Genomic DNA, 144179 nt, shown 5'->3' on the forward strand with positions numbered 1-144179 from the left:
TTTATTTATTTCAGTAAATCCACTGAGCACTTACCCTGGTTTTATTTCAAATTGAAAAAAAAAAAAAAGGCTGCAGACTTTAACCCATTCCTAAATGAAGGAATTTTATTTTGGATAAGAAATTTGGAGATAAGGAAATGTTGATTTTTCTAGCAAATCTGAATTATTGCTGTTCCAGTTCAGCCCAAATCAATCATTTTCCTGATTCTTTCCCACTTTTATTTTTTCCTCCAGAGGTAAATGAGTCTGCATTATAAGAATAGTTCTCAGCTTACATACTACACATGTAATTTTCCATTATGTTTACAAGTCAGTATTACTGATATCTTCTAATTTCAGCCTTTGTATTGGTTTACCAACAGAATAAGAGTCACAGTAAGTAAAACTGCATGTAAGCATTGACACAAGAACCATGAAAAAAATAAAAGTATTTACTTTAATTACACCTACTATCACTTTCCATGTGTTTAGACACCTTAAGCATTCATTTGTGAAGAATACAGTTTCATTTCAGTAAGAAAGCAATTAAAGACGATATTTCTGCTCCTGGATTTTTTGCTTGTTTTGCTCTTGTTGCTTGTTTTCCCCATGCCTTCAAAATAACCAAAGTTGTGTGTGGTTTCGTGAATGTGTCTTTGTGCAGGGCACAGCTGCAGAAGAAACAAAACACGTTCTGATGAAGGGTGATGGAGGTACTTTCAATGACTGGTGTGTTTAGCTTTGCCTTGTTGCCTGCCTGTTCAACAGCTAAGAGTTAGATAAAAGAAGGCAATGAAGGAAGAGTTTAAAAAGGGAGAATAAAAGGTAAAATAATACAACCCCCCCATGTCACGTCAAAGCTATAGAGACAAATGCTTATATACTGGGGTAAGAACCCTTGGGAGGTTCTGACATAACATAGTTAAGTCAGTAATCCTGGGATCAGGGGAAACCAAAAATCTCAAGAATCCCTCAAATAGGAAGTTTGAAAAAAAAGGAGAAGCTATCAAAATTGTGCCACTGATAAATATTCCAAACAACAAGGTGATTTTTTTATTTGTTTTCTTTTCAATGGCAGGATTTGCTCACAAAGAGGATTTATTTATTTCTTACTTTTCCTAAAGGCTTTTAACCTTGCAAAAAGTAATATAAATTACTCGCTTTCTAAAGCTGCCTGTCAGAGCAAACATGCCTTGACAAGTTCCCCCAAGGAAAGTCCTGTAGGGTCCAAATCCCAGCTGAAATTCCTGAGTGAGCCGCGCTGAATGTTTGAGACTGTTACCTGATTGCTGGTCTGAGTGACTGGATTGCAGAATCCTGACTTGAAAGGTACAAGAGCCTGAGGATCTGTACATCTGGCGGTACAGGTGGCTGCTCATCAAACCAAAGAGCATCACTGGTTTGGTTTTTTTTTCTGACTACTATCACTCCTTGGAAAAGTATGACGAAATTGCAAAAGTACTCATCATTGGTTAGCTTCTGCTAACTTTATAGTCAGTAATGTCTCTTCCTGGATTGCATTTAACTATCAATATAGTAGTCTATAACTGATCCTACAGATCAGCTACCCTGACTCACAGTGCACACTGACTTGCCTTCCCATTGGTGTTTCTTCTTCCAGTGGAAGCTGGAGTATAGGGAATAAGGAAAGAAGAAGAGGGAAAATGATATTCAACTGCAGCTGACCTCATCCAGCCATAGGATGCAGCCAGTGCCTGCACCCAAGCCTGGGGACAAACAGCACCTGCAGTTTGGTTGAACCATTAATTTCAACAGAAGCCCTTGCAAAGCAGCATGCTGCTCAGAGTAGATGAGGAGAGTTATCCAGGTCTCTTAAATTGGAGTGATTTCTGGGAATAAGATAGGCTGGATACTAGATAACCCACATGGAAGCCATAATTTTCTAGAAATTAATGTACTTTTTCTTCCTATATTACCATTGCAATAGTTTCAGTTACAAGAGAAGACAGGAATAGTGTCACCAGCTTGCTGTCCTGATTATTTTCTTAAACAACAAGCTTGAAATGGACTGATTTGTTTCCATCTGTGTGCCTCTGTGCATCTGTTAAGCTAAATAGACTGAAGGGATTGTGAAATGCTACCATACTAAACACTGTGATTTCTGTGCTTTTTATAGATGGAAATGACCTAGCTACTCAAAAATAATGTCTCGTTTCATACAATACATGAGTGAGTTAGAATACGGAGTACTGTTTAAAGCTTATTCTGTAAGTTATGTCATTCTTAATAAGTATTTCTGAAAATATGGAGTATCTCTTCTGTTTGGATACATGGAAATATGTCATCTATGTGAAAGAATGGGTCAAATATTACCAGTATTGGCTGTTCTTACATCAGATTTATACCAAGAAACTCCGTTAAATGCCTAATATTAATAATAGTAATTCAACTGCAAAAATGATATAATATTATTTCCTTTCTCTTCCCTGCAACACATTGTGGCTTAAACCAGAATCACTTGTTCATTTGTAGAAAATTCTGCTCTAAGTTTGCATATAGCTTATTGTTATAAATTGTTTTTCTGACTATATGTTAGGCACATGTATGTCTTTCTAGGATAATTTGATGGATATATGTATATATCTCATGCAGCTTGCACTGCTTAGGGACTGCTGTTGTAATAAGCTTGGGGAAGATCACAGTAAGTTGTTTTAGCCACCACAAGCCTCAGCTCTCAATAGCATCATCATGAAGTTTAATGTCATTGATCATGTCTGTGTGAAATTATGTTACGGTAGCAACTATTCAGCTGCTTATGGGAAGAGTGCACAGAGATACTGAAGGAACAAACTCAGCAAAGACAGAGCATCAGTAACCACAGCAGAAATAGAATGGCACAAACATACCTGAGATTATTGTACTGAATGTTATTTTCATCTAATAAAAGCAGTTCAGGTGACCCGCAGCCATGATTCTAAGGTAACCATATTTCCAGCCATCAGGAACTGTAACATTTTAGGCCAAAAATCCTATACTGGCAGTTTTCTTTATTCTGCTCTGCCTACAACAGAAAAATTTGAGATGAAAGGCAAAAAACTCACTGAGCTGTGTTTCTTCCATCTGTGTAGCTACAAAGGGAAGGAAAACAAGGGGAAAACACAGACAAGGTAGCTACCAGGTTCTGCCCTGATCAAGATAACTGCCTCATTGTGTCCATTATAAATGTTGTCATGACTTTAGTTCAAACTTTAGCCTTGAACAATGGAGATCACAAAATACATATTTGCTACATATTGAGAATGTTATGGGAATGACCTAAATATTTTATACAAGGGTAGCAACACATCTTGAACAAACATAATCTAGCCATAACATTCTGGAACATGGACTGCTGAAACAATTGTGGCTGGGGAGAGGTTCGTACAGGAAGACTAATATCCCAAAGTAAGTTTGTTTTCAGATCTCCATTTTTAGAAAGGGTTTCTTTTTTTCAGTTTGCTGCAGAAGGACTGCGTGGTGGGGGAGGTGGAGCTTTCCCTGTGTATGCCCTTCCCTGAGGGCTTCACAGAGGAAGAATTATTGTAAATTCACAAGATGCTCTGCGGAGCCAAAAGGCCACCAGAAGACTCTACAGGAACAAGCTGACGATTATTCCCATATCTTTCCCTTAATTTGTCCCTTTTTTGGATTGTCTGATTTTAGAACAAGGGCATAAAAGGCAACATCTACCTAGGAAATTAAGTGGAGTCTAGATGTTGGCAATGACCCAGATACTGCAGCTCGGACATACATACACTGTTAAATTTGTAGAATTCCTTATATGGCTCTCTGCCACTGTAATTACTGCCATGAAAAACTCTAAGAAATGTCTTTTTAATGTGACAACATATCGATCACTAGATCATACAGTGACTTTCCTAAATGAACTATTAGAAAATAATAGCTTCCGTGGTTCTATAACTACTAGTGGAACTCTGTGATTTCCTCTTTTGTCCCTTTTAATCAGATTTTTTTTTAATGTCTTCTTTTTGGTCACAAGTTTCTCCTTAGCCATTGCCCACTTTCTCTTCAATATCCATCTGTTTTGGCTTATTTCCAGATTTCTTTGTCTGCTGTGCTTATTCTCCTTCCTTTTCTCCAGTTTTATCTTCCTGTTCAATTCTGGTTGCATTTCTAGAAATGTACTGTTTGATTCACATTTTTAGAGAATAAGACTTCAAAAAGTCTGTGACTGCTAAAATGCCACAAGACTTCTTTGTTATTAAAAGTCTCAAGATTGTATAGAGATGCTTAATTACTTTTAGCAGATAGTGAATGCATAATTGCACCAAGAACAACATGATTATTTTATTACTTATCATGCACAAGACTATTTGCCAGATTTTCTGATCTGACAGTGTTAGGGAACTGGATGAAACATAGACTCAGTTTACTGCAAATTGTTATAACTACTTATATTTTTAGTATGGATAGTAGGAATATTTACTAGAAAACAGAAAAAAGAAAATGTTAGAGTCGTTGAATTTCATTCAATAAGATAACTTCAGTAACTGAAGTAACCTTCAGTTGTAACTCTTGATTCTTTTAGAATCGAGGTAGCAACAAGATCAGAAGTTATTTCTTCCACCTTTGGCAACATGCTTAAAACAAAGCACATCAGTCTTGGGCCATTATGCAGGCCACAGGCCACCTTAAGCTAAGCCTGAAGGTTCAGATAGACCAACTTGCAGCTGTTTGTTTCTTTCTTAACACAGATAAGGCCACCTCACCCAATTTCTGTGCTTATTGTATGATTTCTTTTCAAATCCCACTCTACTTCAAAATGTTGTCATGTGTTCCCCAAAAGGATTATCAACTACTTTTGAAAGACCATCTTCCATGCTGCCCATTACTAGAGCTATCTCACCCTTAATTTTGTAACCTGAAAAAGCCCAGATCCAAACTTACCAAGTGTAGAGTCAGGGAATTCTTAGAAGAGAGATCTTGGATGAAAAATTCTTGCTTGTTGGAGTCTTGCTGCCTCTAGGATATCTCTTTTACTAAGCCTTCCTTGCAAAAGAAGCTGTGAACCGGCTCCAGATACACGCCCTCAGAAATAAACCAGCAATATTTTATACCTCTGAAATGAGCAACTCTTAATCTCTGGCAGATAGACTAGATAGCAGCTTCATTGACTATGTAGAGGAAATTATAAACTTCTAAAGCTTTGTGGTATCTTGGTGATGCAATCTATTGTAGCTTTAAGGATGCGATAAGAATATTTGTGTGAAACACTGAAGAAACAGTTCTGAACACTATTGTGCTGAGATCACTGGAATTGCTAAGAGCACTGATGGTCATAAAAACTGGCACTGTGCAGGTTTTGAAACTGTTTTTATCTGCTGTTTTCTAGAAGATTAAAGACATAGACTAAAAACAAGCACTTCCTTTTAAAAGATCTTTTATTACAAAGAATGCCCATGGCAACTTTTTTCTACTTCAACATTTTATTTGTCAGGGACATGACAAAGTTACATATAGAATACAAATTATAAATGAGGCAACTTCCTTCAGAAGAAACAGAAGAACAGCTTTTTTTTTTCACCAGACAGACAGTTTTCTAATTCAGTATCTTCAATGATATCAATATAAACAGAAAAATATTTAAAGGACTCCAAAAGAAGACTGTAGACATGGGTCTGGGTTTTTTTTTTGTACATGTATAATATACAAACATTTAAGAGACAGCTTCTGCATAGCTGAGATTGTTAAAACCTCACTTTTCAGGCAGCACCTGAGGCTCTACATTGAAGCTGATGCTACGTAGCTAATTGTGAAAATTAACAGGTAAGTCACTGTAATTGAGGAGCTAAACATTTATCTTGCATGCAGGGCACATTGATTAGAAGGTTTGCAGTAAGTGTTAAATACAAGTTACTTTGCGGGCCAGGCTGAATTCAGAGAACCAGAGATAATGGGACTATAAAGATGATATGTAGCTAGCAACCGTTGTGGCTTGCTTAGGAATACATGTAAACACAGCCTGGTTAGGACACTTAGCAGGGTAAATGTGGAAGAAAAGAAAGGATAAAGCGAACAAAGTATTAAACAGTTTGTAGGCAATTTTCAGTGCATGTATGTTCTCCTGTAATGCTGAGAAGAAATAACATGCCATGATTACTATTTGTAGAATAAGAGTGTTCAAGTGTTTCCCATAGCAAAGGTATCTGCTCCTGTTACCCTTTCTCCACTGTTATTGTTTGCTCCATGTAATGTGGTAGCTCTGGATTCATGCTGGCTTTAATTCTGCAGAGACTGTTGTTTCCCTACTTTCCTGCCTTAACAGACTCACTGTCCTTTCTCCTCTCTTCATTTTCTCAGGTGTCTCAGTCACAGCTGATATCAAAGAAAATTTATTGTTGGAATGATGGAAAGTTGTAGTCCCTCTGGATGGGAAAACATGTTACAGGTTTAAATTAAAAAACCTGCAAAAATCACAGTTGCTCATTGAGAAAGTGTCTCTGGGAGTAAGCCCCAGACAGATTACCTGGGGAGGCTGTAGTCTCCTTGTCACAGAAGGCTGTAAACAATGGGTAGGGCAATTAGTCATCAGGCATCACACAGGGACAGCTCACTATGCTTTCGAGAACTATGGACTCAATTAGTGACTGCATTTTGTATCACATCAATGAAAACAGTATGAATGGAAATAACACATACTACACTTCTGTTCTCAAGCAGGCTATTTCCTGAGTAGGTATAAAATTCACTGCATCTGGGCTTTCTTGTTTGTTTGGTCTTGTTTATTATTAATGACACATTATCTTCATAGAAATCTCTCTGTGTAATGATACAGATTTTGTACTGGTTTTAGCCTTGGCCTTTGGCATTCAGGCTTCTATGTATCTATTTGCTATTTTATCATGTTCTTCTCTACATATACTTACTAGATTTGAGAGAAAGTCCCATTAAAAAGAGAGAGAATACAACTGCCATTAATACAATACCTGTAGCTTGTCTTACTCATGAAAAGCTTTTATAAGGCCACATTAAAATTCATGACAACTAGCTATATTAAAATTAGCTCAGGTTTGTTGGTACAGAAATTAAACTCTGGCATGGTAACTGCATTGTCACTTCTAATTTAGATAATTTTTTTTACTCATTAGTCTTACTTTGTGTATACCCTTTCCTCTTAATGAGAGCAGAAAGAGAATTTGCAGCCTACTGAGTTAGCCATCATAATTGTAAGCTTGTTTCAGGCCCTCTCAAACCACAGGTTTTGTTAATATTATAAGCCAATTTAGCAGCAAAGCCCTGTTAATAAATATAGTTCAGTAGTGTTTTTAAAGCAGAAGTCAAATTATCAGGTCTTTATGTATGTGTTCTGCATATAACAGCACAGAAGTTCTTGGTGCAGCAAGATCATATGTTGCTGCAGCTGCATCATGTGCTGCCCACATTTGCCGATTGTCATGGTGATTTACTGTTGTGACCAAAACTTTCCTGCTTCTGCACGCTAGTAATTGTAGGCTATTTGTAACATTTATGGCCAAAACATTGGAAAGACACTCTAAGGTTATATCTGTACTAGTAAATTTAACAAGTGCCATGGAACTTCCTGGACATTAAAACTCAATCATTGGTAGTTTTAAATGGTTAGAATCATCCTTTACACAGTTTGGGCATGTTCCCACATCAGTCCCTGGGGCAGTTCAGGGGTTAGCACGGGCCAATGGCCATTTGCACTTTGCATGCAGCCCACCTTAGTTTGGAAACTAAGAAAATATGATAGTACGGACCTCATTTATTGTGTGCCGGTGAACCTTGGTGGCAGGGAAGGATCCAGGGAACAGAAGGTATTTGATGATCCTGATAGTTTGACTGCCAGAAACATTGTACAATGTATGCAAAAACTATTTTTCTTTTAATGAGTTTGTAGTTGCAGACATGAGTCTTTGTATATTCATGTAACAAACATAAATTTACCCCTTGAACAAGGGAGGGGAGAAGGAAGGAGTGGCGGTTGGTCACACAGGTGTTTAACTGCTGGTGTCTTGGTTAGGAGGCTCTATCAGGTCCTCCTCAGTCGCCCTTGGGAAGGGTTGACTTCTTACCACTGATTACTTTATGGCTCTCAGTACTTGATTGGGAGTGTATTATGATGGATTAAAATAATGAGTGGCTCTACTTTTAAGGACAAAACCATGAAGCTCATTGGGAATGAGAACGTAAGACTATTTTAGCTATAGAATAAAATTTACTTTTAATGCTTGTGGGGAAGAGTGCTGAATGTTTTAGGCAGGCAAAGTTAATTTAAGTTGCTTGCTATAACTCTATAGCTCTTCAGAACTTTTTTTTTAGTTTAGATTAAAAAAAAAGAGAGTTCTTTTCAGCTGAGAGGTAGTTTCTGTATAAAGTTGTTCTCTTCTGTTCATTTGTGTATAGGAAAGAAAACCTGAGAATAGTAAGCAATGTACTGATTTTTATACTTACTCTATAATTATATTGTTCCTTTATTCCTGTACTTACAGGGGAAACATGCTTTTCATTTTACGTATCATAGGATCTGAGCAAAATCATGATCCTGCCTGACAGATGATGTTTGTTAATTTCTCAAATTTTCTCAAAGTGGAAGAACCTTGAACACTGTCTCTAAAAGCGTTTTTCATCTACTCAGGATTTTTTTTTCTGGTCCCTGTTGGAACAATTAAGACTATAGATTTCATTGGATTGGTGCAATTCAATGAATTAAAAATAATTAAAATACCATTATTAACAAAGACCTTTCAGCACTAACCATTATGTGAGGATCATAGTCTACTTGCCCAAATATTAATTATGTTTCATATTTTTCGTCCTTTATATGGCTACACAGATAACCAAACTAGATTTCTTCTGCGTTATTTGCACTGGCGACAGCTAGAACAAGTCAGCACACAGAATTAAGCTGAGGGAAGTAAAATTTTGGCCATGAAGAGAAAGAGTAGGATAAAGGCTAGAAATGAGTCAGAGATGACCCTAAGATAACAAGCAGTGTTTATAATTCTTATAAATTCCTCCCAAAAGGCAAGATTTTTGCTGGTCTCATGGTGATCCTGTGAAACTCCAGCCCACTCAGGAATTTCTATCTGTTTAGTAAAAGTCTTCTCTTCCAAACAGCTCCCACCTTGTCAAATGAGTGAGAGGCTGGGAGAGAGAGCTGAGGAGGGGACTGCGCAGGGCAGGAGAAGCAGAAATGGGGCAGAACAGATGCATGGAAAAAAAAAGAATAGCGTTCATTTTGGAGTCAGGGCAGCAGATGTGACCCCTGACAAGGGAGAGCTTTGGAAGCTTCAGAGGATCATAATCACAAAGCATATGGGGTACAGAAGAACGTGTTCGTTAACATGGCACCTCACATACGCCGGGGACAGGGAAGGGCACAGTTCACTAGATGCACAAACATATTTTTCTTAAAAATCTTATCATTGGATGGTATCATGATTCATGACTACAAGGGCAAAAATGCTGGATTTGAGGAGTGAGGAAAAAAGTAATCACAAATGATTTGAGAGAATGTATTAAGGGAAGGTGTGATCTTTAGACCAGACCTAGTAAGCCACTGGTAGTCACCTAGAGATAGAATGAAAAGAGTCTAGTCAGAGCTGTGCGATACACATAAAAGTGATATGCACATGAATTAAATCCTTTCAGTTGTCCACATGACATCAGCCACAGTCATCTTTTGCAAGACCAAACATGTTGTTAAACCTGACAAAATGTTACTTTAAAAAAGAATAATAATAATAAGAAGAAAAGCCCAACAAAAAAAAAAAACTTATGCTGTAAAGAAGGCTCTAAGATTGCTGAATCATGGTGGTATAGTTTTTGCTTGTTTTACACTGAATATGAGGCAAGATCTCCACTGTACCAAAATTAACGAATAGAAAAGAAAATACTGAGACAATGGATTAGGCAAAGAGATAGTAAGAACATAAGGTGAGGACAGATTTGCAAAAGCTGTGGATAATGTGATATAGAAATTCTTAGGTAACTGTGTCTAAAAGTCCCCAGTGACACATAAGGAAGTTCTTCATGCATTATGTGATTCTCTGTGTGCTGAATATCTGAAACCTCATATTTGTTGCTCAATAGGTAGCTGACCCATGACAGTGGATTTCCAATAGTGGGCAGTGGATTGCAAATGTCCAGATGTGCTTTCTGCCTAGCAGCGTGAGTTTTCCTTACTCTCAGTTTCCGAATTAGGGAGTTGCAGAGAAACCACAGTACCTCACTGGTGCCGTGCAAGTTCCCACAGCCTCAGAAGAGAACTGGGAGATGAAGTCCATTATGGGAGGCTAAAGCCTACTTCCTTCTTCATGTAGTCCCCAGTAGATTTGGAGCTGGCAGATGAGACAGCCTAAGTATGGGTATCTCTGACAGGGTCTAATCAGCACAAAAGGTCAAGGAAATGTTGAGATCTTGAGGTCCAGTGAGGAATAAGAAGTTGACAGACTTTGTTCAATCTCAGTGAGGAAGCAAAAGACAGACTGGAAGCAATTACATTAAAAAATAGAAGAAGAGGAGCCTTCAACAATGCCTGTAAGCTTTCAACACAAAGATAATGTAGCTGAAGAGAAGAATGAAAGCAGAGCAGCAATTTATGTTCTGTATGGAGTGATCACAGCACACTTGTGTTAACAGAGGAAGAAAGCAGTGAGCAGGGAGAGGCTAGGGTTGAGAAGAGTACTGAAAGGGACTGGGAAGTTTAGGCTGGAAGAAAGTGTGCTTGGACAGATGGATGGGTTTGGAGAGAAAAAAAAAGGGTTAATTTTCAATTTCAGCCCTAGAATCAGAAGAAGAAAGGGGCTGGAGAAGAGAAGGAAGTAAGATGTGGTGTACAGTATCACCCATCTATTTTCCAGGATGCTGGTAAGATCTTGAGAAGAGAGAGTGAAGAGGAAAGGGACTGAGGAGAGACAGAAGGTAGTGAATAGTTGATGTCCTCTGCAACGGTGTTTGGCCAGGAATGTGGCAGGAATGTGACTGCAAGGCACTGACCTTGTAAGACGTGGGGTTCTTTTACTGCATTTTTTTCAAAAATTTTGTTTGCTGAAGACATATTTTTCAAAACACCGTTCGATCAACGCCTGGCGTACTAGCAAGCACACTAGCATCGTTAAGGTTTAGTCAAATTAATTTTATCTCCGTATTGTGGCCTCAACGTACTTTGCATCTGGGATAGCTTCCCAGGCAATTAAACCCGAGCAATTAAGCTGGTAAACAAGCGCGCGTTGTGCTGCCTAATCCCAGCTGCCAGCGTCCGCCAGGGAGGCCCGGGAGGCGGGAGGGCCCCGTCCAGCGGGGCGGCAGCGGCTGCCGGTACCGGTGCCGGCCCCATCCCGCCGGTTGGCGGGGGTGGGGGGTGTGCTTTGCCGAATGGCAGGTTTCTGCCGTACGGTAACACCTGGGGCACAGCAAATCCCCTTCCGAGCAGTGCGGAGGAGAAACGCTTTGCGTAACCGGTGCTCCCGGGAAGGGGGAGAGCTGCCAGCCGCCGGTGCGAGGCCGAGAGCCCGGGCGGCTGCTGCGGGCAGGCGGGCGGGCAGACAGACACCAGCACCACGGACACGGGCGGGCCGGACTGCAGGGACTCGGAACGGCGGCGGGGCTCTTTTTGCACGGTTTTATTTGGCAGCACCTCTTACTTTTTTTTTTTTTTTTTTTTTTTTTTTTTTGCGATGCTGCCCCTTTCCTTGTGTTTAGCTTAAAACGCCGGTATAATAACCGGGGGATTTGTCCCCTAATGAGCTGTGAGCCACGTCCTCCTCCAGTAAGCCCCGTCTGCCCTCTCGGCGCTTAGCGAGCGGCAGCCTCGCCCCCGCGACTTTCTGTCCCTCCCCAGGTATCCTTGTCCTCGGAGGAGCCTGCTGCCCCTCCACGTCTCCCCCCGGGGCTCGCTCCTACCCCTGTTTTTGGCGGTCGCGTGTTATTACTGAACGCTGTGATATCCCCCCCCCCAACCCCCCGGTTATTGTTATCAGGGCGCTCGAAGCTGACCTTCCCTCTCACTTGCCGCGGCAGTCCCCCACGCACACCCCTCCCGGCCTCCCCAGGCTTGAGGGATTTTCCCCCTCCGACCCCAGCCTCACACCGCAGCCCTTCCGCCGCCCTCCCCCCGGGGCCACAGCCCCCTGCTGCCGCGCCCACCCGCCTGCCCTCTCCTCGCCTGACCTTCCCAACATGGCGGCGCGCCCGCCCCCGCCTCCCTCCGCCCCGCCGCCGCGAGGGGCCTCTTCGGCGAGGCGGGAGGCGGTGGCTGTCAGCCGGGCGGGGCGGGACCCGGCCGGGGGAGCGGGCGCGGGGCTGGGCCGGGCGGGGCGGTGCGGCCCGGCGCACTCTGACAGGCGCTCGGCAGGCAGGCGGCGGGCCGCGCACCCTCTCGCCGACCGCAGAGGGAGCCGGCCGGGAGATAGTGTCGCCTCGGCGGGGGAGACGCAGGGCGAGCGGCGCCGGAGAGCCCCGGCTGCCCCCACACCTGTGCCCTCCGGGGGCGGTGAGTGGGTGTAGCCGCCGCCGCTGCTGATCACCTGGGATCCCCGCCCTGTAGCGCCTCCGCCTCCCGTCCTCGCCCGCCCGGGGAAGGCGCCGTCGCTGAGAGCGACCGCGCTCCGGGCGGCCGCGGGCAGCAGGGCCGGGGCCCGCGGGTGAGGCGAGGCAAGAGCTGCGGCGCTGGTGGGGGCTTGTCCCCTCCTCGCAGCCGGGGCGAGGTGGGCAGGAGGGCGGCGGCGGCGGCGGCCCCCGGTTCGGAGGAACCTGCGGCGCGGGGCGCTGGAGCCGCGGCAGGATGAACCCCAATGTCACCTACGCCAGTCGCAAGCGGCGGAAACCTGTGCAGAAAATGTAAGGGGCCCCGCGGGGCGGGAGGGCAGGGAGAAGGGCAGGGAGCGAGGGACCGGCTTCCCGGCGGATCGCCGAGCTGCCGCGCACCGTGGAGGCCCGGCGGGGGCGGCGCGGTGCGGTGGTGCCTGGGGGTGCCGGCGAGAGTTTTATCAGGTTTAGTTTTTTTTTTTTTTATTTATTTTTTATTTCTTTTTTTTTTTTAGTAAAAAAGGGAGTGTCGTGGTGGTGGAAGGAGGGAGCGGTGCCGGCGGCGCGGCGCAGCTGGCTGACCTACATTGGGAGGCGGCTGAGGTGACGGCTCCCGAGCGGCGGCCGCGCTCGCCCCACCGGAGCGGGTGTCGCGGGTGGGTGCCGCTCAGGCCCCCGCGCCGTGGCTGCCGCGCTCCCTCCGGCGCGCAGGGCGCACCGCACCGCGGCCGCCGAGCGCTCAGGTGTCTCCGCAGGGAGCGCGGAGTGGGAGCCGGGAAAGGCTCGGGCGATTCCCACCGTTGAGGGCTATTTTTAGCAGCTCTTGGAGGGCTGAACCAGCTTTAACCCTCCGGTGTTACATTAAATGTTTTTATTTGTTCAGCTCCAAACCCAAGTGCTGTAGACCGGTCGGAAGAAGAAAAAAAAAAAAATCTGGCCGTATGGTTGCTTTTGGTTTTTAATTTATCTTTTTGAAACTCTGGAGACAGATTAGTACCTGAGTAATTTCATATTATGCACCTGCTGTAGGTTTGACTCCTTGGCTTTGCGTGCTCCACTGAAAGGCTGGTCTCATGAGAGTCGATTCTCAGGTTGGAAGAGATGCTTAACTTGCAGTTTCAACTGAAAGTCCAGAATCAGGTCATAAAAAGTAGCAAAGCTAAGCCACTGAGTTGCAAGAAAAATAAGCTAACCGTGACGCAAAGCTCAAAAAAAAAAAAAAATCCCCATGTATTTCTGCGGAGTACTTCTGTAGATGTACAGTAACTGCCACCACCACAGAAGCACTAAAGGAGAGGATGACAAATATTTAATGAAATTCTATTGTGAATGATATGTTTTTAGATTTATAGCAGGCAACTGTCTTGAGGGCAGGGGAAATTAGCTTGAGTGGTTGTTTCTTTATGGATGGAATTGTTAGAATGAATGTGTGTACATAGCTGGATTTTCACCCTACAAATTCATACAGAAAGTCTAAAAATGTGGGGTTTTTTTAAAAAGTTCCCTTGTTAGAGGATGGATTCTTTATGAAAATAAAATGAAATGACCATTCATTTCCAAACAAAAATGTAGAGGTACTGAGTTAAGTTAATACTGTAGATTGGGATTTCAAGAATGAAATGAGTGGGTTTTTTTTTTTTTTGTGAAGAAATAAAAATGTCTTGCTGATATTTGTAGACTATTAGTTGCTGAAGACAAATTCTAAGTTCTGATTGTGAAAGGGCAAGGTATTGTGCCTTACTGGCGAGATTGCTTAGTGTCTGGTTTAGGATTAAATTCTGGTTAGTCTCAGTTAGAGGATGTGAAACTTTTTCTCTTCTATGTTATTGTAGTGTCTACGTAAGAAATCCTTTTCCATGTATCTCCTTTTTATGTAAGTTGGCCGAGCTTCTCTGATTAGTTGAACTTGAAGCTTTTTTTTTTTTACTAATTGAAATAATTTATCTATTGAGGGACTTCATCCTATAGAACCAAAGGGAGAAGTAAGTGTATCTTATTAAAACAAAAATACTCATGTTAAAGTAGTTTGCCCACTCATAAATAGAAATGGAGACTGATTATTAACCCACCTTGCTTGGGTTACTAGAAGTTATTTTAATGCAATATTCATGTGTCTTTCATGTGTCACATATTTGTTTCTCTTCTCGTAATGGCTATTCTCTTTAGTTGTTTTTTCTATTAGATCAACCTTACAGAACATTGCTCGTGGGTTAGAGGGCTCCTATTTCTCACATAACTAATTACAGACCATACCTTTAGGCCAAAAAAAAAAAAACGTGAGAGAAGCAATAAGCTGTTGTAACTGATTAGAGGAGGGAGGGAAGATGTACTTGCTGCTGGTTAATAAAGATTTTAAACTTTATGAGCAGTTTCACTGTTGTGTTTTCTTGTCTTATGGTTTGGCACTACCGTGATTTTAATCCATTTGAACTTGGTATTTCCTCTGACCAGTAGGATTCACAGCTTTTAAAATTAAAAAAGAATGGAAGAGGTGATGATACATTGCTGAGACTAGTATCTTTTACAGAAGAGATTGTTTCTGTAGCTGGTGCTTCTCATGTTTTATTTGTCATATATGTAACTTTGAATGGAGCATGATAATTGGTAACCTGTGTCAATAGGCAGCTAGTTCATAGAAATGGAAGAAGCTATTCATATAATTGCACAGTTGCCATGGAAAAAAAAAATGAAGGAGAAGAAATACTTCTTGCTTCTGGTGCAAATAACTCATTAAAGCCATGGTGGTAACTCAAAACCAGTTTAGGAAACTTCCCCCTGCAACTCCCCATTTTTGTTATGTGCCATGTATAGGACTGAATTTGAGAGGGAATCTCAGGCTGTTGCCTGACAGCTGAGAGTGCCGAATGTTGAAATGTGTACTTTTTCTTTTTTTTTATTCCTTTTTTTTTTTTTTTTTTTTTTTTTTTTTGATTCAGTAAGGAGTTACAATATCAGAGCTGAAAAAGAAAAACAGTCATGGGGGAACTTAATAGGCAACTGTTCCTGCAGTTAATCTTGTTATCTTGTCATCTGCATTAAAAAAAAAAAAAAAGTCCTATTGCATGTAATATGCTGCAGAAATCACTTTCTTCAAACCTGGGAGCCCTTGAGTTTCCTCTCCGTTCGGTGGTTGAACCCTGCGGGTCCCCCTGGTGGTAGCGCCTCTGTGGGGTGCTCGCTCCCCACTGAGACCTGGGGAGCAATGGGTGGCCCCTGCTTTTTCTTTTTTAAGTCTTGAATTCCTTTTCTTTAGTGATTATTAACTGAACTGCTGAATTAATATACTAGTATTGTAGCAGGAAGGAGAAAACGCAAATTTTATTGAAGTGGGGGTAAAGGATATTCCATAAATGTAGCTCCACCTTGTAGTTTTTATGTTTTTCTGCCTACTAGCTTTAATTTGCATTGTTTTTCTTGTTTTTTTCAGTGTTTGGATAGGAATTGTTTTGCATAACTGGATAAATGTAATAGACAAGGAACGAGGAGGGGAGGTCTAAATGTTTCGTACTACGCAGGTGCGAAAGGAGTAATGGCATGTTTCTTTAGCAGACTAAGTAAGAAATTATGATATAGTTTTGTTCTATGTTAGCTTAAATGTATTTATCTTATTACGTACTCTAGAGAAAAATGTTTGACTGGTTGATCCTTAATTATGAGTAGACATAATAATTTCAGAAAGCAGTGCAGAGTTACAGAGATTTTTTTTTTTTAAATGAAACTGTTTATGTATTCTTTTAAGGCAAACAAACAAGAAGTGCCAGAACAAGCTTTTATAGTGGAAGTCTGTCAGAAAAGAAAAATAATCATTGAAAGATTCCTTTGTGTAAAGCAGTATCTGCTACAAACAGCACTTTGCACTTCTTATTTGAAACGGAGACAATAAAACTGTTACGTAGAATAAACATGTTGTATACAAAGAACAACTTTGCCAGTTTTGGGGTATCTGTATGTTACATGTAGACTGCTACTTAAAATTCAGTGTTTCTTTAAGGTTTGTTGGGTTTTTTTTCGTCAGTGCTTCTTGCAAAAAGTATACTTTTTAGAAAGAGAATCTGCAGCAAATGGAGATAGACAAATGTGGATAACATGGTCAGTAGATAGGATACTCTTTTGTTTTCTCTTCCCAAGTAGCCTTGGCTTGTCGTCTTAAACAACAATGAAATATGTTAAAACTGGGTGTGAAATTGCCATTATAGGTTCGTGTTTCTGGCTGTCTGCTGGAGTCCTTCATGCACCAAAACAACCTGAGCAAACTAAACCTCTGTTTACTACCAGAGGACAAACAGTTGCTCAGCATCAAACAAATAGCACGCTGCTGATTGAGATTTTTTTTTTTTTTTTTTTTTTTTTTTTTTTTTTTGGTAAAACAACTTTATCCCTTCAGTGGCCTAAATCTTTGCTGGTTCCGTTGCCTGCTTGAAGGAGCTACTGGAAAGGGTATCTTGCCTCTTCAAGATAGGTTAGCAACAACTTTTGATCCAAGAGGTCGATAGTCTATGTCATACCTGTTGCTTCCAAAGAAATTGTCAGCTGGATTTTCAGTAATCGTAAATTCAGTGTGGGAAATAAAAGAGTAAATGCTTAGAAGTATTTTTCAATTGTAAAGCAAATAGAGACTTTTGGAGGATGTCACCTATTGTTATACTTGCTTAGTGGTAACTGATGCATTTCATATACCTGATCTACATTGAATTAAGTAATATACGTAAGAATAATGTATGTTATTGCATGGACTATTAAATATGAGATAAAAAAATATACATAGCTGAAAAGATTAAACCCATTAGCTAGACAACATGTTTGTTCTTCCTTATGTCCTTCTTTTCTAAGCAATAAAAGAGTTCTGATGAACTTCTAATTAGTTTTTTTTAACAGAATTTGTTTTTTAACATTACTGTATCTTTAGTGCTCTTTTTGCATAGTTTTTGTTGTCGTATTACAAACAAAATAAATTTGTGCTTTATTTTAGTTTCCGTAATTGCTTCAATTTCCCTTTAGAAATACAAATTAGTATGTAAATATAAAACTTATTTTGGCCTTTTGATAATAATTAAGACTCGGGTACGTGTGGACTTTCCTTTTAATAATTTAGTGATGTTTAGTGTCTGTGAAGGCACACATGGCAAGCATGTGTAATGAAAACTTCTGATTAAGTAGTCTGTAGCAGACCTGTGAAAATAGTAGCTAGCTAATGTTATGATGGCAAATCCTTTAGAATTGTTAAAACAAGAATTAAGAGTGCTTCTTTATTTTGCAGCTGCTGGATGATAAGGATTGTAGCTCAGTTCAGAGGCACTGAGTGTATAGAGACCTCTGGCCTTTGATTAGGGAATTCGAATTTCCTGGGAAAGATAAAAGATCAAGAACTGAAAGATCAGCTTAAAATCCATTCTCTCCTTTAGTATTTTTTATTTTTTTTATTTTTTTTTTTTAATAAAACACGTATATGGATTTAATCTTGACATAGCACATAATTTTCCTTGAAGATAATTTTCTGCAACGCAGCTAGGGCTGTCTTTAGCATCAAGGGTTTACGTAAGTGGATGGAAAATGACTTAGCTTGCAGCTTATGCCCCTGGCATTTCTGCCCTTATTCCCTTTGTCACTGAAGGATCCATTTTTATATAACGGGTTTTAGTTGGGTGACAAAAGGGAAAATCAATGTTTGATTTGGAGGGAGAGAACATGCAAATTGCTGCAAATACTGATAACTTAATATCCAGAAATGTTGTGTGCTACATTTAGAAAACTGTTATGCTTTGAACTAGTTAGAAGTAAGAAACAGAAATAATTACAAAGTAAAGAAAAAAACAATTAGATCTAACTACAACTTGACAGGATAACTGCCCTGTTGCATATAGTTTCAACTGACTTGTCAAATTGTTTATAGAAGTTTAAAGCAAAGAGGAAGACAGTTGTGAAAATAGAAAAGTCTGGTATTTGGTGCTAATTTATTTGGAAATGATTTCGTGTTGTAAACAGTTTTCATGGGCACTGGCACTTCTCGGAAACAGACCTGTTTGATTTGGTAGCAGTGAGCTGTTCACTGATTGTTATACAACTGTTATCAGCCTAAAGTTTGGGATTTTTTATTCTCTCTCTACCTTTATGGCAGTTTAATACACACACAAAAAAAAAAAACTTATGAAGTAACTTTTACTGTTACTGGTAATGTTTGGTGGTTTTTAAATATAACCCTAACAAAATAAAGTTAAATTGTGTTAATCATATAGCTTGTACAGGTGAATATTATGCCAGAGTAAGACAATGTTAAGAAAGCTTTTCTGAATTATTTTAATATTCACTTGTGGATATGGTGAGCTGCAGGTCTTGAAGTTAGAGCTTGTGACTGAAGCACAGCTCTAACCAAATATTTTGTTTGTCATCCATTGCAGTCGATGATGAACTGATTGTTTTGTTTTTGTTTTTGTTTTTTTTTCAAGAGAGAGAATTTTCATATTTATTGATTCATCTGTTTTCCCCAATTTTTCTAATGTTTTTGGTATAAAGCTCCACTAGAACAGTGTCCTAAACAGTCTTTACCCTGCAGCAAGCTTAACTTTATCCGTCTGTGGAGTAAATATTTGCTGCTGATATATTACATTTCTGTGTGTTAACAACACTTTGTATTATGGCATTTTCAAGTTTCCAGGCTCCACATGAGGAGCATCCCTTCTTTCATGTGTGGAAGTGCAGCCGTAGTGCTAGGGAACCGGCAGCCAGCCTTAAGTGCAAGTTTTTGACAAGCGACACTTTAATAAACAATGCCTGTTAAAGGAAGGGCTTGAATTTAAACTAACAAGAAATGTATTTGAAAAATAAACTAAAAACAAGCTAAAAATAGGAATGTTCACTCTATCACTGCTTATTTGCCTGGAAATACCAGATAAAATTGTTTTTCAGTATGGTTTACTTTAAAAAAATAACTATTGGAGCTTTTGCAGTTTCTCATCGTGAAATTGATATAAGGATGAAGCTTGGAAGCAGAGTAGATGAAATACTGAAGAAATTAGCTGCTAAAAGTCTTTTATGCTCAGTATTCTCATGAGTGATGTGTTGCAGGACCAACATTCTTATGAGAGCAGCACAAATTGATAACTGCTGCAGATCTTGGGTAGAACTGCAGTACTGGAAAAGTGAGAATGAATCACTCTTTAATTAGAAAACTGTTTAATAAATATCCTAAGATCTACTATGGCTTGTGCAGATAAATTATTTGGTTTCAGTATTGGCTTGTAATGACTAATTATAATTCTAATAAGTAGAGTTTGAACCTGTTCCTAGACTTCTGCGTACATGGAAAGGTGTGACTATCCAGGTATCTGGAACTGGAGCTCAGGGTGGATATTAATGGACAAGAGCAATTTTACAAAAACTTAATTATGTAATTCATAATGGAAAGCTTTTTAAATTGTGTTTTGTAAGGTACAAAGGCATGCCTTCATCATGCTGTACTCGAAATGCCTTCAGCTGAGAGGTGACTTACAGGATGAGCTCAGTAGTGTTTGCCTGCGGATTAAGCTGCATCTCTTGCTTCCTTCTGCAGTTTTGGATGCCTGGTTGTCTAGCAAGCTACTGAAACTTTTGTTGTATTCAATCGACACTAGTCTGTTCCTAACATTTGTTCCTAACAAAAATTAAGGACACCTGTGAAAAATCATAATTGGAGTGAAAAAGTGTACTGTCAAATGCATTTGTACACAAATATTAGTAAAAGTTACTGAATTATTTGTAATACCAACATTTGGAAGAATTCAAGTAACATAAGTGACATTTGAGTGAAAGTGTAGGAAGCTTTTTATAAAAAATGCTGAATCTCAAAGGTTGCAAATATTCATTATATATTCCAATAGCCATTGTAGCTCTAACTGCTTCATTTATCGGTGTGTGTGTTGGAGAGGGGGTTAAATCATCTTAGGGTTTTTTTTTTTGGTGTTTTTTTTGTTTGTTGTTTTTTTTTTTTCCTCCCAATGGGAAACAGAGGTCACTTGGGAAAAACATTTCCTTGTTAAAGTTTAAAAGACAACTTGTAAGGTTGGGTTTGGCAAATATTTACCTTCATTTTGGGAAATAACTTACATTTACATTGTGTTTGGTTTTTTTTTGCCACAGAGTAAAGCCATCCCCAGCTGAAGGGGTCAAGTCCAATCCATCCAAGAGACACAGAGACCGCTTGAATGCAGAGCTGGACCGCTTGGCTAGCCTTCTGCCTTTCCCTCAAGATGTTATCGCCAAATTGGATAAGCTGTCTGTGCTCAGGCTTAGCGTCAGTTATCTGAGAGCCAAAAGCTTTTTTGATGGTAAGAGTTGGGAATCTCTTTGGTTTTGGACCACTTGTAAAATTCTGTTCATACTGTATGTTGATTTCAGCTGTTTAAGTATTTAAAACTGCGAATTTGTCTGTATTATAATGGAACATCCAGTTGCATGGGTATATACAATGTAACTGTATAAAGTAAACTTTCCAGTTTCTTGAAAACCAAATGTAACTACTTATTTTGCACTTAAATCACCAGTCTTTCAAAGCTTTTCATTTGGAAGTGATATTGCTCTTAATGACTCTTCCAGTCCTTTTCCTTAGCCTCTCAAAGACACTGAAGAGATTTCTTTTTCCCCTTCTGAAAATTGCCTTCATAAAACCACTGCTGTTCAAAACATGTCATATGAGTTCTCATCAGCTGTATGTTTTGCTTAATGATGTATGACTTTGTTTTGATTTAAAGTAATTGCTAGTGCCCCTTCCTATAGTTTATTGCAAAGCTGCCTTGTAAAGAAATAGAAGCAAAGTCTTTCTTGTGTTGAAGACCTTGTTAATGCAAGGCATGAGGCATTAAGATGACAGCTGAAGTTCTCCAATAGTGCCTGGAGTTGCATTTGTGCCTCCAGTTGTGCCTGTGTCTCCAGGTTTTCCCTGGCCCTAGCCCTGGCAAGGGCAATACAGCAGCGGTCGGAGGAGTGATCAGGCCAGAAGCACGTGTTCTCTTGCACCATCTCGTAGCTGGCCAAGGAGTCCCACCACTCTCCCTCACTACCCAAGTTGTTCTGTAGGGTGAAACATGATGGCTGGCTTCATGCCAGTTTCTTCAAAGACAGAAATAGTCTGGTTTTTTCATTGCTGGACTAAAGCAGGGAGGTTGTATTTACGTAATTGTCCTTTTTTTTTTTTTTTTTTTTTAATCAGTCAGTGAAGTTTAACAATATTATACTGAAGATGGAATTGTATTGATCACCTGTAGCTAAGGCATCTTGCAATGGTGTTGATATTAAATTGCAAGTTGTTGGGTTTTTTAAACTAAGGGGTTTTTTTTGACATTAAAATAACCTCTGTTCTCATCAGTTTAAGATTTAGTGTTTCAGCCTCTTGATAGTGACTCCACACCATGGATGAAAGGACTGAAGAAACTTCCTAAGAGCGTTCCACTTTTTCCTGCAGGAATACAAAACATTTAATTTATTGTGTCTAGTGGCTTCAATTTAGTAATGCTTATAAATTTATATCCTCTGTTTTATTGCTTGAAAAATATATGCAAGTGTCTTGATTTTGGTGATTGTTCAGGACAATTCTTAGTATGTGTCCTGGTTCTGGCCAGGATAGAGTTAATATTTACCTGAGCTGGGTGGAGAACTGAAGCTGGTAGCCCCTATGGCTGGGATAGTTAACTAATTAGCTAACAGCTGGGGTTAATTTACCCAAATTAGCCAAAGGGCTATTCCATCCCATCTGACATCATGCTCAGTATATAAGTGAGGAGGGTGCTGAAGGGAGGCCCTCCTAGTTGGAAGAGACTGGATGTGGAGATCTGTTGTGAGCTATTATACTGTATTTGTGTTCCATCACTCTATTGTTTTCTTCTGTCATTACTGTTAAATTTACTTTTTGTTCAATCTCAACCCGCATGTTTGGTTTTTTTTTTCCTGGTTTTCTTTTGTTTGTCAAATCTCCTCCTATTCTCTCGGAGAGTGGGGGGAGTGAGAGAGAGACTGCGTAGTCTGGTCCCTGTTGGGGCTGAACTACGACAGTATGGAATCTACTCAAGGCTAGAGTTGGTCAAATATTTCTAGCAGTGGTTTTTTCAAATGAAAGTATTTGCTCCTGTGAAATGAAAGTTCTTTTGGCACATCAGTTTCATCAAAGTCTTTGTAAGATTTTATTTGTGAGACAGTTGACTGCTGTAAAACAAATGATTTGGCTTGTCTGTGCTCTCTTGGTGAATTAAAGAGGAAGTTCTGGTATCAATGAAACTTTTTTTTCTGAAAAATTATGTATTCTGTAACAAATACAAAATTGCAAGTTTTTTGCCTTACTTGGGATGGAGTGATAATAGAAAAATCTCAATTTCTCATGCAATGGAAGTGCTTGATTTTTGTTTCCCTTCCCCTCTCCTCCAACAACTTGCACTTGAAGGTCTTGGGATAAAGGGATAGGCTATGATTTCTGTACAGGAAAAAAAATCATGGCTTCAGCTGTAAAGATCCAGCCAGAATCACTTCACAGCAAGATTTACATCAGTTACTTGTTTCTAATTTGGACAAAAAGGTAGCTTTCAGCCATTTAAAGTGGTGATGAATTAGATGTGCATTAGTGGTAGAGAAGTGATGTTTGCATTTCAGGTTGCAATTTAACTACTGTAGGTCCAGAATTTAAGCAACCTTAACCTGTGTTTTCAGCTCGGTAGCATACTATTAGGCTGGTATCTACATCAGACGAACAAGTGCAAGGTCCTGCATGTGGGCTGTGGCTATCCCAGGCATAAATACAGGCTGGGAGGAGAATGGATTGAGAGGCCTTGAGGAGAAGGACTTGGGAGTAATGATGGACGAGAAGCTCAACATGAACCGCTATGTGTCCTTGCAGCCCAGAAGGCCAACCGCATCCTGGGCTGCATCAAGAGGAATGTGGCAAGGAATTCAAGGGAGGTGATAATCTGCTCTCATCAGACCCCACCTGGAGTACTGCATCCAGCTCTGGAGCACCCAACATAAGAAGGACATGGACCAGTTGGAGAGAGTCCTGAGAAGGGTAATGAAGATAAGAGGGCTGGACCACCTCTCCTTTGAGGACAAGCTGAGAGAGTTGCGGCTGTTCAGCCTGGAGAAGAGGAGGCTGCGGGGGACTTATACCAGTCTTGTAGTACCTAAAGGGGGCCTACAAGAAAGATGGGGAGAGACTGTTCAGTAAGACCTGTTGTGACAGGACTAGGGGTAATGGTTTCAAAATAGAGGGAGATAGATTTAGATTAGATATTAGGAAAATTTTTTTTACGATGAGAGTGGTAGAACACTGGAACAGGTTGCCCAGAGAGGTGGTGGATGCCCCATCCCTTCAAAGGTCATCTAGTCCAACACTCCTGCAAGAAGCAGGGACATCTCCAGCTAGATCAGGTTGCTCAGAGCCCTATCCAACCTGGCCTTGAATGTTTCCAGGGATGGGGACCCTTTCCAACATATCCACGTCCTTCTTGTGTTGGGAGCTCCAGAGCTGGACACAGTACTCCAGATGGGGTCTGACGAGAGCGGAGTAGAGGGGCAGAATCGTCTCCCTCAGTCTGTTGGCCATGCCTCTCTTGATGCAGCCCAGGATACAGTTGGCTTTCTGGGCTGCAGGCGTACATTGCCGACTTGTGTTGAGCTTCTCATCTACCAACATCCTCAAGTCCTTCTCAGGGCTGCTCTTAATCCATTCTCCACCCAGCCTGTATTTGGGCTTGGGAAGTAGACATGAAGTCTATTTCAGTTGAAACTTATGCTCCAAATGAGAAATTAGTGCTTTGAAGTACAGAATTAACAAAAATACCTTGAAAACCCCTAGATTAGAGTTTAACTACCTGTCTATGCAGTGCTTCTCTCAGCATTGCTTTTTTTAAGGAACGTTTTGCCCAGTTAAATACATGCGGAAAGGCCTGTAGAATAAATCTGACAAATGCAAGAGTGAGCGCTGATTATCACCTTGAGTGCCTCGACTGAGCCAACAAGTCCACTTTATTAATGCAGCACACTGAAGTAAAGGGAAACTCTAAATGAATAACAGGATGCAAATGGGGGGTGTGTAAATTCCTGCGGAAAGTAAAATATAAACGCGTAATCATATGATCTTGCTTGAAAGGAAACCCAAGTTTTTGCTGTAACAATAGATATTTTTTCAAAGAAAACACTTGCATTTTTCCAAGTTTAAATAATCTAGAGTGAATGTCTGTTTTCTGAAGGCGGAAGTTGGGGGGGAGAGGAGGAGGGAAACTGTTTTGTAAAAGACATCTCAAGAAGTTAGATCAATTTGAATAAATGTAACTTGCTTAGATATCTGCAAGGTTTTTTTTTGTTGTTACTTTAACAGCTAAGTGTGTGTGTATATATATATATATAAGAAAAAACAAAACCCAAACCAAACAAAAAAGCTTTTCCCCCTGCCCTCAGGCATTAAGATGGTACAGAATTGTCTCCAGAGCTAAAGACAGATGAGTCTTCCATAGTGTTAACTGAAATGTGTAGACTTCTGCATACGTACCGTATTTCAGGTTGTAGGAAATAGGTGTACTTTTTTTTTCCTCTTCCACAACCTCAGAACATCTCACTTTCTTCTGTTGGTGATTGTATTCTGTTAAGTAGTTGCTTTTGATTGTTGCAGTTTATTAGTGAAGTTATTGTGCTGCTAAGTGATCCTTCTGTATCCCTGCTCTTTAGATGTCCTAGTTCCATGTGGTCAGGTTAGTCTCAAGTCCACGTGGTGTCAGAAAGCTTTCTGTATCCCTGTGTCAAGCACTCTTATGTGTATGAGTTTGACCTTGTAGTCAAGAAGGGAATTTCAGTAATAGCTTAAAATACTGGTGTCGCAAGTCTGTTTCTTTATAAAGTCAAAGTTCTTGGGTGGTGAGTCAAGGCTAAGAAGTGATTTAAAGTAGTGTTGCTTTTCAGCTGTGCGGTGCTACCTGCCTGTACTGAAGTGGATTAGCGGTCCTCAAAGTCAAGCAGGTTAGCTTAAATCACTCCTGGGGTATTTATTTTGTGTGTGTAAGATACTTTCTTAAAGAGGCTTAAGGCAAGCTTTTTATTTTTAAGAGACTAGGATAAATTAGGCAGGTGTCTGCTGACAGCTAGCAAAGAAAGACTTTATACGTTGTCCTGGTATTGTTTCACTCCGTTTTGATGCTAAGTGCCCATCCATGCGTGCATTCAGCGGTGAAAAATGTAAAGTGGAATATGGGACAACAGCTCTTTGTGTGGGTGCAGGTTAGTGTGAGTTCAGCATCTGGAGCACAACTGGACGATCATTTAGGCATAGCCTGTGTTACCCATGCGTACTAAAGGAAAAAGCCCTTTTGCCTCTAGCTTTGGTCCTTATATGATGAATCTATAATCATTTATATACTTTACTGTGGTAAGAACTATAATGAGTCTTCTCAGGGTTTTGGTGAAGGGGTTAGATTAAAGGGATAAAAGTAATGTTCATATGATTGATCACTTTATTAATGTTAGGGGCATGATTTTTCTTCTTAAAGGTATCCTGAGAATTAAGGAGGGGTTTGTAGAATCTAAAATGAAGTAGCTGTGCTATCTGTGTGTATTGATACCTTAGAAACAAAATTTAACATGTTGCTTATTAATTATCCTTTCATCCATTTCACTACAAATTCTTGTGGTTTAAAGTATATTTTTTTTTCCCTCTTGCTTATTGGACAGTATTCTGCAATTACAGCAGAAAGTTTCTGCTCAAAATTAGTTTAGAATTGGTTTCTTATGCTGTATGCAAGTGATTCTGGCAAGCACAGCAATAACAAAATAATTAAGTATTTTTTCCAGTAAGTTTGCATTGCCTAATTTTACTTTGTAATATAATTAACACACATTCCTTGGCATAACAGCTTAAATTTGCAATGCACCCATTGTCATCACATTACTTTACATCAAAGAAAAAAAAAAATATATATATATTTTTTTTTTTCCTGTGAAACTCGCTGTTCTATCATACTGTGTATTGGAGAGAATGGACTGCATGTGGTTCCTGCTCTGGAGAGTATAGCATAAGATATAGAGATGGGAAAGGCAAAGTGGGAGACAATGTATTTATTCTCTCACACTGAGAAGGGCTGCGACACACCTACAGTCTAGCGGATCTAGATAGCCTTTCTGCCAAGTGTTAGGTGGTGGTCTGAAACAGAAACCTGCAAGTACAGAAGAACTGATTAAAACTCAACCCATTAAGGTCAGGATAATACAGCCGATCTGGCCTGACTTGCTTTTATTTCAGACTATTACTATATTTACCTGCCTTGTTTGTGCAATGCAGCTTTCCTCATGAAAGGAGTGTGAAATTGTGACTTCCCTTCCACGTTACCTCTTTCCCTGCTCCTCTGACTGGGTACACAGCTGAAGCCCTCTGGGGCAGAGCAGTGGAGCCAGGCTGCACTTACTGCTTTCAAGGGTTTATGTTGATGCCATATAGGAATTTACTCTTCCCAGCAGCTTCTGGTGGGCATGACTACTCTTATTTGATATGTGACTCTGTCTTCAGCCATTTCTGTACTCCCACGGTAGAAAAAACTCCATAGTTTAAGAGAGTTTGTTTGGATGGTGTTCTACAAAACCCACCATTTTGATGCGAAGACATTAAATGGAGAATCCACCACATCTTTTGGTGATTCTTCTAGCAGATATATAATCCCGTTAAAATATTATTCAGATTTAAATTTCCTTTGTTTCCAGCCTTGGAAGTTTTGTTCTCTGTCTAATTAGCTTTTCTGAATTCAGTATTTCTCCCATGCATATGAATTCATTTTCACATTTTTGAATAAGCTGCTTTGAATCTTATCTGAGAGTTGGAGGAAAAAAAAAATAATTGGGAAAAAAAAAACCCCAACAAACAAAACCCCAAACAAACCAACTGTATTTCCTTTTGTCCTGTCTTCTCCCCTGGCTCCAATCCAAAATTATTACAAAATGTGAACCCTGGAATTGTATGGTTATTTCAGTCTCAGACTATCATACCGTTCAAGTTATTTCCTAATCTATACTTGTTCTTCCACACTGCTGTACTCATGTTTTCCCCTCCCTCCCCCCTACCCCCAATCCCCAGAGATTCGTACTGAGCGTTTGTGGCTGTCTGCTACAGGCTAAAATAGCCTGTATTTTACATAACAGAACATAAGTAGGGATTTAGGCTTTGAAGTTCTAAATTCTGATCCTCAAAAATGATGATTAGAGCCATGCAGCTGTGACATCACCTTAAATCTCCAAATATGTATGTTTTCATTGTTACATGCTCATTCTTAGCTTGCTCAGAAACATTTTATTTTTAGGAATGCTGCGTCGCTAGGCACAGCATGCAGAAAGGCAGCCCTATACCTCTGTGCATTGTTAAAATTGACATTGAATATACTCCAAACCAAATATCTAAAAATGGAAAAATTATGTTCATATCACAAAGTAAGGACTTACTGTATCAATATATTTGTAGGATAAAGAGAAGAAACTGGGTACAAATACTGATATTAATGTATTCTTTGGGTTTTCTTTTCCTGTTGCACTGTAGTATTTCAGTGATTCATGTTAATAATTGTTAGAACCTTTTCCTCTTCCTTGCAAAGGGAGTTATCTCTTCTTCTCTGCCCTATATGTATTATTTAATCAAAGGCATATGGAAAGTCAATGTAGGAGCTTGCTATGTTCCACAAAGCTGTTGTACAATTTCTTGAAAACTCTGTCCCAGTGTGCAGAGCATTTGTCTTTTCTTTGTACCCTTGTTAATAAGCAGATGAGTTTTAAGCGTACTGTTCTGGGCTTTGCTCTGGATACCTGTTGCACTGAATAGTCTCTCTTTTGCTAGATCAGGACCTAAAATATAATTTATCCTATGCTAACCGTATAAGTGTGTGTTGGTTTTGTTTAGTGGGGGAATGGGGGGCTATGGTGGCAGCTTCTGCAAGAAGCTGCTAGAAGTTTCCCCTTTGTCCGGTGGGCTTGGCCGGGTCTAGGGAGTGTTCTGGAGTGTTTTTGACATTGTTAGGGTTCGTATGGCATTCAAACCCAGGACAGGTAGTAAGATAAAAAGCCTGGCCTCAGGAAATACCGCTGCTTCTCTGACACTGTGTATTCCAAATCTTGTAGTCTTTGATATTTTTATTACTATATTGTAGCACCTAAAGATATTTGGAGCTTCTTGGTTTTATTATATAAATCACAGTAACTTTTGATTGTCTCTCCAAAGACAGTTTGAGTGGAGAAGTACAATTAGAGGTAGCACCAGGCTCTCAGCATCTGTCTTCCGTGGGCTTCATGATTCATCCATTTGAATTTGTACAAGGATAGTTTGCTTGACTACGACCTTAAAAATATGTCCTGGTAATTGAAGACTTCAGTATGAATACACTTCAAAAATGTGCACAAATAATCTATTAATACTGGAACAGCTTTTAATGCTGTGTGCGCCCTAATGACTCAGCAGTTTTTCTACTGTGCTTGCTTGTTGATAGGAGAAATGCCCTAGCTTTTTCTGTTTGACTTTATCTGTATTCCGATAAGGAAATAAGACTTGCTTGGGTGATTGAGCTCTGTAGATGTTTACGGTTCTAGGCAGTTATAACAGTGTTTATTTTTCCTGAGTAAACAAAAACTTTAGCTCTATTAAAATAGCTTCTGCTCTATACATGCTTTGATAGAGCACTGGCTAGTTAAAGAATGCTTGTTTTGGGAATCATTTTGGAAATCTACGTAGATAACTAGAAGCTAATTCTAGTTACCAGCAGCGTGGCTGTTTGTAATAGATTAATTTATAATTTATTTTTAAGAGAATCTGAAAAAGGTAAAAGAAATAACCAATTTCAAAAGTGTTATTCAGAGTTTTAGATGATTTATTGCTAAATAAATCATCTTTCCCTGGGAAAATCCTCCCGGGACTTCGTGCACCTCAGTGTAGTGATGGACTGTCCAAGCTGGATGTTTTAACAAGGCATTATGTAATGTTGAAACTTACCGTAGTTATTCTAGAAACTTCAATGAAGTAACTCTGTTCTCATTTTTATCGTTTATCTGAAACTGCCTTAAGAAAATGTAGGTTTGCTGTTTGCCAGCTGTGAACATTAAAGTGGGTATACAAATAGGAATTAGTCGCCCTCAGTGATGCATGCTAAACTCTGTTTTTAATTGAACAAAGAGATGCTCATTTTTTTCCACTGAATAATTGCCTCTTGTAATGCAACCCATGTGCCTTTTGAATTGCTCAGTACTGCACACTTTGTGCATGGCATCATATAACATCTAATAAGCTAAAAGACATACATACTTGGCCCCTCAAGACAAATTCTAACTGATTGCATAAAGTAGGAATTTACTGGAGCAAGGCCATGGCTTGGCTGGTCAAATATTCTGACTCTCTCATCGGACTCCATTGTCACATCTTCAGTGGTACAATTCCCGCGGGCCAGGTTGCGATGCTAGCTTTTTTGTTCTGAGTATACAGTTTCAGTAAATTCAATTTTGCTTCTTAGTGTCTACATCAGAGTTACAAAGTGAAGGATGATGTCTTTCCTTTATTGATTTTTTTTTTTTTTTTTGTGTGTGCTACATAAGTATTTTGCATGTTTGGACAAAAAGATAAGGATAGCCCCCAATCTCCTCCTTGATTATACCATTTGTTGTTTGGTATACTTTTATCAGACAATGATAAGAGACATGCCTAGAACAAAGAATCCCAGTCTTTCCTTCTTGTCCTCACAACTGCTCTTAATTTTGCTTTGATACCGTCATGCTCTGTATGGTGCTATAGGTAGTATCTTACCAGAAACCAGGTCGTTGATTTGATCACGTTAAAGGATGTTGAAATGCATTTGGTGTCATACAGCACACTGATACTGAAGGCTTTTGTTAATATACTTTCTTGACCTATTTAATGGGAAGCTTTGTAGATAGGTGGAGCCAAATATCTGTAATTTCGTGTTTTGTAGCGGATCCTACAGAAGGACAGCAACGCAAATATGAATTCCTGGTCACTATATTAATCAGGTGGTATAAATACTAATGAATTATACCTAGTGATATGGAAGGAAAAAAAAAGTTGCCCCTCTTCATGCATCCCATCAGCATTTGAAGGTGGAATGCCAAAGGTTTATGCTGTTGTGCAGGAAAAATTTGAGCCCTGTGGCTGTAAGAGTTTTTGGGAATGTATCAGCCTGTGTCTTTCCAAAGTGTCCCCCTTCTCTCTGCTTGTCTCAAGCTGTATTAGCTGATTGTGGACCCTCTGCTGAAATGCTTGCAATTACTTACCTTCTGTGTTAGGAGCATGAGCTACCCTGAATCCGTCCATGTTTCTTGTAACATGGATGTACTACTCTGAAATGGCTACTGCCTTAGCTAAGTGAAGAAGTTCTGCCTCAGCTTTTACCCTGTGAGAAGACTAGTCTTATTCATCTGCAGACTATGGCCAAATCATGTCTGACAAACCTGACTGCCTTTTATGAAGAATACCTGGTTTTGTCAAAGTGGTGGATATTATTGCCCTTAACAAGGTCTTCAATGTTGACTCTCATTGTTTTTGTATCACCAGGCTGGTGAATTAAGGTCTCTCCAGAGCAACCAGTTCTGTCCCAGGTGATCCATTCCTCTTCTCATCTCTGTAGTACAATTGAGATCTAACTGTGTTGACCACGGTGTCAGCCTGTGAAGTGCAGGGATGACTAGAGGTTTTTGCAAGGGAAAAAGAAGGACTCATCTTTCAGACCGAGGACATGTGTGTGGCTTTAACAGGATGTGTCCACGGGCCTTGAGAGTGAAATAAGCAGGGAATAAGTCCCATATCCTGAGTAGAGAAAAGACAGTCTTGGGCTGGAAAGGAAGCAACCCTCCAAAAGCCCACTTGAGTCTCTTGGCATGCTTCAATCATTGCATAAAGTCTTCTATTAAATTGCTGATAAGTTTTCAGTTGGCATAAAAAGACAACTTCATCACTTTTGGTGGAATATGTGGGTTTTTTTCCCTCGACTTAAATAAGAGAGATTTCTATTAGAAAGTTCTTATTCATTAATACCTTTATATAGCAAGGGTTGAACTTGAATGGTCTTGTAAAGAAACCTTGCAAACCTGCCTTCATACCCTTTTAATGTAATAGCAGCAAAACTCAACATCACATCTTACTAGTAGAATAATTAAACTGTCATGTTTCATACATGGAATGTGATTGACCGTTTCCTTTTTTCAGTCAAAATCATAGAGAAATTCCCCATACAAAAATTCTATGAAGTTGCCATTGAGCCATTAGTTGTGTGAAGCCAAAGTTAAGGCATTGTTTCAGTAAGGGTCAAAAAAAAAAAAAGATATTTAAGTCAATCATTGAGTACTAGGTCCAAGTTTGAGTGAGATGAGGTCCTCATTGAAACTGATAGGTAAGAAAATAACTGTGAATTGTAAAGGGAACTTAAAAATCACTTTAGATTCCTAGACTTTATAATAAAAAATGGCTATTGATGTATAAAACTGAGAGAACAGTTATTTCTATAAGGTTGGGTTTTTTTGGCAAAGAGTTTAACCATTTATTTCAGAATTAGTGATTTAGTTTAAAAAAATCTGACATTAACTGTCATTTTCTACTTGATATTAACTTGTTGTTTTGACAAATTAAAAGCATAACAAATGGATGATGATTTTAAAAAAAATAAACTTTCTTCATTGTTCTAATGTATGAAAAAAATATGTTATAGGAAAATAAAACTCTGATTTAGGAACCAAAGGTTCAAAAAATGAGAAATATGATAGGTAGGTACCTCTGTGCATCTAGGCTTGTCTTCCCATAGATCTCATTCCACAAGGAAATGAATCACTCTCTTTTTTTGACTTTTCATCCCTCATGTCAAAAAATTTAGCAAGCTACTTTTTTTTTTTTTCACCTTTTTGTGGCTAAAGCAGTATCATATTAATAGTTCTGATGGTAAGTTACAGTTTACAAGCATGCACCCCTCACTGACTTTTTTTCTGTAGAAGCAAGGGAGATGTACCCAGACAAGCAATTGAATGGGAAATACCTCAGAAGAAATGAGTGTATCAGGATATGGTTTTGGTGATTCAGCAGGTGGCTGTCGTCTCTGTGAAAGTTATGGAGCAAGAGTTCATCACCTCTAAGTCTTGAAACCACAAGCAGTATATGGTTTGGTGTGTGGTTGTTAAGCTTCAAAGCCCAAGTGAGAGTTGACAAATTTTAACAACTCCATGTTTCCTGAGATTTACTTTTCTGTTTCAAAGTAAATGATAAAAGCAAAAGTAAAGTTAAATTCCCTATGTGTGTTTTAAAAAAAAAAGTAAAATAAAAGCCTGAACTAAAATTCTGGCATCTGGTGACTAGGTACAACAACTGGCTAGCCATAAAAGCACTGCACGCTAATTGCTCTTCTGCTGCATTATAATGATGTCATCTACAATCCTTCCTCAGGGTTGTTTGTTCTCATCTCCATGCTCTACGTTCAGTTGAGGAGAACTACCACTGCTGTACTAGAAGCTCAGAAATTCTGAGACAGCATATAGATACCATTGACCCTCTCAGACAAAGACATAATAGTTTATTCCCGATCCTACACTTCATAGTCCTGTAACCTTCTGCCTACTTCTTGCTCTTAAAAATGGTTGCTTGCCTTTCAACTCCCATATAAATCTCAGTCTGTCTCTCTTTTATGTTCTCGTGATCTGGGAGCCTGATGGGGATATTCTGAGCAAGAAACACACAGGCTTTAAGCGAATGAGCTTTTTATTGGATAGTGTTTATGACAGCTTCTGACTTCTCTTCTTTTTCTCCCCTTCTCTTCTTTTTCTCCCCCTAGCTCAAAAGCAGTGGCTCCTAATGCCTATCACACACGTAAAATAACTTTGAAGTGTCTTGCATAGCACAGTTTGAGAACATCTGCTTTAGGTAGTGCAAGTGTTTGTGTGAACAAAGACTTGAGTCATCTAAATGCAATGACTGAAGTCTCATTTTTGGAGGTAGGCACGTGTTGACTTAGTGTGGTGTTTCTGGAGTGATTAATTAGCATGCTGTGAACTAAGTTTAGCATCACTCAGTCACTTAAGGAAAAAAAAATACACAACCTGGTTGTTGGTTTTTCCTTCTACTTAAGAAAACATAGCAGTGTGTTAAGTACCACTTTGTGGCAATTGAAGATATGTCCCTCATTTAAGGGAGTCTACTGCATAAACACTTAACATTCCACACATTTAATAATGCTATTACTCTTTCTTTAAAAAGCAACATTAAAAAAGGATAGAATATACAAAAAAAAGTTCAGCTGAGTTCAGCTGTCCTACGTAGCAGAGCTTGAGTTGGTTTTGATCTGTGTTGTGAGCAATTCAGTGATGTATAATGTTTTTTCAGATCTTTTAACAAGAGATTTTAAATTTTATTTTATTTATTTTAATCTTTTAGCAGTCTTAAGAGAAACACCAATCCGCTTCAACAAACAGTTTGGGATTTGCTGAGCTGTGTTTTGGGAATGGGTCAAAAGAAAGTATCCTGTGAAATTTGAGAATCTCATATACAGTCTGGTTGAACTTCAAGTTCTTGGGTTATGTGAATGTTTTAAAACAGGTTTTTGTATCTTTATGGTATATATACTAGGCAAATCCAGTAAAAACTTATGTAATCATTCTGTAAAGTGCTTTTAAAACCAGTAAGTGTGTTTCTTCAATGTCATAATTTCAGCCGTGTTTAAGAATGCCATAGCTACTATTAATACTTTTAAAGGAAACGCTGACTCTGCATGGATGTGATATTGTAGGGAAAACAATTCAATTACTCTGCAACTTGCATTTTGCTCTAAGCATGCAGCAGACATTTTTGTGTAAGCCAGTAGGGCTGATGAACACAATCTGCCATGTAACTAACTTGATAAACTGTCCCTCTTCTGATGTCTCCCATAGAGGACTGGAATATTATGGAAGGAACTGAAAATGCAATTCATTCTACAGATGTGGAAAAAAAAACGCCAATTCATTACTTTTGGTCATAATTTTTCTGTAGTCGCCAATACAACTTCACTGTTCAATAGCAGTAAATTTTATAGACGGTAGCAGTTGTGACTTCAGGAGTGGGATTTAGCCAACAGTTTGCAGATTTGTTGGGGTAGGAGGAGAATACAGTAAGAGCTCAGACATTAAACTGCTGATGCTCCTGCTAGTTTAGTGTCTCCAGCACTAAAAATGTTTTTTTTTTTTTCAGACTTATGACATTTCTGGTACCTCAAAAGTCAAGAGATCACTGTCAATATATTTTTGAGGAAAAACTGCTGATATTGTGAGATTTGTATATTTGAGGTGAATTAGGAAAAGTTTAGCAGAAAGCTGTCAACAGGCTTTCCAGTTGCATTTAGTCTGATTTGTATATTTTGAACATGTTTTAAAACCAGCAATTAAATATTTAACTCACTTCAGAATTAAAGAGCAAAATCGACATTTGCTTCTCTCAAACCGTATCAGAAAAGGTTACTAGGCAGTTTTAGTTCATGATAAGTTACGGTGTTTCTCTTACTGTTTTAACATTTTTGCATTAGTGATACAGATTGAGAAAATATTTTTCTAAAAAGAAGTGGCTAATACCTGGACTTTTGAGTACTATGTTGTGCAAGGTGCTTAGCTTCTCAGACAACTTCTACTTGCTTAATTGAAAGTGCTTGCAGTAGTGAGAACAGGCTTAGGAAAAAAAAAAACAAAACCTGATCTTGCTTTGCTGAACAGCCCAAGTAAAGGTTAACTTGTGAACTGGATTGTAAAGAAGAAAAAATATTTGTGAGAGCAAGTCTGTGTGTGCAAGCAGATCACCCTAGACAAAATGGATTTGAGCTGCCTGCTCATAAAAAGGGACTTAGGGTACATTCAGAATCAAAAAGGTGGGGCAAAATTTCAAGAAGTGATGAATGCATGAAATGGATCAGGTGTATTTTTTACCTCTTCAGCAAATACTTTTCCAGTAAAATATAGACTGTAAAAAAATTGAATTGGAGCCAAGACTGGATAAAAAGCAGAGGACACTCCTACAAAATCATTAGGATGCTTGGTCAGAGAACTAAATAAAACAGACACCTGGTAAAAGAGAGAGAAAGCTATAAAATCTCTGTATACAAATGAGAAGTTTAAAAGCATAGTTAGACTAACAAAGAAGAAAATTTTACATTAAGCAACAAGGAAGCCTAGAAAAAGATGGACTGGTGGAATATTATAATTATTATAAACTATATAGGAAAAAAATAATTCAAGCAAAGAGTTGAATTACTAACAATGTGAAAAATGTAATGAGCCTTACACTGCCTCTTCTAAGAGACAAAAGTATTAGAGATACTAATGACAGAAGAGGAAGTACCTGAGCAGACAAACTTTTAAAAATAATATGATATCAGGCTCTACCTGTTATGTCTTTTTATTTTTTTTTTTAATTATTATTATTTAGCAAGCTACAGCAGTGAGAAGACAGCTATATTTCGGACATTTTCAGATTTTCTAACTCAGGGTTTCATGATGGCACTCTCTGCACAGCTATGTGGTTCTTACAGGCATCCTTCTAGGGCTCCATAATCTTTCCCTGGAGGGAACTCCGGTCTCTGTGTAGATGTTTATGGACTTTCTGTCATGACCAGTTTCTCTCCTTTCTGTTCACCTTCTCTGATGGAAGAACCCAGTAGGTGCTATTGGGACTCTTCTTAGCATCAAGAATTTGAACTCCATATTTGAGGGACTTTTTAAAATGCAAATCATACCATTCAATGCTCATAGGATACTTCAGACCTATAGATATATGGAAGGCTCTCTGGCAGGATATGCAGTCGAGATTATCGCTTTCAGTGTTACCACCAAAATATGACACAGGAGGATTTCCTCTCCCTTAATTAGAAACTTAATGCGTAACAGAGGGTGTAGCTCATTTGGCAGCATCTGTGAGATGTCTAGGGAATCAGTCCTGTATTTTAATAGCTTCATATTTCTGTTGAGACTTCGTCATTACAATCAGTTGGAACCAAAGCACTAAAACATTCCACTAAATGCTACTTTTTGTCAAAAATCAACCTAGGAAATGAAAAATCCATATTATGGGATATTTACTATATTTAGATATATATTAAGGCCACAAACTGAACTCTTTTCCTCTCAAGACACTGATGATAGCCTTAACTGATTTACATAATACTTGTGTAATTCATGATAAGTCAAAAATTAATCTCAGCCTGGTAAATTGCTAGCTGATGCAATAAGTTCAAATACAACATTGCTACAGTGTCATCTTTTCCATGTACTTCTCTGAAAATAAATGTTGCTGTCTCCTTTCTGAATGTGATAATGAACTGTGTGTTTCTCCAATTGAATTTAAAGATTAGTTATCACCGCACTGAAAGGCTCTGTATAAGGAAGTTACATGCATAAGATAAATAGAGCTAAGAGATGCAAATAATACAAAAATAATCAGCTTTTAGAAATTTTTTTTTGGTTTTATGTCATGCAACAATGAAAGTTGTAATCAGCTGTGATACCCAAATTAGATTTTTAGTTTTATGATCAGGATGAATTGTTTATAGCAGAAGCTTTTGCTGTTTTGCTCACAGAGTAAGCTGCTTCCAGGGAACAGTTTGGATGTCAAGTATTTTGTTACTTGAATTTATACTGCAAAGCTAGAAGCTATATATTCATGTATGCGTAGTCAGTGTAATACTGCTAAACATTTGGAATGAAATAGTAGAATTTTTTTGGCACTAGGAACTGAGGATGGAAATGCTATTTGGTACATAAAAGCAGAAAGGTGTAAAATACTACAATACTAACTAGACTAAACACCCATAGTTCCTTTCTTAAGAAATATATTACTGAACTCCATCTAGTTTATTTATAATTTGCCCTTAAATTATGCCTGCTATGTTTGAGGAGAGAGGCAAGTATCAGTGGTTTCCACAGCCCTCCATGAATGAAGAGCAGGAAACCAAATCTGATACAATGGACACTACTGTTTTAATAACTACTTTTGTTGCTAAAGCTAGAAGTAGGCTAGGAAAGTTCATAGGAATAAGATCACTTTTTTTTTTGCCCTAGAAAGCCAGGCTGCCCTGAAGAAGGAATGCCTGGCAATTTTGTGTGTCTCTCTTATGAGACTGAACAAGATCAGTTCCATCTCAGAGGTTCTGGATATGCTTTTGCAGAACAGACAATGTCTGTCTCATCTGCTGTTTTAGCTTCGTACAGGTCAGTATGTTTCTCTGTTCACACATTAGTATAGTCATCACCAGTAACATGCCTTTTTAGTTGTCTTTTGCAGTTGGAACTTCTCTGTTTAAATATACCTGAGACACCAGCAGAAGTTATGCTTTTTAGTAGCGCGGCTTTTTTTTTTTTTTTTTTTTTTTTTTTTTTCTGACCAAGTAGTGGATATACATATGTACCACAAAACTGGAGACAGTACAGACTTATTTCACTTTTCCTAAGTTGGTAAATAACATAAATCACTAACTTTTCCAGCAGCCTTGCACACTCTAGTTGTTTTACTTGAATATGTTTGGGTCAGAGAGACTTAAGAGCTGTTTGTGGAATATTAACATCTATAAGGAAAAGAAAGTAGTGGTCATCTGCTGCTGTCTTTGATGATGAATGTATTGTTGGGTTCAGTCATATTTAGTATTTGGCCATTACATTTGCAAATATCCTTTAATGTAGGCAAAGGAGGCTTACAAAATTGGGACAAAATTTTTCTATTAAACTTCACTTGGGCTTCTGGCTCGCGTTAGCAGTTGAGCTCCCCAGCAATGGCTGAAGCTGTGTGACTGTGAATGTTGAGTTGCAACAATCCGTTACTCCCCATCCTAAGGAAGCGCTGTGGGTTTTGTTTTACATGAGCACCATATGCTGTGAACTGTCGTACCTTAAAGATAAATATGTCCCCTGCTAAAGCTACCCAAGTTGTAGAGTTAGTAATCATAGAATGGTTTGGGTTGGAAGGGACCTTTAAAGGTCATCTAGTCCAACCCCCCTGCAAGGAGCAGGGACATCTCCAACCAGATCAGATTGCTCAGAGCCTCATCCAGCCTGAGCTTGTTTCCAGGGATGGGGCATCAACCATGTCTCTGGGCAACCTGTTCCAGTGTGCTACCACCTTCATTGTAAAAAAAAAAAATTCCTAATGTCTAATCTGAATCTTCCTCCCTCTTTAAAACCATTGCCCCTTGTTTTATTGCAAGAGGCCCTGCTCGAAGTTGTTCCCTGTCTCTCCTGTGGTCCACTTCCAGGTGAAAAAGCAAACTGGGGATAGTGTTTGATGGATGTCTTACCTTCACTGTTCAAACTCTTCTGTTCTTTGAACTGTTGCATTTGTTTCCATCTTATTACTTGTGTTTTGCTATAAGAATGAGGATCATTCAACTTTAAACTAATTTGGAATGCAGATGTCTGAAATGCAGAATTAATAAACTATATCCAAAATTTGTTTCTACGTAAGTGCTATCAAACTCTTCTTAAAAGTTTTCCTCTCTGTTAGAGAAACAGAAACCTTCTATTTCCTTTTATAAACTTCTGTGATGTATTCAATAGAAAGGTAATATTAATTCCCTAAATTAAGATTGGCAATTTTGTTACAGAAATGGTGATGTGTTGAGGAAGTAAAGGACATACATATAGCTTTTGTCAAAAAGCCTCACATTGCTGTTCCTTGTGTCCTGTAAGGTCAGGGTGATAGTATGAAGCTGTGCCCACAATCAGCTGGTACTCATTTCTACAAAACGCTTCATAGCAGCAGTATATTTGAAGCAAAAATATTATCAGAACATGATGTAGGCTACAACCACTAAGTAAAACAGTCTTGATGAGTTTAGAATCCTCCTGCTCAAAGGCCTGAGACGCAGGAAGGAAATGGGATTCCTACTAGTAACATTCACTGACTGAAACCTGGGAAGAGCTCAGTGTCGTCTTGTAGTCTGTCCTCTGTGTGTTTCCCTGACTAACATATTAAAATTAGTAATAGTTTCTCATTCTGTTTTATCAAAGGTAATATTTAATTAGATGGATTAATTTTAGAAATAAAGCAAATGTCTTAAATTATAAATATGGGACTAAAACTTAGTTTCTATTAAAATTTAAAGAGAAATGGTGAATAGTTGCAACTGCACTGGATTGTTTTGTATAGGAATGTAATCTTGTCGTTCGTGACAGTTGTCACAGGAATATATTTATAAATGTGGTTAATAATTCAAAAGATCTACTAAAGCTGATGGAGTCAATTGAGTGAAATTATCAATAGAGTATTTCAAACTATTTTTTCACATTTTTCTCTCTTGTGTTAAACTGTTAAGCTAAATGCATGTATTTCTGGAACTAAGTGGTTGTTTTTCTGGTTAACATAGTGGACAGAAACAGTTAATATAAATCTTTTAACCTGAAAATCATGTGCATCAAGTTATCTTTATACAAATTTTGGGGAGGAACTGCTTAACTACTAGAAGTGCTTTTGCTTTTCTTCCTGGCTAAATCCCAAATATTCTAAGCATATGGAACAATTTAGCCGAAAATACATAATTATCACATAGATCTGTCTTTGTCACCTTGAACGTTATTTCTTGTGGCAGGGTAAGTGAAACCTTATGTTTAGATTTAATTTCATTTGATCTTCTGCTGTATTGGCAGAAGATTACAAAAAAAAAAAAAAGACAAGATGGCACCATTAAAATATGAGTTGATTTGTGCTTACTTTAATATGAATCTGAATATACTTGATTAAGGCATGGCACAAACTTCTAACTGAAATTTTGAAGCAAAGAAACCAAAGTACATTTATCTTGGTAAGATCCTGAACAATCTACTTAACTGTGAAAACAAGTTTAATATCATGCAGGTGTTCACAAGCAAATGTATGCACATTATTACATTCATTATAAATAAAGCTGCCATCAAATTTTGGCTCCAAGCATGTTTCTGTTTTACTTTTTTATGTGGAGGCCAAAATCAGTGAATGCCAATTCTCCATTGCAGTGTCCACTCTGTGGGCAGATACCTTTACTGATGTTGTAGCCTTATTTATATAAAAACAGTTTTTACGTAAGAAATGTGCTGTTAAGATTAATTCAGTATGCTCCCTGTTAAATGACTTCTGATTTCTCTTAATTAACTTACTTGATCTGAAGTCCTTTCAAAACAGTGTTCTGGACTAGATTATGCATTTCTCATGAAGGAGCCATCCCATAAAAGAGCAGAATGGCCCTTTCAGCAAGGACTGGACCAAAGACTGATCTTGTCCTTTGTGGTCAGTGCCGCAACTGGGACCCTGCTTTCTGATTTTAACTTTTAGGCTTGGGAAACTTTTAAATTCTTTTCTGTATGACAGAAAAATTTCAACAGGAAGAACAGATATTACCTGTACCCCCAGATTTAAGGCTTCCTTCTACTACTAGTGGAAGAAAGCAGAGTAGTGAATGAAACCTGGGTTAAGCATATGCTGATACTGTATAAAAGGGCTATGTAATTTTCTCTGGACATATAAAGGAATCAGTGGCTACTAGCTGTTAGAGGAACCGTGATTTATGGCATATGGGGGAGAATCAGGAGAATGCCTAGTTTCTGGACCATGCTTGGGGTCAGGGTGAAGCGGGTACCAAGCCATTCTTTCCCATCCAGGGGAAGGTATGGCAGCTTTGCATGGGGGCTTACAATGAAACTTAGGAAACTGAAAATACATATGGTATTTAGATTGTGAGTTTTCTAAATAGTATATTGGGTCTAGAACCCCAAATTTAATGTATTGGGTCCTTTATATGGATCTGGCCTTCTGGAGTTGAGTTGTACAGTATTTTGGCCTGTAGCCATATCAATCTCTATTACAATTGTCCATGTTAAAACAGTATTTCCTATTATGTAACTGTTTTCAGAAGTCTGTGAGCCAAACAATAACTGTTCAAGCCACTTACTGAAATGTTAAGAATTTTTTTTCACTTTGGTAACTACCGTTAATAAATACCAATGAAAAGTGTGTTTATAAATTTGTAGTTGTTCTTGTTTCAGCTTTTCTGGTGGGACTTAAATACAGTTCAATAAGTTGGACTAGTGGTCTTATGTCTCATCCTTCTGAAGATTTTGGCAGTCTCCTGAAGCACTCTTGGAGATAGTATTGGATGGTCCATTCCCATACCGCATGGCTACTCCATTTATTAAATTCCATTTGAAACAACTGAGATTATCCCGAAGATCTGAGAGAGAGAGAGAGATGTCGTTCAGTTTGTAAAATCAATTTAGAGTCTTATGGATATAATTGGAACAGGTGCAGAGAAGGTCTGGAGAGTGTGTATTATAGGAGATGACATGTTGTCATGTTTAGAATGGCAAAATGAAGGCTAGGGGTTATGGTTGCTGTCTATGAATATACTAGGTAGGGTAACACTGAGAAGGGAGGAGAGCTGTTGAAGTTAATGGGCAGTGTTGTCACAAGAAGACATAGGAATAGGCTGGATGTGACAAAATGTGCACTGGAGATGCCTTATTAGAGTTTCAGAAAAAAAGACGAGGGACTAAGTATTCTTAAGATTTAGCTATATTTACTGTGGTGATGTGGTTCCTCTCAAGTCTTAAATTCTTACAGCAGTTACTGACTGAAAATGTTGCTTTGTCACCTTTAAGACATTGAGCATTCCAGCTTAGCTGTCTAATGGCATTTCAACTGCGGTGAAGGCTGAATATGCTTCAAAAAGCATTTTGAGAGGAAATTGTAATTACTTACGTACAGCCTTTCAAATGTCAATGTTTTTTTTACAAATAAGAATATATGGAATTCCCAAACAAGAAAGGAATGTGTGTGAAACAAAGAGTCAGTGAAATGGGCTGTTCTTTCTGTTCATCTAGAAAAGTCTCATATTTTCTGTAAAACTGTGGAACAAAATTATGTGGAAAGGGATCGAAATACCTTTTAAATGCTGGTGTAGAACTGTCAACTCCAGAGATACAAGATACTGCAACAACACATCATGTCACAACTCTAGAAAGGTCCTTTGTGCTGTCTGATTCTTAAAGTAAATTGTATTTCTAAATAGTTTGAAAACAAACACCCTTCCCCCCACCCCCCAACACAAGCAGAAAACAAACAAAAAACCCCAAACCCTCAAAATCTCCCAACCCCTCCCTTCCCCAACAAAAAGAACCTCTGCAAGTCCACACAGGTCACGTAGTTCTCATAAAGAGTCTAACTGCAACAAGAAACTGAAATCTTTTATTATAATTCTGACACACTATCGCTCATCTTTTGGTTTTGTGTGGTTGCCCTCCAGGGCAGTCTTCTCAAGGAGCAGCTTTCGCTATTTATGTATATCAATGGGTCAATTAAGTGGTGATGCTTAATGAATACTGTTTGAGTATCCATCGTGATTTTGGAGGTGATTTATTCACAGTAGAATGGAACTATTGAAAATATTGAGACAATTTTTTTTTGTAGTTTTTTCTTTACTGAAAAGCTTGTGCTCTGAAAGAGATGTATCATTTCTGTGTTTGGAGTTATTGGGAATAAAGACTTAACTGGACCGATTATTTAAATCATAAGTAAAACTCTAGATTAAACTTTGAGTCTTAAAAACATAAAATATGTGAAGATATTTTTAAGGCAAATAAAGGTTCTATCTATAAGAACTACTGTAGGTGTCTGGTAACCCACTAATCGAACCTTTACATATCCTTCCCACTCAATTGAGCAGTCACTTTTCTGAAAGACTAGTTAATGAGTTGTCCAGTAGTCAGTGCAATACAGTAGTACTCAGTATAATGTATCTAAGGTATATGTTAATATTTAGTATAAAATCCTCTAGTGTTAGAATTAATGAGATAAGCTTTGCAAAACTTACACCCATGGTTTGTCTGTGGTTTTATCAGACCACTTCTGTCTGAAAACGGAGGTATTCACAGGTTCACTTGTGGACGGACTAAAACAGGCCCTCTGTGAAATGCGTCCCTGTGAGGGAGAGCAGAGGTTCCTGTTTCCCTCAAGCCCTCTTCTTTCAGACATCAGCCTGTCTGCTCCAGTTCCCCTTCTTTGCAGCCTTCCTTGCCTTTCTCCTTCCTTCCTTCTTAGGGTTGTAATAAATAAAATATAGTTTTCCTCTACATCACAGTCTAACCCTTAACAACAGAAGTTATATAATGCTTGCTGCTGCTATTTCTGCTTTGTGATGCTTGACCCAAAATTCAGGCGTCTGTCCTGTGTGGCCTCCTAAGCACAGTCTCCGGTAAAAGTGCCTGGGATGAAATCCAGTCCAACCTTTTTTTCCCTTTTTCTGCTCACTGTGTAGAAAGCCATTGAAATTTTTACCTTTTTTGTTATATTTAGAGTATAACCACTCATAGACTTTACAGTTCAGTAAAATGAACTAAAGTTGTCAGGAAAGATTATATTGAAATACTGTGTAATCATAAGCTTTAAACTATGTATTATCTAATATGATTTTCATATGGGGCACTGAAATTGCTCCCAGTTAGAGAATCTGAACTTCTAAATCTTTACTGCATTTATCCTTGCAGTGCTGCTGGAGTTAGAAGTGCACTTACTCCAGTTTTATAGTATAAGATGTGATGTGTACAGTGCTTGTATGATTTCCACCATGCAGCACTGGAAGATGGTGTCAGAACCACAAAACCATCCATTCTTTCAACTTCTAAGCATCTTTTTAATTACTTGCTTGTTGTCTTCAACCTCGCCATCTTTCTCGCCCACCCATTGCACGCCCTGCCTCGTGTATATGCTGTGGTGTAGCTTATAATCTTATATTTACTTGAAAAGTATAATGGTTGTCTTTTACCATGTATAAAACATACCTAAACTGCAGATGTTGTACTTTGTCCTTTTTGGATATATAGTTCTGCTGTCTTAAAACACTGCCATGACTGAAGCTGTGGGCAAAGACAGCTTGGTCACTTTTGGAGGCTCTTGCAGTTAAAACGTCGTTCTTTTAGGGTATTTAACCATGAAGTTTGTGATTTTTCACCAAAATGACAGTGGAAACCCAGTGTCTTGTCCAAATTCTGAGTCAGGAAGTTGCCTATTTAGCCCATCACAAATAAACTCATTAGCTAAGATCTAATTCCTGTCCTGGTTACCTGCCATTACCTATTCAGCTTTCCGTAGGAGAGTGGGGTTAAGGTTCATTTCTCCTAAGAAGCTTTCTGCTGGTATAAAAATAATACCAGAGATTACTTGACCTTTTTCGTAGAGGCTTTCTCATATTTCAGGTGCTAGAAAGAAGGGGTTTATGGTTTTCTTCTTCCTCCTGTTTAGTATTTACTCATGCCGTTACACACTTAGCAGAACAATGGCTTGTCAGTACCTCAAACTGTTAAAATATGTCTCCTAGTTTTATTATAAATGAGTTTTATGATTGAAATTGTGGTTCAGTAAACATATAACTTTACATGCTGTAAAATGACAAATAAGTTACTGTCTTGTTGGTTCACCTTGTGTAACATTTAGACTTTTTAAGTTGCATTGGATATTGAATATGCATTTATATGATTTTTTTTTCCTATAGATGTGCCATTTAATAATTATTTAAATGACAAAAATTACAAATTTAAATGAAAATAGTCTTCTTTAGAACATAGATATTCAGGTATAATGTATCCAAACCAGACTAAAGAAAGGGGAATTAAAATATTATGTTACAATATTCCTGGGTAAGATGGTTTATCAACAAAAGTTGTACAGAAGGGTTTTGAAAGTTTTTTTTTTTCCTGCTTTTTTTCCTTGTTAATGTTAGTAAATTTTACCAAGCAGCAAAATTAAATTTAAAAAAAATAAAGATTTTTTTTTTCTTCCAGTAGAACAGTAAACTCATTTACTGTCTCGTAAGTAATCTTGTGATCTAGAAATGTAATTTCTGGGAAATTTGTAGCTCCCTTTGAATCTTGGCCGGTGATATTTGATTGAAGTTTAGGTACAAAAAAAGGTGATGCCCTGCCAAGTTTTTGTCCATCTTGTGATTTATAACTCTGAACGTTGGAAGCGTATCCTTACCATGGACCTGGAAAGCAAGTCACACTGGTCTGAGCTCACAGACAGGTCAATTTTGAAAGGGCAAGCAACAGACTTCCTTATGCCAAAAATAGTTTTTGTACTAAATTATTTAAGCATAGTATTTGATTACAGATAAATGAAAAATAATATTTTGCACTTTGAACCTTTTTTTTGCATAGTAGGGGAAACGCAAGATCATAATAAAATTAGATGGATTTTCTTAGGTGAATCTGAAATATTACACATTCAAAAACCATGTTATTTGACATTGAGAAAAATATTGTGTACCGCTTTTGTTCCTCATGTATCTTCGTTGTATCTTGATTGCAATGAAAAGAATATTTTAGACTCCTGGAGCAGTTTAAGTATTATGTACTACTTCTTCATTTTTCTGTTGTTGAGTGTAAAATATGTATAAACATAAATCTGAGCTATGAGTACAGTGGGCCCTTGGGAAGTTCTGGAGCTGTATGTTGAGTAATTTCAGTCCAGTACAGGCAAAATATTTACTGGTTTATTTTTGTTTAGTAAATGTGTTTTCATCTGTGAAATGTTCAAACAGTTCTTAACAGAACCTTAATATTGGAAGTTCTTTATCTTGTTTATACCAATAGTATAAATGGTTCTTTTTAGTCTAACAAACAAATGCAGCTTTGTTTTAGTAGTTGTTTTGGTGGCAACCCCTAAAGATTCCTGATAGTTTCTGTTGAAACATCTTCGTATTCAGGCACTCTTAACCCTCAGAATCTTCCGCTTTTAGAGATTAAAATTTATTTTTTTCTGCCTTCTCTCTAGCCTAAGCATTTTGGGGCAAATTCTAGATTTCTTCTTCCCTTAAAGAAAATTTCTTACATACTTGAATGTTCCTACAGCTGGGTAGTCTTCTGCTGTCTCTGCTGTGTCTGATTGTAGAGCTGATGAGTTTGCATTTTACCTGGATTGAATTTGGGTTAAACTAGAAAGTACTGGATGACTGGAACTTGAAGTGTGCATGCGTGCTGAACTTGTGACATGTTCAATTCAGGTCTGTGGAATCAAGGGGCTCTGGTTTGAGTCAGTGGTGCAAAATCTGCATTGCAAGACACACACTTGGAAATTCTTGATTTCTAGAGATTTGTACATACCAGTAGGTGATATGTATCTGAACAGCAGTTAAGTTACTGACTTTCAAAAGCCCAGGAAATTCCCAGAACCTGACCACTTACCTTTTACCCTTGTTGTCTTCTCCTTTTTAAGTGGAAGTATATTTTTCTGGGTTTTTTTCGGTCTCTCTTGTTAAAAATTGTTCTGGTAAAAGTGATATTCCCCCTCAGTCTCTTTCCTCTTCCTTCACCAGCTGTAACCTACCTACTATATATTTCTTTGAAAGCATTCACGGTGGTATAGTTTATTGTCCTGGGCTAGCTTCATGGCACTTTCTCTCACTTGAACCATGAATAATTTATTTGAAACCAAATAAACAAATACCTGTCTCATAGATTATTTCAATTGCTTTTCTGAAATATGTGACATATTTATACATCTGAACATTAGCTGAAAATATGCTCATGAATCAAAGCACCATATCCTCTGAGGGTGAAAGTTGTTTGCTACTAAGTTTTTAACCTTCGTTTGGCCTCTGTTATGGAAGTACCAAAATATAAGCAGCTCCTGCATATCTTTTACTAGTATTTTTCTGTTTTAAAAGTAAAATACATTATTTGAAAACAATTCCAGTAGTGTCATAATTTGACACATTCAGTCATTCCTGTGCTTAAGAAGAAAAACATATCACTTGTTAGTAGTCACTTTCAAATGTACAATTTAATCCTCATTTTGTTTAAGTTTACAAAATCTAGGTATTCAATTTCCATGACTAGATCTGTAAATTCTTTTCTGCATATGTTGTTCTGGACTGTGTCAGAATAGTGATGTAGTTTTTACATTGATGTTTTTGTATGAAATGAAAATACATGTTGCCATCCGTTCACCCAGAGTTTACTGTAATTTAAAAGCTGTATTGTGAATTGTAATACAGCTTACAGGGAAGACTACCCTTAAGTTGTTTCATCTTCAGACATGTAAGAAATAAAAATGCTGATGCATATCACAACTTTCAGATGTAATTGTTAATAGATGGCAGAATAATTGGAGGCCAAGATATTAGATTTAGAAAATGAAAATATGGAGCTTTTCAACACTAAAACCAAGGATATGTCAAAAATCTGATCGTGTGAAAATTGTGAGTCTATGAGAGCAAAAGCCAGCTGACCAAATAAATGACAAAATTTTGCTAAATTAGTGGAATAATTAATTAAATTTAATTGTCTGTTATCAGAATTTCTGTGAACAAAGATAAATTGTCTACCATGCATTGCCTTTTCTTTTTTTTTTTTTTTTTTTCTTTTTTGTTACTTTGGTGTAAGTACTTGTTCAACTATTAGTGAGATATAAATAAACAATATAAAGCTATCTTGAAAAATATCCAAAATTCGTAAATGAAGAGATAGGAAATGCAAAATTTAAGTATGCAAAATATGGTGAAAACTCTTTTTTTCCCCATACATGCAGCCTACACAGGAGTCTCTCTTACCTCTTTGTGTAACGTAACTAAAACTTTGCAAATACAGTTATAATAATTCTGAATTGTGTTTGTTTTCTCTTGTATGTCTCTTACTAAGAGCAATCCTTAGTAAGTTTTAGTAATTAAATATACAGTTTCTGCTATCTGGTAGAAGTGTAGCTATTTACAAAATATGCAATCGATACATGTGTTTTTTTTTTTCTTTCTAAAAAAAATTATTAATTGCAATTTTTTTTTGTTTTACTTAATAAATTTCATAAACATTTTTCCCTTTACAGCCTCAGAGGTAATGGGCACAAAATGTTTCCTATAATCTTAAGTAATTGAGATAGCTACGGTTGCATAGGTATACATAGATATATATTTTCTCCCACGTAAAGTGAGTCTTTTGCTGGTATAAACAGTTTGCTGCATGTTAATGATTCAGACAAAAGTTTAATATTAAACTAGGTTTTCTCTGTAGTGCCCTCCATTTCTTGTTTTAGCGGGTGAACTTTGTGTTGGAGGTTGGCGTCTGTTGCTGAAGTGCGTAAGACCACCCCCCTCACGAGAACGGTTGTTTTTGAAAGTAATCTAGCACAGACTAGTTGAATTTATAATTCTACTGAAAAGGTTATGAAACAGTCTAAACTGGCTCTGACTGCAAACTTTGACCTGTTTGGCCGAGTTGTGGGAACTATGCCAAAATTTGATGTAAAGCAGTTCTGGGAAGTTCTTTTAGATTAAATTCCAGGACTGCAGGACTGATGTGCTAACAATATACTTGTGATATTAGGCAAGTGTACGTCAATACAGTTTTAGGCTTGAACAGATCATTCACCTAAAAGTAAAATTATCTCCAGCCTGATTTTAGTAATTCATTGCATCTTAATGATATTAAAAGGCCCAGTTTGCCCAGTTTGACATCTTGCTATTCCGTCCTTTATGCCTCCCTACAGTGAGCCTGACTCCTCAAGAACTTTTGGCTATGCTTTTTCTTTGGGGAAGGAAAGGTAGGAAAGAGAAAAGGTTCTAAGCGCAGAGTATCTTGGTGTGGTTTCCATGAAGCTTTGCAGCCAACAGTCGCTGAGTTGGTTTGTATTCATCACTCTTGTAACATGCGGCTGGTTTAGGTGAATTTTGAGATGGAAAGTCTGTTTAATCATACATTTCTTCACTCATTTAATAATAATAAGAGACATTTGGTGTGGGAATGCACAGGTTTCAGTTGAAAATAATCTCTCCAGAATCCACAGCTAGGCATCAGCAAATATGGTATAGTTTCTTCATTTTATGTTAGGAAAAAATTACTTATTTTTACACACAGAAAAAATTACCTCTATTTTTTTTTCTTGTTTACATTGTTCTTTCTAATGCTTTGCAAAAATGCTTTAAAGTAGTTTCTAGATTTGAGGAAAACAGTATAATAGAACTTGATCTGGCTGGGTTGAGTATTGCCTCAACACTCCTAGGAATGCTCATCTCTTGTTCTATGGCCAGACAACTGAATATTCCATAAAACAGTAGTCACATGCAGGTTAAAGGCATTTTTATTAGATTTCATTTTTACTGATACTCCTTTTGAATATTTGTACGAATATTGTAGGTGTGTCACTTCTTTCATGGAAAGGGAAACTGGAACGTTTTTTGTATGCCTCTCTGTATTACTTTAAGAAGTTTAACTGCCAATATTATTTCCTTAAAGTAATCACAAGTAGACAACTCAAGTGTTTTTGGGTTAAATCAGGCTCCTATATGAATGCCCATCAGAAAGTTGGCTAGGTAGTTGCTGACATACCTTACGCTGAATTCTCTGCGTCTCCAGTTACTTTATTAACATTAATTAGTACAGTACATTGTGTCAGCAGAGTGTATTTGCACTTGCTCTGTGAAAATTTTGCGATTCTCTGCTGTTATAACTTCCGGTAAACAAAGTAAGGAATTGCCATTTACGGGATTCCTGCTGAAGGTGCTCTGGTAGCTACAGATGGCTGCATGGTCATTGATTTTTGCAGGCTGAACTGGATGAAATAGTGGAGATGGGACTTCAAAGCAGCTGGCTGTCAAGTGAGGAAATGATGGCAAAAGTTCTTGCTGAGAACAGGAGTAACAGCCTGGAAGGAAGAGGACACCAGTTGCTGTGGATTACAGCTGAGGGGAGCATATCTACCAAGTAGAAACCCTAGAAATTAAGTGTTTGAAGGTGAAAAAGACCTTTTTCATCCTAGTCTAGGGTCTCTCTTGGAGGACAGCATGGAGATTAAACAAGATGCTGGATAGAATTTTTTTAAAAAATATTTTTCCTCAGATTAACTTCTGAGTATCTCAACAGATAGTACATGAAATTAATGTCTCATGTATTATGAGTTGATTCCGCACATTGCTTATAACTCACACAGTTTAGGATGTATTTCAAAGCAATTTCTCATACCGAATGTTATTCACTGGAAAGAAGGAAGACTGCTTAATACCTTTTGTCCTTGAAAATAATAATAATAATAAATAGTATTGTATTTCAATAATAAAGTATTAAAATAGTTATTCAATTAATACTTATATGGTTTTAAAATGAAAGATGGCTTTTGGCAGTAGTTAGAATTCAATTGCTTGAATTCTGTTCTAGACCTGAAAAAGTAGTTGTATGTCAGACTTTTTTTTTTATTTTTCCAGACATACTGTTAGTCTAATGAAGTACACTACATTTCTGTACAAATCTCTTATCACCTGAATGGAACAGTTAGAACCAGAGATAAGAAGCTAGTAAACACTGAAGTTACCGTTGCTATTTAATTCGTCTTTGTAGATATAATGTAAAACTTACTATCTTTTACATTTGCTGTTTTGGGTACTAAAGCATTTCACAACTGTAAAACAAATGTACCAGAAACTACAATGTTGTTCTGTTTCTAGAAAAACCTATTAAAGGTCACTATCTAGTTTTGTTGTCTTTGGGATTTAGCTTTTACTTCAAATCAGGAAAGTCTAGTCAATGGAAATGATGCTTGTTGCTGGACAGAGGATTAAGTGACAATTGTTAATCTACTTGGAAAGCAAGTCCTTACAATCTATCTCTCTTGCTAGAATTGTGTAGAAGAAATTTTGTTGGTTTGGTTTTTCTTTAGAATGTAAACAACTTTGCTTTATTTTTGTTGCTTTAAAATTATTGATGGGAAATTCTGAGAAATAATTTGATTGTGTCTTTCATGTATTTTAGAGTATGTATACAGATTTTTTTTCTGTTTAGTCTGTATGAGTATTCATGTCTTAATTTCCTGTGGCTGAAAATTAAGACGGAATAGGCTGAAATGTGTTGTACTTAATTCAGAGACTCAAAGACTATAAAACAATGAACTATTGGTATTATTTTATCTAACTACATGAGTAACAGACTATGAGAAGTAGCAGAATACATGGCTGATTTTAAACTAGGTGATGTTGACTGTAATACTACCTTTGGATGAGTTACATGTTTTAGTTCTCCTTATCATCATCTGTTACTATATCTCTAGCTGGTATTTCTGAGGCTGTGACTATATTTTTTCAGAATTACTACTTCACAAGATGGCCTTCCCATACAGTAAGGCCACTTGTTGTTGGAATCCAGTAGCCCTCAATTAGACTGTATTGAACCATATATTGCAAGTTTGCATCCAGGTAGCTGGGGTTGCTTAGTGTCAGTGACCTGTGCTGACTCTGCTTGTTACTCACATAGTATTTTTGTCAACCTAAAATCTTACTAGCAATTTTTTTAATGTTTGCTTGAAGAGTATTGATAAAGAAGTTTAATCACAGAGGGCTGGTAATTACGATACCTTAGTTATATTAACATTAAAAACTTTACAAGTTACATTTATAATTTCTTTATTAAAAGTTTATACTTAGTTTGAATACTGATTTTTTTTTTACTGCTATCTTCTTTTAAATATTTATTTTTCAGTGTTCTGTATCATCCATTCCATTGTCATGTCTCCCCAGTAGGAAATTCAACAAGCTATTTTAAAAATTTTGAATAAAACGTATCAAGTCTTGTTGATCTAAACTATCCATATTCAGTCAAGTCAGTTTCGTTTATCTCTGTTGGACTAAAAGGACTTTCATCATGAAATGTGAATATCTCACTTATTGTTCTCAGAAGTATTAGATAGAAATATTTGTTCATCTTTCCTGTTTTTTTTTTTCCTACATTATTATTTGTATTTTTTTCACTTCCACCTAAAACCAAACCAGTTCTGTTCTTGTAATTTTTATGTGCTTTTAGCCTATTTGACTTTTGATTTTTGTGAATTGGCCTTTTCTAGTACCAGAAAAAAAAAAATTGAGTTTTATTTAATAAATGCAGTTTAGTTCTTATGAAATCCAGGAAGACCACACCTACCTAAACAACATCTACACTTCAGTTTTGATGTCCCCACACCTACCTAAGCAACATCTACACTTCAGTTTTGATGTCCCTTTATTAATTGAGAAGAGGGATGATAAAAGTTTTCCGTTCCAGAGATGGAACGGATAACTTTTTTCCAACTTAGTCTTTAAAAGTGTGTGGGTGTTTTAAAGCTGTCACTTAGTGATGTGTCTCCAGAGTCTTAGATTGTGAAGTCCCCTGTAGTGTGATATCTTCAATCTACCTATGGGTGTTGAGGGAGAAGCTCCAGTGACTGGGTGGCTTGTAGCAGACCTGTGACTTATCTGTCAAAACTAGATAAATTCGTGTTTGTTTGTTTTTTTTTTTCTTGGAGTTGTACACATCTAATGATGTATACAGCTGTAATTTCCACTGTATCTTTTATTGATTTTTGATTTTTTTTTTACCCCAGATCATCAGCAATTTTCCATCTGTCTTGGTTTACAATAACTTGATTTCATCCATATTCTAATTTCTGCAAAAGCTATAGGTTCCAATTCAGCAAGATCTGTAACTTCATGTGTACCTATTGCATGCTTTGAAAGTTAGGAGGCATATAGCCATACCAGTGCATAGGCTGTGTTTGAGCTCTAGAGCTCTGCTAATTGTTTATTATTTGCACATTATAAAAGAAAAAAAAAATCTGTATCTGCTTGTATGTGGTATTTTTCAAAATGGCAAGCATGACACGATATCTTTACTTGTAACTTCCAAATCTGAACATGGGCTTTTTCAATAGTCGTAGAATGTAAATAAAAAGAATAATAAGTTTTCTTCTACTGCCAGTGGACTTCAGGGATTTTTTTAGTGAATGTTCTAGATATCCTTTTAAAATAATGCGTAACGAAAAAAAATGCTGCTACATCTTCCACTCACTTGAATTTAAAATGAATTTGCAATTGCAATTCTGTGTGGCCTGTTACAGGGCTTCTTGACTATTTGGTAGGAAGAAGAGCATTAAGGTTTTAATTTCAAAGCGAACCCTTGGATAAATTCCTGACTGATTAATCAGTTAATGTATTTTTAGAACATGTTTTTCCTCTGTGGTGCCTTTGAGGGATATTTTAATGAAAACTGTCTGGCTTGAAAGTTGTTAATTGCAGTGATAGCTAAAAAAAACCTGAAAGGCATTATTTATCTTTCAGTTAATATACTTTGTGTAAAATATCACTTACTGTAGTTGAAAAGTGAGTGAACAGGAGTTCTTTAGCATTCTTGATTAAAATGCTGAGCAGCTGAAAAATGAAGACTTCCAGCAGGTTGAAAATCATTTGGAATTTAGGGTGAATATCTCATTGTTGTGAGGTATTTGTGTTGGTATTTTACAGAAGCACAGTTGCTTTTTAAAATTTCACTTGCTTTTCAGTTCAGGGATTTTGGGGTTGGGAGGATTATGGGAGAAAGGTTTAAGGTACAATTACTCAAGTAATTTTAAGCTGCTTAGACACTACAGACCCACTCAGACTAATTTCACATTTGGAGACTTTTTTTTTTTTGTTAGAATTATGTGGCAAGTAGATGAATTCTGAGTTATGGACAAACTTTGAGTATCTAGTTTTCCTTGACAGCATCCTGTTTATTAGAAGACAGTGCAGAGACAGGAGATAGTATGTCTTTCAGGTACTTTGTAGCAATTTGGTCTGATTTTTCATCCCTTGTTCACTGAGTAATTTTTTTCTTTCGACTGGATATATTTGTGACCTGAATAATGATGATTCATGGTTATAGTATTTTATCTGAAATTGGAAAGTATGCTTAATTGTTTAAATGGTTAAAATTTAACTGTCAGGAAAAAAAAAAGCCTTTTTGTTTGAAAATAGCTTTCTTTACTTTCTTTTCTTTAATGTGTAATATGCATTTAGGGTTATTGTGTCTTCCCCTCCTCTCTCAGAAGGGAGCTTTAGGTCTACAGCAGGCTTATATCTGAGGTGCCATACTTTAATGTCTGAAATTAGATGGGATAAGAATAAGTGTAAGGGTTGTCATACCTTAAAGCAGAGTTGTTATCAGGTTATAGGTGGTTGTTGTATGAGAACAAAAATGTCCTTTAATAACACGAGTGAGAAACTAAACTTGAGCCTTATAGTAAAGAAAAGGAGAAGAAAAAAAAAGTAACAAAATAATGAGATATGGATTGATTTCAATAATATAATTTCTTTTATAAAAGTATTATAGTCTACAAAGGAGATGGACGACAAATTTGTGGGTTATCTCTAAAGGTAAATAAAAAGTCTGACATTGAAACAGAAATCTTTAATTAGATTAACTTTATAATCAGTTTTAAAAGATAATTATTTCTTACACAAAATAGCATAATATCACATAAATTTCTAGTGGGCCTTTCAAAGATCACTCAACTTTTTTCTTTCTTTTTTTCTAGTTGCATTTAAATCTTCTAACTCTACGAGATCAGAAAGAAATGGTATTCAAGAAAACTGTAGAACAGCAAAACATGGAGAAGGGATGCAGATCCTGGAAGGAGAACTCTTACTGCAGGTATGTTTTGCAGTGGATATACTATACGAAGATTCTATTTAAAAGAATTGTATTGTATATGATGTACCAGATTTTCACTGATGAGACTGAAAAAGAAGTTTTCTTATTGTCAAATTCTTTCCTCATTTTCTTTAAGTTAATATTATCCAGCTCTTACACTATTCTCTGGTGATAGTAGTGACTTTGAAGAGCAGGCGTTAGATTACAGGGTCCTGTTAACTCTGAGTAATTTCTTAGAGTTGTTTTTTTCCCATTTCTTTGCGTCTATTCTTAATAAAAGTGTTAATATAAAGAAACAATCTTCATAAAGGTCAAATAGATTAGTCATCTACTGTACATTTGATGACTATCTAAAAAAACAATTTCTCTTTAAAAGACCTTGAGCTTACTGGAATATCTTGCTTTCTCAGTGGTTTGAAAGAACCTAGAGGTCATAGTGTATGTTCAGGACAAATTTTAAAATACTTCCAATAACTTTTAGCAATGTGAACTAGTGGAAAGTATTAATGAAAAATAGTGGGGTTTTTATTATATAGTCTGTTTTATAGTCTGTTTTAATGTCCTGGACTGTCAAAGCATATGAAATATAACAATATTATACTAGGTCTAGATTAAACTGAGGAAATTACTAATGTAAGTATACCAATGTTTAAACTGATTTCAGAAAATAGATTATACTGTGACCTGCAGCTCCATTTGAAATGTGTTGATAATCTGTCTTGTATACAGGTTTCATACTGTTCTATCAGAAGTGGCAAATCTTTAGGTCAGTCAGAGCCAATGGTTTGCTTAGAACAAAATTAATTTAACTGTTCAAAGGGTAGGAATGAAAACAGGTTCTAAGGATTCCCCACAAAAACTACTGTGAACTAATGCTAGTGGAAAGTTTTCTCCTAACTGACTAAAAAACTAGGACACATATGTAATTTTCTAACCTTAATAACGTATGACAAAGAAATGTTAGAGTTACTGCAGGTGAACAGCTTGCTTTTAAACAGAAATTATCTTTAAAAGTACAGTATATGGCTTATATTGAAGGCATGTGTTTGATGTGGAATTTAGTTATTTTTAGGACTTCTGAATGGAAGTTATATGAGAGAACTGCTATAACAAACTGCTTTCCAGTATGAAAATTAAATGGGTGGTTTATTTGTTACTGTAAATTCTGCCTCCCTTGGGAAGTGAGTGAACTGAAATTCTTAAATGAATTTATTTTGTAAATATTTTATGTATTAAAAAATATGAGAATTAATATGCAGATAGAATATTCTTAGGGCATGTAAGACTTGGTGAGTGATGAAAGTGGGAATTTTCTAGAAGATACTGAGCATCAGTAAGATGTAGATATTTGTAAAATCTTTCCTTCTGCCGAGCTCGGAAGCCTATTATGTCACACAGGTTTCCATAGATTATAACTCTCTATTTTTTGCAGAGGTGATATGAATATACACCATATTGTTTGTGTTTGTTTTTATTTATTAATCAGATGTTTTTTCTTGTTTTCTAACAAACAGAAAATTAGTTCTTTAATTTCCAACATAGAAAATATCTTACCAATTCAATAGAATATGGAAGTAGAGATCAAATACATAGATATGCCTTCCTTAAAATTAAGTGATATCTCCTTTAAAATTATTTAAATTATTTCAGTCTTATTTTAGATACATAATCTAGTACAGTCTATGCAAGTTTATGATACAAAGTGCAAGTCAAATGACGACCTCTAAGAAATTTTTAAAACATCTTAGTTCTCACCAGTAATGAACAGTTTTGTAATTTACTTTTTATTAGGAATATTGAGAGCATTTTTGTAGAAGCACAGATATCTCCAATGCTTCAGAATAATAAACTCACTTAGAAATTTCATTATGCCTTTCAAGATAACTATTTTAGGATTGCATTTTGCCAAAACGTCTGTTAGAACCGATCTCACATTTTTTGGTATATCCTGGATACTTGCATGTTTTAAGGAACTTCCAGTAATTTCTTGCATTAGATTTTTGGGCAAACAATTTGCATTTTACAGAATTTTTGGCTTACAGAAGAAATCTGATTTCTGCAATAACAGTCCTGTTTCAAGGTGAACTGCGTACCAGAGCCACTGTAAAATGTGGTTGAATTCCAGGAACAGGAGCTGTATGTAGCTTTGTATGAAACAGAGCAGAATAACCAATTTTAACATGTGGGCCAGAATTAGATGCTGTGCAGCTTACAGACTTTTTGTATCAACCACTTGAGGTGAAATGCCCTGCAGAATAGGTTAGCAGAGGACACAGGCACCTTCCATTGTGGCATTCTGCTCCCTTGGAATTAGTATGAACTCCATCAAAACCAAGGATTTTAAGTAACTACTCAAGATTTCTTAGGTTGGCTACACTATTTAATCTCAGATTATTTCTTTTTTTTTCTTTTTTTTTTTTTTTTTTTAGCTCATCCTATTTTCAGGTAAAGTTCACTAAACCTATACAAGGAGGTTTTATAGAGCTCACAACTGTTTGAGAATAGATTAAGAAATGCCTACGTATAATATAGGAGTGATTCACAGCATTTTAAGACCAGTTGTTTGATCAGATCTATAACATTGACTTAATTAGACTGTATTAGTAAAAGAACAAGAAATAGTAAAATCATATCTCTGTAAAATATGGAAAAGCAACTACGGTGGTTACCATAGCGTGGGGCTATGGGAGTTAACGTTTGGGGAAGCAGGATGCCTTTTCATAATAAAAATATATTATTATGTTGTTACGGTACGATATAGGATATCCCTCACTTACTTTACATTTTCCACTAGTTAAAATCATTTTGCATAGTAAAGAGGTTTAAAAAAATGTGTTTTGAGTATGCTGGCCAAATTTGACTTTGAATGCTGCTGAGGAAATTAAGTGGCACAATGTACTTAATCCAGTCCCTCGAGACAGCCTTTTGTTAAATCTTGACTGAAATCCATAGAAGTAAATCAGCACCTTTCAGATGAGCTGCCAAGTCACAAATATACTGTTGCTATCACAACAATTGCCATGAACCATATTGATTGGGAGTTCAGATAAATGCCCTCTGCGTGACTTTGAATAAGGAGCCGCTTAGTCTGCTGCTTCACGAAGGGGGAAATCTCTTCAAAAACATTGTTTACTTGCAACAGTCCGCTTGGGCAGAGGTTTTCTATTTTAAGTAAGCTATAAAGTGTTTTCTTGAACTATATAGCGGATCTTGATCACTTGATTTCCTGTCCACTTAGGCCTGTCTGCGCTATGAATAGAATGGATTTTGGGAGCGGGTTTGTGCCATGGCTCCTGTTGATGCAGCAGGGAGCTGCGTGTACCAAAGGCTTGAGCCGTGTGAACGTTGTGGACTATGGTTGATACTAGATAAACCTATAGTTGTTCATACTGCTGTCCCTCATCTACAATCAAGAGTAAATAAGAGTCATCAACAGGCTTTGGCTTCTTCCCTGAGTTTTCCAAAAGAACATTATTTTTTTTTTCATTAGATGCAGTTTTCTTCATTGTGCCACATATACTGTAGAGGGATGCAATGAAGAATCCTTCTGTTTATGCTGTTAGGTAATGATATGTTTTTGCATGCTTCACATTTTATTGGGAGACTAGAGTATAGGTAAACTTACAGCCATAATAATTATCTGGAATTTTGTAACTGAAGCTGACAGATTGGTGTGTTTCCTCCCCAGGCATTAAATGGTTTTGTATTAGTTGTTACGGCAGATGCTCTGGTTTTTTATGTCTCTTCTACTATCCAAGACTACTTGGGATTCCAACAAGTAAGTTTATTTTTTCCTTTTTTTTTTTTTTTTTTTGCAGAGGTTTTTTTCTTTAATTTCAGAAGGCATCAGTGTTCATATTTAGGGTCTGTAGTTTGTGTAATAAAAACCTCAGTTAGGTGCTTTGGGTTGGATTACTTTGAAACCATATTACTTTTCTATCAGTTTACATAGCTGAAATGGGACCTCAGGCCAAGCACAACAGGAATATAATTTCCAAAGCTGAGTTAGGCAAGATAGGAAATTTTCACACTTAATTAGTCTTTACTGGAACAACTGTTTGAAATTTGTACTGTGGTGTTACCCAGTTTATGATGCTGAATGAGACATAATTCAATGGGAAGGTAATTATTTTAATAGAAACCTTTCATACAGAATTAACTCCATATGCCTTGAGGTTTTAAGTATCAACTGAGTGTTTTTAGTATTTTTAGAATTTTAATGTTCTTCGCTTGTATGTATTTATTTACTTATTCATTTCAAAACAAGCATTTGTAATTTACTATTTATGGTGCAGAACACATATGGCTAACTTCCTGGGCTTGCAAGCCGGGTACCAAAGTAGCAAAGACTGAGACCCAGTGGGCACATGTTGCCTGCCTTAGAGAACTCCTGGGATTAGTTTATGTTAAGATGTTAGAAGCTTAGTTATAGTTATCAATTTATATTTTTGAGCACTGGATGATGATGGATTCAGTTGCTGTCTAAAAATAGGAGAAACTCTGCTTGGTCAGCAACTGATAAGAGACGGAGGAATGTTTGTGTAAAAGTAAATATTCCAAACAAAGCATTATTATTCCTGGGGTTACAGATTATTTCAGTGTTGGGGAATGAAGAAAAAAAGCTTGAAAAACAAATTGGGAATAAATTTTTTATAGTAATGCCAATAAATCAAGTGCATTATATGGAAGTGAAGTCTTAAAGTTACAAAAAATAGCATTTCTGGCAATTTATTCTGGAAAATACGATTGTTTTATAAAATTCATCAAAGCAAAATTTGAGCTAGGCTTCTGCTTTTGCCAGCTCATCTTAATTTCTTTAGATCTTTATTTTAAATATTTTCTTTTTATATAACGGTTGGGTTCTTGATCCATGCAGAAAATGGGCAATTTAACTCCTCTCAGTTGACTGAGGCTTTTCTTGAATACTTTAGGTGGGTGTCTTTCCCCTTAATTTCTCTCAACCACTGATCTTGGCTGTTGTAACTTTGCTGTTTAGATCACATTCCTAACTGCACAATTGATGGTGATATGAGAGCTTAATAATTACAAATTTTAATGCATCCTTAAGGAGTGACAAAGCTTTCAGGCAAACAAAACCAATGTTCATAGTCTATTTGGCTTAGTTTTGGAAGTTGTTTGGTTCATGGTCTTTGGCTTCTGCTGTATTCCTGTAGCACCTAGAATGGGTCAGGTCCAAGAACCAATGGCAAGTGCTTTATTTACCAGTTTGTAAAATTAAATAATTTCAACAAAACCTAGGCATAGCAATTCCAACCTTGCTTAGATAGAGGCAGATAAAGAAATACTTGACATATATTTTTTTTCCCAAGGTAATATTTTTTAATTACTGTTTCTCATGTTTGCAGTCATGAGTGTGACTGAATTCTTCTCTATGCTGCTAAAAATTGTTTCATGAAGCTTTGTTACATTTATGCAAATGTATGTTTTTATCACTGAGCAAAATGGATTTTACTATATCCATAGCAGTGTTGTCAACAAGACAACTTATATTACCATATAAATTTCCTATTTTCTTTCTTTCTCGCCTTTTTCCTTTTTGTACATAGTCTGATATTATACACCAGAGTGTATTTGAATTGATTCACACAGAAGACAGACCTGAGTTTCAACGACAGCTACATTGGGCATTAAATCCTGCCCAGTCTGCAGATTCTGGACAAAGCGTACAAGGTGAGAATGCAGCCAACTTATGTGTTTGCCTGTGTGATTAGTTGGGGGTTTTGTAATTTGTGTGTGTAAAAAAAAGAAAGTTTAGATTCTTTTACACAAACAACAGAAGGAATAACATCTTTTAAACTTATTTGAATTTTATGGATATGTTTAGCCAACAGTGGGAATTACTACTTTCATGCACGTTAAATAAGTACTGCTATTCATAGCATAGCACCATTAAAAAACTAATTTTGCTTTAAACTAGAAGACTAATTTGGAGTGTAACTGAATGTGTCATGTGTCTTACCGGTATCCTGTGGTAAATAGCAAAGCAGGTAAACTTGCGTGTTGGTTTTGCAAACAGGGCAATGAGAAGTGGACAGTTTCTTTTGGTGACATAAGAAACAAGGACGTTGGATTTTTCTGTGTTCACCCTCAGTTATATGACTCGTCTTTAATCACTGTTTGAATGAGAAAGTGATTTCTCTAAAGCAATGATCTCTCTCTTACATCTGCTATTCCTAGTCACGTGTCACAACACCAAATTTATTAGCTTAGGAAATAAGCAGACAATTGGGTATGACAACTTCTTTAAGCTCTTTGGGCTGGTAGATCCATTCCATCACTAAGGATGTGTTAGCTACAGTGTTAATGTATGGAATAGTTCATTCCTGGTCGTGGAAGAGTTTTACTCTTCCACATTTGTCACTGTTATGTGCAGGCTGCCACAAGGACCACTACTTCTCTTGGCAGTAAAAGACGAACAGGAATAAAAGATCAAATTGATGAGCCTTTAAGACCAAATAGTGTGCTTGTCAGAGCATCAGATTGTCACGTGTTGCTGACTGATGCCTAAGTGACCTGCTATACTGAGAAACACGTTGCTTACACATTGGAACAGGGATGTGTTGGTACAGATAGTTATGTGTAATATGGAAAATGTATGCCTGCCTGGTAATAATCGCCAATTTGTTGAGACAACTATAATGCTTCATTTTGCACAACAATTATTTAAAAATGTAGATAAAGCTCTATGTTACTCTAAGTTACTTGATTATAGATAACTTTTTTTTAATCCAGAATAAAGCCATATTATTTTTAATAAATCTATCATTCATAAAGCAACTTGATTAAAAATTCTCACAGTTTCCCATTTACATATTTTATAGTATGGAAATGGCATGATTTGATAGAGCAGTAAAAAAAACCTGAGTAAACATTGTTCACTTGTTTTCATCACGGCTCAATACATTTCAATTTTTCATTTAGTGGTCAACGTTGTTATATCATCCATGCATCAATCTACACAATCCAGTTGAAAACATCCTACAGAACTAGTTGATATTACAGTTGGGTACAGCAAACAGCTGCTGGCACTCAGAAACCAGGTTTTTATGTGGTGGCTTACTGTTTGCTTCAGAGTGAAATGATGTTCTGTAGTGCTTAAGCAAGTGCATATGAATATACAAAAGATTGTGTGCAAAAAGTACGATGCCAGGTTGACTTGGCATCAGATTTTACTGAATGATGGAAGCACTGAGCATGACTATGAACAATCGTTTGTTTTGTACCTTGTATTCCTAGTTTACTAGGACCTGCTAATTATTTTTGGGCCTCAAGTAGTGTAAAATATTTGGACGTTGAGGCTTTTTAAACTGAGTTTGGATTTATAACAAAGGATAATGCTATGATCATAAGGATCCTCACCATTTTTGCTAATTTACTCCATTTCATTTCAATATATTCTACTCACATTATGTAGATATTTATAGACATGTTATAATTGTGCTCAGACTTAAGCACAGATTCCAGCCTGTATCTGGGAACTAATTCTGCTTCAGTCAGCCTGGACTGACTGCTTCTCACCCAGTACTCTGGTGTGCCCCTAGACCCGTGGTCGCCTCAGTTTGTTCACTGTGCTTCCCAGACACTCCTCCCACCCCTGTCATGTTCCCGGAGAGGTCTGCAAAATTCTGATTTTTCAGTCCCAAATATCTATTTTGCAGCCTCAAGTTTGGATTATTTTTTAAAGTTTTCTTACTACGTAACCACATATAATCTTGAGCTCAAAGAGAAAGAAAAGAACTTAATACACAGCATGTTCTGCACATCGCTCCATGATGATGATGAGCTCCAATGTGAACCTCATGAAGGGATATGGATTCTACCCTCTATAGTGTTAACTGGTCATTTTGCACCAGGGATTGCAGATGCTCTGTAAGAGTCTTTGCCTTCTTACAGTGAGTCACTTTTCCAAGATCCTGGCACTAAAACTTCTCTGTCTCCTGTTTGCCTGGGAAAGTGCAGTAGTGTTCCTTTCACACGTGTAGGAAGCTTGGGCTTCAAGCCCATTCTCTTGTTTTGAGTTCTGTTCCCCTCCTCTCGCAAGCTGCAGACTATGTTACTACTTCTACCAAAGCCTTGTTCACTCTTGGGTACTGGCTCGTTTTACTAGGGAAGTTGACAGGCACTTGAGAACCCAGATAAAATAACTGCGTTCAAATTCCAGCTCTGTATTTACCAAAAGAGTAACACTGAGTGGCTCCAGTGGCAGAAATGCTGAAGGGCATGCCTACCAGGGCCAAGGATGCCAGCAGAAAGCCTTGCTGCACTGCTTATTGGATACTAGAGCTACACTCGGTAGGCATTCCTCAGCCAGAAGATGTATCTGAGTTGGAGGACTTAATCAGAGCCCTTCAAGGAGCCTGCTGCTACTGATTAAAGTCTTTCGCTACATCCCCTCCAAGACATTGCCCATAGTCTCATTAATCTCCATGAAAGAATAAGCTGGACAAACACACACGGGGCCTTTAAGGGACTCAAAACTACTCAGTGCTCTCAGTATGCTCCTGCCTGGCCAGCAGCTCTTCCAGTCAGATCTTCTTCTATCAGTAGCCAATTGTTGATACCAATTTTCTTTCGGCCTCACTAGCTGACCACTTTCTCAGTAGTAGCTGGTCTTACAGGAATAAGGTTGTGGCAATAGAAAAGGAACACAAATATTGGGATCACTTGGCAGGGGGGAGTATTTTAGTGGCTTCTTTGGTGCTGATACTTGTGAAATGCAAATGTTGATATATGCAGTGTATTAACTGTTTTGAGGAGACCTCAGGTAATGTATATGCAGGGATTCTCGAGGATGTCAGAGTTGGCATTTTTGAAAGATGAGTTGGGATTTGCAAGCTGTTTCTTTGCCCTTTCTTCATAATCATTGGTTCTTCAGAGAGTGTCTAACCTGTTTCAGCACCTCTTAGAGAAGCACTGCCTCAGAAGTGTTGAAAATTCTCACCAGCAACTAGGCAATTAAAAAAAAAATCTGCAGCAGTAGGAAGTAAGGAAGTAAGTTTGCTTTTGTTTGTTGAGAACCATCCATATGACAGCTGTGGGAATTTGTTATTTTCTAATATAAAATTTAGGTGGTAACTGTCCTGGACTACAGATATCTGAGTTTCTGTACCTCTGGGATCAGCTCATAGTGGTGGCCAATACACAGTTCTGCAAATGGCTGTCATTTCAAATTATCTCTTTTCATACACAGTATCAGCTAGAACCCTTTTTCTTTTCTCCATACCTTACTGTTTGTTCAGCAAAAATTGACATTAGCATTTCTTTTAAGGAAAAAAAAAAGGATATATCTTGATTTTATCTGAAAAGCTGGATAACTCGGTGGTCTTGTTGGATTTATATGGCCTTAGGTTGCAAGGCCTCTTGGTGAGCCATCAGTATTCTCATTTCACTCCAGTTCAGTCCCTTGAATTAACAGATGAAACTGAACTGGCTTTTGGTCATGGTTTGTTTTCCTTGAGGTTTGGTTCACCATTATATAAACCATCTAGCCTACCTGTAAGTTTTTCCACCTGTCTGAGAGACAGAATTATGATCCAGAGAATATAATGTGGTGTGTCGTTAAGTGACATGCTCTCACTGACTTCATCACCAAGTCTGGAAGGTCCATATGGGTTCTTTCTTTAAATCTGTGTCCTTCTTTTGTCCATACATGGCAATCAGTTCCCTTGGAGTATATAGACTATTTTTTAAAATTACAGAGTATTTAGCACTCTAAAATAGCATTTTACATTGGGTTTTTTTCTTAATTTTCTGTGTGTATGAATTCCTAGGGAATGACCAATTTGTGGTTTTTATACATATTATGAACAAGATCACTTTTCTATATTTGATGTGAATAGACAAGCTCTGGTATCTCTGTATATGTAGCCTCATGCAGAACATATGCATCCTCTCAGAGGTTTATTGATTTACCTTCTGTTTTTACTTTATGTTCCAAATGTTTAAATCTATTTTCTAAATGCCACTTAGCAGCAAATGCTTGTCCTGAAGTGGCAGAAGATTATCATGTTGTTATCCTAGTTGTTAATCATGGTTTTGAGTCTTTTTTTTTTTTTTTTTTTCTTTAGTTGCTCCATGTTACTTCTGGAGAGGTAACTGGTGTTTTCTTGATCAGCACAGCACACAGATATATTCAGTATTGAGTAGCTCTTTTGTGCATCTGTTGCTCGCATTGATTTATCATGGTGGTTCTCTAAAGATAGTTCTTTATTGCTACAGGCAGCTGTTACCTGGCTGTCTGGAAAGCAACAGTTTCACAGTTTGAAACCACCTACAGAGCTTTTGAATACTCGAGATTTCCTGTGCCTTGGTGCCTACCTCACTTTTGCAGATCTTGCCATTGCTAAAATGTGGGTGTGCGCTCTGCTGAGAGCTCTGCTCTCTGCAGCTGGTTCAGAATTTAGGTTATTGACAAACATAATGAATGAATTTAAAATAAATAAATAAATTGCATGCAGTTTTCAAATACCATAGCCTGTAAGGCAAAAATCCCATCAGAAGAACTGATATTTAACCTCACGTTGTAATTAGTTTTGATTCTGAGGATGTTTCCAGTTTACATTGTTCTTGCTCAGGTCATGACCTAACGCTTTGTTTATGAGACGGAAGGTGATTTGTTATAGATAGCCTTCACTAGGTGTTCTTCTAAAAATAATCCTTAAAAATAATCTTTTCCGGTAGGAGATAATGGCTTTTCACAGCCAGCAACCTATTATAACCCAGACCAGCTTCCTCCAGAGAATTCTTCCTTTATGGAAAGGAATTTCATCTGCAGGTTACGATGCCTCCTGGATAATTCATCTGGATTCCTGGTGAGTGTGGAGTTCTGTAAAAATTTCCACAAATGCTTGCACGTTGGAAATCTGCATTATCCCTACAATATGTACAGCAACTTTATTTGTTAAGTCTGCGTAAATGTCTGAGCTACTTGAACCAGTATGTTTCAGTTAGTGACACTGAATGACAAGTAAAAGTTGTTTTGTTGGGTTCCCCTTCAACACATTGTTGCAACCAAGTGTAAGTTCTCTCTGTGAAATACGAATAAGCCTCTACTTTTCTAAAGTACTGTGTGATTTGTGGATAAAAAAGCATTACAAAGATTATTTTCTGTTGGGTACCTTGAGATGCGGTAAGTTATAACTAACAGAACTATGGTTTTATCTTACTTGGGAGAGTCCATGCTTGCTCTTTTTAACACATTTTATGTTTGTCAATACTGTAGATTTAAAAAAAAAATAATATGGATTTATCACCCTCTAAATGACTTCTTACAAATAGAATTGTTTATAAAAGATTTTACAGTTGTACACATTTACATACTTTATACTAATTACTGACAGAAATGCAAGAGAAATCATGTTATGTTACTTGTGTGTATGTCTAATGCCATGTTCATTGGAATACTAGAAGATCCAGTTGGAATTTGCTATTGTACGTTGGATTTTTTGACAGAACAACCTTCCAATTGGTTTTTTTTCTAGTGAGTATATTGGTAGATCTCTACATAACATGCTCAGGGGTACAACAGTATTTTGTACTTGTTAGTTAACTTTCATGTATGCCATGCTACAAAGCTTGAATCTGATGGGTCTTAAAAAAAATTAAAAATATTTTACAGAAATATTTGACTCTTAAATATCTCCAACATAAAACAGTTACTTTTTTTCCTCATCCTAAGGCTATGAATTTTCAAGGACGATTAAAGTTTCTCCATGGACAAAACAAGAAAGGGAAGGATGGGGCTACTTTGTCTCCTCAGCTAGCTCTGTTTGCAGTAGCAACTCCACTGCAGCCACCATCTATCCTTGAGATACGAACCAAAAACTTCATCTTCAGAACTAAACACAAACTGGATTTCACGCCCACTGGCTGTGATGCAAAGTAGGTGTAAATACTTCTGCATAATACTCTGCTCATTTGATGAGATGTATTTTAAGTATGTCTTTGAAATATAAAGCTGGTTAGTGTTTCAGTCCATACTGATGATTGTTTAGGAACTATTAGGATTTTTCTCTTCAGCCCTGTTAGTAATTAAAGAGAAATGAGATTGTTATAGTGTACTTCCCTGAGAGGGCATATTGCTTTCTGACTCAGTCCTTAAAAAAACAAACAAGAAAAGACACCAAACCCCTCAAAAACAACAACAACAACAACAAAAAAAACAACACAAAAAAAAACCAAAAGAAAGAATACTAATGAATACTAATGAATTAGGGAAGAAGAAATGTTTAATATTTAAATCTGTTTGGAATTTGGTTTTAGAACTGATAAAGCAAGTTTCATTTTATTCTACATGCTTATTTTCTCCTTCACTTCAAACAAATGTAAAACATAATGGAAATGTTATTTACTTCAAAATAAACAAATTAAGTCCTTTTTTATAGTATGACTTTTACCCATTTCCAAATGATTCTTTTTCCTATATAAAAGACTGGAAACATTATTGCATTACTAAATCAACATAATGTAACTATGCATCAACATGGCAAGAAGCCTATTAAGATTCTTCTTTATTAAAAGAAAAGCCTCTGCCCTTCTTCTTTCCTTCTCCCCTCCCTCCTATTTTAACTGATAATGCTTTCAGCTTTCAGACTAATTTTCAGTGGAATTTCTCAGATGGATTTCCATGCCTACTTACAGAAAAATGTAGATTCAAATTGCTTAGTATTCTGTTCACTGATAAACCAAAATGTTTTTCTTGCGTTCTGTGAGCTAATAGAAGTAAAAGTTAACAAATTGTTAACACAGGATTTTATTTCCTATTTGATTTTTTTTTAAATTGTGTTTCACTTGAAACCTTCCGTTTTTGTCATATTTTACTTTTGCATATATTGTTCCCCATCCCTACTTTTTCCTTTTTTTCCCTATCTTTGGATCTCAATTTCTTTGTTCCAAATCCTGTTTCAGTCTCTTTTTAACTATTTTATCATGTATCTCATAGCACTCACACAAATGCTATTAAGTTCTTCATCTACCTGGCCTATAGTAAAGTACTCTGATTTTAGCTACCAGGGTCAAACATTACTCTCTTGCCAGTACTCCTCTGAGGCGTTTCTTAGAAAGCTTGAATGCAAACGCAGGCATCCCAGACTGCTGAATAGCAAAAGGAATATGGTTCTGAGATACGCCCTATTATGAATTTTAAGGGATTAAAAATACTTATTTAGGTAAGAAGTTTTAGATAACTAAAATTAAGCTCCTACTTAATTCTAGATGCAAGCACCTATAGGTAAATGTCTTTCATTGCTGCCTGCTATAAGTGAGTATGTTCAAAAGTATGGAATTAGGAATCCAGCTGAACTATAGACTCTTTATTTTTTTTTTTAATGATCTAATAATTTTGTGAACCCATTCCTAGTCACTGAAGGCAATGTGGGGAACTAGTAAAAATTTTATGGTTTGCTAACTGTATTTTTTATTAGAAATGTCATGCTTCTGCAATTGATATTGCAGCAAAATGTAGTTAGCATTTACGTCTGAAATGTTCTAGCCATAATTAACTTGCTTGGCATTCATTCTGTGGGTTGTTTCATTAGCAGTGCTGCAATTTTTTGTTTTTACCTTTCAGAGGAAAGATTGTCCTGGGATATACTGAAGCAGAGCTATGTATGCGAGGAACAGGATACCAGTTTATTCATGCAGCTGATATGCTTTATTGTGCTGAAAATCATGTCCGAAGTAAGCTTCATCCCCTAAGAAAGGCTGAAAAATCAAAGCATGGATTATATTCATACTGAAGAAATGCTATGAAGTACTTTTTTTTTTTTTTTTAAGTTATCGTTAACAAAAAGAACACTGTTCATTTCATGTGATCTTTCCCTCCATATGAAGACTTGTACTGGATGAAGAAATATTTAATATTCCTATCTAGACCCTTTTAAGTTATATATTCCAGTTTCTGATGCATCTTGTTTTTCTCACTTCCTTCTTTGTGCAACCCAACTTCTGTTATTTCAACAACTTCCTTTGGACAAAGGGACTATTTCAAAGATAGCTTTTCTGTTAGAAAGTTAAATAGAGCATTTTCTTTTGATAGCAGCGTAAAAATTTTAACAGAAATTAATCACTGATTTAGTATACTAGTAGCCTGTACATTTCTCATTTTGATTCCTGACAGCTTGGCTTGGTTTAAGTGCCAACTTAAGGAGATAAGTGTGGTATTTCAAGCTAAGGAAATAAGTGTCAGCTATCTGACATGTAACTATTTAGTGGACTTTCTTTACTTTTCTCTAAGTCCCCTTTTGATTGTCCCCTTATGTACAATTAAATAACACACCTCAGCAGGTTAGTTCTCATCCTATATTAAACAATTTTCTGTTTCAGTTATCGCTCTGTCACTGTTGCCTATCAGTGTTTTTGTTTCTTTGGTAAGGAATAAGAAAAAAAAAATATTTCCAGAATAGAATGGGATGAAACTTAGGTTTGAAATTTTGGTTTGACGCTTTACCTTAGAACTGATTTTGCTCCATTTTTGATGCCAAGATAAAAAAAAAAATAAATACTTTAGCAAAGATTATTTTTTATTAGAATTCTTAAACTTTCCAAATTTTTTAATTTAATTTTTCTGTCTAGAAATGCAGTGTACAATGAAAATGCAGTGCGCTTATCAAGCGTCACTATGAAGTAATAGTGGAAGTGAAATATAATGGATTTTGAAGTACCTCTGCATTAACCAGTCAACACATGAAAGTATTCGATTCAGAGCTAATGTGTTTTTTATTTCTTAAGCAATAGTCACTTTTCAGATGTAAAAGAGTCTTAGGCTTTTGTCATTTACGTGTTCTATTATTAATTAATTTCTGTTATTGCAGACATAATGGATGAAGCTCCATAGAGGATGTTGCCAATCTGTAGTGGATATCTTAGTTGCCTGCAGTTTTGGCGAATAAATTAAAGTAGACATCTTAAAGATCATCCTCTTTCACTAGGAAAACATTAGTGCTACACAGAAATGGGTGACTGAGGACATGAGTATTGTAAAATTGCTCTACAAATGAGATTACTTTCATGACATGCCAGATTTTCCTATTTTTGTTCACTGGACAGTAAATGGTATGCTTATTTTTTAACTCTAGTGATGAAGACAGGCGAGAGTGGAATGACTGTATTTAGGCTTCTAACCAAAGAAAATCGATGGGCCTGGGTACAGGCAAATGCACGTCTTGTCTATAAAAATGGAAGACCAGATTACATCATTGCCACACAAAGACCTCTCACGTAAGTTGTCATCACATAAAGCAGAATACTTCAAAAACAGAAAACTTTTCAACTTGTTTATATTTAGAAAGGAATTCTTTGTTTTTAAACAAACTCCCTTTAAATCCTGAACTCTAAAAAGAAAACCTCGTTTAATTTGCTAACAGACATTGAAAATAATTCTGATATTTCAATAGTTCTGTGGCATAGTCCTTTATATGCAAAACTTCAGACATTTTTATTTCATATAAAGAATAAGAGCAGCAGTACAAGCACCAAGTTATTCCATCCAACCTATTTTTAATCTATCATTGCCGTTATAAAAAATTAAGAAATCCAACTGCAATTGTGTAGAAGAAACAACAGATAACATAAAAAAATTAAATGCTTTATGATGCTGAACTGAATTCTATATAATATCGAATTCAGCATTATTATACAGGTTAAATAATTTTTTCTAAGGAGTCTGTAAAATGGAGAAAAAGAGGTAATTCATTATTGGGATATTCATTTACTTACTGTGCCAAGAAAGACATAATGCATGGAACAAAGTCCACTTATTTTCATTTCAGCTCCTAATGCACAGAAAATGGTGTATGCTATCTCGAATTAATTACAAATGTAATATGTAAAGGTGGTATTACAGTCATAAGCTCCTTATTTCATAATCTGCCTCTTGGTTTAACTCAGACAAGTTGAGCTGGAATAGCTAGGAATTTGAAAAATGCCTACAAATAGAATAGTTCTTTTTTTTTTTTTTTAATATTAATTCCAGGGGCCAAAGAGATTACAGTAACTGTTTAAATCAGTACTGTGTATCTGATTTATTTTCAGAGAGGAAGAAGGGGCAGAACACCTACGGAAGCGTAACATGAAGTTGCCCTTTATGTTTGCGACTGGTGAGGCTGTGTTATATGAGGTATCTTTTCCTATGTCAAGCCTTATGGATCCCTCTCAGCCGAAGAATAAAAGCATGACGGGAAAAGGAGCCAAAGCGATGCTACACAATGATTCCGTGGATCCAAACTCCCTCCTAGGTGCCATGTTAAGGCAAGATGAGTCTGTGTATCTCTGTCCTCCAGCATCACATAAACTTTCCTTTGAGCGGAATTTCTTTGCAGACAGCAGGGATGAACTGGGTGGTGGTGTTAGCAGCGGCTGGACGGATAACCTCCTACCTGCTGGAAATCACAATGTTCTCAAACAGGAGCTAATGGAGTGTTCCCAGGACAGTACTGTTCCACTTCCTGAGGACAGCGCAGCACTCTTTCAAGATAACAAAACCAGCGATTTGTACAGCATCATGAAAAATCTGGGTATTGACTTTGAAGATCTAAAGTGTATTCAGCAGGATGAGGAGTTTTTTAAAACTGAATTATCTGGTGTGGATGATATTGGAGACATTGACATAACTGATGAAATCCTGACTTATATTCAGGATTCCTTAAATAAGTCTGACTTCTTATATGCAGGCTGTAACCCACAGCAGCCCTTGGTCCAGAATGAAGGTTGCTTGGTACAGCAAGAGTTAGATCCACATCAACTTCATCAGCACCAGAAACAGCTCATGGAGCAGCAACAGCAGCAGCAACAGCAGCTCTGTCAAAAGATGAAACATATGCAAGTTAATGGGATGTTCGCAAATTGGAGCTCTGGCACCAGCATGCCTTTTAGCTGCTCACAGCAGCAGCCCCAGCAATATGTGTTCCCTGGCATGCATGCCACTGCATCTGAGTTCTCTTACAAATCAGAAGTAAACACTTCCCCTTATGCGTGTAGGCAAGAGTTTATTTCTTACAAGGAACCCACAGCAATGATGCCACAGCTTTCTAATTTTGATCAAATGGATTTTCCCGTAGCAGGTTTTGACAGATCGACTTACTCTGCTTCTTCCAACCTGGAGGATTTTCTCAGTTGTTTGCAGCAGGTCCCTGAGAATCATGAGTGTGGAATAAACTCGGAGTCGGTTTTGCGAACTCCTCAAACGTGCTATGCAGGCGCTGTATCTATGTACCAGTGCACGCAAGAGGCACAGCCCAGCTGCATGGATCAAATGCAAAATGATCCTATGATGGCAAGTCAACAAACATTGTTGAACAAGGTAAGGTAAACAGCATTGTTACATTGCTTGCATTTTGAATCATGTTTTTATTGTTTTGGATGGCTACAGGTGTGCAGAGTTTGTCATAATTGAATCACTGAGTTTGAAACTGATAGGTGAGCAGTGTGTTAATGTCCTTGCTTTATTTCTTCATTAGATGGAAAAGAGTTGCATTTGGTCAGGTTTTTGTGTAAATATATTCACATCCTGGTAGCTCTCTTTACAGTATTAAAGCAAGAGTGAGAGAACTAGTCTGTTGTACCTACCAGTAATTTTCCCAGTAGGAGCAAAGGAAAAGCAGATTGTTCAAAAGCTTAGAATTTGACTATATACCTTTTTTAGAGGAGTGGAATGTTGTCAGTAATATTGTCTGGCACATTAATTTTCATGAAATATGTTGTAGGATCTAGAAAAATATCTTGTTTTTAAAATATTAGTGTTCTCTAGCTACTCAGACTCTTCGATGATTGTAGGATTGCAAAAAGTATCAGATTATAATATCACATAAAAAGCATAAAATATTATGAACTGTTGCATTTCTACAACTAATGATACTGCAAAAATATTTTTATATATTGCCATAAGTGAAAGTCAGCTTGTTCCTCAAGCTGCTGTCTAAATTGTCTGCTGAAGACAAAACAGCATGAAAAAGTTTTATTCACAGTAGCTAAGTTGGACCTTTTTCACCTTGTGCTATAAAAGCTATAGAAGAGAGGAGCCTGCCTGTAGCACAGACTACAGTTTTAAGCACAGTTCTTCATAGGTAAAATTAACTTAGAGATAAAAAAAATTAAATTACTAAGGGAGTTCCTTATTCTGTTGTTGAAGTACCATTGTACCACTTATTTCTGTTAATGCTGCTCAAGTATAGAGCCACAATTCTTTTTTTTTTACCTTAATGAGTTACTGTTCTACAGTACTGATCCAACAAATGCTTATGCACATGCATAAGCATTTACAGAATTAAAGTATTAATTGACATTTAGCATACACAAGACAGAGGTGAGGAATGTGAGTAGAACTTACCCAGTTTTTCAGTATGCTTAAGTACAAAACATATCCTTTTCAAAACTTTTTCACTAGTGGAAAAAAGATAATAGCAGAATTACAGAAATTTAGCTAAAATACAGGACAGTTCAGCAACGTGAATAATTTCTGCCTGAGTGCCTAAGGGCTGAAATCACATGAAGTGACTTTGTCAAACTGCAGTGTGCAAGCTTGCACGGTGCTTGGCTGATGTTGGCTAGCTGTGGTCGGTATTATTAGTCCTGGTAGTGCTTGATAATAGCATTGCAAAGGAGGTCCAGGGTCATCCAAGTTCATCCCTATGACAGTACAGAATTGTTCTTTTCACAAAAAACGTACTGGTGTGGTGCATGACTTCTGAAAGCCAGTACAAAAGCAATTCCATTTCTTTCTATTTAACGTTTCATGTCAAATACATTTATTTTGTAGATTATTTTGTTGTTGCGCTACCTTACCCATTTTTTGTCATGCCTCCTTTTTGTGATTTTCTTGCTTACTTTTACTTCTTATGTGTCTGTAAAAAGTTCAATGACTAATGACTGAGACGGCATCTCTGAAAGCAATAAATGAATGCATCCATTACTTCGTCTTTACTAGAATGCTGTGCTGCAATAATGTTGTGTTTAGCTTGTTTGTTGTGAAAGAGGAACAAAGGCCACTTTGTGAAAAATTGTCCTTCCTTAAGTTGTTCAGAGGCAAATTCAGCTCCTCTTGCTATGTTACACCCATGCTGTGTGGATCTGGAGAGCATTGCATAAGCAGAGCCCGGTGCAGAACTGATATACCCTTGTGTGGGTTAGCTCCTCTTTACCACTGAAGAGAACTGCTGAACATTTGTCCAAATGAGCCTGAAAGAGGAGCATGCTTCTTGATGAGATAAGGAAGGATTATTCTCCCTAACCTTTTTGTAAAAGAGTGATCGTAGATAGCTGATTGCTATCTCCAGGTCCTTGTGGGTCCAAGACTTACGTATGCCACCTGGGTGCAGTGGAGGGTGGGAAGACATTTCTTGTTCCTAAACCAAATAGCATTTACTTTGGCAGCACAAAGTGCTATACACTGTCCACGTGAAAAAAAACCTGACATCTCCTTATCAGACTGTCCTCAGTTTTAACCCCTAGTCACATCTGCCAATTAACATTTTAATAGATTAAGGGCAAAGTAAGGCTCTATGTAAACCAAAGTTATCTTGAGTTATCTTGTTTTAATGTAGAAACATTTTTTTACCTAGAAATGTCACAGCTCCAGGAAAAGATAACCCTGTATTTATGTACGATTATATTACAGAGATTGTATTTAGTCTTGTATCGGAGGAGTTAAGAACTTTAAAATATGTGAACCCATGGGAGCTAGTAAGTTAGAAGCATAGCTACTGCGCTTGAAGGAATCTTGTATGATATCACCTGTGCCAAAGCCATGATGACATATAATATACATTTCTTTATTGTAAGTGGGGAGAATGTATCACTGCTTATGCTAATTAATTTAAGATTTTATTTTATTGCTAATTGGTAACTTCAGTAAGTATATGACTAAGCAGATAGGATACTACTGTCTGAGCCTACGTTCACATGGCCAAACCAAAGCAAGGCAGTCTTTGTGGCTGGATTTAGTACATTGACATTCCTATCAGTGGCTGGAGTCTGGAGAGGGGACAGATGATTGCTATCCTTTCCTCAGCCTTCTAATTCCCATCAATTTCCATGTGAAAGACTAGGGGATTAGAAAACCAGAAGGATCTGTTGCGGTCATCTGCCTTGACCTTCTGCCTAATTTGTAATTGTGGTAGGATCATAGCCAATGTACTCTAAAAACACTGTCAGTGGTGGAGAAGGGCAGAAAGGCCTTAGATAATTTGATTGCTTGTTTAAGGTCGGTATTCCCTTATTAAACAGGAGAAACCCTGCTACTTACTAGATTCTGTGTTGAGAACTTTCTTAGAAATTTTAATGAGTGTGCTCATCTTGTTAATGAAGAATATTCAGAAATAATCGGCTTCTGTCAGAAATAGTCCTAGCTTCTGTTATTGTAGCTGTCTGTAAAAGTATGGCAACTTTGATTAAAAACACGATTCGTATGGCTATAGTCTTGTTAAAAACTTAGAACAACTGTGCACAGTGAGTCAAATTTCAGTGTTTGTGTAGAAGGAAAGAAGTTTCCAAAAACCAGCGTATTTTCATAGGTGAATGAATGTATAATATATGTTTTAAACACAAACCGTGAATGAATGAGTACTTACGGTATAAGCTGCTCCTGAAGAGATGATGGAAATGTTTAAAATATTTTGTTTTATTTTCTTTGCATGACTGAATGAAGTATTTTGAAGATAAAGTGACTTTTCCATAGCATGACAGGAAGCATTACATCAGATGATTAAAATAATTCTATGAACAATTATATCAAGGCTGATGAAAACTATTCATTGCTCTTACTTGGCGTTGTCAATATGAAGACTGTTTGACAAAAAAGCCCACCCGACGACAGCCCAGCCTGTGGATTGAATGCAGTGCACTTCAGTTTAGGAATAGGACTGCATGTGCATTCCTGGAAGAGCTGTGAAGTCTGGATCTCATTCCAGACATGCAAATATGTAAATAGGTTGCTTTTAAAGTGTAACAGCTGGATGTGGAAATTAGGAGTGTTCAATCAGACTGTACTTTCTACAAATGGAAACTGTATTATGCTTTAGATAATAGCGATGTTTCTCTACTTAGCTAGAAGTAGGACTCCCACTGACTTCAACATGGGTGTTTGACTCATGATTCAGACTCTATTTCAATGCAAATTAACTTCTCATTTTTCATCATTTAAAAAAAAAGTTTTAAAGCTCTTCATTGTATTTTAAGATTATTTCATCTAATCTTTGTCTTTAGGAGAATTTTTAAAAACTTAGAGATAAATTACTTTCCCATACTAACCATTTATTTTTTTTTTTTTCCTGCCAGTTCCAAAATGGTTTCAATGGAGGAAATGTAAGTGAAGTATATCCCTCTCAGTTAGATGTGATCAGTAATGCACAGACTGCCACACATCTTCAGCCTCTTCATCATCCGACAGAACCCAGATCCTTCTCAGATTTGGCATCTAGTGGATTTATGTGATTCAGATCTAGAGCTCCATCTGTGATTTTGTCTGGGCGTCAGGCTGCTCTGAGGAAAAGCTCGATAACTCTGTCTTTGAGCATTGGACTTGAATAGCTAAATTGCATTTTGAGAATATGAGGTTGGTTGCACTATATACTGGTGGATATGTAATCCAAGACCTGGCTTTTCAGAGTGACAGGTGAAATTAAAACTTCTGACTACAAGTACGCATGCGTGTTTTTCCATCAGACTGACTGTGTAATTGCAGTATGGATTACATATGTACTACAGACTATGTCATTATATACAACATAAGATAAGGCAAATGGTTTTGTTTTTTAGAAAAATAATTGGGCACTTTACAAATAGCATTGATGGCACAAGGAAGGTGATTTCACACATGGATTATTTCCAGACTTTATTTTTTAAAAACTGTTAAAAAGCTCTGAATTCATGAGAATCAAAAGCACTTAATTTTAATGCATACTAAGCTCTTTAATCACTTATTTTATATTTAAATCCTTTTGTTTTAAATCTCCATTTCTAGCACTTTAATAGAAGGCTTAATACAAGGATATGATATGCAACTTCAGGTTTTCTATGAAACAGACCCCTTGCATTGCTCCTTTTCTTGTCGACCTTAAGTGCCTCACAGTTTAGCTACCTTGTTTCTGATGGAAGCTTATTTTAGCAAAACTCACTGTAAATGTCATCCGTATTATGTGAATTTTAGCTAACATCTACAGTGCTACTGGCTGTATCTTTTTTTTTCCCCCCTAAAGATAATTTGTTTAGAAAATTACTTAATTCTTTATCTGTGGATTTGTTACACTATTATCAGGAGTTTATTAATATTCTGAATTTAGTTCAGCTAAAGAGTTTTGGTTTATTTTATACTGCTTTTCTGCTTTCTTCAGGTAATACAGGGTATATTAAAAAAGTAGATTTTGCTGAGGGGGAGGAGCAGATCCTCAGGATTAGTTTTAGATTATTAATGCTGAAAAACATGTGCCTTATCTTGTGTTAAAATGCTCATAATGTTCTTTATAAATAATACAAGGCTGCTCTATGCAAATACTTTCATTAAAATGGATACTGAAAAGGATTGCATTTTAAATAAGGGGGAAAGGAGTCTCAATAACGATTGGTATTGGTGTTTACTTTAACTGTAGTTTTCAATGTTCATAGTAGGGAAAGGGTCTCTTTTGGTTTAAACTTTTTCCCTAGCAAATTGCACTGGAAAGTACAGAGAGGTTATTCTTTTTATGTACGTTGATCCATTTGAAAAGCTTTGTGCAAGATATGAAATTGGGAAAAGAAAAAAGTAATTAGAGAAATTGTCCTTTTAAAATAGGTTTTGTTTTCAGGAAAAAAAAATCTCCACATCCACTAAACATTCTGGGGTTTTGTTTTGTTTTTATCTGAGAGGATTTTTAGAATTGCAGACACCAATGTTTGGTGCAGAATAATAATCTACGTGAAAAATACAGAAACATGTATATGTTTAAAATATTTCATATTCCTGTGTGTTGTATAGTTCATATATAATAAAATGTCTTTGTAAAATACTTTAAACTGGTTAATTTTAAAGTGTTACATCATTATATGTTAAGAACAATTTTATTACATTTGTTATATATAATATAAAATGGCAATTTAGCCAGTTTATTTAAAACAGGCAAAAGTAAATTGGCTCTCTCCAGACAGTTGTTAATATTGTTTAATATTAAAGGACAATCACTTAAAATAGGAATCCTTTTGTAGCTGAAACATGCTTTCTTTGAAGAAGAGCATGTTTTCTTCTACTCTATGTGATGTGATATGCTAGGCCAAATTTATAATTCAGTTACAACTTTTCGGATGTGTAACTTCAGCAGTTCTTTTATGTGAAATTACCATATATAAAAGGGACATTAAGGAAGCAATTAGTATTCAGGAAAAGCCCATAAAGGCATTGTGGGTTGTGTTACAAGGTTGCTTTTTTTTTTTTTTTATAATTATTTTTAAACGTTTCAGATTGTGTTTTCAGCACAAGACTTCAGGAATAGATTTAATTAATATTATTTGAGTTAACTTGTGAGTCTGTCATTTTTTTATTGAACGTCTTGTTTCAAGCCAACATCTGAAACGTCTTCCATATCAATCTAGTGTATCATGTTTGCATTTGAACTTGAAAATTAGAAAAATGCTGTTAAAACTGGAAGATTCAAAGGGATAATGTATGTTTTACATCTTACAGACCAGTATATATCCTGTTTATGAATTTAGTTAAACCAAATATATGTTGTCCTATCACTAAGTGCCAAGGATGCAGTACTACAACTGTGCTGCCTTACTTACTGTAAACAAATGAGTTGTTTATATGCATATCAGTGTATTTTGTGCATTATCTTATGCGTACAACATTGACTGTATTAGTGCACTCTTGATCTGCACCAAACCATACCTACAGTGCACAGATGTTTCTAAATTGGATCTCTATTAGCCCTTCAGGTCTATTATAAGTAAGGTTATAACCCAGTGTTAGTCAGTATTACTGTCCATTTTTGTACAAGTTTTCCTAGCTTGTTTTTCTTTCCAGTTCTTATTTCTCCTTTGCTATGCCTGCACATACCATGCGATACACCTCCTGTGTTAAGGTATGGTTTTGTAGCGCTCCTGCTCATCTCCAGTAAAGTTTGTGAGACATAATATATGGTAATAAAATAATCACTTGAATGTAGCTGAAATGTATGTTCTTTTACTGCAAAAATGTTTGATTTCAGCAGTATACAAAAAGATATGTTATCATACAGTTGCTAATACCTTCTGAGAGCTCGTCATCTAGTGGTTTACGAAACTATTGTTATTTACGTCACTGTGGGCTTTGCACTTCTCTGAATATTAGATGCAAATACAATGTATATAATTTAGAGTGGTGAACAAATGTGTATTTGTCCATGGAATTAGTATTTTATACTTGCATGAAAATGAATTTATAAATAAACTTTGTAAATAGTAAGCCACAATTAACAGTTGGAAGGCTTCTATATTCATTGCTTAGTGACAGTACATTCACAGTTGAACAGTTCTGAGGCAGAAATAGATTTCTGCATAGATGCTGCTAGAAATAAAAAGCATTTTCTATTTTCTGATTTGTAGCTGGCCATTGGTAACCTATTTACTGTTTATTCCTATTTCATATATAGTAATTTTTAAGTTAAGAAAACAATTATTTTAGTTTATTTTTAATTACTGATATTACTGCTTCCTGTGTGCTATATCTGCTTTGCATTATGTGTTTTAAAATCAGTTGTAATGCTAAATCTAATGTTTCACTGTAATCCCTTATGTAGTTTACTAAACTTAAAATAGGTCTTTTGTTTAGTGACATGATGGGCAAGAATTTAGTTAGTTTCAGCTACACTATTATCTTGTAATGTATTAAGACATGTCTTACCCAGAATCAGTGCTAGGCTGTGAAATCTGTATGTAAGTCCTTTTGTTTACTCTTCCTGCATAGCACAAAAAGACAAGCTAAGATACAAGAGTAATTCAACAAGGCTGTGAACCTCTTAATTAACGTCTTGAAATAATCAGGCAATAATATAAGCAACCCAGGCCATTTTTTTTTTTTTAATAATCTGTTGCATTTGTTAAAATAATACCTTCAAGCCACGTACTAACCTGTTTCCAGAAGTGTAAGACCCCACTGTCCAGTTTTGTTTGAAGGAGGGTGATATTTTATTCTGGACTAAACAATTTTCTTTATGATTTATGGAATTCAAATGAAAGTTAACAACCATGGTGGTACCTAACCTGCAGTAGACCACTGTGTCATAAGCTCAGACAGTTTGTTGGTGGAAGTTATCATCTTACTCAGGTCTGTATCAGAGGTAGGCTTTCCCAAATAGCTCTTCTGGAGAAGCGTTTCCCTAGTGAGGAACCACATTTCCCACTCACACACTTAAACTGAAAGCTGGTTATTTTGTTCACCTGAGAACTGGCTTATTAGGTTAGGTTACTATTGCTATTTAGAATAAAAGCCTGATTCCACTTTTAATATTTTTAATCTGTCCATTGATTAAGTTGACAAGTTATCTTCCTGCCTTCTTCCCTCTCTGCATAGGCATCCTTCCCTGTAAGCTGATGCTTCTAGACCAAAACACTAGACCAAAATACTAGCTTTAGACATACAGAATACAAGTCTAAAATTAATAATGAAATTCCACCTGTCACAGACTCTGTGTAATCTGATTTCCAGCATGGGCCGCTGTTCTCGTTTTCCCCCCTTTCATTTCTGTTACCTCCAGTGAGCAATATTCACTTTGCCTACCAGGGAATCTGACCCAACTCTCCAGAAAAACTCCAGAAAAAATCTTCCTCTCAAGCAAGTTCTGGTGCATTGATTTTTTGTGGTGAACCTATGTTTTATAAATCCTCATCTTTCTTGAAGCTGATCTTCCTGACAAGTAAAGAAGGACCATAATAGTAAGATATCAATAGCTAAGTGCAAAATTTTCAAAGATTCAACCAAAGATGTGAAATCAAAGATGTGATCCGTCTATGGGATAATGAGGTTTCTTTTTTTATAACCTTTCTAGTCAAGGTCCAGCAGGCAATGTTATTAGTGTTAAACGAAGCTATATACAATTTGGTTTCCAAAGTAGCTAGACTTTGAGAAAGGGAGAGAGGTTCCTCAGCATTAAAGTTCCTGTGGTTTTTATGCTGAAGCCAACAGGCTCTTATCTTCTCTTTAATCCAGCCTGGCTGCAAATAAAAGTATAAGCAATATTCAGAAATTAATAACTTCAACGGATTTTTTTTTACACTGTTTTGAAGGTTGTGTGTGATCATAACTGTCTGAATGTCTAAAATACATAAAATAAGTGTGAGAAGTTTAATTATTAACAAAAGTATGCAAACAGAAGAGGAAGCCTGAGGGATGTTGACAATAGTTGGAATCCTTCATACTGTATAATAATATTCAATGTCACAATTCCTCCTGTGTTTGCAGAATGACAAAGGAAAAATTTTCTGTCAAATTTTTCCCTTTTTACTGACTATGGACATGAAGACTTCCCTTAACATGGAATAGTAGGCATCTGTTGGTAGGTACTATGAGCCAAAGGAACTTGGCTCCTTGCTAATAAACATAAGAGCTAAATTAGAAGAAACTACTGAGTTTACTTTGTGACACTAATCAGTGAAGTTTTGAGAGGGAAGTGCAGGAAGGGAAAGGATGGTCTTACCCTTACTGTACTTGAAAGATTTCTGAGAGTATTTATATTTCCTAGTTTCTGAATCATCATACTTTTTTAAAGAGCAAAATGTAAATCTCCAGAGTCTCTACTTAGCTGCCAACTGCCTTGATTCTTCCATAACCACTCAGATCCTGGCAACACTGAGCTACTTGACTACCAAGCCCTTGGGAAGCTGCATACCAGGTGTTTCCTGCACCTCTGTGGGACCCAAACCAGTAAGTGGTTTCAGAACACACTGAACAAATTTGTTCAACAAAAAGCAGCCAGAAAGTCTTCTGTCAAAGTGAATTAATGGGCAAGCAAAACACATAAGTTAGCTCCATCCTCTACCTTTTTTGGAGTTAGGATGTGAATAATATCAAGGTCTCTAAAGATATCCTAAAATGAAACGAAATGAACTCTCCTCTTTAATTGTTCCACTTGGAACAAAGAGTTCACAAATAACTGAGATGGTGAGAGAGCAAGGGATGTATCCTTTAGTCTAGGAGCAAGGACATGCACTTAGGACAACTGGATTCTTCAGTAGTAGGTGCTGGGTGCCCAGGGCAGTCTGCGACCCAGCAATTAGGGCACTCACACTACTCTTCACCAGAATCTTTTTCATTCTTTTGAGGGGAGAATTGTCATTGGTTCTGGATGGAGGTTTAAATGTAAAAGACCCAAAACAACAACAAAAAGACCCTAGCCTGACTTTCATGCTTGATTTTACATCTGCAGTAGATGAAGGATCTCTGTAGCTGAAATATGCTGTATATTCCCTTTGATTTTAGCTGTTTGTGCTGCCATATATGGTTTTTAAAGCACATATTTTCCAAGTTCTTATCAACATTATAATCATCGGTGTTTCTGAGACCTGTTTTTACAAAAGCTGCAAATTGCTCTTCCAAGTTATAAATGGAACTGTAGTGAAGAGGAGAATGTCTTTTTTACCAGTAGAGCTTCAAATACAATTCTAAGAGCTGGTCAGGGCTTCGCAGTAGTGACAAACATTATTAAAAATAGAACAGTCTGTTGCTTGCAGAAGTCCTTAAAATTACTGGATAAAATGGTATAGGATTTGTGAATCCATGGTGGGTGTTAGTAGCATTGCTGTGTGACGTGCACATGCATGCACGCAGAGCTGCCTGTGATCATGAAGGCACATGATTATGTGCCAAAGAATGTTTTAATTACACTGGCATCTAATAAAACCTTGGAAAGCTAATGAAAGCCTGTGACACCTCATTCAATGTAAAGAAGGATCTGTATTAAACTTCAAACCTAGTCTATAATCAGCATGTAAACTTTTATGTACTTAGGTTTATCGCTCAAGCCTATTTTCAGTCCCTCAATAGTTCTTAATAAAATAAAAGGAAAACGTCAGGCAAAGAAAAGTTTTGCTAATTTAATGCTTCAATTTTAATATTGCTAGGTAAAACAAAAGTAGCAAGAACTTCAGACCAAGAATATTAATGTTAAACAGCAGAAATATGGAAATTATCAGTTAAAAGATTGTAGATAAACCTCATTACCATGCTTCTGAAGCCATGCTTTTCCCCTCAAATATAGCCATGTGAAGTCACATTCGTCAAGTTGGTTCTGTTCTCTCCTTGTTTTGCAGACATCTAAAACCAGCATTTTAAATGTTTCTTGCTAAAGACAAGGAGGGAGACAGATTTTTCTGATTCAGCTATGACTTCAAAACTTGTGGAAGTTCAAAGTGCTTTGAAGTTAGAATGCCAGTTGCTCTCTAATGATAGAATTTGTACAAAAGTGAAACATATGGCAAAAGATACAGATCTGAGTGGATGCACCACTGGAACATTTTTTAGTGCTTTTATTTATTTTTGAAAGTAGACTATTTGTGTATTAATGGACACGCTTGCCGGCCTACTCTGGGGAGTCGTGTAAACCTTGTATAGAATCTGCTCCAATAGACACTAAGAGAATAAGACCAATTTAAGCTTAGAATTTAGGTTGTCTCAATGTTGTTTGTAGTCTCTGCTGCTTCCTAACAGAGACAACTGAGTAGCTTCTGCAGAAAGGCTGAAATATAGTATGAATGTCTGTTCAGATCACTTGGGTAGGTTGCTCCCACATGGCAAAGGCAGACAAGGAGTTCAGATAGCCTGTGTGAGTCTGCACAGCAAGGATGGTCACTTCATGGCTGGAGAAGTTGCTTGTTTCCTCAGGGGACAAGGTAGCCAGACTCTTGCCGTGAAGCTGTGTGGCAGCTGAAGTCACTAACAGGACGTGCAAAGGAAGATATGGCTCACAATTGCTGCTAAGGCTCTTAACCCCTTCATCCGTACTGCAGGGAGAGCCGTGTTGCGAAGTGCCACTCACACCACAGGGTCCAGAGCCAGCTGTAAGCTCCTAGACCAGACTTGTCTGAGACAATTTTGGAGAAACTCATGACTCTCCTTTATGCAATAGCCTCGTGGTTTTAGTACAGCTCTTCTGCCAGGGCTTGACTGGCAGCAGGAAGGACTGTGTTACAAACATGGAGCATCACAACAAACACACCAGGAGCTCCTACCCAGGAGCTTGGAGTAACTAATATGAACTACTTGATACTCAAAATGAGCTGACTTCCCTGCTTGCAAACACACATCACTTAACAATTGTTATTTAGGGATGGGGGAGGAAAATTCCAAAAAGTTGGGTAAACAGGATGATTTATAACAGCTAATGCCTAAAGCGAATACCAAACTATTTTAGAGTCTGTTTTCCTGTGATGTGGCAACTGTTGGGTCAACTCTTGTCCGCTTTGCAATATCACTTAAATAGCAGCCCTCAATTGATAAAATTTGTTGGGTAACATGACCCAGTTTGAACAGCTGCTAAGTTGCTTGTGTTATCTGCTTTTCGTAGCTTTGCCACACTTCTTTGCTACTGTTCTTTGCAACTTCACGTTGCTCTTCATGCCTCACTCTGCTAGCCACTCTCTTTACCATGGCACGCTGATGAGTGGTTCCTGTTACAGCGATTCAGCACAGGTAACACTCAAAATAACACGGACGTCTAACATGCATATTTATGTGTGTTAACTTAAACAGCTTTTCCTACTTTGCAGCATATGTGGATTCTTTGCGTAATAGTCCTTCAGTAACCTTTAATGGAGAGATTGATTATTTTTTTAGACCTTGGCCATCAGTTTTACAGCAGAGTTGTCAAGCAGGATACCTATCTTGGGTCTGTCGCTTGTCATCACCATTCCTTCTCTGGACCCTGTGTACTGGAAACAGAGACCTCACCCCAGTACCAGACTCAAGGCAACAGTTCAGTGCTCTCCTTGCCAGTCTTTTCTGAGTCATGTCTTCCCTCAAAGCAGTCTTTCTCAAGTTTTTGACCTGTCAGTCTTCCTGCAACCCTGAGTCAATTCTTCTGCCTGGGAGGAACCAAGCCACTGCCAGCAGTGAGAGGAAGGTAGCAATTCCCTGGCTAAGATAAACATCCCCAGCCAGGTATTACAGCCCACTCATGTTCCCTCCTCACTCCCCGTGGTAGAGGAATAGAACTTCTACATACTTCTTCCACCCATTACCTCTTTGAAGCCTTTTATAACTTCCTAGTTGTAACGCAAAATTTGAGAAACAGTAAAAATATCATGAAAGACCTCCTTCCATCCCTTACAAGCCAATACTTGACCTTTCATTTACCATAATGTATTTTTAGTAGCATAATTTCAGATACAATTACCTACACTCCGCTTCTTAAATCATGCATGAAATGCTTTTTCTGAGCCACATTAGCAACTAGCTGCTCAGCTTGCTGGAATTAGAAACCAGATATGTTGTTCTATTTACAATATAAAATCAGACTGTGGTTTTGGTGTAGACTGCTATAATAAAAAGGAAAGGTCCCTTTGGTGTTCTTTAGTTTATGATACACAGTAAAATGTCCAGGCACATTTTGCCTAGTAGCAGAAGGAGGAAAAATAGTAACTCTTGGCTGGAGATTAAAAAAGTCTCACCCACCGTGAATGTATTTTGAGATCCTGCATGTTTGGGAGCAAATCAGCTACTTATCTGCCTCTGGGATCATGCTCATTTGTAACCACAGTGCAGGCTCTGTGGCTTTTAAGATTTTTTTTGTTAGTCTGCCTAAATAAAATCATTCATATTAGATGAATGTCGGTATAGTGTCATTAATCTATATTAAAGAGATCTTTAGGTTAACATTTTTGGCCTTGCAGGATAAATTGCATCCTGTTCTGATGTTTCTGATTCTTGATGTCTCAAAGCCAGCTTTTTAGGTACATTAGAAACTAAAAATAGCCAAGTTCTGTGAATTGCAGCTATATTGTGCTCATTACCCTGCTCATGTAAAGTCTTGTCATCTTTCTGGTGGAGCGTTTCCTGGGGAGCTGCATAAATGAGCTATGAACCTATGGCTTGCTATAGCTTGTGATCACGCTGTTTAATCTCTGTTTATCAGTCAGAAACCATCCAAACTGCTATTTCACAGCAAAGCCTTTAGTAAAAGTGCATCACCTGATTTTAATCAACTGCATCAGTAAACAGAAATATTACTAGTGAATCACAGAATGATGCAAAGACCTCTTACATCACCTGTCTCCTCTCATCGACAGAACAGGATTCCTCATTGTTGTTTAAAAGCTTCATCTGTCTGACTAGGGCAACTGTGGTAAATCCTATTCGCTCAAAAGTGCAGTCAGCCTGCACGAGCTCTCCCTGGGAGAAAGATTTCCCTTCATTCATCCTATCTTTTCCTGCTCTTCATTTCTTCCTACTAGTCTCTTTATGTAGTTATCTCAAGATACTGCATCTCAGACAGCTATGCAACAAAATATTTCTTGACTATTACCCTTAGTCACTTTGTAGTTGAACAGTATGTACTCAGAGACGTACATACATGGGAAAACCTCCTGCTTCCTCCTTTATATGAGGAAATTCCTTATGTATGCCAGATTTTTATTGGTTTGGTTTTGCTGAACATTATGTTGCAAACTCATGTCAAATGGCCTATCCAGTGTCTCTTTCTCCATCACTAAGAATTCTTTTTCTTCTTACTTTGAAAAAGGTGAAAATCTGCATTTCCCAAACAATAAAGACAAAAAGGAAAGGGAGAACTGTTCTGACAGAAAATGATGCAGTGGAGAGATGTTGGATAAAATTGTGAAAGAAAGATAGACCAAAATGTTAAGGAAGGTTGGTGGAGTAATGGGAGATCCAGTGATGGTCCCTTGGGGATTGGTTAGAGGTGCCATTGTGTAGGGCACTCAGACCTAGACTGAGCTAGCTTGTACTCTGGGAACAATCTATGTGACTTAATGGATTTCTTCCATCTTTTATTCATGATTCTGCTTAGTCCATGGCTGGGGCCTTTCATTCTATGTGAAAAACATGCGTGCACAGCCCAAGAGCAGATGCTTGCCCGTGTGTTTTTAAAAGGCTGCTAGCTGCCTACCGAATTGCTTTTTCTTTTTGGTTTATTGTATTTTTGAAAATCATATGAAACTTTTGGAAATGACTCACCCAAACCTTTTGAAATCCATCCAGAAAAATTGGAAAGGGAAGGTGTTTACTCCATAGCTGACAGCTTTTTTGTGTCATATCTCAGCCTGCAGTAAGTATTCTAAGCTATCATCAAGATGCTCTCCTAGCAGCTGAACACGCATCTTCTTTTGCTCATGACATTGTTTTATCTCATGGAACTTGACAAACTACAGCGTAAGTTATCTGAGATTCTTTACAAAAATTGAATGTAAATCCTATATTTGCTGCTTCTAAATATTTCTCCACATTTTGTGGAATCCTTTTGGCCTACAGGAAGAACAAACAAGCAAACACACAGTTGGATTTACCCACTGACTTTCTGTCTTCCCCTCCATTCCTGCTTGTGTCTGTACCCTGACTGTTCTTCCTCACCTGGAGGCCCAGTCACAGTCGATTTGGTTCAGTTTGCAAAGTAAGAAAATTAGCTTGTTTAAAGCTGACAGGTGAGTTTAGAAGTGGCCTACCATACTTAGAAACTATATGCCTCAGGAAAGAGATCACTTCTGCCTATCCATGTAGAAAAATGCCATATTTGTGAAAATAACTGTGCTCTCCGCATGCACCTAAAACAGTTCTGGCAGTCTCTGGCTCTGAATTTCACCTCTGGGTCTCCTAATTTTGCTCCCATTCTGGCAGTAATGGTTACTGCCTCTGAAGCTGAAGGTGATTGTCTTTCATATAAAACACAAAAAAGCTCTTATGCCCATTTTATAAATGAATATGGATCAAGCTTGGAAAACTCTGGCTGTTGTGGGGTTTTTTAACCTCAGATTTCTGGTCTACACTACAACATTTTTGGCACAAAAGCAGAGAAGATAGAAAATATCATATTAGGACAAAACCAGGGTTCTTTCCACATTTCAGTCCTGCATTTTCTCTGCCCATTATAACAGATATTTTTCATATTTGAAGTGGTTGAGGCAATAGAAATAATTTTGTACTTTATTTTCTAAACACCTTTTGGAAGATTATCTTTCTACAGGTGGATAAATCAGCTTTTCTTGGTTTTCCTTCTTTCTATTTTTTTTTTCCTCAGCATCTGTGTAGTTTCAAAGAATGTAATCCCTGCCCTTCAATGAGAAATTTGCTGTATTAGAAATATACTGACACGGTGTTACTGGTATGCATCTTTTCCTTCTCGCTCAGCGATAATGTCATCATCCATTTTACTCTTAACTCTGAGGAACAAAGAGTGGCTATTTGAAATACTTCACTGTTGCAAAGGGAAAGGATCTGTTACCAGATATAATGCTAGATGTAGCTTTCTTCTGTATTTTACAGAATATCAAGAGCATGACTAAGGTATAAGATCAACATCAGCCATTGAATTACTCAGGGTGTACATAGCTAGTAGTTACATAAATAAATCTTGAAATTCTGAACTTGTAAATTCAATCTCCTACTCACACCAATGAATGACACACTGGAAGGTATTCAGGGACCTAAACACAGGCATCTAGTGCCATTTTAGCTATAGGCTATCCAGACCATCTGCATAAGCAATCTCATAACCTTTTAGAACAGCAGCTGGTAGGCCAGAACAGATTGACGCCTACATCAGATGTATGAATCACTGCCCCATTGGGTCATCCTCACATTCTTGAGGAACACTTAGGAGGAAAATATTGTCAAGAATTACATCCCTTTTGCATTCTGACATGATCAACATATGTATTTGTTTAGCATGTTAACAGGTAAAAAGTTTGAATTACCTACCATCTTACAGACCTGGAAATTAGGAGGGCAAAACTGAATTTAGAAACATCTTACCTTTCTGGTCTGTCACTAGGTCATAGTCCTTTTGTGCTCATAAATGGTTAACATTGTACTGATAAAACTTTTTAAAATTTAAAAAGATAATTGTATCACAAAAGCGTCTGGAATGAAGAAGCAACTTACAATTTTATGTGAAAAAAACCCTGCCAATCTCATTTCACTAAAGAAAATGCAGTGTTTTTGTCCAGATGTGACCGCATAGTAGCACATCAGTTCTGGCCTCTGGTGCTCAGCCTTCAATACAAAACCATTGTGATCACTTATCCAACACATGCAGCTAGGTTGCATCCTCCTTGTAAGTGTTCTGTGTGAAAAAGACCTTGGGAATCATCCATTTGCTGCTCCCAGTGGCATCTTGCCTGTTCCGCTCTCAGTGATAGGGGATAAAAAAGCCAACCAGAAAGCTTTTACAGTGTCACGGCGCAGGCTGTTTGCCAGTACAGGGTGTTACAGCGATCGGTCCAGGCTGCCTTAGGCAGACACGAAAGCCAGATACAGTGAGCACAGTACTTGAGCTCTGCTGGAACTGCTGGCACTCAGCTCAGTTTTCTATGCTAATTCTTCTTCCTCCAGGTCTCTGGCCTGGCGAGGGAGGAAGAACATTTCTGAAGAGATATTTTTGAAGCAAAGACTTTTAAAGCTGACTGTGATCCCTCAGGCATATGTTTTGCATGTATCTGGGTACCATCAGCTAGCTGGAACAGTGCTGGATGTTTTTCATAGATGATGCATCCACTTCTCCAATAGAAGCTCTCCCATAACTGCTCCCCTCTTATCTCCTAGTTTTCATTCTGAAGAGGCTTTCTGTTTGCAGATGAGGTAATTGGCCAAAGACAAGCTTGCTGACCAGGCCAAAAATTCTGTGGACAGTTCTGCACAGTTTTACAAACTGGCTGATCTGTGACTCAGAAACGCGGAGAACTCTGTGGAAATGCTCACCTGGGATATATGCACAATGTAAGCCCTCCTAGTAGCTGTTGTAAGTGATTAAATCATTCAGACTAGCTATCCAAGAGAGGTTTTACTCTAAATAAAATTAAGATATGAGCAGAGAGGTTCCAGGAAGTGTACTGAGAATCTGCATCTCTCCCATAAAGGGGAGGCTGAGAAATCCTACCACTCACCAAGGTCTGGGCTCACAGGGCAATCAGGCAGTTTTGAGCGGGGGGGGGGGGGGAATGGATATATATATATATATATATATATATATATATATATGTATGTATGTAAACACACACACACACACACAGAGGAACCAAATTCCCACTGAAATCAGCTTGCTGGAATAGAAGTAGTAAGAGTGACCAAAAAAAAAAAAGTATTGTATTTTATAGAGTCCTGATAATTAGAAAACTTTCCTGTCACTTCTGCCAATAAACCTGCTCCTTTTATGGATTTCCTCCTGGCCAAATGTGTGTATTGTCAATAAAAAAAGTTATTTTATTTTTAAAACACATGCAATTTACCTAATGATTTAAATTGGCTTTGAAAAGCTTTTGCTTCAAAGAAGTGCATAATAATTATCCCACACCCATCAATAATAACTTCACTTTCTCTGAAAAGCAGTGGTACAGCATTTTTCTTTAGCTTTATGCCAGATGCAGAGGAATTCATTAAGGTTTTATTGCACTTTTTTTTAAAACACAGTCTGATTTACCTGAAATACCAATGTGATCTTTGCCAGAAAGGTCATTTACTTAAGGGTTTTTTTTTGTATGATACATTTTCTTGAAGACCTCCACACAGAACAACTGTCCTTTGAAGACATGCAGCCACTGACCACGTGTGCCAGACTCAGCTTCACAGATGTATTCTGACATCTGGGTCCCAACAGATGCTACGCAGGGTCAGGCCTTCAGACTCTTTCTTTGTGTTTAGTGTAACAATAGCACAATATTTTGCTTTCCTCCCCTTAACTCACTGTAGCAGTTTTTCCCCATCACTGTGATTAGTTTTGCAAAAGTCCCCTCTTCTATTTAAATCTATGTTTATCTTTTTTTTTTTTTTATTCTTCTGTCCGCTGACTGCTACTAACTTACTTTGAGGAAGAAAAGAATATCTACAATGTCACATTAGGCAGAGTTAGCATAGTTTCATTTAGTTTCATATTCTTCTTTTAGGTATGAAAAAGGGAACTAAAAATGTGTGGTCACTTCCTCTGCCTACTGCAGTAGAAGAAGTATGTGTTATCCATGAAATGGAAAAACTAAGGACTAGGGTATAACATCTCCTACATCAACCTCTTTTTCAGTCACAGGCTAAAAATAAAATGTAAAGTAATACATGCAAATGTAAACTAGTTTTGTGTTCTATTCCCTATATTTCATTTTTTACTAGACATTTCCTGCTTTTTCTCTCTTCATAAATATGCCAAATTAAAATTCAGAGAAATGCAGCACATATTGGTGTACTTCCAGAACTACTCTGGTCCTCCTGACAGAGGAGGCTCTGCCTCCTGACAGAGCCAGGCTCAGCCAGAGAAGCTTCCAGGCAGCAGCAACAAGCAGTTATGGGCCAGCATGTGTAATATCAGGGCACATGTGGCAGCAGCAGGGCTTCCAAAAGCAGGTATAAGTTGAGTTACCGAGCACCTGAGACGTAGTTATGAAGACATGCACAGCAGGACTGTGGCAGGGGTGGTGTGGTGCTTGAGCAAGAGGAGATTCAGAGCAGTTGTGCTCAGAGTGTCTGGGAAAAAAAGTTAAAAAAAAATCCCTATCGGTGTTCAAATGTGTTGGTGTCATCCTCTTACTGCTGCTTACCCTGATCTTCTTTCTCCTCTTGCAAAGAAGTCAGCATAGGCCAGCTCTGGCATGTCATTGCCAGAACTGCTTAAGTTTATTTCTAAAATTTCTGTCTTTCAAGATTGCATAGGCAGGCATTGTCAATGCCACCTCGTGAAATCAGGTACAAGAATGGGCAGATATCACCAACCCAAAAGGGCACAGGCACTCAGGAACTCCACACAACTGCTAGCAATGGACCCTTATGGTCAAAGCAGAGAGAATGAGTGGGTTCTCATGGAAAAGTTTGCTTCTTTTTCTTTTGCTATTGTTGTAGGTGTGGATTTCATTCCAAAGTGAGCTGTTCACCTCCCCCTGTAATTATGGCTAAATCTTGATGGAAATGAGGAACCTGCAGTCCTAGTTGTTCTCTTGTGAAGCACCGAGTCATGTAATGGGGCCGACCCAGAGCACTGGAGATTTCCCCAGTGATAAAATGTAACCACTCTCTAGTTAAATACTTTTATTTTAATTAGTGTTGAGTCAAAAAAAATGTTTTCATAATCCCTTTATGGAGACCTCAGCATCTGAAATCATTTTACTGAGCGTTTTAAACTTCTTTTGATTTACAGATTCATGGATGAATCAGAAGGATCCCTACCAGCTAGTCTGCATGGTCACAGCTTAGTGATGTCTTGACTCATATGATTGAAAAAGTGTAACAGAAACAACAGCAGAGTGAAAGGGTGGGGAGTCAGCATCGAGTGAAGACGCCTAATTTTAGAAATCTACATATGAGCTTGGTGTCAGTACTGCAATTGTTATTGTCAGCAAAGATCTCGACCTGCTGTCAGCGAAGTCTGGAGAGTGATTCAGATATTGGAGTCTGGTCTAGTGTAAAGAGAATGGCTCTCTGGTACCACTGGAGGAGAACTTTGGGATCACCAGAGCTTGCCCTTCAGTGTTAAAGGAATCTGGGTGTACCGTCACACGCACAAAGTTATCAAGCAACACTGAATTTTTCTGATGACTAGGACAAATTTTCTAATTACTGGCCTAATCGTGGTCAGTCAATGATTGTTTATCCTCCAAAGCAGAGGAATGCAGATCATACAGTGATAGAACAACAGGACTTCAAGGCTTTCTCCTCATATCATGCAACTCCCCAGTCACTTAGGTCCAGCTCAGTACTGTTTTGACTACTACAGAAGTTTCAGGCTCTAATCTGACATTTTTTTCTCAATGAGTTACCTGTTGTAATATCATTGTCTTGCACTGCATGGAGCAACCACATGGTCTTCATCAAAGCCGTAGAAAATTGCTCTGTTGACTGTATTTACTTTCACTGCTTTACCTCATCCTTTGAACTTTCTTTGTGCTGGCCAGTGACTGTAATAACCAGTATGTCACTCTATGCTGTAGATAATGTTTTCACAGTGATATAACTTGTGCAATATTATGCCCGTCATCACATCTCTTCTACCTTTTCTGAAAGTTACAGATAATTAGATTTGCATCTGTGTCAAAGCATGTTACCTACTTCTTTTGCAAAACACTTACAAGCACTGTGCTTTTGGCTTCTTATTTTTCTCTGGAAGTTCCAGAAAGCAACTTGACATCCACTTTTTCTATACCCAGTTATTTTTAAAGCCTAGAAAATATATTATTCCTTAATCTATTCCTGAAAACTTGAACTTTTCATAGTTTTTTCCTTTATGTTGTAAGTAATAACTTTCTTGTAGAGAAAAAAAAAAGCACAGTACATGTCCTGCAGAAGATCAGTATCTCCTCCCAATATAATACAATATCTCTGAAATAGGAATAAAGTGAAAGTTTTGAATCAATTTCTTTGGTGACTTCTGAAGATAGCCAACTGTCAAAATGAAGAATAAAATAAATGGAAGATGACTGAGACAGTTCTGAAACATGCTCTCAAAGTGCATTTTTACAGTTTTTTAATTTCATTCTCTTTGTGTTTTCATACCTTTAAATATTATACTGGTTGTTATATTCTTAAAGAAGTTATTTGAAGAATGGTTCACAGTCTATTTATTGTTATTCTGTACAGAGATGTGATGAAATCAATGTACTCTGCACTGCAGGCATGATAGAAAGCAGATGGTTTTTCCTGAAGGAATGAGTACATTAAAATCCAAACTATAATACAATGTATATAGTGCTTCTAGATTAAAGCTCTTGCATGCCAGATTTCTAGCTTTGATTCTCTCTCATTTTAGCGCTTAGTAGGATTTATTCCAGTGGTTCTGCCCTTGGGCCAGAATGAATCAGCTTTTATCTAGGATGATCATATATTGGCTAAGCCCTGTAGCTTTTCTTTTAATAAACATGTAACTTTAACCTACCATTACATGTACATAAAACATTACAAATGAAGCTTGCACATTACACTATAGCCAAACCAGAATCCATTAAAGTTCAAAATGGGGTTCATTTGCAGAATGAACACTTCTAATATGTGTCCTTTTAACTTCTCTGATTGTCTTCTAGTCAGCTTTGTTGTAATCAAATTCATTCTTACTCATGCTTAAGCTTTTTTTTTTTTTTTTGTGGGCACTATAGAAAAGCATCTTCAGTTTCCTGTCCTCAGAGTGAAGAGTCTTCATAGAGCTGCAGTTTCTGGCTAGAAAGTGACACTGTCATGTGTGCAGAGTGACTCTCTGATTTTCCCATCTTCCTTGGTAGCACAAGCAGCTACTTTTAAAAAGTGTTTATGTATCTATTTGGATTATTTTCTTAAACCTCTTTGTTTTCCAAGACTTTCAGGGCTTTGCTCTTAGTCTAAAAGATTAAACTTCCTGAATCTGGAGTTGTTATCATTCTTTTCCCAACTCTTCAAAAATACATTGTGTATTTCTGAAAGCAGTCAAGCAGATTCTTTTGTCCAGCATATTATTTTACCCCTCTTCATGAGCAAAAGCAAAAATCTGTCTCTAAGGCTTCTGCAAGAGACATATCAGTTACCGAGTTAACTTCATATGCTCCCCTTTCTTTGGTCCCCAGGGCACATGATGTGACAGGGACATAAAAGCAAGAGGGCAAGTTGCCAGTCTGCTCTAGAGCATTTTGGTTTTGTCAACACATGGGAAATTCCTACGGGATCGTATTCAGGCTCTAATTGGAGGGTGGAGGGTCATAAGTAATCCCTGCCATCAGTGATGTTTTCAGTGATTCTTTGAAAGCATCCTGAGACCTCTGAGAATACAGACTGGTTTTGATTGGGAAGATATTTACAGAATCTGAAGCTAGAAGAGAATAAATATAAGGCATGCAGTCCTATCTGCTGTCCAAAAATTTAACTGATTAGTTCCAGGGCAAAGAGAAAATAATTCCCTCTCACCCCAAATTGCCTTTATATATCTGTCTAGACTACTCAAAGAGGCAGGAGTCTGACCTGAGAGATTTCTGTGACAACTCTATGCTTCAGTTTCACAAATTTAGCTCATTAACTCAGCTATTGCCTGAGCAGTCCCACAGAGAAGCTCTCAGTAGAAGCAATAATGTCTAGATAGGGCTGAGCGATTCAAAATGAGGCGAAAAAGTTGTTTCAGCCAGTCTACTATGTTGAAGGTTATGTTTTACCCAGGTAAAAGTCCTGCGCCTGTTTGCACAGGGATGTGTACTGCTCCTGCCCTCCCACCAGCCATTCCTCTCTTTGCCATGAGTTTTGTAGATCTACTTAGATTCACTACAAGGTGCCATTTCTACAACCAGAACATCACTTCCTCAACAAGACTACCTTAAGCACTGTGCAACTTGGTAAAAGAGAAATACTATCACTCATACAAATAAATTAGAGGGGATTTACCTCCCGTTTCTTTCTCCTACATACAAAGCATGGGCCTACTTATCATTTCCTGTAAGTCTTGCAGCTCTGAGGTTCATACTGACTCAGAGCAAAATCATTTACACTAATAAAGAAGCTTTCTCTCTAAATTTAAGGCAGATTTTTTCCTGACTGGTTCAAATTCAGAAACAAACAGTGTACGGGTCTCACTGAGTGTTACTATAACTCACTCATAAAAGACTAACCAACATAAACTGCACAGGAGGTGAAGATAAAGCAGGGTCTTCCTACATGGTCTGGTTTCACATTCAGATCATTCAGCATGTGACTTACAGTACTTTTCCTGCAGCCTCCAAAGACGCTCAGCAGGTCTGTAGCAGGTCTGAACAGGACAAACAGAAAAGAGCTATTATTTGAAACAATTTGTATATTTTACATGTTAATTTTGCATGGGTGACTTTAATGCTGTCTGTCCTTCAGACGTTCTCACAGTAAGCTTTCACAAACTTGTCCTCCAGGGGAATATTTCTAGGGGTGAGAAGTAAGTGCACAGTCTTGAATGCTCAACTCCCCCTCGGCGTGCTGGAAACCTGCAAAGCCCCCACAGACAGTGAGAGATTTACTGGTCTGTGGAACTGAAACTAGTGTTTCATTTCACTTAGAAAACAGACTTCAGAAGATCTTTATCGAGGACAGTAAAAAATTTTGGTTACTACTGACCTTGGCTGCTTAGAGCCAGCTATAGAAAAGATGAAAGCCACTGTCTCGCAGTACTTATCTACTGAAAGCTTCCACTCTCTTTTAGCTCTGGATTGAAATATGATCGTTTTTAATCATTGTATTGTTAGGACTTGTTCACACTGCCACAATTAATGCGATGAGAATGGATCTGCACAGCAAATTGTTTGATCACTATTGCATTTTAAATGGGGGATATAAAATTACTGCAGTGCAGAAACTCCCTTTTTTTAATATTGAAGAACTCATTGTTCTCCGTGAGGTTAACTATGCCTCTCCCATATTTTTGCAAACATTTTCTTCTCCAGTTGGAACAGTGGGGTTTTTTTTGTGACTAGTGAGAATTCTGTTAACCTACATTGAGCATTTGGCTTCAAAGGAGTAATAACAAATAGGATGAATGACTGACGTTTGCTTACACTAATAAATCCCATGTCTAATGCTATTTGGCTAGAAAAGTGTTATCTTCCTAAGAGATGGAATTCATTTCTTCACAGAAAGAAGATTGCCTTTTTTTTTAGAATCTTAGGTGGAATGAAATGCAGGATTATGTATTCCTATCTTGTTTGAGGTTTTTTGTGTCACATACAGTTTGTTTCCAAACAACTCAGAAATATGACTTGTGGACAAAATTATCTGTTTAGTATAAACTTATACTAGAAATGATAGAAAATACATGTTTTTTTCTACTTTCAAAAATTTCAACAGCTGTTTAAATCAGTTCAATCCTTCTTCCCACAAAGGAATAATTTTTTAAGATGAAAAAAAATCACAACAGAGATAAATACAAAGTACAGCTCTCAATATGAGAAGAAAAAGAAGTCATGGAAAACATGCATGTTATGGAGGTTACATTTGAGAACATGATGGTATGATTGCCTGTAAGTGGTAGGGCATGGTCCTTCTCTCACTTGTATTGACATAAATCAAAGGTAACGGTTGTGTAATCGAGAGTATTGTAGAGAGGAATGAAGTTCAAGTTGTATTAGCCTATGTTATGTTATGTTATGTTATGTTATGTTATGTTATGTTATGTTATATTATGTTATGTTATGTTATGTTATGTTATGTTATAAATATATATGTGCATACATATGGATTTTGATATTCTCCATTGTCATTTTGCTGAAAAACGCTCACGGAGATAATTTTCATTTTATCCCACCACGCAGGCAATGTAATGATTCTGTGGGGCAGTAATGGTTTCATTTGGAAATATGTTGTGGCTCAGTGCCAAGTTCATCTACTTTTTGTTTAAATTTGCTTTTCATTGTTTTACTATGAAATTAAACACGTATTTGAATTACAGTACAGCTTAGTTATGGTGGCTTCTATATTCAGGGAAAACAAGGATAAATAAAACTCAAAATAAAGTAAAACCATATGCCAAGCATGAACGCTTTGAACCTTTACAACAACAGAGGAAGTGAAATGTGAATTCTTTCCTGTGAAAACATTTGGGGAAAGTATGAAATCTGGGAATTGGCCGGGTTCTGCGCCTTGTTTGTTTACCAGAGCAAACATATAATTGCACCAGGTTACACAACACACTGTCGCGCATTACCTGCGGTCACTTCAAAGAGAAGACTTTCAGGCAGGAAACACTTAATAAATTTTAAAAAGTAAAAAAAATCTGCAGTTCCCACATAAAATCAGCCCTTTCCTCAGGAAACTAGTGCTTGCTCCACAGCTCTGGAGAAAAGCAGCGGTTGTCACCGGGAGTGGGAGACCATGGAGGGATCCTGTTTGAAGCTTTAGAGAAAATTGAGAGCTATTTGGGGAATAATTTGAGGCAGATCAGCCACAAGTGTGGTGTGTGGCCAAAGCCAGGAAAGGCCCTGTGGAGGGAGACTTGAAGGAAAGGCCAGGTTTGGACAACGTCGTCCCAAGGAAGATTTGGACCTTCCAGGGTGGGACCAGGCCTGCAAGTCAGAAGAGGAGGTTAAGTTTAGGGTCCAGATAAAAGGATGGAGTCAACAAGAGGAGAAATCAAGGAATATAAGCAGATGGAGAGGTGAAGACCCTTTTGGGAAGGGATGATTCTGTGCACTGGTTAATGCACTGTAAGTGACTTGTATGCAACCAGACCCTGGAGTCAAGCTGGGGGCCTCAAGCAGAATTTGGGTGCTGAATGCAAAATCAAGATATCGAATACCACCACACAGCTGCCACATAAGCCTGCAGGCACCTAAACACCAGAGATACTTTCCTCTTTCACTGCAATGTTTCCCTGGTGCCGAGGTTCACATCTCAGCACGTTCCCAGAACATGCCCATTTCTGACAGGGCCGAGCAGCTGGGAGCTGGGGAACCAGGCATTCCTCTGCCTAAATCCCCGAAGGAGCATGATCAGAGAGGCATTTGTAAAGCATGCTGAATGCTCTCATGATTGCCACTTTCCTTTAAAACATTGCCATGAGCAGAGGGGCCCCTTGGCAATATTTGCAGGGTTAAAGCACTTGTCTGGGCTGCAGAAGAGCACCTTTGTGTCCCCAGTCGCTATCTCCTGGATCAGGGAACAGACCCTAGACCTACACTTATTTTCCCTTGCCAGGCTAGCAGGCAGGCTGTGGTCCCTGGAAGAGGTGTCGGAAATAAGTCGGTAGGAGTATGTGGGCCCCACCTGGACTAGTATCTAGTATAGATCTGGGGGAATCGAGTGGCTGCACCACAGCAGAGAGAGGAAGGAGGATGTTCTTGCGAAAGAGGGGGTGAACCAGCCTGGCAGCATGGCCTGCAAGTGCTGCTGGGAGGCCAATGTCTCTCCAGGCTGCCGGCTATGCTGGCTCCTATCTCTAGATGTCTACTGGCCCCTATGCACTGCCAGCAAGCCCCAGTGCAGATGCTAGGTTAACATGAAAAGGAAAATCTAGATTAGCTAGATTAACATGAAAAAGGAGACTCTTAGTAAGTGTCAGAGCCTAGTTGTGTTGGTAGGGCGGACCTTGGCAGCCAAGGCAAAGGTGTGGTTATGAGCCCTACCTGCTACTATGCCCCATGCAAGCCAAATCCTATTGCTACTTATTTTTGCAGTAAAAGCATCAAATAAATCTGAGTGGCATTTTACATTATGTTGATTTATAGGGTCACACTCTAAGACTCATTTCTTTTCTTATCTCCTCTTTATCGATTTTACTCCCCTCAGCAGCATACCATAGATCAGAACAGCCTGATATTTATTACACCCACATATCTTTATCATACATCAATACAGTAACAGAAGACAATAACAAAGGAATTATTTTATAACAACCACTGTGTGTACCGTCACTGTGATAACTGCTTGATTGTGTTATTAAGTCCATGCTTTACTTAAACACATACAAAATCCAGTCTGCATTCTCCATGTGTTGTAGTCCTTGAAACCTGTATCTTCACTCAAAACACTGATACCTCAAGCTCTGAATTCCTGACCACGTCTCCACTGCACTTGGACCAGGCTTTCTTCATAGCCAGGCTCCTCGCCTTGTACTGTGTGTCTGCAGACATGACCCCAGGCATATCCGGAGCCCATAACCAGAGGTGCCTGCCCAGGCATGCTTGAGGGTGAGCACGCTGCCAGGCACAGCCAGGCAAGCTGCCTGCGAGACGTAGCTGTGGCAGGAATAGGCTGGCACTTGGGCACTGCTCAGCCTCTGCTCGTTCTCATTACTATCTTGGAGATAGATAGTATTTTTCCACACTTCCTCTCAACTCACACATTGGCCTATGTCAAATGGGAGCCCATTCTCTTTGACAAGCACTTCAATAAGTTAGTCATTTATTTCCTTGTACTTTCACCACTCTTTCTGTCCTGAGATAACAATGAACAAAGAACTTTTTTATCCCTTTTAAAAGCTGTCAGTTATTTCTTGCTCAAGCTACTGTTCCACAGATAGTGCTAAACAAGTGAGAGGGAAAGAGGAAGAAAAAGGCACTGAGATGGGCTTCAATGGCAGCTCTCCATTTTATTTGTAAAGGGAAGGAAACACAGAAATCTGTGAAGCATGCAAAGGAAACACAGAAATCTGTGAAGCATTCCTCAAATGAAATTTATGTATTCCAAGTTAGGGATTACTACTGGGAGCATGCTGAGAAATGGAGAGGTCTGGCCCATGGAGACCTGACAGAGTTTACACCTCTGCTGTAACCTTTGAACTGAGACATCTTATTTTCCCTCTAGTAATCCTCATCACAGTTGGATTCATTCTGAACTAAATAGACAAGGAGTCTTCCCACCACCACCCAGCACACTGAGTGCAAGATAAATCCTTATTTAAAGACATGAGAGGTAATTAGAACACAACTGTAAGGGCTGAAAGTACTGGTGAGAACAACCTATATGATCCATCAACACCCCAGTGGTAACCCCAGGCCACCTTCCAGTTCTCCAGGCAAAGCAGGATTCTGATACAACTCTGATGGCCCCAGTGTGCATATGTGCAAAGCAACTCAACAGCCTTCCCAACCCCAAGCAACTGTTAAGCTCCAGCTCCCTCCTGACACTATCCCTTATCGTATATCTCTGTATTCTCAGTGTCCTGTAAAAATAACCTAAGCCACGTGCCATGGACATTGTGATCCCTCCTCAGTAGAAAACCTAGTTTTGTTGTTGCCATTGCAATTCCATCAGAATCAGGCCCCCATCCCACACTCCTCACATAATTTGCCTTTGAATTCCTTTGCTCTGTTCACCTCTTTCTCCATTCACTGCTTCTGTATATGTCTTGGCATTGAACACTACAGAAAATGAAAAAAAAATATTGTGGAATTTCATTCTCTTTTACTTATGCGACAAATCTCAGAAAGGGATTTTTTTTTTATAACCGGAAACCCGTTATAAAACAGGAAAAGCAAGAGGAATACAGATTTAGTTATTAAGTAAGGAATCAAAAACTGTAATAATGATCTATAAAAAAAACCAATGGCTCCTGGGGTGGTATAATACATTATTATAAATTTTATTATGGTATAACACATAACTGTCCTGATATCGTAGGAGTGACTCAAATGAAACCATCTGAGAGTCTACCTACACTTTTTAAGGGGCTTTAAAAAGGTACATAAAAGTCTAACTATACAAGATGTCTTTAATCCATTGACAAAACAAAAACACAGTGAAAGTGTATGCCTGTGAGAAACACTGTACACGCTCTGCAGACAGCTTCCAAACCACAATATCTTAGCAGCTTTCATTTTCCAAAACAAAAAGCAATAAACTATATAATGTACTGTTACACTGCCAAAATAGTTTTAACGATTATGGTTAGATAAGCACAAACACATCCAAAATTAATAAGGTTTGGGTTTTTTTGAGGGGTGTGTATATGCTTGAGAATAACCGTATTCTTTTTTGTCTTATCCACAGAGCAGAAGAATTACTAACACTACAGTACACCGCAAGTAGGGTTTACAGCCAAAAACTTAGTCTATTGTATTCCAACTAAACTAGTTATGTTTTGGCTGTTAGGTTTTGTTTTGTGGGATTTTCTTCATCTCAAGAAAAATAATAGGGCTAGCCAGCTGCTCATTTGAGGCATGTCAATCATTTATTACTTGTTTTTAAAGTAAATGAAAAGAGAGAGGTGTCAGTTCAATTTGAAACATAATCTGAAGTGAGAGTGTATACTATGCATGTTAACCATTTTGGGTTTTGTCAAGCGTGATCTAAAAATGTGTCTAAAACATTGGAGATGCCTATTTGTTCTTTCAATTAATAACACAGAACAGACCAATTCATAAGATGGTACTGCTAGCAATACGAGTCAAGGGAAAACACACTGTGATGAGCTGGCACAACAACCTGGCCTGAGCTTACACATATAAAATAACTAGAGTCAACTTGACTGGGGAATTCATTCCAAGTTCTACATTTGCACCTTGGACATTACAACACTGATGTGTTTGAGGATTTCTGACCATCACCTGTGACTGAGTGGAGACGGGTGCTCAGCTTGCCCTTGTCTGGTGAATGTTATACTAATAATTTCTTTGTGATCTGGACCAGAGCTCCAAGTTACTGCTCTATAATTATTAGTTACGGCTAAAAACATTCTCTTTTTATGGGAAAGCATGAGCTGAATAATCCCATAAATTTACATAAGAGATCCTTTTAAACCTCAACAATAAAAGTAGTTAAATAAGCAATACATTGAACAGCTTGTCCACCTCAAAATTCTTATTGTACTATACGACAGTGGGAAGACTCATCTCACACTCCTGTCTCCCATCACCAAATTATTCTCCCATTGAAGACATTTTTCCCATTTACTTTAGATCACCATGTTTTATTGGAATGTTGCCTGACCCTGAACTTCACTAAGCAGTTGCTCTTGGCTACCCAGGGTTTGGGGGAGCAACTGAAAGAGCTTCTTCAGTACTTTTAGTCTTATTCATCCATGGGCACTGCTAGCAATCACCAAGTTCAAATACTGAGCCCTAATTGACCTTACAGCTCCCAGTGTCCCAGCCAGCACAGTTAAGAGAATGATGGTTTAGAGCTGTGAATGGTATCACAAACTGGCACGTGCAACTCTGTTGCAGACAGTAACAGGCAAGGTAGAAACACCACAGCTTGATTTTAAAAAACTGGGTAAAATTAACATTAGGAAATACATTTTTTTTTCTATACCAAAAGTAGAAGATTACACAGTTCCATGTTTTCAACTGAAGGCAACACTAAGGAGAAGCTTGAGGATTCAGCAAGGCACGTCAAATGAAAAGGAAAATGGAAGGTCTTTCTATGATACTCTACCTCATGTTTAAAGTACTATTTTTCTTATTCTCATCTCTTCCTGAGGTTTTGTTGGAAAGTTCTTGGTGGATGGGAAGAATATTAGTAACGTGTTCTAATAGCTGAGACCATTACACCATTACTGAGGTGGCAGAAGCTGACATGTGCACCCAACCATAGAATGGTTTGGGTTGGAAGGGACCTTAAAGATCATCTAGTTCCAACCCTCCTTCCATGGGCAGGGACACCTTCCACAGGGACACTTCTAAGCCCCATCCAACCTAGCCTTGAGCACTTCCAGGGATGGGGCATCCACAACTTCTCCAGGCAACCTGTTTCAGTGCCTCACCACCCTCACAATAAAGATTTTCCTCCTTATATCTAACCTAAACCTACTCTCTACCTGTTTAAAGCCATTACCCGTTGTGCTATCAATATAAGCCCTTGTCAAAAGTCCCTCTTCAGCTTTCTTGTAGGCCCCCCTTAAGTACTGGAATGCTGCTATGAGGTCTTCTCAGAGCCTTCTTTTCTCCAGGCTGAACAGCCCCAACTCTCTCAGCCTGTCCTCATCAGAGAGGTGCTCCAGCCCTCTTATCATCTTCATGGCCCTCCTCTGGACTCACTCTAACAGGTTTATGTCCTTGTGTTGGGGGCTCCGGAGCTGGACACAGTACTCCAGGTGGGGTCTCACAAGAGGAGAACAGAGAGGGAGAATCACCTCTCTTGATCTGCTGGCCACACTCCTCTTGATGCAGCCCAGGATGCTGTTGGCCTTCTGGGCTGCAAGCACACATTGCCAGCTCCTGTTGAGCTTCTCATCAACCAGCACTCCCAAGTCCTTCTCCTCAGGACTGTTTTCGATCCATTCTCTGCTCAGCCTGTATTTTTGTCTGGGATTGCCCCAGCCCACATACAGGACCTTCCACTTGGGCTTGTTGAACTTCATGAGGTTCACACAGGCCCACATCTCCAGCCGGTTAAGGTCCCTCTGGATGGCATCCCTTCCCTCGAGCATGTCGACCGTACCACACAGTTTGGTGCTGTTGGCAAATTTGCTGAGGGTGCACTCAATCTCGCTGTTTATGTCACCAACAAAGATGCTAAACCTCTTTACAGCTCTCCCTTTTCTGCTCATATCCATGATCTATTAAGACAGCATGATGAAAAACAAGGAGATTTTCCCTGGCACAGGTTAATGCTTCATACTGCCATACCTGATATTTTTGTTAATGAGTTGTGGCTTGAGATCCCAGAAAAATAGTGATACATACTGGTCATGCACTTCTCCTGTTCCTGCCTACAACAGAGGACTCTGGTCAAAACTTAGCTAATAGTTAGCATTACATTCCTGGAAGGAAGTAACTCTGTAACAAAACATCTTTTAGTCATAATATAAATAAGCTTTAGGAGCTTTAGGTGTCTACATTCCACCGCAAGCTGGGTCTTTAATTCCTCTAAGTTCTTCAAAAATCCTAGGCTTTGTTCATGCAATAACCAACTTCATCTCTGTCCTTCAAAAATTTGCCCCTTAAGTCTGGAATTAGCTCTCACTAATGCAAATGAAGACAGTAGGGAACCCGATCAAATTTAAATCTGGGCCATGTGATAAATTCACAAGTGATCTTTAACTGTTTATCAGGAGATTGCTTCTGGAGAGATTTCTTAGAAATTGAATCCAGCTATTAGCAGTAGGCATTAATCTCCTATGAAAATGATCTGAGTTTATAAGTCAAAACGTTGGTTTTTAAGGCCAAGATAAACATGGTTCCAATACATTTTGTTATTTTAAATTGCTTGATCTCAGACTTGTGTTGCAAGTCCTAAAAATAACTACACATTTAAAGCTCTTTCTTCAACTATTAGAGCATGGGAAAATTCAAAGTACACTTATTAATTTTTATTTACTTAATCCTTCCTCTGACTTCTTAAAAACAAGAAATAGTAATTACGGGCCCAAATAAATTGGTACACATCGGGTACCTACATTAATATGCTCTAAATTAATGTGTTATGAATTTCTAATGTAGTCAAAGAAGTGTAAATATTGACATTTGCCAGCTGGACAAACTGAGACCTGGCCTTCCATTATCTTGCAGCAGAACTCACAAGCACACAGTCACAACGTGGAGTCCAACGCAGGATTCCAGAAAGCGCGAATTGACATAGTCTGGCAATCCAGTTCACTTCTTCCAGGCAAATCCATAACTTCCTTGGGAAAATACCTGGCAAAATTAGTTACCTATTGCATTTAGAATAGAGTTCTGAATGCAGTGGAATGGAAATATTCATAGACCTGTGCTCAGTCATAGAGTTTGGGTGTGTGACACCTTTCACAAGATCTACCTACTGTGTGTCAAGTGCTTTATCAATGTGAAAAAGCTGCCTTTCTGTGGATGTGGCAGAGTTTCACCTATCTTTGTCAGACTAGGGAGATTTTCTTATGCTGGAACTGCTGATGTGAGAGAAATGATATCAACAGAATGGATGGAGAATTGCTGACATAAAAAGATGGGGAAACTAAGAAAAAAAAATCTATTGTTTGTACAGGCTTCTCTATGATGAAACTTCAAAGACAAAGGAAAAACTGGCTAGTGATCGGGGCAGGTTTAATATTGCCTTTCCACCACCTCAGGAAGATGGTGAAGCTGATCCGCTGAAGGACTTTGGCTCTCTGAAAATGGAAGAGACATTCAAATTTCTGAAGCACAGGAAAACCAATGATTTACCACAGGTAGCTGTGGCTTCACAGAGTCTCCACTTTCTCTTTTTGGTAGTGGAAAGTATACTATATACAGATAAAACCAAATAGACAAAATGATCTTGAAAGCAATGCAAACAAATATAGACAGCATTTTGTTTTTCATAAGTTTATCCTAAGGCTCCAGGTGACAAAAAGAGGGAAACATTTGTTTCAAGAGGATTAAAATTATCATGAATTCTGTTCAAGCATCAACCTGTACCATGTTTCTATTGAAAGCAGAACAAAGTCAGAGAGAGGTCACAGTCACTGCTTATTTATTTACTTGTATCTTTTTGGAGGTAAGGAGCATGATGGGAAAGGGATTTTGAAAAAAAACAAAACAAAACAAAACCAAAGAATGATACACATAAAAGAAGCAAAGGGGTAGCTAACTTGACATTAAAAGGACTAGAAGCTGGGTTAGGAGAAAGACTATAAAGACACCATGGGCTAGAGGAATTTTTTCTGTTCCTGAAGTTTGTGGGATTTCCTGTCTGAGTTCTGTGTCTTGCCATGGATTGCTGGCAGTTTTCTGCAATTAGTGGTGATCTGTTCCTCTTCACATCTGGTACAGTTTCTAACTCCTGACTCAAGAGTGTTAATATTTTTAGGTTTTCTGACGGGTCAGGACTGCATTTCTGCTGCATCTCACCTAAATAAGTAGGACTTCAGAGAGCCCACAGGCTTTCATGGAGTGCAACTGGAGTAAGGAGATAAACAGATGTGCAGCAGACAACAAGGAAGAGTTTGCTACATAGATCAAAGTACTCAAAAGTGGCATCACTAACTCCAAATTATTATAGCCCTTTGGTATGGAAGAGGTAGGCTTTAACAAGTATTTGAGGCACCATTTTGCAAAGAGTTGAAGTATGCGTTTAAGTTATAATGTTGAAGTCTCACTTGAATCAACAGGACTTAAGTGTATGTCTTGGCATATGCATTGTGTGGTATGTTATGAATATTGTGCAAACTTTGATGGTTCTGTGCCTATAGAAAGGCTAGCATAGGAAAAAGTATACTTCAACCATACAGAGTATGGCTATCCTTGAACATTTCTCATTTGAGATGTACTTTCACAGACAGAAACATCAAACGTAATATAATCAAGCATAGATATAACAATGCATGATAAAACCCTGTGCAAATGGAAATGAAACATGATTTCTAATAAATTGTGTGCTTTTGGAAAGGAGATTTATACTATGTGAGAAGTGCCATGTGCCAGTTTTATATATGCCTACAAACCATTGTTTCCTAGAGGCAGTCATTGACTGAAGGTCTATAGAGAAGATTTTTCTTCCATGCTTTCAGACAGATGAAATATTTTCCTTGTGGGAACTTCTGGGCATCATAATATCTTCAGAAAAGTCTCTTAAAAATTATTTTCCACTTGGTGGCAAATATATCATGAAGGCTTTGTGACCAGCTAACAGTGATTCTGCTGTTGCTGGAGAAGAACAACTGGAGGACATACAGATGATCTGACCCAGTTTAAGGAAGCACGTTGCAGACAGGCATTCCTGTGCAAAAGGAGCATAGGCCATCCATACCAGACAGACTTGAGGTGATGGGGCTGTGCCATGAGCAAAATTCAAGAAGTCCCTACTTCACATTTAGGAAGTCTTTTTCTAAGTTATCTTGTGACTGACGAATCTCCAGCCTCCCCAGCTTCTACCCACTCCCCATCCCCGCAAGCCCTTCTTCCTCAAACCCTTTCAGCCATACACAAGCTCTAACCTTATCACTGTTTATACCCCTGTGGCATAGTCTTGCTTGTATGTGTCCTGCCACAATCTTCTCTTGTGATGCCACAGTGCAAGAACAGGCTCAGAAGTTGTTTCTGTGGGCAGGCTATAGCAGAGGAACTTGCTGGGACGAGGGCTGGATGGGGCAAACTAAATAATCCTGGAGCACTCACATACATAGGGCCTGTGCAGCCATTTAAACTACATGACCTTTAGGCCAGCTTTGTGTCAGCATTTCATTTTTCTCATAGAACAGATGCTTGTTTTATGTTGTGTCTTCCATATTGTCCTCGTATCGAGCATTTTGCAATTAACTCCACCCACGACAAATAAAACCTGATAGAACTCAGTGCAAGGCAGACAGATGTAAATGAGCAGCACTGCTTTGACCAGCTGTATCTGGCTGAACTTCAGTAGCAAGCTGTCTGTCAAACTCTGCCATTAAAAAAAAAACAACCCAAACCCCTCACATCTTGCAAGCCGATGTGTGTGTGTGCTGCAGAGGCCTGTGCTAGAGCAGCGATCATGCTAAATGGGGAAGCAGAGAGTCTATGATGGAGCAGCTGCTGCAACTCAGTGCAGCTTCATTTAGCTTTTCCCCGCTCCCACAGCAAATGCTAAACCTAGCCTGCTAAAAAGGAGTTCAAACCATGAAGATATTCCCCACAGAAGAGGATTAGAAAGCCCTGTGATGAGCCTGGAATGAAATTAAAAATAGCCTGTGAAATGAATGTGCTTTTCTTAGCCTGCTTCTGGAGGTTTTGTGAAGGAGGTTTTGCTTCCCAAAGCAGTATGTGTAATCTCTCATGGATAGATCCCAACTTGTCCGCTGTGTAACAAATGCAGATGGCTGTTCAAAAGGAATGCGGTCGCCTTGTCTGGGGTCTTTTTTTGTGGTACCAGGGCAAGGGGAGCCATGTGTGTGCATGTGAGTATGTGTGTAGGAAAAGGAGGGCTCAGGCAGTCGATCAGATTTCATTAGGTTTCTAACTGCCAGCTTTAGGCTAGTGGTTTTGGAATATTACTTGGGATCATTTCAAGTATTTTCAGCTTTGAAAAGCAAGTTGTTGTAATTTCTAATTAAAAGAGAGAAAAAAATGCCCCTTTGTCAGTTAATAAATAATGGTCATTGACACCTCAGTTCAAAAAAGCAGGAAAGCTTTCCTTTCTCCCATCTCAGCTAAGGGCTCCTGGCAAGAGGTGGTGTCCCCAGCAGAGGACCACCTGTGGCTTGGGAGCAGCCAAGTTCTCAAGCTGAGATAGAGGAATTTTATACACGACCATGATGTCCACTTCCACTCCAGGCCATCTTGAAGCCAGATGCATCTCGACTTTCAAGATACAGAAGTGAAGGGTGCCAGATCTACAGTATAAAACACCTTCTTTTAGCATTACTCAGTCTGTGGGATCCCTGGCTGCTTTTTTTATCCTTCATATATTATAAAAAAAAAATATGGATGCTGCCAAGTTTAGTAGTTTAATGTAAAGCCCTGACAAATAACCTTAGATGGTAAATTCCCTGGGAGCTCTCTTATGCCTGCAAAGTACCATGCACACTCCTGCTGAAGTATATATAACAGTCTCATCGACAGGGAGAAGATATGCTTAATATTTCTTTCACTTCTTGCCTCAGTCATGTCACTTATTCCATCATGTTTTGAATCACGCTATCCATCCACTGATGCCAATAAGAAGGGTGGATTTTCAAGTGTATCTAAGCACAGATCCCTTTGCTTTGTGGCAATGTCGTGGCTACATTTTGGGTACAAAAATGTAGCCACGACATTTTTGGTACCCAAAAATGGGTACATTTTTAAGGGTGCCTATGACAATTTTATTCCCAAAAGTGTGGCAGCTATGTAGATGCAAAAGCTGCTGAGGGCTAAGTCAAATGAGATGAATTGCCACATAGATGTTCTTGTCTCTTTCTAGTGCCTGCAAAAGAAGCCTAGACAATCAGCTTATACATAGTGACTATTACTTAAATGCCTAAAGTCATATGAGATTAATCCAGCCGCTTTCTGTAAGTTACTATAGAAAATTCTTACTCTTGCCTAATAGCATCAAAATGATCTCACTTAGCTAATTATCTTCAGAAAGTTTGGAAAACTGTGACACCTTCATATCTTCTCCAGATACATGGAGTTTGAGATCCCACATACTTGACACTGCTAAACTGAAACTACAGATGCAACTCGTCCTCAGTTTAAGCAAGGGAATAGGAAGTTGACAGGACTTGTAGCTGTTATGCTAGTGCTATACACTATCCTAGAACTCACTATATGTAGGTGTTTGAAAGTTTTATGTGCAGATATCTACAGAGACTATAGGTGAAATAAAAACCTAGCCCTAAAATGGCTAGAGAGAGCACCACACTCACTGTTTTTTTCTGTGGGTTATGTGAGTGTAAGCATGGCCAGGAACAGCTAAGATGAGCCTTGTACTTCAATATGAGAAAGGTGGGTTGGTAAAAATTTCTCTGGTCTTTCAGACACATTTCTTCTCTATTCTGTTTCTGTGATAATGATCCAAAAAATTTTGGACGAGTCTGTTTATAGAAGTTTTACATGACATCAGCTTTTCCTGTGACCAGCTCAAAAAACAACTGTTAGAGGTATATATGGAAACAATAAAGACCTACTGGTTTTTATGGAAGTATAATGCCATCCAAATAAAATCCACCATCTATGGAAACTTTCATTAAAAACATAACTCTGAAAGACTCAGTACTAGTAATTCAACAAAAAGAACCCTTGTTTCCTAATGTAAGTGAGAGTCCTGTAATGTCAGTGTTATCACAGAAGAAAAGGGCTATTCACAAACACATCTGAGAGAGGCCTGAATGTGAAGATAACGAAGGACAGATGTTATCTCAAGGAAGATGCTGAGCTTAAGATTTTTTGTGATGGAGGCTCAAGAATAGGTGGTTTATGTGTCATACGCCATTGCAAAGATACACATATATTTTTTCATTATATTCTGTGATATGCCTGGACTTTAAAGGGAACACAGAACTTCTTGGGCATGAACAAGCTCTCTTTCAGCTGTGGACAATGTGCTAAACTGTCTTCTCTCTTTTTCCACTGTTTGAACATCTTTCAGTTCCCTGTACCCAATCCTCCACCAATCCCAGAGCGTATTTGTAGGAGTTAGGAGAGGGGACAGTGAGTCTTCTTGCCTGGTTGAAAGCAGGAAGAAAGGAGGTTTCAGGGTGCTCTGTGGAAAAAGGGTGACCTGAGAATAACTTATTGCACATCACTGCCAGGGGAATCACAGGTTCACCTATGTGGAGATATTGAGTACTGGTGAAGGAATTTAGTCTCAGCTCTAAAGGGGTACAAATGTGAGTGGAAGAGGCTCTGGCACCTCCTAGGAGAGTTGAAAGTAAGTTTACAAGAGCTCAAACCCTCCTGCACACCTTATGTCTGCCCACTGTGGATAAACTACTCTTTTGTATCTTCCACATATGGAAAATTAAGCTAAATTTATCAGAATTGTCTCAGTGTATGTGCAAAAATCTTATTGCTGAATAAGTGGCCAATAGAAATCCTGGAATAGTCCATGAAGAAGAAAATGCCCTTTGAGAAATGTACTTATTATTACAGTAATGAGGTGATATTAATTTGATAAAGGGGCAACAGCATAAATGGTAAAATTCTATCATGGGTAAGGATTTGGCTATAAAGCAAGAAGAAGTAGTCAGCTTTCAACATGGAAATCTATTTTTAATGAGCTAAAAAAAGCACTACAGTGTGAAAAATTAGATGTCCTACTGTAATGTAGACCAGAATGAAACATACACCCAGAACTGTCAAACAGAGGGTCAAAGACGGCTTGCATTGATTTAAGACTACTAACTTGTGTATTTTTTTCTGATGTTTTCAACTATCAGGAAAAGTTTTCATTTTAGTTGCATTGAGTAATAGAACATCCACTCTGCTTTTAGGTGAAGAATTAGGTTTTGTCTCACAAACCGTTATCTTTGCTGCTTTTCTGTGTCCAGACTTGCTAAGAACACAGCTGCTACATATAATCTGATAATATATATATATATATATTTTTAACCCCGATACTGATGGGAACCCTGTGAGAGAGTCTGAAACATTTAGCAGGGTTTTAGATAACCAAGTTACAGAGCACGGCTATCATGTAAACACTCACTGCTTACACGATAAGTACACTGGGTTTGGTAGGTAATACCTTGTACCTGCTGTAATTGCTTGTTCTTGCAGATTGCAGAGTAATCCAGAAAGAATTCTATAGTCACTCTACATTAACAGAAAACAGGAGAGGTTGCAATGTGTGCATTCCTTCTCTGATAACGTAGGCATAACAAAAAAATTAAGTAGGTGTGCCACAGACCTGTTTATTTCCCACAATACAAGCTGGTCGTTTCAAAGTGAGGACGTCAGACACACGAGTGTGGAGAGCAGCCCTGGAGTTGTATAGCAAGTTCAGACAGGTACAGATAATAGCAAAATATATTTACTGCATTTCAGGTGCATAGCTGAAAGCTTAGTGTTGACACTACCCTGTCCTTTTCGAAGTTATTACAGAATAGGGTTGAAATATATTTTGGCCTGAACAAGGTATTTTGTTTTGATGAGTTTATCTGTTTTTCAATGTGTAGTTTTTATCAGTTCATTTGTTTGTGTGTGGTACTTTATCAAACACTAATCTTTTTTGCATAAATAATTTATCTCAGTTTTTCTGGTTATATAAGAAAAATTCTAAAATTTGCCTCTGGAAGAGAAACACAATTTATTTAAGAAGAATGAACTCTTGTTAGCTTTATTCACTGATGATGTGCAGTTATCAACTTTAAAAGTCCCAACTTGGATACTCAGAAAGATTAGGTGTAACCCACTATTGGTTCTTAATTTATCAACTAGAAATTTAGTTTAATGTATATCTTGACAATAGCCTTTCCTGTGATACATTTACATGTCATAAAAAAAAACATAGCACAAAATAAAAGCAGAATAAAAAAGCCTGTGCAGTATAAGCACAAATGAAATCCAATAAGCAGCTCAGCTGCAAAAAAAATAATTCAGTTAATTGCATGCTTTCAATTTACTCCATCCCCAAAGATTTTTATGCATTCAAGTATGACTATTCTACGATTCTATGATTCAAAGAAAGAAACTTCTTCATTCATATTTACCATATGCATGCAAAACAAAATATTGATGGACACTTGTGGCTGTGCTTGCAGCTGTGCCATGAACACTATGCATGCTGCCTTTGCCAGGTCTTGTTTTGCTTGTGATCACCATAAAAGATGCAAGGCATGTTGCCATAACTGATCAATCAGCAAAATATTTTGAGAATAGCTTAGCTGCACTGGTTCAACAAGTGTACTGCTGGCTTTCTGCTATACTGTGGGGAGCAGATTCACTGGCGCAAGACACATGCCTCTCTCTCTCTTCAAATAAAGGGAATGAGCAATAGCAAATGGAGCAGGGAAACAATGTCCTGACAGAGTTTATCTGGGGTGAGCTAAAGGTTCTGCTTCGTACATGGCCTAGGAGACCACACTTTCTTACAGAATGTGAAGGGATGGGAACAGGACAGCAAAATGTGGCTAAGATTTTAAGGAACCCAAACTATTTTCATTAGCATTCATCAAGTGCAAGAAGATCTGGAAGTCTAACTTCAATCAATTTCTTAAGATCAGTCCTTCTAAAATTAAAATACTGCAAGTGCACCAATCTGATGTTGGTTAACCATAGTATTGCTAACAATCACCTCATACCTCAATTCTTGGCCAAGGCTTTCTATTTGCATATAAAAAGGCTGGCAGTACCCATAGCTTTTGCTTCAGGCTAAACCTCTCAGGTTGTTTTCCATGTTTTCATTTTCTAAATGCAGCCTTTTTATAAGGTTCCCTGATTTCATTATTTCCATATGTTTTCCACTTGTCTTTTGCACAATTGCCTGATGTCGTGGGGCTGGGTTCTGCCCCAGGTACTGTCAGAGAGAGGGATGGGCTGTGACCCACCTGGTACCCCCCGCCCAGGCCCTGGGGCTCCCAGCACTTTCCCTCCCTGGGTGCTCCACCCCACCAAGGAGGCAGCATCACCCATGCTGTCCCTGCAACCCCCAAAGAGCCACTAGAGCCATTACCCTGCCTGGCCTGAGAACATACGGGGGAACTGAGTCACAGTTGCCCAGAAGGGCAATCCTCAACAGCCAAATTAGTGCCAGGCAAATAATAAAGAATATCTGAAGCCCAGAAGGCTCAGAAAAAAAAAACAAAACAGTTAGATGCATGTGAGGCAACCTAAGCTGGACAACAGGAAATTCCCAGGCAACTGCAGGATGTAGCTCTTTTCTAAAAGGTGGTTCATCTGCAATTTTTTTAGCACAGGCACAGAGGATTCCTTTAACACATACTTCACAGTCACGAATCATTTCCAGAAGTAAAGTAGATGCAAAAGTGTTGTTAAAAAAAGCCAAGAGGGGAAGACTGTCATCATAGCTGAAATAAAACATCAAATCCTTACCTTCAAGTCCTTCTTACATCTGATTTAGAGCAAGGCTTTGAAATAAAATTGCTTTGCTCCCAGGAGATCTCCCTTACACTTAGACCATAGAATAGCCTGAGCACAATCTTAGTCTGTTGAAGGTGATCCGCTTTATACACATTAGTAGCTGTATGAGCAGAGATTGGGATCTAAATAAAGTAATTTTCACACTCTGTCCAAGCTCAATGAATATTTAAGTGTTTTTACACAGTTGGACAAGAGAGACTGAGAAGTTATCAGAACTAAACATCATTACCTTTGCAGTGGTTAAAGGATCTGGGTTTAAATCCCAAACACAGATCAGGCAGAGAAAAGATCTGGATTTGGCTCTCCCCATCCTGCCTAAGCACTCTCAATATCAGCTTCTCAGTGATGAAGGACAGGGGGAGACATGGGCTTTAATCAGTGCGTTTTGCTTGAAAATCATCACATAGGCTCCTGAAAGGAGTTGAGGGGAAAGACGTGCTAACATATTTCTGCATTGTGCTAGAGCTTAGTCATGAGTTACACACTTACATGTTTGATGATGTCAGGATTTAGACAGAAATATGCAAGAATTTAGGCACTAAAGATTTCAAGCATCAAAGAAGCTGAATGGACAAAAAGGTAAGTTTAATCAATCCCTCCAAATGTTCCTACCTGGAATTTCTAAGAAAGCAAAGATGTCTTGATTTACAGTCACTTGCTCTAGTGAGAAATCTATACTGAAGCAAAAACCCATTTAACCTTTGGCAAGAACTCTTGTGGTTTTCAAGGAAGAGAAAAATTCTCAGCAGGTTTATAGAAAGGCTGAATCTCCTCATCTGAGTTCTTTGGCTACCATATGTTAAAACTATACACACACAACCTATCTTTAAAAAACACAATATTAAAGGCCACATAATTCAGAAGTTAGGAAATGGTAGACTTAAGGGCTGTCTTTGTGACCATAACCCAGCTGGTTTATGCATACACTCTAAGGTAGGATCCCAGATCACCCTTGCCTTGTCCAATGCTCAGCATGGATGGGGTGTCCCTAATAAGCAGATATTTAAGAATTTGTTTTCTTTGTGTGTTTAGGATGTGGTCCTCAGCCATATTTACTGCAAACTCTTTAAACCCTAGTCAAGACAGATTTGACTTTTTTTCCTTGCTTTTTCTTGTAATCCTTAGCATCATAGTGCCTATGTTGAATAGCATCTGTATATTCCCCAGCTCAGTGAAAGGTGGGAGCACACAGCGGGCTCTGGCATTGTGCCTCCAAGTCTCAACTGACAGGATATTGGAGGACCTGGACTTCTTCAGCAGAGCTGTTTCACCACCATTCCATACACTTAACAAGTCAGTAAGTCTTGGAAGCAATTAAATGTGTTGGTTAAAGTCTCTTTTGTCATATATACATGTGGGGTGGTGGTGCTTGTTAAGATCACTCTTTTGCATGCTTCAGTTGGCAGCCTTAGCAAATTCATCACAGCTCAGCAATTTTCTAGCTTGGTTGTTTTTCAGGACAAAACTTTGAGACGTAACTGGTCCAGGATGATGCCTTCTTTTAGGTATTTGAGGATCCCTCTGGGACAATTTCAAGTCCAAAGTCCCTCAAAGGGTGTGGTCTCCACATCTTCACGTGGATAACAATGCTTTCACAGTTGGCTCTTCTGCGGTGCTGCCAACAGCAATGGGGATGGACTCTCCGTACATGATCATTTCATAGCTGCCTCTCGTAGCACCTTCCCTCAGCTTCAGCAGAGAATTTTCATCATCATACAAAATACTCATCAAGCAGCAGTTTAAAATCCCAGCACAGATGAATTTTCTTGTCTTTTCTTGCTGCTTCAGATCAGCCACACCCATTCCAGCTATTTGATTCTTGTGAAATGTTTTTTGTGATCCCTAAGCGCATGATAAAAGAAAACTCTATGGTTTCTTTTTTTTTCTGATGAATCTTTTCATGTTTGCCCAAGTACCAGGCACATTCTATGAATTTTTCTCAGTACTTTCCTTGACAAATGATGAGTGGACTTCAAAAGGCAAAGAGATTTTGCATCTTTAAGCATCAATTTAAAGTAGAGATTCTCTGAAGAGCCCACAGTTTCTTTCTGAAAATCTTTCTGAAGGCATTTGGGTTTTAAAAGCTTAAAAAAAAAAGAGTATTTAAATTGTATTATGCATGTTATTTAAAAACAGAAGCCTGTTGCTTCTTCTTTAGTGTTCTCTCAAAAAGGCTTGAAAAGAGTTGTTTCCTTAGGGTAGCTGAGCTCAGAGTACAGCTGGAGTTTCCTTCTCTGCCTGTGTTTTTTGGTATCTCCCCTGTTCCTGTTTTTAATACATAGACAAACTCAAGACAAGAGCACAGTGAATATTGCCTTGCAATTTGCTGTAGCCTGTGGAGACATGATGTGGTCTGAAAAAGGGGTGGCAGCATGACCTAACCAGAGATGGTTTCTCATGGTATTTCTGGCTGTTTTCTGGCCTGAACTCAGGAACCACAGAGTCATGTAGGAGTTATTAGCATGGGGTTGGAGGGTTTCAGCATTATTTTCTTCAAGTCAAGGGTTTCACCTATTAACTTCAACTTTTCCTGTGAAAATCTCGTGCCAGTGATTCACAGAACAGAAAGTAAATGAAAGGACGGATTAAAAGAAATATCATGTAAAATTTTTGTTATGTACCTGGGCTGTCCTCTGCCACTGTCATTAATGCTCTTGTAATAAAAATGATGGTTAGACTCATATAGAAGAACATCAATCCTCTACTTTTATGTGAGGAGAAAGTCAGGTACACTTAGAGGTTATAAAACTGTGTGTAGCCTGACCCAGATCTCGGCTCTGTACTAGCACATTTGTTTGTGCACATTTTGGTTTCCATTTTGTATTAATTCCCTCTTCTGTGTCCTACAATGTATCAGACAGATCGGCCTAAAGTACTGACGGTTGCAGCCAGTGGGTTCCTGCATTTGACTGAAGTGGCTCTGTGGGCTGGGTCCTTTCCTATATCCCCTTGCTGAAGCCTCGAGCATTTGGAGGAGGTTTACCAACATTACAGGGACTCTTTTCTGAGAGCTGCTGTGAAGGGAAAGAATATCTATTGAGTGTCTGGGCCTACAGACCTTATTGATTAAAGGGGATGATTCTCCATGTTCACAATAAATGACTCATAAGTGCTGCAAATTTCTGGCAATTAAAGCTGGAGTCCTGTGTATTCTTACTTTTTGCTATTAAGATCTAATGAAAAATGAAGCCATGTTTCCTTGCAAATGGACAGGGAATGCAAAACTGAGCCAGAGTTTGAGACTGAAACAATTGTGTGTCTTACAGCGATTTTGGGAAGCTGAGCTTAATCTGGAATTTTCCCCATAGTAATTCAAATTGTTTCTCTAAGTGACTTGAGGGACCTTTTTGTGGTAACGCGCATGTTGCTATGGCAAGGTTTGTACTAATATTAAAAGGTGCTGTCAGACCGCATGCCTCCACTGAGACATACAAACACAAAGGTGGGAAATCTGCCAAGATATTCTACACAGTTAGGAAAAGGAATGTATGGTTAATCATTGTTTTGCTCAGACGAAAGCCACGAGAGATATGTTTGTACCTTATGTATGCAGCACTCTTCCAGCATCAGAATGGAGCAAGGCCCAAAACTGCACAGAGTTGTTGGCAAATATTACAAAAACATTTGAATGTACAAATGGTTTGACAGGAATTTTTCATAACTACAGGTGTCCACATTTACTCCCAAAAGAAGAAGCAGGACAAAGCTCAGAAAGATATATTTTCAATCTCAGTTATACCTAAGAAACTTCGCTGATTTCACTGGGTTTGCAACATATTTGGAAAGGTGTCAAAAGCCCGTGAAAACAGAAAACAGGAAAAAGTATTTTTTATAATTATTCTAGAAGGTCCTTTGCAATGTTTGAGGGTCAAATACTGTTCTCTATGATCCCACATTTAGGAAGAAATATTTTTCAGCATTACTACTCCTTAATCTGAACACTTTCTATAGTCTGCTTTCTTCACGTTTATACAAACACCAGCCAGGATGTGTAGTTGATCTATGGACACATTTCATATAAATTCCATAAGCAATAAAGGGTTAAACAAATACCATGTTCAGTTAATTGTTTTTGAGAGCCACAAAACCTGGTTTTGAGGTTGGCCTGGAGGCATAACTCTGGGTATTGCCCAGACCAGTGATATGATGGATGGCAAACACTTCTGTGTTTGCAGTGGCACAGTGCCCAGCCTTTATACTGTCTGCTTCCTCCTCTTCACAGCCCATGAGGTCTTCAGTTATTCTTCACAATTACAGTCCTCAAATGATACCAGAATACCAGACTACAGCTGAGACATACATGTCTCCAGCACACCCTGTCATTTTATGGTGAATGTCAGTCTCTAGATAATGAGACCAAATAAGCTCTAATTAGCAGAAAGCCTCATTATATCCCTAATAACAGAATGGTCAATTGTAAATCTGTAGATGAGGTCATTATTTTCAATCAAATTCTTCCGTCAAACACCAAAACTTCATAGCTGAGAAGGCAGAGACTTCTTACAAACCACTAATTCTCATTCACTTCAGAAGTAGTTTAGCGGAGTTCACATGAATACATGAATCACTCTATTTATCTTCTTTCATCAATTTATTTTATAACAGTTCCAAAGAAAACTCTTTTATAACAGTGATTTGTAAAGTAATAAACTTTCCAGTATGTATTTGTGCTATTATTATTGCAAAATGAAGCTTATTTTTTTTTCTGTTTTTGAGGAAGTGAATATTTGGATTGTGAATAGCTGTTGCAGTCCTATTAGCAGTAACAAAGTTCAGAAACCTTTTGGCTAGTTCAATGTGCAAGTCAGGAACCTTATGAACCAGTAGTTTCTGCAGACATACTTTTGGCTGGTAACAAAGACACAGGTAAAGACAAGGAATATATTTTATTTTTAGATAAGAGAGTTTAGCCACTTTTAACACTTACAGAACAGTGAGATTTTTTTTTCTTTATTTTTACACTATTGAGTGAGAATGGATTTCCTTAAGAATTCACATGCACTTAAAACGTGTACTACCTAGAGTGCACTGAGTATTGAAACTCTTTTTAAAAGCACAGAAGAGATGCAACAGTGCTGCTGACTAGTGTGATTCATCTGTGGTTTGCAGAGAGTCAAGCAGGTCTGTGATAATAGTGCTGTTCCCATGCTTACCCTGTCTCTGAGATTTCAGATATAAAGGTCTACTGACATCATCTGCAGCATTGATTTCTGCTGCGCCTCACTAGGAATTGAAGAGAAATAATGAAAACAGAAATTTTAAAGTTAGTGGCAGACAGTATCAATGAAAGAGAATGGAGGTTGAAGCCTACTGGAAGTTTTATGTCTAGAGAGTGTGTGTCTGCATACAAAATAATCCTTGCTGTAACAGAGTTTAAGCCACTTATGAAATTTGCTGATAAACAATAACTTCTGGCTACCTACAGCCTGTGAGGAATATATATTCTTTTTATAACTTACATGGAGATTCTGTATGGGACAATTGCTTCTAGTACAGGGCTGGGAGAACAGTTTTGCATGAGGAATTTGCATTGATGGCTAATAACAATGTTATTCAATGAAATGTCATTAAAGCAACTTCTGCTGGGTGGAAACCTCTGTTATGTTTAACTGGAGTTCATTGTGGATTTCTACTGCTGCAACAGTGGAGGAAACAAACTTACAAATTATTTGTTTTCAATAACAACAATAAAAGTAATATGCAGCGACTCTTTAAAGTTTCACTTAAAACTATATTTAAATTATATGCAAAACATCTGTTACAGATATTCCGATATGTAGGACTGCCTTCCAGATGTGAAATAATGTTTATCAAAGGATGGAAAAAAAAGCAGTTATCACTAAAGTAGGTCAAGAGGGAGGTCTCTGGATTGCAGAGATCTAGCAGCACTTCACAATAGGCAAGGTATTATGAAACAAACATGTGATCATGGTCAATATAACTTTATTTGCCTTATGGATAGGGTACTTAACAGGACACATCACTAACTGAGACAAGCTGAGATTCAGTGGAGTACACTGTAAATAACAAGCAGCCTTGTCCATACAATTTGCGTTGTGAGTACATTTAGCTTGAAGAGTACCTGTCATGTTAACATGGAGATCAATTGTGGTGTTCAGGCACAGCTCCATCTTGAGTCACACCTTCCCTGAAGGAGTCTGGGGAGATCAAAATACTTTCCAGGACCATCAACACCTTCTGTGAGCAGAAACCAGTAGACCCCAAGACTGAAAGCAGCTCTTTCTGTATAGCTGTGCTAACTAATGTCACCCTTTCTACAAAGGCTTGCTTTTAAAATCTGGGCTTCCAGCCACATCTTTAAACTCCTTATGTATTCTCTCCTCTGGAATTAACCGTTGCTCTTTGTTTTCTGATTCACTGATTCATCTGTTTCTTCTGCACTTCTTTTATGGACTTCCAAGTCATCTGATATATGCAAATTTCTCATACTGTGTGTGCAGCCATCTATTTTACTGCCATTATTACAGAGTTTATTTCTCCTAATAAATGGATGTCAGAATTTTAAGAGGGCCACAGCATCAGAAGCATTTTAGGATTCTGAGATCATTCTGATTCAATCTTTTCCTGCTCAGAACATAGTGCAGACCAGGGCTGTCAACTCACCCACTAAAACTCACAAACCTTTTGCAACGTAGTGGTGATCCCAAAAGTCATGCTGAACTGTAAATATTGCGTGGTTTCAATGTAATGTTTTCTGATGTAGAAATCAAATGTGAAAGACAAATGAAAATATGAGGCGAAGGCTCCCTTCACCAAAGCTAAAGAAAGTGCTTGTGTGGGATCACGAAAGGAAAACTTCTAACCATGCACTGTTTAGCAGTGCACTACACTAACAAACAAGGGTAGAATGTTGCATTCCAGTCAAAGCCACATTGATCTTTGCATGCAAGCAGAGATATTCTGTGTCCAGATACGTTAAGGTGAGGTTGTACTAGAATTCCTATCATGTTCCTCCAGAACTTCTCAGTTTCCACTAAAAGCATGTAAATGAAAGGATCAGCCCTCTGGAATTGCTCACTATTTGACAGATTCACATCAATTCAATGTTTAAATGCCCTTTCTTTTCAGCAAGGTGTAACACTTTAGCATGGAGAACCTAATTGATATAAATCAAATAGGCATGAGAAAAATAATTAGATGCCGTCCTTCTGACAGATTAGTAGGTAATGTGTGCATTTTTCCCGCTTGAGGTTTCAGGCTTTACTGCTTCCACCTGTGTTGCCCCCCAGTTTTTTATTTCATGGCTCCAACCCACTTCTAAAGCAACGTGCTATCTTTAGTCCTGCTTCCCATGGCACTTCAGCAAATCCACTCCCTGGTTTACCAGAGCAGGATGGTTGGGTATTGTTGGTATATTGAAGCAGCAAGTAGTGCTGGTTGTAATGTCTGGAAAAATCTGCTTTGGCAGAAGGCCAGAAAAAAAGGGAAGGAAACAGGCTCATGACCTCCAGGCAATTGCTGGCAGCTCTTTGGGGAGACTGCTGGGTCATAATAGTGAAAAAGACATCCCTGTAGGTTGTTGTATTTTGCCTCTGAGAAAAATCGGTGGTTTTAATTTATTGTTTTACATGTAACAAGAATTCTGTTACACGTCTAAATAGAATTATAAAACAAATTAAAATCTTGATGTATAGAGCAGGTACCAACTATATGCCGATGCTTCCCATGTAGTGATCCTGGTATCTGAATACAAAAAGTACAGGGTGTTGCTTCAGACAAAAATGTATGCTTTTTCTTATACAACTGTTGACTTTTTAAAGATGACTGCTGGACTGTGAAAATACATTCTTGCAAAACAGAATCTGTACACCTTTGCATATAATTAGATAAGGCAAATTCATATTTACCCAAGGAGAAAGAAAAACAACTCCCCAAAATGCCCTCCCTCCCTCATTCAAATGAGTCATATGATTTCTGGCAACATCCTGGTTTTATTCAATGTTCCATCTGTGTTGACTAAGGCACCAAGAGGTCAAGTGACTTCAAGGGTGGCTTTCCCATAAAGGCAGAGCCAGCAGCTGTCTAAAGGAGAAAAACATAAAAGCAGAATAACATTGGTTGACAATGGACCATTTAAATAACTGTGAGCTGGGAGGAGATTACATTTTCCTATTTCCCTAGAGCAGCTAAGGCTTTCAAGGAGTTGCTGGTGAGGTGGCTACAAGTATTGGATTTTTCACTGAGGCAGCAGCAGTAGTTTTGCATTTTCTAGCATGGATCTCTGGTCTCTAGACAATGCAGTTATGTCCATAAACATTTAGCTGGTCTGCATCTATCATCCTGATGCTGAAAGAACTTTAAAATCAGTTTAAAGAGGATAGGTTAAAGAAGATAGAAGATAGGTTAAAGAAGATAGAAGATAGGTTAAAGAAGATAGGTTCATCACTCTTCATAAAGTGTTAAAATCACACATAAAATGAAAAAAAAAAAAAAAAGACAACCAAAGCCCAAGATGGAGCTAAAACCTTTTATTTGGACTTATTTTCTCATTGATTCTTAAGAGCAGTGCTAGACACAAAAAAGTTAATATTTGCCAACATCTACTCTGTGGCAGAGGCTGAGGTCAATAGTAATCCTTTCAGCCTGAACACAAGCATAATCTCCATGTGTGTGATAACATACAGAATGTGTTGGATTAGTCCAGTGTTTAACTCCTGGTCAGAGGGTGATGGCTCCCAGCAAGCACAAAGACAGACACTGGCAGAACTGCTTGACTGCTTTCCTCCATGGCCTGCTATTGAAACAATGTCCAGTGCTACACAGTGCTTTTATCAACAAACATGAACCAGCTGCAGCCTGAGTGAGAGCTACGAGCAACACTTTCACTTACATATCTTGATCTGAATATGCTTTTTTCTCATGTCCATCAGCTGTGGGCCATATCTTGCTGTGTGACCAAGACGTAGCTGTGAAGCCCCGTAGACCCTGAGTAGGGACATGCTTTTGGTGCGTACGTAGCCCAAGTGGCCCTTGCAATAAGCCTAGCCCTGTCAACCAAAAAGGTGATGCTATCCTGAGTTATACAACCATTTTGAACAAAGTAGAGAAGGAGGAAATTAACTGTTAATATCTCTTGCAAAGTGGAGGTCATGAGACCTGTCCCTTTCCTCGTGTCGCAGATGGACATCACATAGGAGTTCAGCACAGCTCTCTCTGTCCCCTGGCTGAACCAGCTACACTTCTGTCAACTCTGTGAAAACAAAACTTCACATACACAGTTTCAATAGATTTCTATAGCGATACTTTTGTTTTGTCTTGTTTTGGCCTTCAGTGCACTCCATGCCCAGGCCTCTGTCCAGCAACAATATCTGAGGCTGCAGCATGAGGTGAGCAAGAATTCAGGTACCAGTGAAAGAAATTTCCCTTTGTAAAACAGAGATAGTGAAGGCAATTTATTCAATGGCAACAATACTTAGAAAGTTCCCAGTAATTGGGGCAATTATCAACAGTATGCACAGGCATCAGTCCAAGAATAATACTTTTGATCTGGACAGTTTCACTTTAAAGGACCAGGAAGGAAAAAAATATTAGGCAGGACAAAGTGGATCTTTGAAGAAGTGCATGAGAAAGGAACTACGTGGTGTTCCCTAGCATTTCTAATTCTTGCTCCCTGCCTACTCTGTTTTGAGCTCATATTTATAATTAAGACAAAGAGCAACTCTCTGACAAAACAAATTAATGCACCTGACTTGTCTACTGGAAGTGTGTCTTTATACAGCTGTTGCCTTAGGACCAAAGGTTTCTTGGGTCAATGGACTCCTTTACCTATATGGAGCGAAGAAAGACAGCCCAAAAGTTACAGTTACAGAGAAATGTGTCTAAGAAGAAAAGAACTTTTAAATTTTTAAAGGAGGCATGGATAGCGCTTTAGGACCTATACCCAAGATGTCAATCTAGAAACTTTCTGATAAACTTGTCTCTAAATCCACAGATTCTTTTCTCTTTAATTTTGATGTTATTCAGGCACTCAAAATTCAACCTTGCTCTATTTTGAAGAGTGTTTTGCCTAATTTTGCCTAAAATTAATTCTATAGAGAGAATTCTCCATGTAAGATTGTCAAGTAGAATCATTTCCCAGACCTCCTTCTCTGGCAGGACCAGACTTCACCAAAACTAGTGGTGATGATGCCTGCTATTAGTTTAGAATGTCTCTAACAAGTGGGAAGAAAGGTTAAAACTTTTCCTCAACCTAGGGAATGCCAAATCTGTATCTTCTACATCTTAAAAAAAAAGGCTGCTCAGCAACTTCAGAAGTTTTTAGGCCAGCACGTTAAGACAAGGTGAAGTCATGGTTAGTTTACACTCATGCTAGACTGAAAAGTGACATCCTCAGTGAACACAATCAAATGTTCTAGGAAAGAGCATTGGGAGGAAGTGTTCAGTTTTGAGTTCAACTTTCAGAGTATTTTGTTCAATGATTCCCATTCCTGAAAGATAATCCTGGAAACAAGGACTGTTTATGCACATTGAACGTCTCACCTTACAAAATGTATATGCAGCTATACATAAGGCATCCAAAAGTAAGATTCAGCACTTCAATGTTTTTTCTCTTCTTCTCTCTTCATGAAACAGCAATTCTTTCCTGATATTATCAGAGCGTAAAACAAGAGGACTGGAAAGTTCCCTCACCCAGAATATCCCATAATCTGTTTGCAAAGTTGTTCTCCTGATAGGCAGTTTTGAAATCTTTCACCCAGACAGAAGATCTGATTTACTTTAGCTCTTAGTTCCTGTTTGTAAGCTTTAGCTACAGGGTCATTCACAGGTAGATGTCAAAGGTACCCATTCATCCTTTCAAATAATATTTTCACTGCCATTCTTTTTGGTGTTTGCATCCTTTATTGGTCCAAGCACAGAATTTTTAACATGAAAGTCTAAGAAATAGTTGTCAAATGCTGCTGAGGTATCTTTCCTTCTGCTATTTCCATTAGCCTCTATAACAGAGCTTTCTTACCCTGTCGATTAATTAGGAGTTCTGCTTAAAATAGATGCACTAGGCTGAACCAGACCAATGTTTGCAACACGAGGTATTCTGAGCAAGAACTATGTGAGAACTGTGATTAACATTTAATTATTCCTATTTAATTTGTTTTATACCTGCTAAATTAATAAAAAAATCTGTTAAGCAATATTGGAATATGGAAATTAGCATATAAAACTGTCTAAGTTAGACACTGGAGTTAAACACTTAAAATGTTTATGAAGACATGTTATGATATTACATGTGTACAAAGAGTCAGTTTGGGCACTGAGGATAAGAAACTTTATTAATTCCCTCGCAAATTCTGTTGCTTTTTGTATGTGCTCCTGGACACTGCAGAGGAAGCTTCCCCTCATTTACAGTTTTATATATATGAGATTGATCTATAGTAACCAGGTATTTTGTAAACGGGCAAATCTGGGGAGCTGGGGTGAGATGGTCTATTCCATCTTTACTGGAAGATTTTTTTCTGTTTCTATTCTCATTTCTTTTCTTTTTTAAAACCAAAATCACCAATTTAGAGGCATTCAGTGAGTAAAATAGCGTGATTCCACTACCATTCTTCCTTCTTCTGAATGTAGCTGTGTCTCAGAAGGGTTGGAATGAAAATTTTTTAAATTTTTAGAGATTTGGGAAACAGTTTTCTTCAAAGTACTGGTAAGCTCAAACACTGTTGAACAGATGTGGTGTTAACAGCTGTTTTTATGAGACATGCAGTGTGGTCAGTCATCAGGGAAAGGGTTAAATGACATTCAAAATAAAAGTTTTATTGGTTTCTGGTCTGATTAAGGCACTGTAAGTGGCTGCATTTAACAGCACCACAAGACAATGAGATCCAAGTATCAGCTGATGTCTGAGCTTCACCTTCCGTATGATGCAAATACACCTCAGAAAACAATTTAGAACATACTGCATATGGAGAGCCAGAAGTGACATGCGGTTCCAATTATGGTAAAAAGAACCATATGTCTAATTAAATATGTATGTTTTCTATTGATCTCCACACTAATTGCTGAAAACAGATGCACGTTTCATCTAAACAGCAATTAACTATGGGTAGCTATAATCTACTATTTTCCCCCATACATCTTTTTCTCACCTGCTGCTCATCTTACCCATTGTGGAAATAATTTTTTAGGGGGAGGGGGCTATAGGATTCTTTTAACTTGGAATATCTATGAGTTCTCATGCTTGTTCATATGTAGCGTACAATTAGCTTTCCCTGGTAGAAAGGAAGAAGCAAGCATTTTAAAAAGTAGTGATATAACATTTGTCCAATTTTAGGGGAGACATCTTAAAGATTTCCTGTTGGTGGTGCTAAGCACATTATGAAAATCACCCTTGCAAGATCTTCCAAATTAGGAATACACAGAAATGCTGCAGATGTTTGAACAGAATTAATTTTATTGGGTATTTCTTGATGAGGAAGATTTGTACAAAGTTGTAGAAATTATATAATTATATTGTATAAAACTGTACAGAAGTAGGAGCGACAAAAGCTTTCAATGCATTTCCAGTTCTGGCAAAATATACATAAAATGATCGTCTTAAAAAACTCCTCTTTTTTTTTCAAGCAAAGATACAAATACAGCAGCAATTTTTTCATTGTAATAATCTAAAAAAAAAGATGTCGTGTCTCACTGGTAGACACAAAGACAGTGAAAAACACTTTTCAGAAGGAAACTCCTGAAGAACATAAGTTACGAATTTTTACAGGGTCGAACAAATGAACTCTGAAATAATCCTGCCCAGCTGCATTCTTAAATAGATTTGGTTTTGCAAACAGAATTTTAAGTGATGCACATTGCATTCTGAAGAGCGTATCTTTAGCTGCAGTACTCCACTTTAAAGCAAAGATAACTTGTCAGAGTTTTTCTTCCTTCAAAAATGACTGTACATTAGTGATTTGTCATATACAGTTTTTTTCCCATAAATTTTAAAATTATCTTTCTAGACATTATGCTGTTGAACATACTCATTCACTGAAAACATTTGGAAAAATAAAAATTATAAATTAAGTAAATTATTTAAAAATTTTTCTGCTAAGTTTTCAGTGAGGTCTTTTTGTAAAAAAATAATTCTGCTTGGAAACATTCCCCTAATAGATGATTTTTCTTTCAGTGGACCACGAGATATGTGTGTAACTTCTTAGTAGTGTATTTTTCGGTAGCGATTGCTCTGTACTGCTATACTAGGTGTAGTTGCACATGGACAGGTATTTTCACCACCTGCATTGTCTCATTTTGAGCATGGAGCTTAAGTGTGTTTCAAGAAACTAAAGACGGGATCATCTTTTCCTCATCATCAAAGGGAGAAAGGTGGAAGACTTTAAGGAGTGGGAAGAGGAAAAGGGGAAGGAAGAGAAGTGCTACCTAAGTTAGATGTCTGAAACAAGATGTTTAAACTGTGGCAGTGTTCAATGTGACCTCAAACACGTTCCCTGTTTTTGTAAATTTCCCAAATATGCAACTTAAATAAGGTGAAATATAGAATGAAAGCAAATTTATTATGAGAATACTGTGACCAACGAAAAGCAGTTTATGAAAGCCTGTAAATTTGCAAGTAACTCACATTTGCTGAGAAGGTTCCTGATGAATCACAAAGAGTAATGACTTCACTTGGTGAGTAACCTACATAACCAGGGATTCAGTCAGTTATACATTTTCCTTGTCTCTCTTTCAGAACCTGCAAGTTGTTTTATCCAGTGTAGGCAGAGGTGAGACACACTGTTTTCATTCTGATTTGAATGCAGTCTTTCATGCAGTTCAGGTGACATTCAGTTCCTGGTCTTTACTTTGGTCAGCTTTTTGGGAATTAACATATGCATAAAACCTCTATCAGCATCACTGAAAAGAACAAAAGCCCCCAATAAATTACCTCTCCCACCTCACATGGTAGTTCCCCATTGATAATCAGATTTTTTAATTTTTGAAGAAGGAAAATATTCTACCAACACAACATGATTATCAAGAGAAGTAGACACACACATTTTCTCTGGTGTATTCATATACACAGACATTTGTAACGTGAGTGATGATGGAGAAAGTGTCCACTAGTCTGGTAAACTGGATTCTTTAATACTAAGATAACAGATAATGATAATAGATTATTTTATTTAGCAGTGTGGAATCATTTCAGTAGCTGAATCTTTTATTATGGCCCCGAGAGATGGAATTTGGAGAGGTTTTGTTACATTTTACACTTCAAAGAAAGATCTGACTTGAATACTACACTCGCAATTCTTGTTTTATCTAGAAAATTACTTTTTTACTTCACGTTATGTAATGCTTTAAGGAATATATTGGAGAAGAATTTTTATTCTCTGTTGCCTAACTTTTAGAGTGGAATTTTCAAAATTAAAATAGATTGGTCTACTTTGTTGTTGTACTCTGACAAAAACTTCCTTTTCTGAAACAATTAACTCCCTTTTATTCTGTTTACATTCATTGGACATATTGAGCAATGCCATCTGCTGACAGAAATATGGACGAGTGAGTCATACAACACAAAAGCTAGGGCAGAAGATAAGAAATACTCACATTAAAGACAGACTAAAGGCCAAAGATCCTGCCTCTGTCAAAGATCTGAAGCTGATATTTAGGGAAAGAATGCATGAAAACTGTAAGACTAGATTTCTCATATATTTGCAACAGTCTGTCTTTGAGGCACTTAATGGTGCTTAATAGTCCTTGATGGATTTTTCTTTCAAAATTCTTTTGTAGGATAAATCTTTTTTATTTTGGTAAATCTGGTAGCAATTTAGGATTCTGTATCAAGTACATCTTGTGTTACTGAGTACCACACTGTAATCACGTGTGTGAAAAATAATACCTTTAGCTGTTTTTATGCCTGTTATCTTTTCTCTGAGTGCCCCCATGCCATCCTTTCTTATGAGAAATTGTTAATCAGTAATTTCCAGAATTTCACTATCTAGAAGTTAAGTCCATACTTAGGAAAATCTCCTAAGTCCTTCTGTAAAATAATAGCTGCTAAGACTACAAATTCAATACTGATCAAAACTGACATTTTGCCTTATGCTAAATGAAAACCCTACTTACTTCTCTGCTTATGGGCAGGCACAGCAAAGTGAGGCAGTAATGCTGTGAGAAGCATGAGGACAAAAGCAAGTTCAGTAAAACTGAAAAGGCTTTTTTTCAGGTCTTCAGGACTATTTGTCATCACGTATACTAAGTTTTTTCAGCAGCGGTTGCCTTATCTCTAACTAATGTGCAGTCTTGCATAAGTAAAACAGCAGAGTTTTGTTTGATAACATCTGACCTTAAAAGAATGGTTGGGTTTTTTATTGATTTTTCTGCCTAGACTGCATTTACAGTTGGGATGATTAATTAATGAATTTCTAGTTCCAGATAGAGAATACTGCTACTTAAACTGACTAGCACATAAGTATTTTATGGCTTTCCAGCAATTAATCTTTATAGCTAAACTGATGTAGGAGTATCTTTTTCACTCAAGCATTCTAGTTTGTACAGAAATGATATTTGACAGTTACTGATGTCAACTGAACAATGACACAGTTATATCAGAAATGCAGTGTATAGAATGTCACAGGACATTTGTATCATTTATTAATAGGAAAATACATTAATGGCACTGAGAGTTACATATGAACCTCTTTGTCATAAATGGTACAGATACAACTTTGTGCACACAGATGTGTAGATAGTATGGTGGCTTGCTGCCACAATGTCCTCATTTAGACAGTGAAAAAGTGCTTAACTGAGCTGCAATACACAATCTCCTCATCGATGAGAAAAATTCCATGGATTGCTGTTAGCAAGACAGAACAAGAATATTTAAAGAAAAAGAAGCTCTTTGGGTCCTGAAAAAAATAAGAGGGAAAAGGAAAGTCGGAGAGACATTGAAATATCACCAGGTTTAATTTGAATAATCATGACTTGCTGCAGTGCTGTGTTATATACAGTTTAAATGTGCATTATACAACATTATTTGTAGGAACTGTGCTGTGTTAGGTAACATCTCTGCATTTAAGAAAGAACAGAAAATTCCAAACTGCTCTGCCCTTGGGAAACTGCCTCACACTGACCTAATTAATTCATTAAGCCTGGATTGAATGGTTGATCCTAAAGTAGATAAAGCTGAAAGCAGGAAAACAGAAAATTATCCTTCTCTCCTTCTCTCTCTCACTCTAGGAAGAAATTTCATTAAGATGAGGCTTTGTATCATAAAAAACCCAATCTTGCTGTGTGGCTCTGTTCAGGAAATTGGTGTAGGTAACAAATACATTACACTGTGCAGAGCTTTGATAATTCATGAAAAAAGGAATAGCCATAATCTTCACTCTGAAGAAGCTGGCTGCAAATAGGAAGAAACTTTGTGTTTTATGGGTATTTTTTCCTTCAAGTATAAAGGAAAACATGGAGAGAAGGAGAGAGCTGAAGCAGGAGAAAAAGAAAGAGAAGATGGGAGGAAGTGCTTGGGCTGTCAAAAAATGTGAAGTGTGAGGGAAGGAGGGGGGAAATTGGGAGCTTTCACAAAAAAAAACCCCTGACATTTGAATCCCATCATAAATGACATAGAAAGGTGGCAAACAAATCTAATGAGAAAAACAATATTTTCTTCCTTTAGAGACAAAAACTGCAAGCAAAAGGGAAAAGCATGATATTTCTATTGTCACTAACTGTAGCGCAAGCCAGTTCCCAGTGAAAACAAATTATTTCTGTGACCACTCCAGTGTCCTCTGAGCGATCTGAAGTCCCTCGTCAATTTTGGGATTAGTAGGATAGCAAAGGCTGTCGGCTTTTTCTCAATGTGCCTGCAATGTACCCAGAGGGTGCAGAATCCCTTTCAAGAAGATTTCAAATCTTTTTTAAAGATTACTGGGGCTGCACCAAAAATGAAATTGTACCAGTGAAATAACTAGTCTTAGCTACAAAATTCTTCGCCTTATCTCTGAATTGTTCAAGCTTTCCCTTGCAGCCATGTCACCTGGATAAGCTTTTGTCAGATATATTGGAGATCCCCATCCTGTAGAACCTGATTTTCACAGATACGTGTAACTAAATGAACTGTTAACCTTTGCTTTGAACTAAATCGATAGATTGCTAAGATTATGGTCCTCACAAGAAACACTTTTCTGAACTCTGTCTCATAAGATGTATAAAAACAAAGGTTACAGCACACAGTCCTAATCTCCATAACACCGCAGCAACTTGTTATTCCTTTATCTACATGTCCATTTTTGCTTCCTTACCTACAGTGTTGAAGTGGGAGCTGACATTTAGCTGTCTGTCTGTTGTAATTCCCGAACACATCTGGTCAAAATCTGTAATTTTTATCTCATGGGAAACTTTGAAATTTCCATAATTTTTGTTCAAAAATTGAAGCTTCATGAGAAATAACACTAAAAATAAGTATTCACAAGGGTTGTTTCAGAATAAAGATTCTTTTCAGAATCTCCAAACTTCATCTCAGATGTTATTTTTGTTTCTATATTGAGAAAAATATTTTACCTTCACCTCATACCATACTATATATCTTACAGTCACTGCTTACAACTTTTAATACTGAAATGTTACAAGATGACACCATATAATAGTTGAAATAGTCTATTCTATCTTTAAAGCCATTAAGGACAGCTGCTATTCAGTGCTGATTGAAACATATTATCTCCTTTTATAGATCAAAGTGTATAATGTGATACTGACATAGAGTAGCATTTGGATATTTTAAATAGATGGTCTTCAGATGATTGCTATGGGTCTCAGATTTAAATTCCACTGGGAAGTACATCACATGATCCTGACTTTTTCTGGTTTGGGAATTATTGTAATACTCCTTTCAGAGGACAGGATCTTCCAGAGAACTGTGAAGGATTTTAGAGTAAGGGCTTCGTAACACCTGAACTGACATTTTACTGATAGGTGGAGAGCCCAGTGAAATACACAGCCTTACAGAAAGCTCTCAAATGTGGAGAAAAAATGGACAGTAAAGGACAGTGAAAAGAGGCTGGATTAGTGGCTAAATTTTCATGTAGAGTCTTTGCAACCATAGTCCTTAGGCTGGACAAAGCTATCTTGACTGAATTTCCCCCATAAAGGTGATACTTTTAAAAGATCCAGGAAAAAAGAATTTAAGTTCTACAGATGGAGAATAAGTCTCAGTTTTGCTTCCAAATAAAATTAACATTTTGAACACAGGCTGCATTTTGAGAAGTCCATGGGGTTAAAATTTGAAGGAATATCAAAATACCTTCAAATCACTGCTGTGCAAGCCACGTTTCTATTACATTTAGTATACCTAACAAGGACACAGATAACACAAAGTAAAATAGACTTTAAATCACATTACTTATATCTTAGACGCCAGTAAAGAGATGGTACTGTGGTTTAATTTTTTTATTCAGGAGTGTGCTTAGGGATCTGCGTAAGAATAACCAGTCACCAGACTCCAGCCTGGCTGGGTGTAATATTATTGCAAAGGACTGATGACTGAAAATCCTCCGGAAGAATGTGAGTAAACAACCATATTAATTCAACTTGTATAGCTGTATATTCAGGATCCAGATGCTTGAGAGTGAACTATTAATGGCTGACTTGGCCTGTATATTTAATTGTATGTTGGATGTTTCTTTTGCTGTACTCTGCTATCCATTTGGTCTTGCGGCACAAACAAAAATGAGATAGTTATTTTAATGTAATAAATGGAGACAATGAGTAACAAACATACTACAGTCTCCTGCTTCCCCACTGTTTTCCAAGAACAGAACTCTTCTGACAGTAGGACACTTTTCTCTAACTTTCTAATCAGCCACATTTGTAGTTAGTTAAGCTGTTTCCATTTGCTACAATTTATTTTTATTATCCTTGCTCCTCCGTATATGAGAGAGATTCTGTGGGGGAAGGATGTAACGAGAGAGAGTTAAGGGAGAGAGACAGACAGACCGACCAAGAACAGACAATATCGTATTACAGAGATCCTGGCTCCCTGATGTCACAGTTTTAGCTCCAAATTGGTACCATATCCTGAAAACAGACCTACTATTTTTTGCTATATGAGTTGAGTAGAGCAAGGAATTTAGCTCAGTTGAGAAATAAAAAGCTTTCCACTGTGACAAGCATTAACATTTCATTGAAGTATGCCCACTGTGTCCAATGGGATTTCATAAGATAAAGACAGTGTCACTGACACAAGCTTTTGTGTTTCAAAAGTCAAAGAACAACCCTGAAATATGTTTTTAAAATACGCCTCATAAGATTTAGCCACAAAAAGAACATTTAATTGCATTACTTCAGTACAAAAGGACATTAGCCAATGAACTTTCCAGTACTGTGTGTGGACATGGACACTTGCAACTTTATAACATTCCAGGTCTTGTAGAAGTAAATAAGTTCTGCATGATCCTTGTGTAATTATTTTAGTATTCTGTAGGTAGCAAATATCATAAATAACTAGTTGTGAAAATTTGGCTGGATACAGGCTGCAATTGATTCATTTGGACTGCAAGTTGCTTTTCACGTTCATTTTATCTGTAAAGTTATTTATGGGATGAGAAGCTGTCATGACTATGTGCTTACAGAAGTGCTTATGCCAGAGGCACACAGTGGCCGTTAGAAACACTTCCGTGGGTTTGGGAATCATCCAGTGGGGACCAATAGGTAACTCTCAAAGGAGTGTTTGCTGAGTCAATTGCTTGCTAAGACTAGTTCTCCCTGCTCTAGCAGCTTACTCCTTGCTTTGCACGTATTCCTGGTTAAGCTTGGGTTACACATAAACACAAATGTCATGACCCATGAGTGTCAAAAAACTGAGAAGATGCTATCCTTGGAAAAATAGCTGTAAGCTCTATTTTCGTAAAGGGAAGCAAGAATAGAATCACTGTGCATAAACACGTGAACGTGTGAAATCCTCGCTGAGAACGATGAGGCCCTGAGGCTGTAGCATCAGCTGAACCCTGCCTCTTGGTGTTTTGGAGGGTTGGTTACTACCTGGCCTTAAAATCCCGCGGCTGCCTGGGTATTTGTGTAGAGATTTTTCTCTAAGGAAGGACCTGATTGTAGGCTGTTTCCACGTGATCTGGTTACATTATCAGCTCCCAGGAGAAAGGAGATGACATATTTGTTCATAAGAAAATTTAATACAGCTCTTACGTCTAAGGAGTATTGAACTAAGGCAGATGTTGGTGGGCCATAGGACAGAGCTGTCTGAGAGACAAGTGTTGAACATAAACCATGTTCAGCTGATTACTGTTATTGCATCTGTAGAGACATTGCTGTTTTCCTTCCAGCTGCTAGTATGCAGACAATTGCATAGAGTTTATTACACAGTTTTCCAAGTCAATCCAAATTTATTAGTGTAAGCACTTTCACTTGCATTCTGCTAGCTTTCATATGGTTCAAAGCAAAACTTGGAAAAAGCAACAATTCTCAGAGAGTGTCAGAACTTCGATCACAGGCATCTTAAATGAGCAGCAGTATTCAATACTGATTTTTTTTTCAGAAGGCAAGGGTAGGCATGGTGAAAGCTCTACCCTGGAGTTGGAATTAGGAGAGATACTATTTTATACCCTCATTCGTTCTTTAAAACATACTACTGTCAAAAGAGATGTCTCTGATAGTCCCACAGGCATTTCATACATAGAAAAGATTGCAACTTATCAGAATACTCTCAGGAATCTTGCTGGCTCTTCAATGGATCTTCTGTGTAATCCTGTGCACATCACTTCATGCCATTGATTTCTTTCTTCTGCTATGATTTTTTTCACCAATCTATTTAGACTGACGGTACTAATACAAGAATTGTTTAATCATGGTGTTCTGATTACTGCTGGAACCCCAGGAATTACTACCACCCTGTAGAAAAGTCTCTGCACAAAGTACAAATTACTTAACTGATAAAAAAAAGAAAAAGGCCACTGGGAAGAAAAGCAAGTTGTATTTTAATGTATTTAACTTTTCATAATGCATATGTGAAGAAATAAATTACATATAGTGTTTATGTCAGTTATCTCTCTGCCATTTTCTAAAGACAGGATAAGGAGGTTTTTGTGTTTCGTATGACTTTCTTTTTACAGATCTTAACCTTGTAATTTCAGACAAGTACTGAGATAGCATAAAGTTTTAAGCCCTCTCCACTTCCATATAGAATGATAGTATAGTTTGGGTTGGAAGGGACCTTCAAAGGTCATCTAGTCCAACCCCCCTGCAAGGAACAGGGACATCGCCAACAAGATCAGATTGCTTAGAGCCCCATCCAACCTGGCCTTGAATGTTTCCAGGGATGAGGCATCTACCACATCGCTGGGCAACCTGTTCCAGTGTTTCACCACCCTCATTGTAAAAATTTTTTCCTGATGTCTACTCTGAATCTACCTCCCTCTATTTTAAAACCATTACCCCTCATCCTATCACAACAGGCCCTGCTACAGCCCTGTTTCCACTTGGTGGAAAACTAGAAAACATTTTCATATGTACTAAGATCCCAAGGAACCATTTGGATAATCAAACTTTCTGATAATACAGGTCCTCAACTTGTGTTCTATAATTGCTCCCAATGGTGTATCACTGTATCTTTATCGTCTGTGTCAAAGTGGATCTAATAAAATACTAAGTATGTTGTTTGAAGTATGTAAAATCCCTTAAAAGGCATGCAGTTTTGTTGTACAGAATGAAAAGTGTGGCTAGTCTATGGTATTCCAGGGCAAATTAATCCAGAAATGTAATGATGGTCACAGGGAAAGTGAGAGGCTTTATTTTTAATTCAAATTTGCCTACTCTGTGTTTCCAATGCTACTTTAAGGTGCAATGGCTTTCCTAAAGTACGTAAGTGACAATGGAAGTGTCAGAGCTACTATTTATTCTTAGCTATAGACATAGTCCCATCTACTGTACTACAGCCTAACTGTCTAACGTACAGCTTGTATCACATACCAGTAGTTATCGTTTATTATGACTGAGATCTGTGCTTCTAATGTGTAAAATACTCCAGCAAAACTCAGACTTGTGCATCCTGAATGCACTCTACTAGCTGATGAAAATGGAAGTCACTTTCTGTTGAAGTTAAGAATTTGTGTTTTTTTCTACATCAGTTCAGGTGACATTAGAAACTTGTAAGGGACATATTGACTATGCCAACACTAGCAAGTACTACAGATCGATAGGAGAAGATCTGTTGTGTAATCACTCCACTCATCTTGTGATAAGGACCTGATGCTTATCTTACATGTTTTGGGACTTTTTATTTCAGGCTGTTTTCAGCCTGGTTCAGTGAACTGAATGCCCAGTGATGGCTGGACCACATCAGCTCTTCTCCTGGAGTAATTGTTTAGTTTCCTCCAAAAGCAATCTAGTTTCAGAAGTCCTAGAAACATTGCTTGCCAAAGTACAACAAGAGGGGACAATCAGAAGACCAACTTTAACACTTCTAATCTGAACAAAAATTATTATGTAAATATACTCATTGTTTTCACATTGTATTTCAGGTACTGCAAAAATTTAGTTTGATAAAACATGTGCTGGTAAGGCAAATGCTGTGAGAGTCACCATAAATCAACTATCCATGCCAAAGGATCACGATAACCTTTTCTAATATCAGAGAAGGCAGACTGCTTTCTATGTTACTTACTTTTTAGCTTTGAAGAAGAAAAAAAACAAAGCGTTAAGCCAGACTACCAGCTTCCTCAAAAGGTCATACCTGTCAGTAACATGTCTCAGGGGGGCAAATTTCTCGGTAGATTATGAATAAACCTCTGCTGAAAACATCAAGGTCTCTTCAGATGCTAAAATTGTTGGGGATTTTGTGAAACTATGAACTCCCAACAATAAAGTGGATTTTATACCTGGCAGATTAAAACACAACATGCTAGTGAGTCCCAGTAACACTGTGCTAATTGTACTCTCTCGTCTATCCCTGAAATTCCAAGGATTTTAAGCTAAGCCCACTCCGGCCTCGTCTGCAGGCTGCTTACGTAGGCTGCTTGAGAATAGCCATAACTCCTCTGCCCGTGATTCTCCTACTTTAAGCAGCATCTGGCAGGGCCATAGCTTCAAGAAAAATATGGAAGTGAATAAATGGTTTGGTGCTGGACGCCTCAGACAGGAGTTAGAAAACTAGAATTTCATTTATTTGTCCATCCAAAATTCTCATAATAAAAAGCTAATGTGATTTACTTTCTTCAACTGTACTCAGTTATTCAAAGACACTTAGGCAACTGCCCCTTTTCTTAGTGTTTCAAAGATGCGTGCAATTTGCTAGGCACATGATGAAAGATGTTATGCAATAATGTTATTATAAAGCTAGAGTAGTAGCCCTTCTAGCTGGAGTGGCTAACCAATAATTGGTTTAATGGGTTATTTCAATGAAGAGAAAAATCAGTGCTAGACTTGGGTGTCTTTGAAGGAGCTCTAATTAGAATAGCAACAATATTACTAAATTCTAGCAGTGGAAAGTACAAATGCAGTAGAAAAGTTGCACCTCTAATGTGGTTGAAACAGCAGAAAAAGTCCTTACCTCCTAACAAGTTCTGAGGCTGAGGCGTATGGCAAAAATGCACAAAATCCTTTTCTCTTGGACATACAATGAAACAAATACTTTCTTAGTCTTCAGCCAACACCTCCACCCCAAAGCCCACTGTCTCCAGGCAGGCTTTTGCAAGCTTTTCTGAAGATCCCTTCTTTCCCTACTTCTCTGTTCTCCAGCTGAGAAGCTTCATTTCTGCATATACAGTAGAGTAAAACAATATTAAGCAACATCTTTCCACACAGATCATCTGAATTGGTTTTATACTTGGGTTTTGTTTTTTTTTTGTGGGAGCATAAACTTAGCTCTCTCTTTCAGCTACGTAAAAACCAGGCTGAATTCATTAGTTCTGGTGAAAGATAAATTCGACTTAACTCCATTTTTTTGGTACAGTAGGTCTAAAAGGGACACATCTAAATCACCTATTCAAACAAAAAGAAAGAGAAATAGATTAATAGTTTATCAGTGGTGAAAAATAAAACACTGATACATATGCAGTCTTTCCTGGAAGTTTTTCACCTTATCATAATTCAATTCCTGTCTAAATCACTTTTTTGAGTGTGTTCCAAGCCCCGTGGTTTTTCTTTTGGTTACCAAGGAAGGACCATGCTCAGTGTAGCCCTGAGGAAAAAAATAGAGTTTCTGTAAAATTTGCTAGCTGGATTATATTCTGTCCCTACCTTTCACTATTTTATGGCACTTTCTCTCTTTACTAGAAAATCCTGCAGTAACACTTCCAATTTTTAGTGGAGAAAAAGGTAAAAAAAAAAAAAAAATGGCCAGAAGCCCTATCTTACAAGCTTCTTAAATTTTGGATTTGTTTCTCTGGAGATTTTCCAGAAGGAAAATAAGATGGATATTTTTAGCATATGCCCAAATGTAAGTGTTGGGCTACATTTTATATATCACAGACCTGTTTTCTATAAACTGTCTAGATAAAAAAAAGGAGAACTATGCTTAACAGGGAGCTAAAACTCCATTATTATGGCTGATGTTTCCACTATCCAAGCAGAGCCTTGCAAATCCAGGATCCATACAACCTCACAGTTTTCAGATCTGTTTTTAAATGACATGAAAATCTCTGCAGACTTTATTCACCAGTGCCAAAACCATTTCCACAACCTTTTGGTATCTGAATGGATAAATAGCAGACAATATTTGCATGTAGCTACAGTCCAACTTTCCCTTTCTCAAAAATACCTTAGCACTTTGACAGCTACATGTTGCAATAAAACTTCTTAAAATACCAGTGCATATTGGGCCCTCCTCCGTTAAGATAGAACATCTTTGTCGACACAAAGCACTGCCCCTCCTGCACCAATAGCTCTAGCTGAACTTGTAGGCTTCATACACTATAGATGTTTTGCCTTTGGACAAGGTCTTTTATCTAGAAATATCCAAACATTTTAGAGCCATCCTAGGAACAGTATCCCTTTCAACAACTCAGGTACAACTAACTGATAGTCTGTCTTACTCTTTGTTACTTTTGCCTCATTTCTTATAATCTTACTTTAACTCCCGTTTCCCCCAGAAACCCTGAGATCCTGATGGGATGTTGAATTTGATAGCAGTTGCCTTAGCCAATAGATCTGCTAGTCTCACACTGTCTGATTAAATACATCATCTTCTTTAAAATTATGCAAAAAAAATCCATTTAATGATATAAATGCTCTCTTAGAGCATGTCAGATATAACTGATTGCTGAGACAAACAATCTGGTCTTAGACTAGGACCAGTGACAGGTTTCAGCCAAATACAACCATTGTACTAAACATCTTCACAGTGCTTATATTGAACACTGGATTTATCACTCTGTGAACACAACAAGAAATACAGGTCGTATTAGGTGCATCTAGGAGTAGCCTGGGATCAGACTGCGAATTTTCAAGGACATCTAAGGAAAACAGCTGCAAAAGCAAGGACATCTGTGAGGTAGATTAGCTGGCTTAGTATGGGGTGCCTACACACAAACCTTTCGAACATCCGTACCAGCCATCTGTTACTCAGCCATTCTAGCCTGCTACTGATTGTTGCACACAAAGCTGGATGATAGCCAGCTCTATTTAATCGTGCATTAGATCGTAAACCTTCTGATCCAATCTTTTCCCGTCTCTGCTAATGCTTTATAACATACCACCACTCCACGTTTGGTGTGAGCATGTAACAGTCAGCTCGGCAGAGAAAGTCCTGGACTACTATTTTACACGAATCCATCCAGCTCATCCAGACAGCTTCAGGACATACCTATGGAATCTTACTGTTAACAGGAAAGGTCTTCATTAGTGGTAACTACCTTGTAAGTTTGCTCAGTAGCAAATATAAACCTGATTTTAACCTGCCACATATGCACCCTGGCAAATAACTCATGCCAAGGTTGCTTTAGAGCCTACATTCTTATGTGGTCCTCTCAAGACTGGTGACAGTGACTACAACTAATAGTCTGTCTTGACAAGACATATATTAAACCAAAAAAGAAGACAAAGGTTGCTTGAAATCACCCCAAACCAGCTTTGACAACTCATGGAGAATACTAAATTGCATTTATTGTGGCAACTAGTTGTTAAAGACTGCTTTTGCTTCCAATGCACTGCTATAGGAATCCAGTCTCTGAAGAGTGGTCCGAACTAGTTTTGCAAGACGCATGACTGATGCTAATCTTAGTTATACCAGTGCCATGTTCACTAATGGAGACTGATAACAGTCAAGTATTAAAGCAAAGAAAATCATTTATGGTGATATACTGGAAAAAAAGCTCGGTTGAACTGCATGGAACATGTAACCCACTAGTTAATCTGTTTATCTTGTACTGGACACAGTCTACTTTTAGCACGTCTAAATGTTTCATGTGTATCATTTAATGAGAATTTAAGATAATGATAACATACAAAGCAATTAGCAAAGAATTAGCAAGATAGTACAAGACAAAAATATTTCGCTCTTATATGCTGGAAAACAGAAAAAAAAAAGACATTCTGTCTCCTATATGCTCCTTTTTATGCACAATATGGGTTGCCACATGCCTGTCTCTGATTTCAGGGTGAGCCAGGGAACTGCCTATGTAGAGTTGACATGCAGGTGCAATATGCTTCCCAATTCCATGGGTTGTGGTGCCAGACTTGATGTGAGCATACTTACCATCTGCACTTAGGGGAAGAGAGAAATAAGATCCATAAAGATTTTACCAAGTTCTAAGTTGTTGGTGAGAAGTGGACCTCTGTAACCCCAAGGTAAGAGCCACAGTTGATGTTTACAAGAATAAAGTTTTGGAGATACCACTTCATTTTATAGTCAGTCAGCCAAGTTAAGTCTGTAATCAAAATTAATGTGCAGTGCCGTATGAGCCTTCTCCAATTCTGGGATCTATAAAAAGCATGTCAGTACTATAATCTGTTATGATAATATTAAATCTTTTGGAAAATGGTCTGCGGAGCAGAAGGAGAGATGTTTCAGAAGAAGGAGAGATTCTTCAGAAGATTGCAGAAGGAGACAAAGATCTTTTCTGCTAATCACGTTTGCAGATTTGTTCAGCTTGCTGCATGCTTCTTTTGCAAGCTGCATGACAGCATACAGGATTGCCTGCCTTATGACAATTTCCTCCCCTCACACACTTCCCTTGCCTTCCCTGTCCCAGAGACACCAGTGACCCCAGATGCAGAGGAGAGCTAGTCCTGTCCAGCACTTTCCTGGGCAGGGAAAGGAGTGCCCTCCTGCAGGGGAGGCAATGGTACTGTGAGGTCTGCCTCGCAGTGGTGAGCGATGTGTAGAGAGCCCCATCATTGCTCTGGACCAGGGGCAGTGGAGGCTGAGGCACTGCAGGCTGTTGGGGCTCAGATCAAGGCTCTTCTGAAGCACCTGGGTAAGATGAAGAAGAGGTATCAGTGAGTACCCAAGTGAAACAATTATGGTAGAACCGGCATCTTAAATTTTTCCCTTTTCGATACTCCCGGTGCTGTACCATTAAACATAACTTATTCTTACTTCATTTAGCCCCTTTTCCATTCATTATAGACATACAAACAAGATACATGTTTATGTATTTTATTGCAAAGGACTGTAACACCAGCACAGCATTAGAGGAGACATTAGCATCCTCAGAAACAGAAAAGACCTCTGATGGATGACACCACGCTCCTCCTTAAGAAATACCTCTATAAATCTACCCTAAAGACTCAAAGATACAATCAGATTGCTAATTAGACCTTTGACAGACACTGAAAGAATTTTTACTGCATATGAAGATTAAATAAGATGTTCTTTGTCAAGTTTTTTTTTCTGTTTAAGTGGACTGCCTGAAAGACAGGAAGTTTCTCTAGTCTTTTATTTTTCATAGAGTAGATTAGAGAAGAGTTAGTTCCGAATTTCCACTTAAAATGTCCCTTGGAATGCATAGCTAATTTCCTGCAGGCATGATTTTTAGGCTTTTATGTAGTATTGTAATAAATCTCTCAAAAATCTGTCCAAATAACTTTCAGACATGGGATTTTTTTCCCTTCCTTTTCTTTTTTGAGTTCTCTTTTTGAATATAGGCATCGAGGTAAAGTCACAATGAGGAACTTACTGTGGTTCTGCTAGATAATCACTTAGAACTTTTTATACGATTGTCTGAAGAGTATTACACAAGATAAAATGCAGTCAGTAATGTAGAAGACCTCCATAACTGCACTCAATGAATACTGAATTTGTCGGAAAAGGTAAGGCGAGTTACATACTAGATAAATGTGTTAGATGTTTGGGATGACAGTGGTTGTAGACATCTCTATTTTCTCTTGGAAAACCATAATGTAATAGAGCTACAATATAGAAATCTCATGAGACATCTACACAGCTTCACTGTGTGAATCCCATTATCATGTTATCATGGTATTCCCTAGACTAGATTCCTGCAAAACATTATGGCCTTTCCATTTGGGGCTCAGAAATCATGAAGAGTGGAGAATTAGGCACCTTGATGTGGACACTTTCTGTGGTATACCCTTTTCATTTCCCCCCAGCATTTGGAATTGTTGCATTAATGTATATACCTTCCTATTTTTCTTTTGGTATCTACTTCCCCTTATTAGTTTCCTACTCTGACTTGTTGTGAGATTTGGTGAAGAACAGCTCCACAGTTTATCTACTTTCTTCAAAAATGTGTAAATTTTGATCACATTCCACCCCAGCCTTCTGCTTTGCAGGCTGGAATCCTAGCTCGCTTAGTCCCTCTGCAGAAGGCAGCTGCTTTATCCCTAAAGCATTTCAGTTGAAGTCTGCACCTTTGTCTTCACTGTCTCAGTGTCTTGAAGACCAGAGCTGCACATAATAATCAGGACAAGGCTGTACATCATTTTGTACAATGGCAAAATTACTTCTCCAGTCTTCATCTCATTACTCAACAACAGTTTCTTGGCTTTTTTTTTTTACTACCACTGCCAATTGAGCAAAGATTTTAAGTGGTGACTCAAAAAACTCTTTCCTCAGTTGTGACTTCTGCTTCCAGATTTAGCATTGTGTATCTATCCTTAGGGGTGTTACCTTGCATTTGCCTACATCTACTCTCTGGTCAGTGACTCACTCAATTTTGCAAGGCCCTTCTGGAGGTCATCACCGTGAGTATGGCATCTGACTACACAAAAGAGTTTAGTATTTCCTCCAGGGTATTGATGAAGATGTTAAAAAAATCTTGTCCATTAGCATAGTATATACCACTAGTAACTCTTCTGAGAAATAAGACCTAAGACCTCCTTTACTTCCTGTCCTGAAGCCTTTTTCAGTCCATTAAAGAATTTTTCTGTAGCCTTTCTTCTTCTGGCTACTTCGGCATTAGCAACTTTTCCCATGCACAATGAAATTCTGCAAAACTTGAACGTACATGTCATTATTTATTGGCTAATATAGACAGTAGATAAATACTACTAGGCTAAACAATAACACACTAAACACCAATAAGACAGCCAGTGAGCCTCTCCTGGCCCAGAATGCACCAAACAGTGCCCACTGTCCCTTGGAATGCACTGATCAGTAATCCTGCTGATTTTACCATCTTATGAATCTCTTGGTTTTGGTTTTCTTTTGGTTCTGGTTTTTTTTTCCTTAAGGGACTTATACATTTTTATGCCAGTATTTTACTCTTGAATCCTTGAGCTCCTCATGATTACTATCTCAGCAATTACAATCTCATCTGATTGCTGAGTTCCTATTCTTATCTCACATGCTTTCTGTTCGTATATCTTCTCCCACTTTTAACAAAAATCTTCATAGAAAAACTGAGCTAAGGTTACACAGTTGTGATGCATGAAACCTGTGTCACAGTCAGATGAACCCCTGGGCTGAAGGTTACATTTGCTCCAACCTCATGGCAACTTAACTTCTTCAGTAACCTTTAGTGTGCAACCTCATTAAAGGCTCTTTGGAAATCCAAGTTTTGGATGTCCAGTGACTGCTTCTTAGTCACATGCTTATCAACACATTCAGAGAGTACTAATAGGATGATGTGGGGAGGTTGCCTTCTAGAGAAGCCATGCTGACTCCTTTCCCACAGTCTGTATTATTGATGTGCTCCTTGATCTTATTCTCCATTACAAATAGTACAGTCTTATCAGGGAACCCAAACAGACTAACTAGTCTTCAGTATCCAGGATGTCCCTCACAGCCTTGTTTCTGGATGAAAAATACATTAGCAATTCAGCAGTCTTTTGGCAGAGTAGCAGTTTGTAATGATAGATAGTACAACCTGGCTAGCAGGTGTGAAATTTCACATTTTATTTCCTTCAGTATTCACTCAGTCCTATTGAAATTTAAAAAGTTTATTTCATCTAATAATTCCTGTACAAGTACTTCATAC

General features: G+C 37.9%; 1 protein-coding gene across 1 annotated transcript; it reads left to right on the plus strand.

The window, feature by feature from the left end:
- The first annotated feature begins 12389 nt into the window (after positions 1–12389).
- On the plus strand, positions 12390–79334 carry AHR (aryl hydrocarbon receptor). Its single transcript, XM_086742448.1, has 11 exons — positions 12390–12804; positions 20605–20792; positions 54785–54900; positions 58589–58678; positions 60468–60591; positions 65602–65732; positions 66599–66801; positions 68489–68598; positions 69996–70137; positions 70951–72217; positions 76189–79334. The coding sequence occupies exons 1-11, from the start codon at positions 12749–12751 to the stop codon at positions 76342–76344; spliced, it is 2583 nt and encodes an 860-aa protein (XP_086598574.1). The 5' UTR covers positions 12390–12748; the 3' UTR covers positions 76345–79334.
- The last annotated feature ends 64845 nt before the right edge of the window (positions 79335–144179 follow it).

This window comes from Chlamydotis macqueenii, chromosome 2 (assembly GCF_036417535.1).
Source record: "Chlamydotis macqueenii isolate bChlMac1 chromosome 2, bChlMac1.mat, whole genome shotgun sequence".
Classification (NCBI taxonomy): domain Eukaryota; kingdom Metazoa; phylum Chordata; class Aves; order Otidiformes; family Otididae; genus Chlamydotis; species Chlamydotis macqueenii.

Coding starts and splice junctions, on each gene's coding strand:
- AHR (XM_086742448.1), top strand. CDS start 12,749: ATGAACCCCAATGTCACCTACGCCAGTCGCAAGCGGCGGAAACCTGTG. Junction 12,805..20,604: donor CGGAAACCTGTGCAGAAAAT/GTAAGGGGCCCC, acceptor TTTTTGCCACAG/AGTAAAGCCATCCCCAGCTG. Junction 65,733..66,598: donor ATAATTCATCTGGATTCCTG/GTGAGTGTGGAG, acceptor CCTCATCCTAAG/GCTATGAATTTTCAAGGACG.